We start from the raw sequence: 131,084 nt of genomic DNA, 5'->3' as shown, positions 1-131,084 counted from the left end.
TAAAATATAACCTAAATCACCTAACATATAACCTAATTCAATTAATATTTTAAATAACTTAAATTACTAAATCTAATTTAATAAAAAATTTAAAAACATAAAATAATTAATAGCCAATTAATTAACCAAACCATAAACTAATTAAATTAAACCAATTCAAATATAATGTATATTAACCTAACCCTAAATTAAAAAGTTTAATATAATTTTTAAAAAATTAATCCTAATTTATAAAACAAATCTTAAACTAATAAAATTAAACTAATACAATTATAATTTAACTAATCTAACCCTAAATAAATTTAATATAACTTACAAAAACAGAAAATTAACCTTAATTTAATTTTACTAACCTAATTTAACCTAATCAATATAAATAAAACAATATAATTAATCATTTAATTGAAAACAATTAATATAAATTAACAATAAATTAAATTAAATTCAGAAAAATACTAACCTTTCAAGGGGCTGCGGAAATAGGTGACGGAGGATGAAAGGAGGCGGCAGCTGCAACGGCGCCGGCGAGGGGGAGATGAAAGGAGGCGGCAGTTTCCTTTTTTTTTTTAACAAATTATTAAAATCACTTATATAAATATAATAAATAACAAAAGTGAAATAAAACACCACTAACCTTTCTCCGGCGATCGGCGGCAGCAAGAACGGACGCGGCGGGAGGAAGACCGAGATGAAAAGGATGAAGAAATGGAGCGGCGGGCGGAAGAGTGGAGAAATGGAGCGGTGGAAAAGACCGAAGAACGGAGCGGTGGGAGGAAGACTGAAGAATGGAGCGGCGGGAGGAAACCGGAAAATGGGGCGGCGGCGGAAATGAAGAAAAATATTTTCTAAACTGCAAAGTGAAACGGTTCTGTTTCTGAAGTAGGGTAAAAAGTTAGCGACGGATTGCAATATCCGTCGCTAACTCTTTACCAAAATAAACGCACCGTTTCACTAGTCAACTTGGCGACGGATTGTTACCTCCGTCGCTAAATTTAGCGACGGAAGTAACAATCCGTCGCCAAGTTGACTAGTGAAACGGAGCGTTTCCTTATCAAGGGCATTTAGCGACGGATACTTTTCATCCGTCGCTAATTTCACTGAAAATGTGGCGCACTATTTTTCCCTCCAAAGCCCGCCATTTTTAGCGACGGATTAGTGACGGAATATCCGACGCTAATTTGGCGGGCTTGCTCCCGCCTGAATTTTTGACGAATTAGCGACAGATATGGTGTCTGTCGCTAATTCCGTCGCCAATATGTGACATTAGCGACGGATTTACCATCCGTCGCTAATGTTCGTCGCAATTTCCATGTTTTCTAGTAGTGATATGAAGCTTTTCTTGGAACCTTGGCAGTCATGAAATCCCCCTCTCTGAAATACTTTTGCTTGTAGAGTCTTGCCACTAGACTTTCTGGTTGTGATAATATTCGCCACCCTTGCTTTGCTAAGAGGCTTTTATTAAAACATTCCATGTCTCGGAACCCTAGACCCCCTTGGCATTTGGGCTTGCAGAGAGGGTCCCACTTGGACCAATGGATCTTTCTATTTCCATTAGCACTCCCCCACCAAAAACGGTTACACAACTTTTCAATTTCCACAATCAGAGCTTTTGGGAACTTGAAACAGTTCATATAGTAATTCGGGATTGCTTGAACAACGGCTTTGATCAACACCTCCCTCCCACCACTAGAGAACAATCTTCCCTTCCAACTTTGTAGTTTATTCCATATGCTATCCTTTATAGCCCTGAAGCTCTCGCCTTTCCTTCTTCCCACTGTGGATGGAAGCCCAAGGTATCTCTCGTGGCATTGGACGACAGGAACCTGCAAGATATCCTGCAATTCTGATTTAACAAGAATAGGAGTGCCTTTACCAAAAGAGAGAGCAGATTTCTGGAGGTTTATGACTTGTCCAGAGGCTTTAGCATAAACATGAAGAAGGTCCCTGATCTTAGAGACTTCTCTAACGTTGGCCTGAGCGAAAAGGAGGCTGTCGTCGGCAAAGAATAAGTGAGATATTTGAATACCTCCCCCAAAATTAACTCCATGAATATCCCCATTCTCCACTGCATGATTAATGACTCGCATCTTCTTTTTTAAACTTACTTTTTAGCCTCAAAGGTTGTGTAAAAAATGAGAAATTCTTATGGTAACCTAGTCCACCACGTAAAATTATGAACCATCCACAAATGATATGCCATATGGCATAATTATGATAAATAATTTATTCATTTATTAACACATCATTTATTGTATTTAAAATTAAATTTAAAAATTCATTAATTACAATGACATGGAAGAGGAGCTGCTCCTCCTCCTTTATGTTCCTCCATGGAAGGAGGAATAGATCGTTGTTCCTCCTTTCATCTGTTCCTCCTTCCATGGAGGAACGGATCTCTGTTCCTCCATGGAAGGAGGACGGGCGGGTCCTCCGGAGAAAGCAGTGGGTCGATTTTTTCAAAAAGATATTATTTTATTTTGTTTAAAGAGTGTTCGTTTTCTTCATGGGATGGTCATTCTTCTATATATTTATATATTGTTGACAAAAAAAAAATTGTACGACGAAAATATTTTATTTGTTTTATGTAAATTGAAATTTTTTTACGGGTTTTTATTTATAAAAAATTATTGATAAGTAATATAAATTAAATAATTATTATAATTGATATTTTTAAAGAAGAATGTGTTTTTTATATAATTAATAACATTAACGTCTAATTAAAATATATGTTAAAAATGAAGAACTATTTTAAACTTTTTTGCATTCAATTTAATACCTCGAGGGTAGAGGCCAAACAAAAAGACAACGTTAAGGGTATATGTGACCTTTTTTTAGGTTAGGGTATAAACGCAAAAAGAGTTAAAGATGGGAGATTTTAAGTAATTAAGCCTTTCTTTAAATTAGGGTTTGTTGGTAAAAGTTTAGGTTTTTAATTTGAAAGGAATCGATCCGCGATGGCTTCTGAAAAGGGCGATATTGCAGCTGAAGGATCACCTTTCAAGAAACAAAAGGGGCTTGAGGAGGGCCTTGAGGTGGGTGGTGATGCTGCTGGTGCTGCCGCTGCCGTTGATGATGATTCTGACGACGGATCATGGGATGAATTTGAATATAAAAAGGATTCTGATGAAGGCAGTAGCGACGGCTATGAGTTTAAGGACGACGAAGATAGGAAAAATTACAAAGCATACACACGCCAATTCGATGAATCCGATGTATTTTCTCCTCCTTTGTTGTTTGAATTTACTAATTATACTACATTTTAACCCTTTATTTTTCTAACATTACAGGGTTTTGACGTCACCACCTTCCCCTCGTTTGGATTTTACGGCAAGGTATTACCTCTAGATCTTGATCATCCCAGAGATTACCGTCTCCCTGGCTGCATCAAGGCCCTCGAGCTGGCCATTAACCAACACAATCAGCAAGAGGTATTTTTACTTTTTCTATCTTTACGGAACGGAGGGAGTAATAGCTATTTAGCATAAGGGTTTATGCGGAATAAGTGACCGTATTTACGTGTGTGTTTTGTTGTTTCTTTACCATGCAGAATGCGGATTTGGAACTTGTGAAAATTCTGAAGTCGAATACTTGTTGCTGTACTATTTATCGCACGACCTTTCTGGCGAGAAGTAAGTCTAACATAGAAGATGTGAGAACTTATCAGTCTGAGATGTTTTACAATCATGTCTCCGGCGATAATAATTCTTTTATTTTTCGAGAGAAAAAAGGTAACTAGTTTGTCTCTTCCAACTCAATTTTAGCTTCAATTACTCCTACTTCTGTTCAGCTGCTTGTCCATTTTATAAAATACAATTCTTGATAACAATGTCTACATATTTTCTTTTAGAGTGGCCTGTGTGTATTTTATATTTTAGTTTTCTCTGAGTAGTTAATCCTGCTCCCTGAATTTTTCAAGACGATGCAAGATACGATACATTGGTAGTTTTGTACATGAAAATTAGTAGTGCTTCTAGCACAGTAATCACATTACTAAAATTAAGTCCTACTTAGTTAGATGCTTCAACTTTTAAATAGACGATGTTTATGGCTGCTCAAATTCCATTTGCATTAAGATTTTAAGTTCCAAGACTTTATTTAAAAAACTTTTGAGGTATGAGATGTGCACTTTAAAGCAGGCCATATCCTATAGTAATTAAGCCGGTTTGCAATTTACATTAGTTTGAGGTGATGTGATGCGTTTTCGGCTAATAGCCGCGAGTTTCTGCTATTTCTTTGCCAATTTGAGGAGATTCTTGGCACTAATCATCTTGTTAATTAGTTAATAATCTGAACCGAAAAGGTTCGAATAGATGGAAGAATTTGAGATGTGAATGTGATGGTAGAATTAAGGCAATCTTAACGATTTGATTATATACTGCATTGAGATCAAATGGCACAGCTGGAAATTAAACCAAAGCCATGTGATGGCATGTTTATTTACAATAGACAATGAAACAAGCAAAATGGGACTTGTGGAGCATAGGAATGCAAAGTTATGCCATATATAATACAAGCTATTTAAACCACAAATTATAAAGAACGAAATATAATTTTGTCGTCCGAATTTAATGTGCACTAATCTTATCCAAAGTTTTAGTTATGTTTTAGGGCTAAAAGATAAAATTTCTTGCGGGAGATAAAACTCTAGCTAGTATTCAGTTTTAAACGTCTGCATACATACATGAATACGGTTCGAACCCATTATCTCACTCAAAGCATGAAAACGTCTCATTAATTCACCTGCGACTTGAAATTAGGATTGCTAAACTTAAGCTTAATTTTAAGACGGGGATAATGAAGCAGCCTAAGTGGAACTTGTGGAGCATATGAATGCCGTATCCATATCCTTTGGAGCAAAGTAGGTGTTTGAAATTAATGACGACTAATCTTATCCAAAGTCTTAATCCTGTATTATATTTTATGTCATGACTCATGAGTCAAAACCTAACTCAACAAGTCGCAGTAAAAACCTACTAAATCTTTTATAACAATTTAGTTCTATTTTGAGGAATAAATGTAAGAATTACAATTTTTTGTAATTTGTATCAATTATATATATATATATATATATATATATATATATATATATATATATATATATATACTTAAAAAACCCCGACCTTTTAGCCCCTTCTCAATCATACCCTGACGTTGAAAATTTGTCAATTTTACCCTATTTTGCATTTTTGTGTTTCAATTGTACCCTGAAAAATTAAATTAACGTCTTTTGCGTTTGTAAATTTGTTTAAAACATTCTCCATGTCTCGCATATATTGATTGTATATTTTTGAAATTTATTTAAATTTAGTTAAATTAATTAAAAATTTAAATTAGTGTTAATTTGATTATGGTTTTTAGTTAGTTTTTAAAAATAAAGGACCTATTTGTACTTTTTTGAATAAAAAAGAATTTAATTTCATGTTTAGACTTAATTAATTGAATGATTTCATCATTTAAGTAAAGAAATTAACAAAAATTAAAATATTGGGGTACAATTAAAAACGGAAAATTCAAAAGTGGGTAAAATTGACAAATTTTTAACGTCGGGGTGGAATTGAAAAAAAGTTTAAAGGTGAGGGGTTTTTGAGTGATTAGGCCTATATATATATATATATGAATAATCTTATTAATAAACAAGATGAACAAGGTTGGTATAGATAAAAGTTTGTAAGATTGATCCTAGTTCTGTTCAACAATGTCTACGTTTTTTTTTATTTTCCCTGTGCGGTAGTTAATCCGCTCCCTTGAAACTTTCAAGACGATGCAAGATTCATTGGTAATTGTGTACATGAAAATTAGTTATGCTTTCTAGCACTGTTATCACATTACTAAAATTAAGTCCTACTCAGATGCTTTAACTTTGGGAAAAGGGTCAAATACACCCTTAACGTTTGGGGTATAGGTCAAGTAAGCCCCTAACGTTCGGAAAGGTGCAACAAGAACCTTAACGTTTTCAAAACGTATCACTTAAGCCCTCGATTTTAACACCGTCAAAAAAAGTAGAGAATGCTGTCTGTTTTTAACAACGTGGATTCATTTACCGTTGACTTTGTCATTATCTGAGGAACAAATTAAAACCTAACCTATCCTTTTCATTTAATTGGGTTAATGACGTTTTTAATTTTAAAATTAATCAAAATTCTTAAATTAACCCCAGATTAATTATTTTTCCCCATTTATACCTCACAGACCGCGGAACACTTAAGCGGTTTGGGGTAAACCGCGGAAGTGTTCCGCGGTCTGCACATGTGGCTCCACCTGGGTGCAGGTGGAGCCACGTCACTGTAAACCGCGGAAGAGTTACGCGGTTTACAGTGACACGTCACTGTAAACCGCGGAACTCTTCCGCGGTTTACAGAGGGAATTTATTCCCTGTCAGAGGGAATAAATTCCCTCTGACCGAGTGGTTGTAGACCGCGGAAAATTTCCGCGGTCTACACCACTATATAAGGGGGAAATCATTCCCCCTTATTCACACAAAGTAGAAGAAAAAAGAGTGAGGTAGAGAGATGCTAGAGAGAGGTTAGAGAGTTGGAGAGATAAATTTTGAAGCTTTTTTCGGAATATTAATTTATTGTGAAGAAAATTTGACGGAGTCTATTCTCGGAAAGGGATATTATTTTTTCGTGGCGGACATTATTTTTGGCGCGGAATATTATTTTTTTGGCGCGGAATATTATTTTTTGGCGCGGAATTATCGGGTGAGTCTTTAAAATTTTAGATATATTAATTTTTAATTATTGAATATAGTTAGATTTAAATGATGTTTACTTAGATTAAAATAATATTTCAAATGTAGTTAGTTAATATTATAGTTAGATTTAGTTAAAAATTCTTAAAAATATGTATTATAAAATAAAATAGATTAATGTGTAAATGTAGTTAGTTAATATTATAGTTAGATTTAGTTCAAAAATGTATTATAAAATAAATTAGAATAATGTGTAAATGAAATTAGAATAATGTGTATTAAATATTTAGAAATGAATAGAGCATATTAAAATTAGAAAATCGAATATATGAAATTTTTAAAATATTTTTAAATTAGGTTGAAATTAGTGAAAATATTGAAATTTTTATGATTTATATTATATAAATAGATTCGGAATTTACATTTAATGTAAAAAAATTGAATTTACATTTAATGTAGGAATTAGTGAAAATATTAAAATGTAGTTAAAATTATATTTTTTTAATGTAGTAATGACGACAAATGAGCTGCCAGCCCTAAAAATTTATTGGGATGGTACAATATTATCGACTCCGGGTGGAGTTGATTATGTTTCTGGTAAATCAGAACTGGTTGAGCTGACGAGTGTAGTGAATTTTGCACAACTACAAGTCGTAATTAGAAGGGTAATTGGGCTGAAGGATGGTGACGAGATAGTGAAGATTTATCTACGAGTGCCTCGGTTCGATGAACATGGAAGATTTCAAAAATATGATGGTTTTCCTATGGAGACAGATGTTCATATGCAAGCAATGTGGCGTAATGTTTCGCGGACGCCACAAATGAGGGTACTTGAGTTTTATATTGTGTACAATCCGTTATCTCAAGTACGTGCGGATGTAGACGACTCTGTGGATGTAGACGATTGTGCGGATGTAGACGACTGTGCGGATGTAGACGATGGTGATGATTTTAGTGATGAGGATGAGGAAGAAGAACACTTCTACGGGGCCGTTGCTGATGACAACGAGGATGATGATGACATCGGTGGTGATAATGGAGATGGCACCCATGGTGAGAATGTCGGTGGTGGGTCGGAACAAAATACAGATCATTTTGAGTCGCGCCTTCCTCATGAGTACACGCATCAGAATGTTGACGACATGTGTGTCAATATGAATCTGTGGCCTAAAGAAAATGCAATATGGGAAGCAGGCAAAGAGTTTGAATTGGGGATGGTTTTTAGTTCGAGGTATGCTGTCCAGACATGCGCGGCGAGTTATCACATTGCAGCTAATAAAGAATACAAGAACAGTGTAACAAATGGTAAAACAATAGTTCTTGTGTGTGTGAACAATGACACTTGCAATTGGAGGTTGCGTGCGTCGCTTTTGAAAGGCGAGTCAGACTGGATAATAACAAGATATAACGGCCCCCACCAATGCAGCGGCCAATCAATGAACCAAGACCATCGCAATTTAAGAGCGCGACAGATAGCTGAACACATCGACACGCAATTGCATCTGCAACGTGACATTAGGATTAAAACGCTTCAAGAGGGCATTTTTCAAAAATTGCGAGTTAGGCCCGGATACAAAAAAACATGGTATGCCAAGGAAAAGGCCATTGCAAACAGGTTCGGACAATGGGACGACTCTTTCAAGGAGATTTGCAATTTTATGACGAATGTCACCGTTGCTAATCCCAGGACAGTCTGGCATGCTACCGGTAATTTTTTTAAAATTTCGAGTATTAAAAATATGTTCGATTTAATAATTACTAATAACGGTGTATGCACAGGTACACCAATTGAAAACAATCCACAATTCAGAACTTTCAAGCATATGTTTTGGACTTACGAGCCAGTGGTGAAGGGTTTTCAGTATTGCAAGCCTGTGGTGTACATCGACGGCACCCACACATATGGAAAATACGAAATGACTTTGTTGATTGCTTCTGCAATTGAAGGGAACAATCACATCATGCCGATAGCTTTTGCCATTGTGAAGTCGGAAACTGCCGCATCCTGGAGGTATTTCATGAGGATGTTGAAGAGGTATGTTTTGGGTGAGCGAAAGGTGTGTATCATATCTGATCGCGACTCCGGTATTATGAGTGCCATGGAGGGGCCTGAGTGGGCGGGTGATACCCACAAGTGGTGTATTAGACACCTAGTGAGCCACTTCCACAACGCCTTCAAGAAAAAATATCTCAAAAAGCTTGCTGAAAAAGCTGGTAATTTTCTTGTCATTTCATATAATACATAAATTTTTGGTTGATGGGAAAATATTGACGGTTTAATCGACGTGTAGGACGCGCATACCAAGAGCATAAAAGAGATCGGTACATGTCATTGATAGAGGCGGATTCACCTGAGGGTTATGCGTATCTTGACCGCCTTGATGTTAGAAAATGGAGCATGAGTGGCGACACGTCTGGAATGCGGCATGGTGTGATGACAACAAACTACGCTGAGTCGGTCAACGCGATGTTAAAGAACATTCGGGGGCTCCCTATCACAGCCATGTTGGAAGCAATATTTAACAAGGTCAATTCCGTATTCATTAAGCATGTGAACGACTATAAAATGTGGTTGGCATCCGGTTTCATGTGGACTCCAGTCTGTGCACACAGAATTGAGACTTGGGAAAATAAGTCAAAGACTCATACGGCTTCACAGTTCAACGTGGCACAGAAGGTATTCAATGTCTTGACCCAGTGCGACAATGTAAGACAAAAGGGTGGCAATACACAGCAAGTTCGTCTACTGGACGGGACATGCACCTGTGGAAAATTTCAACAATGGAAAATTCCGTGCTCCCATGCGATAGCTGCCTGCAACCAATATGGAGAGAACTACCGTGACTACATTTCATGGTATTACAAATGCGAGTATGGAATCTTAGCGTGGAGCTCTGTTTCATTTGAACCCTTATGGAATCGAAATCGTTGGATCAATTCCGCTGAAATTCCATTTGTTCCTAACAGACAGTGGATGAGGAAGAAGGGTAGGCCGGTTGAGAGTAGGCGTAGGAATGAAATGGACCAGACATTTAGGGACAGGCGGAATAGCAACTACTGTAGAAGATGTCTTACATATGGTAATAACCTTAGTTCATGTCCTTTTAGAGTTCAGTGATGTGAGAATTTCTGTTTCCATTTATCATGTACTAAGGATGTTGTAATTCCATTTGTGTTCTATTAAAATTGAAAATCTGACAGCTCATTCTATTTTGTGTTTGTTTAGTTATTTAGTTTAAATAACAAACTCTTGTAACACTTTTACTTGACCGTATAATTGATGAAGTTATTTTTATTTAATTGTTTCATATTATTTGTGAACAAGTGTTTGATATTATTATGATTTAATTGTTTATTTTTTGTCAACAGTTACGTTTGCAACTTAATTAAATTTTTGAACTAACTTAATGTTTATTTTTTTCAGGGATCTGACGAGGGATTTCTGTCTAGCGCTAGCTGTACGACTAGAAGGAGCGCTGTTCTGCCGTTCGCTAGGTTGGACCACCGTATTCGGTCGATGATCGAGCCTACTGGATTTGCAGGCTGTTTTGCTATGCGTCACTACAGCGTCGACATGCAGCTGATCACAGCCCTTGTGGAGAGGTGGAGGCCGGAGACCCACACTTTTCACTTACCCGGCGGAGAGTGCACGGTTACACTACAGGACGTGGCCATTCAGACCGGATTACCAGTAGACGGTCATGCTGTTACAGGAGGTATTGTACATGATTGGGCTGCAGTGGCAGAGAGGGTTTTGGGGATTCCTGCGGGTAGATATCCTAAAAAGCCTGCAAATTCCACAGTCCAGACTTCTTGGATCCTAGAGAGTTTCCCCGACTTCGGTGCATTACCAGACCAGGCGACTGACGAGCTTGTCCATCGGTACACACGGGCGTATCTCTTGCTCGCTGTCACAGGATTGTGCTTCACTGACCTCGGTAGTGGAAAGACTTCGTTACGGATTCTTCCACTTTTAGAGGACTTGGCGGCAGTCCGGACCTACAGCTGGGGATCGGCGACACTGGCTTACTTATATCACGAGCTTTGCTCATGTTCGTTGCGGTCTGCGAATCGCCGCAACATGGGCGGGCCGTTGTGGATACTGCAGTTGTGGGCATTGGACCGACTTAGAGTTATTGCTCCCGCTCTTGCCGATCCCACTATTTCACCACATCTACCACTGGGCGACAGGTGTGTTTTACTGTTATTTAATATTTTTTAATTTTATTCTATTTCTTAAATATTGACGGATTAATGTGTTGTTGTTCTTGAATAACAGATGGGGAGGCCGGAGAAACGCCAGCCGTGCGGCTCGACACTCGCTGCCTGACATCCGTGTTCGGCTTGACACATCTCGCTACGAAGATGTAAGAAATTATGTTTCGGTTTTATTATCTCGTATGTTAAATAGCTCATTGTGGGAATGTTTTAATACTAAATGTCTTGTATTTTATACATGCAGTTTATCTGGCAGCCGTACACTGATGATATGCTGGACACTATCCCAGCGTATTGTTTAGATGGGCGCGCTTTTTGGCGGGCCACGGTTCCACTTATTTATTTTCATATTGTGGAGTGGCACCAGGCAGACAGAGTTCTGCAGCAGTTTGGATTGCAGCAGGGTATTCCAGACGCCCCACTTCAGGACCACTCACTACACTCCCTTACCCTGAAGAGCAGCTCATCTTGGATCCAGACACACTCTCACTACATTCGTGTGTGGGACGACCGGCTCCGGTTTGTAATTTCAGGACAGCCCCTCCAGGACCCACCTCATTATCATTCCGAGTATATGGATTGGTTTCGGTATGTCACGCGTCGCTGGATCACACGACAGGGCGCTGAGCTCGGAGCACAGGTATTTTTTAAAATTATATGTTTTTCAATTAATTAATCAATAAATTGTGGGTTAATTTTCTACTTTTTTTAACGTATTATATCTTTATTTGCAGGCCGATTTTGTGGAGCGTGTACGTAGGGATGCTCCTGTTGACACTGAGCTTCGGCGGTTCGCAGCCAGCACACAGAGAGGCACTAGAGAGGACCGCCGTGATGTTACATCGCCCCCTATCGAGCCTTCTATACCGCCGCATCGACTACCAGTCATACCTGACGCGCCGATAGATCCGACTACACTGCGACATCGACGGCGACAGCGGCGTCACCCCCCTGCACCACCTCAGCGTCCGACTGATCCTATGCCTCCCCCAGTGGTTTTTCATCCTTTCAGAGGGCATTACTATTACGCGGGGTCCAGCTCTGCACCGCCACCCTTTTCATCGGGTCCTCCTTCTTCTTCTGGCCAGTTTTACGGGGATTCGGCACATCACTATTTTGAGGGGTCGTGTTCATATCCAGTGCCACCAGGACCTTCTTCGCCTTTTGTTCCACCGCCGCCTGCTTATGTACCACCTACGGTGCCTCCTTTTCAGGTGCAGTGGGATCAGCCTACACAGGGTACACAGGACTTTCCAGCTTCACAGGGACTTCCACAGACACCTGGGACTACAGACTTTCTGTCATATGGTAGCAGTTGGTTAGGTCTAGACAGCATGGAGGCGATGATGTTCCGCCAACAAGGAGAATTTGTTACCCCGCCACCAGCAACGACGAGTACGGCCATTCCCCAGGACCAGCAGGGTGACGACGGAGCCGACGACGAGGACGCCGATGCAGGAGAGGGAGATGGTGATGGTCGCCCAGGTCGACGTTACCTCACCATCAGTACAGGCCGTCGGGCGAACCGTAACAGAAACAACTTGCGCTCGAACCTCCCGGTAACTAGCAGATATGACGATAGGACTCCTAGGTGATTTTTTTTTTGTACTTTGTACATTATTATCTGATGTAGTAATCTTTTTTAATTTGTAATTTTTAGTTTATTAAATATGTTATTGTTATGAAGTATAAATTATATTTGAATATTTGTTAATATAATTATTTTGTAGTATTTTATAAATTTATTTTTGTAGAATGTTAAAAAATTAACTAATTCAAATGTTTTAAATTTAAAACGTAAATTTTTTTTAATAAAAGATTTTCTCATTTTTAAATTTTTATTTAAATGATTGGGAGAAAACCTCCCAATCATTTAAAATAAAATCAAAATGATTGGGAGAATTTTCTCCCAATCAGTGCAGCCAGGGAATTAATTCCCTGGCTGCACAAGCAAACCGCGTAACACTTACGCGGTTTGCCACGTTGGCAATGCAAACCGCGTAAGTGTTACGCGGTTTGCTTTTGCCTATGTGGCTCCTCCAGCGAGGAGCCACGTAGGACAGACCGCGGAACTGTTCCGCGGTTTACACAAACCGCGGAACTGTTCCGCGGTCTGAAAGGTATAAAATGGGATTTATGAGTTTTTGGGTGATAATTTCGGAAATAATTAACAAAAACCAAATTTAATGGTCATTAACCCTTCCTTACCCTAAACTGAAAAACAATTCTCAACATAGCAGTGGTCGCTGCTCCAACTGCAGCCACCGCCGTCCTAATTTGATCCTTTAACCCCACCAATGGCCGCCCTTCAAATCTAGACCCCCATGTTGTTGTTGTTGCCTCAACAGCCGTCTTCACCGCTGAGATTTCCTCGCCTCCAAACTGTCATCTTCGCCGCCACGGATCTCCAATCGTCGCTGTCGCAGCAACTCTTGAAATTGGATCTGAGCCACACAACTTTAGTTGAGGTGATGAGTTACACATACAACTTTAGGTGAGGTGTTGGACTCATTTATTGATGACCTGTAAATTGAATTACCCATTTGCAATTGAGAGTAAAATGACAAACCAATTAATAACTAACCTTCTAACCACTCATAATTACGATCAATGTCATTGGCCTGGACAAATGAGGAAAAACTTCGACAAATAGTGCTGGTGTTGCAGTCACCCAATCACCATGGGTGGAGTTCATATTCAAAAACCAAAACTTGAAGCAACGCCAGTTACTATAAATTTACCCATCTTCTTCACCCATTTTTGAAGATCAAACCCAATCAATAAATAAAAAATTGATTCTTCAATACCTAATTTTTGCTTCACCGGATTTTTAGTAAATAAAATTGTCATGTTGCGTGTTGTAATTTTGATTTGAAAGATGAATAATTGGAAAAGGAAAGAGAAAGAGACGGTGGAGGCTGTTACGACAAGTAGCAATAATGTACGCTGTGGCGGAGGCGGCAGCGATTTTTGAGAGGAATGGACAGTGAGATTTTCAGAGGAATGGAAGGTGGAGATTTGATGAGTTATCTTTATTGGTGAGGAAGAAGAACCATGGTCACTTAGATGGAGATAAGAAATGTGGGGGAAGAAGGGTAAACATGTAATAATCCATGTAATAATCCATGTCAGCACAAATACATACACGTAGGCAAAAACAGACGGCAATTGAAACGGTGTTAATGTGAAGGGCTTATGTGATACGTTTTGAAAACGTTAAGGTTTTTGTTGCACCTTTCCGAACATTAAGGGCCTACTTGACCTATACCCCAAACATTGGGGGTGTATTTGACCCTTTTCCCTTTAACTTTTAAACAGACGATAACTATGTATATGACTGCTCGGATTCCATTAGTAATTTTTAAAGTTCAAAACTTGGTTAAAAATAAACTAAGAATTTTGACTTGTTTTGATTATGATCCAAATTTTTAAATCGTCGAATTATAATAAAAAAAGGTTTGAACATACATTCCATATTGTTCTAATTTTTCTTTTGGTCATCAAGAATTCCAAACATGAAGGATATATCTGATTTTTTTTATTCATTTTAATTTAAATAAATGGTTCTATTGAAATAAAAATTTGCATCATAAACAAAAAAAATGTAAAATATATTAATGATTAAGCTTTATTTAATGACAAACTGTTAGTTTTTTCACAACGATGGTTTGTGGTAGATTAAATTGATTCGAAAATATTTAAAACTGAAAAATATATAACTCGATTCTTCGATTTTAATTTTAATTATTTGAATTGGCATGGTTTTTGATATGGAAATTTATCTAAAATCTAGAAGCATACCAATTAAATTTTCACTCTAGTTCGGGATAAGTCAATGCTCAATAGATATTTTTCAGTTCTAAATATTTTCGAACCAATTTTGAGGATATGCAAGACCACTGTGCACCCCTAAAAATTGAGAAATTATTAATTAAAACTTCATCAATTTTAAGTGATTATAAATTTTTAAGTAAAGTTTTGAATTTACATAACAGAAACTAAAACTTTCAAATTTTTATAATAATACCTCAATTTAAAAACCTATTGCAACAATCTTTATAAAAATATCTTTACATATGTTTTATCAAATGCAAGCAAATTTCAAAATGATTTCCAACTAATAAAAATAGCTACTATAAAAATTTGGTCCTAAGTAATAAAGAACAACATCATTCACCATTATAACCCAGACCAACAAAACATCTATTGATAATTCTTATACTAATTATTTATCAATGGATGTCTAAAATTCAACAGTTGGACAATGAAGCAGCAAATTATGAAATCAGCTTGATTAGACCTGCTTTAAACAGTGCTTTTTTTCAACTCAAACAAACTAGCTAAACACTCATAAGGCGTTAGCAATGTGTAAATGTTTAATGATAAAAAAATAAACAATAAATAAATATTCCCTATCGCAAATGTTTATTGGCTTGTTATATAAATGACGTGGCATATCCGTTGTGTGGGATAAAAACTCATTCAATCGGAAGAGACAAACTAGCTACCTTTCTCTCAGAAAATGTAAGCGATAAAGCGGCCGTTGAGCTTATTGTAAAACATGCTAGCCTGATAGGTTTTGGCATCTTCGTTTTTAGACTTACTTTTAGCCTCAAAGGTTGTAAAAAACTGCTAAATGGATGCATATTTGACTTCACAATTTTCACAAGTTCCAAGTCTGTATTCTGCAAGTTTAAAAGAGAGAAAAAAGTTAACAAAAACTCACCAGCAAATATTCAAAAACATTGAGCGCTTTTCACATAATCTTGAGAGCTACAATAGAGAAAGAAGAGCGACATGTCGTTAAAACTTTTTTTTCTCAACAGGCTAAATCTCATATAATGAAATGTTAAAATTACAGGATCGAATGACATCTCATATAATGATATGTTAAAATTAGAGTTATGCTAAATAAGGTAATTCATGTCATACATTTGATAAAGAAAATCTACAAAATGGAGGAATTAAAAATCAAATTAGGCTTGGCAATACCAGTAGAATTAAATCTATATAGTACCATCATGGTATTTAATTAAAAGATGCAATATTACCTTCTTTTTGTTATGATGTTCAATGGCCAACTCAAGGGCCTTGGTGCAGATACCCGTCGAATACGAATCATTAAGATCCACAGGAATTAGTTTACCGATAAATCCGAAAGTCGGGAAGTCGGTGACGTCAAAACCCTGTAAAATTATTAGAATAGTTCTAATAATTAAAATAATAACAACAAAAACAGCAAAAATATTCAAGAGCTTTACACCGGATTCATGGTATTGGCGAGTGTATAATCGCATTTGTCTATCTTTTTTTGGGTCGTCACATTGCATAACACAATTCTCCCAATTGTTGCAAATGTGTGGGCGTTGCTCTTCCGCCTCATCATCGGCGGCAACTGCTTCAGCCCCGCCTTGGCCCTCCGCTTCCAGCTTTGTCTTCTTCAAAGGTGATTGGCTACCGTCAGATAACTGTTCATCGCCGCTTCTGGAACCCATTGTCAAAACAAACCCTAAAGTTTAAGCCGTCATTACAAAAAATAGCCATGCATTTCTGGACGCAATTGGACGTAATTGCTAAAACACCCCAACGATTGCTTGAACACTTGAATTTTCTATCAAATAAACTTTAATCTCCTAACTTATTTTAATAACAAACTAGTCCATAATTAAAAAAATACTTATAAGAGTTGATCAGGTAATTTTTGTATGTAGTCCCTGATTTATCTTCTCTCTCCCACTAAAATCTTTGTACTTTAATTCATTATTTAAAATTTCTGATGTTTTATTAAATTTTCCAAAAATACTTCCATTTTTCATTCGTATCAATTGTTAACAGATGCTTTAAGGGTCTCCATTGCAGTTTTTAAATCAGAGCGACAATGATAAAATTTAGGTCTAATACTTTAAAAGTTCCGAGTTTATAATCTCTTTTAGATCCTATCCTAATGTTGAAAATGTGTAAATTTTACTCAATTTTGTATTTTTCGTTTCAATTGTACCCCGAGATATTACATTGCGTCCTTTTTAATTGGAAACAAATTCAAAAATGTTCTCCATGTATAACACATATTGATTGTACATATTTAAAATTTATTTAGATTAGTCAAATTAATTAAGAATTTACATTAGTTTTAATTTGATCACGGTTTTAGTTTGTTTTTAAAAATAAAGACTTTTTTGAAATTATTTGTACTGTTTTAAATGGAAATGAATTTAATTTTATCTTTAAACATGGTTAATTAAATGATTTCATCATTTAAGTAAAAAAATTGACAAAAGTTAAAAAATTGGGGTACAATTGAAACGATAAAATGCATATAGGATAAAATTGACAAATTTTTAACGTTATGGCAAGATCAAAAAGAGACAGTAAAGTCGGAGTTTTAAAGCATTAGGCCTAAAATTTAACAGTTAGAACAAAATGCACAGTTTCATTTCATTGCTAAGCATATGCATAATTTAGTGTCAAATTTTGTCAAGTCTTCACATTTTTCTATAATTTATAGAATCGTATTAATAGCAGTTTTATTTGGCGTAACAAATTCTATTTTATTTTTAAAAACATAATAATGATAATTTTTCTCTCAAAAAAATGATAATTTTATTCTATAAAATTTGTAAAATTGTTAAATGTAAATCAAACAATAAGAAAATAAAAAAAATTATATAGAATTTCTCAAAAATCTAAATATTTATATTAGTGATCCATATTTTAATTTTTGGCCTAATGTCATACCCTGACGTTGAAAATTTATCAATTTTACCCTATTTTGTATTTTTGTGTTTCAATTGTACCCTGAAAAATTAAATTAACGTCTTTTGCGTTTGGAAATTTGTTTAAAACATTCTCCATGTCTCGCATATATTAATTGTATATTTTTAAAATTTATTTAAATTTAGTTAAATTAATTAAGAATTTAAATTAGTGTTAATTTGATTATGGTTTTTAGTTAGTTTTTAAAAATAAAGGACTTATTTGTACTCTTTTAAATAAAAAATAATTTAATTTCATGTTTAGACTTAATTAATTGAATGATTTCATCATTTAAGTAAAAAAATTAACAAAAATTAAAATATTGGGGTACAATTGAAAACGGAAAATTCAAAAGTGGGTAAAATTGACAAATTTTCAACGTCGGGGTGGAATTGAAAAAAAATTTAAAGGTAAGGGTTTTTGAGTGATTAGACCTTAATTTTTTGCAGAAATCACCCAGATTTTGAAAATAGTTTTTATGCCCAATGTAGTCAAAATCGCGTTTCAACTCGTACGATTTTACGAGTTAAAATCATGCAAACAATTCAACTCGGCTTAAAATAAAATCTTGATATAATAGTTATAAAATTGCGAGTTAGATCAATAAAATCGATAGAAAAGCGATTTTACAACCGGATTTAATGATTTCACTTTTATGTGAAATAAGATGCAAAGAAGGGATAATTGTGCTTTCAAATTAGAGAAAATTAGAGAAAATACCCTAATTTATAAAATAATTATAATTTTTACCTCAATAAGGAAAAGTTAGAGAAAATACATCACTCATTTATTTTTTACTTCAAAACATATCTTTATTTAATATAATACCTACTTTTTATTATTTTTTACTCCAAACATCTTTTTTTACTCCCAACCACTACTTATCACTTTCACATGTCACTTTAACATGTTTTCTTTCTCTCTCTCTCTCTCTTTTTCTCTCTCTCTCTTTTCTTTTCCATTTTTTTAACCTGGATATTTTTTCTTTCATTTTTTATTTTTTCTTCTTCATCTTCTTCTTCTTCTTTATTTCTCTGCCGCCTCTTTTCCATTGCTCCGCCGTCGCTCCGTCATCTCTCCGCCATTACTCCTTCGTCGTTCCGCCATCGTTTCACCGCTTTTTTATATTTAATTTAAGCGATTTTTTATTAATTTGTGGTAATAAATACGATTTATTTTAATTTCAGATGTAAATAAATTTTTCTTGAATTTTTTCAACTTTGGATCTAAAATCCGCATAAAAGCGATTTTATGATGAAAAAAACGATTTTCTGCATAAAAACAATTTTCTGCAAAAAAACAGCATCTGATTATCATAAGAGTATCACTGCATTATCATATCATTATCATAATATTTGCAGAGAAAAATATTTTTCTATAAAAAAACAGTTTCTGATTATCATATGAGTATCACTGTATTATCATGTAGTTATCATAATATTGCAGAAAAAAAAAGATTGTTTACAAAAAATAATCTTTTATTATCATATTGTTATCATAACATTATCATGTCGTTATCATAACATTATCATATGATACCGGGATGATAATGTTTATGGTACCTATATGATAAAACAGTGTCTGGTTATCATATCAGTATCACTACATTATCACGTCGTTATCATAACGCTGCAGTGATAACGATATGATAATGTAACTGTTGCTTTTATAAAAATAAGTTATGATAATAGTATGACAGAGTTAATGATAATAATATGATAACGTACGAAAAATAATTTTAACAAAAAAAATATGATACCGAGATGATAATGTAACTGCTGCTTTTATGATAATGGAGTAAAAATATAATTATTTTAATTTCGAGAGTAAAAATATAAATATGGAAAAAAGGTGAGGTATTTTTTGTAACTTTTCTTTGTTAAGGTAAAAAGTGCAAATATTTTTGTTTTTTAGGTAAATACCTAAATTTCCCTTCAAATTACACTACAAAAAGGCCCATGTGATTTAATTGTAAATAACATTGTAAATAGAAAATATATATATATATATATATATATATATATATATATATATATATATATATTGAAATGATAAATAATTTAATAGAACTAAAATTTTAATAACATTTTTTAATATTTGTGTCTTAATCTTCTCAAGAACATATTTTATACCGTCCGCAGAATCTTACGATTTTACAATACAATTTTACGTTACGAGTTTATAATACTCATTCTGATTCTACAGTGAAAAAGCGAGTTTGACAACATTGTTTATGCCTACATTTTTGTATTTGACATTCTCATTTTAACCCTATGGTATATCTAGCCTATTGTGTATCAATTACACTGAATTATTTCACCCTATTTTTTCTTCTCCATTTCTCACAACAGTTATCTTATTAATTACACTTCAAATACCAATTGCTTTTACCTTCTCCATTATTCCCTACATATTCTCCATTATCTCTCTCGTTTTCTTCTTTATTACTTAGTTATTCGCGCTTCTGAAATTCAACCTAAAACCAAAACCAAAGCTATGAGAAAGAAGACGGTTGCCACAAAAACTCCAATAACCCTAAAAGTGAAGTCAACTGGAGAAGTTTCAGTTCGTCGATTTCCTATCTCTTTGAATAGGAAACATGTAGATAATGTATCTAGATTATCAAAGAAGCAAAAAGGAATTTGCATCAACGAATTGAAACAATTGGCTCCTAAGGTCTGTTTTTAATGCTTTACTAATTTTATTAGGTTTTACACCTTGTGTATTTGAGGATTTTGTTAGATTTTAATTGTTATGGTTTGTTTGTTTTGGCGGCTTTATTATGTTATATCATTTTAGTTTTTATTTAGATTTTTTTTTACAATATATTTAATTTTGAATTTAATTGTTCTTTTTTTAAACAAATTGTTATGTATTTTGTTTAATTACTGTTTTGTGTTATCTTTTAGGTTTTAGATTCTTTTTCATGTTATAATAAACTGTTTTAATTTTTAATTTATATAACTAGATATTTTTGTATATTTATAAAAAAAAATCAATTTTTATATTTATATTTTCAGTTTCATTTTTCTATATAATTTTTGGTTCATAAATTGTTGACATTGAGTTTTTTTGAAAAAATTTCATGGTTTAATCAACTGTGTTGTACATATTTACATATTTATTGCTTTTTTGTTTATTTGTTCTTTCAATATTAATTTATGTTTACATTTTCAGTTTTTTGTGTTTTTGGTTCATATATTGTTCACATTGAGTTATTTTCTGACAGTTTTCTCTTTTATCTTTGTACAACTATGGCAGTTCAAAGTTAAACGAGAAAATCGTGTTCACTTTAAAATTGATTCATGCATGTCCTATGATGTTATTGTTGAGATCAAATCGACTCGTACTTCTAATAAATTAGAAATGTTTAGGAAGTGTTGCTTTAGATACTTTATTGATATTCCTAAGATTAAATTGCAAAATCATATTGTACATTGTTTATTATTGAGGGAGGTTGAACAATTAAACAAGTCAGAGATGTGGTGTGAGGTTAGCGGTGTTAGATTGAAATTTGGCATCGAAAAGTTTGCTTTATTATCGCGTTTAAACTGCCACGGCGATTGTAGCAAGTAGACTAAATTAAATATACAAAACTCAACGTCTTGATTAAATATTACTTGTAAACTCAGCCGAGTTGAACATCAATATTCTCAAAACTTAAACCGAATTATAAAAATTAGTTTATAAAGCAAGTCAAAACCTTATAACTATATACAAGCAGTTTTCAGGTAAATCAATTAGTCGTTTAAATAAATACTTCAACGTACTCAGTGGCAGAGGTACACTGGGGCGACCGACGGCGGCCGCCCCAATGTGTTTGTCCTTTTTCATGGACAATGTTAGTGTTTTCTCGTTAACTTTTTGGATTTTTTTTTAAGTGATTTGATTGTCAATTTTAAGCTCAATGATAATAATAAAGATGTGGTTAGTTGGAAAGCATTCTGACTAAATTAATTAGAGATAATTTTGTATAGTAAATATGAGTGCAATTAAAGAAAGCATCACATTACTAACTATCCAACAGACAAACATGAGACCAAATGTAAATTTTTTAATTTTTTTAAGCTAATTAACTATTAACTATTATCACTAATTTATTTTTATATTATCTAATAGAATTTGAAGTATTCACATCAACATTGACACGCAACAAAAAGGAACTGGTTACAGTATGTAGAGTCTCCTTTAAGAAAACAGGAAAAATGTAAACTTCACTAACTTAGTGCATAATGTACTAAACATCATTTATCATAATCAATTAAATTGCTAATATATAGTTTGTGTTGATTAATTAATTAAGTTTGATTTATTTTTTTAATGATCCGATAATTCTTTGACTAATTTATCATTTTTTGTTTTGTGAATAATGTTGTTGCTATTCAAATAAGCGATGTTATCGAAATTAACCGCAACATAATGCACCTCGAGAAGAAGATTAGTTTATCACCTCAATGGCTAGTGAATCAAATTATTGAATCGGGCAACAAGACACTAAACATTTCAAATTGCAGAAAAATAATTGAGGTATTATAAACTGTAAGAATATGTTTGGACGAATACTGTAAATTTTTTGGCTTCCGACCTAAGCACTTAAGAGGAAAAGTAAATTGTAAAATTAATGTTCTATTTTGCATATTAAGAAGCTTATACATGCTGTCTAAACATTTGAACTTCTAATATTAAATTTTAATATAAATTTCCAGGTTGGAAGACTTTTTTATAAGATCCAACGTGCACTTGAGAAGACATAAGATAACGTTGGTGAGTTTAAGTTGCTGCATTGGTTGGACAAAGAACCAGCTGTGGGAATTATTGTTAACTCTGTTAAGTTTATGAACATTTAAGCAGGGGTAAAAGAATTTATTATTAAAATATTTTACAATTCAAAAAACAAATATATATTAATAAAATTGTTTAAGAGGCATATAGAGACCTGTACTGACTGATAAACAGTTGGACAAGCAACATGCACCACTAATTTATGACTAAGACAATGGGAGGAATCAATGTATTTAAAGTCGGAAACTCATGGGGTAGATGGTGGAGTAACAACTACATTGGACTTATTATCAAGAACTATCTTTCTACTCCCACTTTATTTGTAAAAGTGTGGAAACCATTAGTAAAAGTCTATTTTATTTTAATTTAATATTTTCGTACTTATTGTTGTCTATTTCACAAGGTGTTGTTCCTATGATTAGGGCTAATTAAGTTTCTTGGTTTTAGTTAAGTTTTAATTAGATTTAATTAAACTTAATTAGAATAAATTAGAGTTAAAGTAAACATTAATTAGGACTACATAATTATAAGCCACTAAACACTGATGCGAAAAAAGGTGGGGCAAGCTGTGACAGCCGCCCCATCCATCTGACTGAAATTTTTAAGAGGAATGTTTTTTTATGGTAGCTGCCTCATTTTTAAAGGTAAATCTACTTATAGGGTGAATAGGCTCTAATCTTGGCAAGAACTTGGAGGTGAAATTATAATCTTCTTATTAATTGTCAAATAATACCACAAATCCACATATGAATAAAATTTATTCATTCAAAATATTATATAAAAACCGGATTATAAATTAACTACAAGAAAAATTGATGTAAATAATTAATGAGCAATTTAAACATAAATAATCATAAGTTTAAATTTAAATCAAAGACCAACACAAAATCAAATAATTACGTAATCATAATTATATGTAGAAAAGTTTCATTGCAAATTTGATAGAGTTAAATTACATTTTGAAATATTAAATCTTAAAAATTATAAGCTGATGATGATGAGCAGAAGAAAGAGAGGTGGATTGAAATTTTTTTTTATGTTAAAAGTTGGAATTAGAATTTCAATTAAGAGATAATAAAAAATTAATTGTAACAAATGAGCCAAAAAAAAACAAAATCCAACCAATTTCATCAAACTAATTTAACCAAATTCAAATACAGACTACAATTTGATAACCAATATTTACTTAATTTAATTTAGAAATTAAACATATTTAACTGTATTTTTTTTATAATTTTAATTATACATATGTAAAAACACTGATTAAAATAATTTCAAAAAAATTACATGATAAATAAAAATATTGTTTATATAATATTTTATGTGGATTTTAAAATTATCAATTAATATTAAGTCTTTAACTTATTGTTCATTTGATTTAATTATTATTTAAACAATATAATTGTTAACATTAGATTAGCTAAATCATTAGGACTACAGTATATACATCATCCCTAGTATATGACACTGACTTTTAAGTTCATGTGTTTAGTGACATGGAACAGAGCTAATGACTGGTTGGTGAAGTAAAATAAAATAAAGGACGGTAAAGAAAAATAAGAATAACGTTTACTTCTTCCGTGTTTGAAAAAGAAATAAAAAAAATTAAGAATTTATAAAAAATTTCAGTTAAAAATAATCCAACACCCCAATTTGGGGGTTGGCATTTGAGGGTTGAGAGGAATTGGAACAAAATCATAAATCTATCCAATAAAATGTTAAAAAATTTACTATATATTTCTCTCTTTTTTCATAATTTTATCTTTTTTCTTATTTTTATAACATTCGATTGTATATAACCATAAATTTTATATGAACCATGCCTAAATGAAAAATTTCATTATTCTACAACTCACACTTTATTTTCATTTGTTGAATTTTATTTCTATTAAGATCTTAAGTTTTAAATTTTTATGGTTTAAAGTTAAACATCTAACATATAGCTCATCTTTTCAACTACTACATTTATGGCATAAATTTACAAAAAAAAATATTTTCAATTTATAATTTTAATTAGTTATTTATTTAAATTATAACTTTTAAATTTTTTCACATTGTGACAATTCACTTTTACTATCAAGAACCTAAATAAATAGAATAAAACTACATGCACAACATATTTAAATTCTTTTATTCCAATTTGATTACATGTTTATAATCTAAACTGAAATTTGAAAAATAGACAAGTTATACTGTAAAACATTTAATTTGCGTTAAACTAAATGTGAAAAAATATAAATAAATACACCTAAACCTAAATATTGCTAGTAATACATGTCGACCAAAAAATCATTTCATTTCATGGTTCATCTTGCTGTTCAGGTCTATATTTATAGGGCCGAATTTATAGTAAGCCCGTTATTTTATGAAGAAGTTCAGATCTTTTTATAATTTTTTTTGAAATTGAAAAAAACCCGTATAGTGTAAGTCCCGGTTGTACTGAAATTAGGCCGGTGGACTTATATAAAAATTAGAGAAAATTAGGAAAAATACTCTCTTTTTGAAAATAATATGACTTCCTATCTCAATAAGGAAAAGATAAAGAAAATACCTCACTATTTTAATGTTTTTATTTTTTTACTCTAACACCTATTTATATTATAATTATACCTACTTTTTATTGTTATTTTACTCTAGCCATATTTGACAACTGTCATTTATTTTCTTTTTCTCTCTCTCCTTTTCTCTTTCTTCTTCATTCCTTTTGTTCTCATTCTCTGTACTTTTTTTTCCACCATTCTTTTTCTTCATTTTCTTCTTCTTCTTCATTCATTTTTTATTTTTGTTTCTTCTTCATCGTTAATTCATCATTCCGCCGTCGCTCCGCCATCATTCCGCCGCTACTCATCCGTTTTTCATATTCAATTTTAGCGTTTTTTCCTTGACTCGTGGTGATTAATACGATTTGTTTAACTTTCAGATCTAAATAAATTACTCTTGGATTTTCTCAATTTTAGATCTAAAAATCTGCATTAAAAATATTTTTATACACAAAAAATGATTTTTTGAAAAAAAACTGCTTCTGATTATCATATGAGTATCATCACTGCATTATCATGCAAGTATCATAACACTGCATAAAAAATCAATTTTTTTATTAGAAAACAGCGTCTGATTATCATGTTATTATCATGTTGCATAACATTAATTATATGATTTATGATAAGGTTATGATAATACAAATGTACGATAATGATAATAGTATAATAATGTTTTTATGATAATATAATGATAAACTTATAACAGTATGATAATATGATACTTACATGGAAAAAAATTTACAAAATAGTGTCATATGATAATATTTTATCATATGATAACGAGATGATAATATTTATGGTACATATATGATAATATCTACGATAATGTATGATAAAATAGTGTCTGATTATCATGTCGTTATCATAACACTGGAGTATGATAATTAGATGATAATGAATTATGATAAGGTTATGATAATTGGATGATAACGTACGTGAAAATAGAATTACAAAAAGATTCATGACACCAGTATGATAATCAGATGATAATAAAATAATAAAATTATGATAATAGTATGATAATATGATACATGTATGTAAAAATATTACAGAAAAATTATGATAATGAGATGATAATGTAAACATAATATGATACATGTATGAAAAAAATAATTACAAAAAGATTATGATAACGAGATGATAATGTGAAGATAATAGTATGATTATATGATACATGTATGAAAAAAACAATTACAAAAAAATTATGATAGTAAGATGATAAAGTGAAGATAATAGTATGATAATATGATTTTATTATACTTCATTATCATACTATTTTCTTCACATTATCATCTCGTTATCATATTTTTTATGTAATTATTTTCATATAGGTATCATATTATCAATACTGTTATCATAATTTTATTATTATGTCGTTGTCATAACATTATTATTTAGGTACAATAATACATTATCATCTCGGTATCATATGATTATATTAAGATAACGAGATGATAATACAGTGATAACAATATGATAATCAATTTATTTGTAGAAAATCTTTCTTTATACAGTGTTATGATAACAACATGATAATACAGTGATACTTATATGATAATCAGAGACTGTTTTTTTTTTTATAAAAAATTATTTTTTTCTGCAGTGTTATGATAATCATATGATAATCAGATACTGTTTTTTGCAGAAAATCGTTTTTTGTGCAGAAAATCGTTTTTTCATAATAACATCGTTTTTCATGCAGATTTTTAGATCTAAAATTGAAAAACAAATCAAAAGTAATTTATTTAGATCTGAATGTTATAAAAATCACAATAATCACCATAAATTAAAGAAAAGTTTGCTAAAATAAAATATGAAAGAACAATGCAGCGACGATGGAGCAATGAAGAAACGGCGGTGGAGCGATGATGGAACGAAGAAGAAAAAAAGAAAATGGAGAAGAAAAGAAGAAATAAAGAAGAAGAAGAAAATTGACGAAGAAAAAAAGAAACAGAGAAGAAGAAGAAGAAGAAGAAGAAGAAGAGAGGAGAGAGGAGAGAGAAAGAGAAAGAGAGAGACATATAAAAATATGACAGCTGTAACATGATAAGAGAAATTATAATTAGAGTAAAAGATTAAAGAAAAGTAAGTATTATTATAATATAAACATGCTTTAGAATAAAAACATTAAAATGATGAGGTATTTTCTCTATCTTTTTTTTATTGAGGTAGGAAATCAAATTATTTTAAAAAATAGAGTATTATCCTAATCTTCTCTAAAAATTAAGATTTAAGTAGCAATTTATTCTATCGATTTATTAACAACGGACTAAATTGTCTCTTTGTTATTTATGAACCTGCTTGTTACGGGTAAGGTTCATTTTAGCAAATATAAGTCCGGGCCGAGTTTAGACTGAATTTACATAATAATTTGCAAAGCCCACCAAGCCCGGCCCGAAGTTCTAGCATTTTATTAATAATCCACCCAGAAGCGCAGTTTAGCAACGTACGCTGTCTCCAGGACTTTTCAACTTCATTTCTTCCGTTTGATTTCCGATCAGACAAACACACACAAAAAAAGATTGATTTAAAGAAGAAATTATTATCATGGGAAGTAATTTCCTTTCTCCGCCAGCAAAACGACCAATTCAATACCCAACAACGACGGCCGGAACCGGAATGTTCGACCCGAACCCGGCAGCAAACGGATTATCCAACAAACGGCCGAAACAACCTCCTAATACTGTCACAACATTACCAATACCAGTAGGACACGTGTCTTTCCGAGTACTCTGCCACGCGTCAAGAATCGGAGGAATAATTGGAAAATCAGGCAACATAATTAAGCAATTACAGCAGCAAACCGGAGCGAAGATCCGAGTAGAAGAGGCGCCGGCTGAGTCACCGGATAGGGTTATAACGATAATTGGACAGAGCTTGATAGGTGGAGAAGCTGACGTGTCGAAAGCTCAGGAAGGTTTGATTAGGGTTTTTGAGAGGATTTTGGAAGTGGCGGCGGAGAGTGATGGGATTAATGTTAGCGGCAGCGTTGTTTCGTGTCGGTTGTTGGCGGAGGCGAAACAGATGGGGTCTGTTATTGGAAAAGGAGGGAAAATTATTGAGACGATTAGGAAGGATTGTGGTGTTAAAATTAGGGTTTTGACTGATAAAATGCCTGTTTGTGCTTTGCCATCTGAGGAGATGGTTGAGGTAATTTGCTTAACTTAATTTGTAGTTTTTTAATTGTATTTTACGGAATCAATCACCTGCAAGGATTTGAGTTTAATTGCGTTGTTATATAATTGTGTTGATTTTTGAATGTAATTGAGTTGGAAGAGTTCAATTTTAGTAACTAAGGAGACTATACTTCAGTTGAATTGAGTCAGTTCTAGCTTGATTTGAAACTAGTTGAAAGAATTTGAAGTTTGGTGGCTACTATCTCTTTTTTGAACATGATAATTGCTTGGAAGGTTTGAGTTGGCTATCCGAATTACTGGCAAACTTTTGAGCTTTAGCAGAATTCTGTCTGTGTTGAAATTTCCGGCTTTGTGATGTTGAGTTAGTTTTTGGTTAGCTTATATGACTATGAATGATTCTACTTGGTCAATTCATTCTGTTGAATTGTGTATAAGGAAGTTACGTCTGTCCTTATTTATTTAAATGTCAAGAGTGGATGTACCACTGTAGATTCTGGCTAAATTTTACTGTCTTGTTTCTCTTCTTGTATTACGTTCATATACTTAAATGATTTCATTTTTCAGATTGAGGGTAATGTTTTATCAGTAAAGAAAGCTCTGATCGTAGTTTCTCGCTGCCTTCAAGATAGTCAACCAGTTGATAAGCCAAGGATGACTGGTAGCAAAAGTTTGCAGGCAGTTCCCCAAGAATCTTTGCATGTGATGCCTGTGGAGATTCTCCCACAGCGTAGTACCATTTTACCCACCATGCCAAGTAGCACTATAAGCTATGCTCCAGTGGCTCATCATTTGTCATTAGAGTCTAATAGAGTGTCCTCTCTTGACACCAAGTTACTTAAGCAGGAAGTGGTTTTCAAAATTCTATGTTCCAATGATATGGTGGGGGGTGTTATTGGAAAGGGGGGCGCCATAATCCAGGCTCTCAAGAATGAAACAGGTGCATCTATTACCATTGGATCCGCTATAGCTGATTGTGAGGAACGGCTGATCACTGTTTCTGCATCAGAGGTACACTTTTTGTCTTGTTTCATATAAAACTGCAATTACTCTATTGTGTATGACTGTGAAGTATAAACTATAATGTGTTGGCATCTTCTCCTGTAGAATCCAGAGTCTCAATTTTCAGCTGCACAAAAGGCTGCTGTCCTTGTGTTCTCTAGGTTTGTGGAGGCTGGCAATGAGAAGGGACTAAATACGAGCTCAGGTAGGGGATTTCCTTTTGTTGCAAGATTTGCAGTACCATCGAGCCAAGTTGGTTGTTTGTTGGGAAAAGGGGGCATTATAATCTCAGAAATGCGCAAGACAACTAGTACTGGCATAACAATCTTAGGAGGTGACCAGATCCCAAAGTGCGTGCCAGAGAATGAGCAAGTAGTACAGGTATGATTGTACCTCACTGATTTATTTTAGCATACCACTGAGGTTTAATTTATTGTTATCGTGTAGTGCTTCTTTTGTGTGTGTACCTGTGTCTTACTTAACTTTTGGCTTGTGCGTTTAACAGATTTCAGGAGATTTTAGGAATGTGAAGGATGCTGTGTATCATGTGACCGGCAGACTCCGAGATTATTTGTTCTCCTGTACTCTGAATACTCCTGTTACAAGGAGCACTAGTGTAGTAACTGAGGCTAGTCCTTATGGAGGATTGAGGGAGCCCTTAAGGGATGCGATAAGGGAGCCCGTAAGGGATGCGATAAGGGAGCCTTGGAGGGATACAATAACGGAGCCGGTCAGGGATATATTAAGGGAGCCGTGGAGGGATACATTGAGGGAGCCCTGGAGGGATACAATAAGGGAGCCGGTCAGGGATACATTAAGGGAGCCGTGGAGGGATACAATAAGGGAGCCAATCAGGGATACATTAAGTGAGCCATGGAGGGATACAATAAGGGAGCCGATCAGGGATACATTAAGGGAGCCGTGGAGGGATACATTAAGGGAGCCGTGGAGGGATACAATAAGGGAGCCGTGGAGGGATACGGTAAGGGAGCCGTGGAGGGATACGGTAAGGGAGCCGTGGAGGGGTACAGTAAGGGAGCCGATCAGGGATACAATAAGGGAGCCGATCGGGGATACATTAAGGGAGCCTTCAGGAGATGCATTGAGGGAGACTTTGGGGGATGCAACCACAGATCCTTTTAGGGTGTCAAGAATGGAGACATTGACGAGAGATTCCTTGGGAGAGGCATTGAGGGATCCTTTGAAGGATACATTGAGGAATCCCTTAAGGGATACATTGAACGAGCCTTTGAGGGGAGCTGGCCCTTATAATTTGCACTCTCCAGCTGGTGTTTCTCATAGTCAAAATCAACATTCTACAATTACAAACAATATGGATCATCTCGGACTTTCCCATAGTATAGGTCATCCTATCTCACCAAGGTCGTGGGCATCACAGGTAAATCCTATCTCTCTGTGCCTCTCTTTGTCTGTGTTAGTTTGTACATCAATTCTTACTGAGCTTCTAATGTAATCTACCACTTATTGGTGGGGTTGAGTACAGACAATGTCTGGAAGGAATTCAAGGATAATTCCAGATACCAACAGAGGATTGGGTCCATATAAAGGCTCCGTAGAACTTGGCACTAACAGGTTAGTGCCGTATTAAACAAATCATTTAAATGCTGGCCCTGGTATGAATGTGAATGGTGTCAAATTTACTTAGTTAAGCTGTGAAACTCACGACCACTAGGTGTCAAAACCAGCAGAATTATGTGTATCATAATCTGTTTCTAGCATTGCTCATTGTATAATTAGTGAGGCACTATGATGCACTGAAACCTTGAGGAAGGTGCGTTTCCCTGTTGAAACGTTTCCGAACTCTCAGAAACTCTTCGGAAATGTTTCGGGACCGTTTCTTTAAATAATAAAAGAAGTTATATACCCGTTTCCTAAAAATATCTTGAAGAATTTTAAATAATTTTTTTTAACGAGTTACTTAAAAAGTTATTATATATATAATAATTCGCCGACAAAATTTATTATTCACATTAATCACAATAAACAAACAAAATCTCTTCTTCTTTTCAAACACAATAAAATATAATTGCACTTACATATAAATGACTTATTTTATATAATGTGATAGTAATTAATTTATATAAAAATATTTTATTTATAAGTCAATTTTAATATACATTAGAATTTTCAATTTTTTAATATTTATAAATATATCCATATTTTTTGTTATTTACACGTTTCCTCCACATTTCCGTTTCTTGTATTTTGGGCAAGGCCGTTTCCCGGTGTCCGTTTCTGTTTCCGTGCAACATAGGTGAGGCATGTCAAATGGAATTATGGATGTACTGTAGGATGTTGGGATAATGATTTTTTCTTTTTCTAGTCCAACTATAGATATAAGTTATTTAACATATATTAATACTAGTATTTTTTTTTGTGAAATTAATTTATTGCTGAAACAAATATGTGTTCATAAATTTGCTTGTACAAATATAAATTTTACATTTTGTACATGATTTTTTCTTTAAAAAAGGATCAAAACCTGGAATAAGTTGGAAACTAAAATATCAAGCGCATGAACATTTTGATATGTTAAGTGCCACAGTGTTCATGTAGTATTTAGACAAGAAAATATGTTTTCTTTTTAAGTTTTTTTGGCCTGCTGTATTGCATGTAGACACTCGTTTGTAATCAGAGGATCAGCAAAATTTGTTTCTTCCTGTAGTCAGTTTGACAAACTCTAATAAATTCCTTTCCAAGTCCAATTTTCACATTTTATTTGCCAATCTGGCTATAATTTTAGCAATTCTTTCACTAGATATTGGTTTCGAACTCTATTTAGAGTTTAGAAAATCAAAACTTTTTCCAAATCTGTTACTGCTGCTATTTATGTAGTTGCTGCTTCTGCTGCTGCATAGTTCTAATCTTCACAGTTCTCTTGAAATATCTACTTACATAAAATGACGATGGAACTTGTATACATATCAACATTCATGGATATTACAATGTTAAATGCCATCAGCATGCAACTGGTAGTTACAACTTAAGCTTTAAGCTAACTATATTAGAATTAAGGAACGTGTGCCAATTTATAATGGCTATAGATTAAAGTTATGTGATAGATGAGAAGTAATGAAGAAGATGACATGAATGAACTAGAATCTTAATTTTTAAGGCATAGAACAGCTACCAAAGTATTATAATATATAGTAATAAAAATTTGCAAACTGATTTCTTGCATTTGAGCAGATCTGATTTTATCTCCTGATGATTCGAATATGACATAGAATTAATAGACCTTTCTGAAGATATCCATATAGCCAGTCCCAATTAACTTTGAGCCATTTGGAACAGTTGGCCATTTGAATCTTATGAAGTGACTGATTTTATTGTCCGGTCGTGTAGTGGAAGCAAAGCTGCTATTGTGACTAATACAACTGTGGAGATAAGAGTTCCTGAGAATGTCATTGGCTCAGTATACGGGCAGAACGGTAGCAATCTTACTCGTATGAGACAGGTACTTACTTTCAGTCGTACATATAGCTTGTGTTTTTATTCTAGAACTTTGCTATACTAGGTAATTTTGATTTTTTTACCCGTCTTACATGAATATAGTTCAAAAAAATAGATCTGATTATATTTTAATAACTTAATTTTAAACGTAACACTTAAATAATTGTATCGAAACACAATTGATTGACACGTGCAAATTTTTGTATTCAAACTTCAAGCTAAATGTCCATTGAAAACATTAAACTAATTTTTCTACTTTTTCTAAAACCAATTTGTGAGTAAAAACAAAATTATAATCAATTTGATACCATTAGTACAATGAAACTTTAGAAACAATAACTTGGTAGCCAATCACAAATCATACAAATGCAATTTTCTACAAACCATCATACTGAACAAACTTGTGACACTTTTAATTACAATAAGTGTGTAAATATACACACTTCGAATATGTATTAAGAAAACAAAAAAAAAAGTCAAAGAAAAAAATATGCTATAAATGCAACCAAATCTTAGGACCTTTTTGTTTTTGTATGATAATGATTGCAATCAAAAATTATAATAATAACTTCTACAATTGATTAGCCATTGATTATATGGATTTGCATATTCTTTATACTTAATTCAGTCATGATATTTCTCTAAAATACTATTTAAGAAAAAACAATTTGTCCAAAAACTATTCCACTTATTAAGCTATTTCACATAATACATCATATATTTAAACTCAACATTCATCTTATCATACGGTGTTCGTAATCAGATCTCAGGCGCCAAGGTCATAGTGCATGAACCTCGTATAGGATCAAGTGACAGGATTATCGTTATATCTGGGACCCCTGATGAAACCCAGGCAGCTCAAAGCCTCCTTCAAGCATTTATCCTCACCGGACAATCATGATTAAAAACATGTTCGGTTATGATTCCACAAAGACAACTTAAATTTAGTAGCCTGTTCTAGTCACTTTATTCCTTTCACCAAATAGTGTACCCTAATTAGCAACTACTCTTTATGTCATGTCGGTTCCTTTGGACTTGGGCAATTTAGCCAATTCGTCAAAAGTTCGAAGTGATTGAACATTTCTGTTTTCTGGTACTTGATTACATTTTCTGGTACTAGTTTCCTAAGCATTTGGTGCAATATCTAAGAACACATCTTGCTATATAACCTTTTGTCATATTTGATTGAACAAACATTCAATTCATTTGGATTTTGACTTGAAGTTGAATATTAAGTAAGTATTCAAACTGAATAAGAAAGAGCGAGAACTTTTCTTTCATTAAAAATTGATTGAATTTTTTTATTTAACCAATAATTGATTCAATATTAGTATATTACAACTCCATTTCTAAATCTTGAGTTAAATAAGACTTGATAACAAGAAAGATCACAGAATTAAAAGCAATTGAAAGAAAAAAAAACATTTTTATATGTGACACTATTCTGGTAATTTATACCGATTGTTCTTCAACTTTTCTATTTGCAACTGTAAAAATATTCAAATTTTTTTCATTGCACCAATATTTTTTGTTATCAGTTGGTTTTTCTTTTTGTCAATTTTCGATAATGTGGTGATGAGATGGTCATCTAGTTGGATAATTTATTTTTTGAATCCATGTAACTCCAAGTCACATGATAAGACCAATATTAGTGCTTTGTAGTGCCACATCAGCGCCACATTGGCTATATAGCACCATGTGACAGTCATTTGATATTTATGTGATATATTATGTAAAATATCGCAATTTAACAGAAACATTAGAAATATGATGCCATATATTTTTAATGCAATAAAATCAAAGCGAAGGAAGTTATTTCTAATAAAACAAAGAAACGTTACTATAATAGTAGTAAGAAAAATGTTAAGGAACCGTTAAGGAAATTATTCATATTATTCATGTGGAGCTCTCAACTTTGGTTGCTCAAATCTTGAATTGTCCTGTAATGAATGCAGACTTGAGGGATTAATGGAGTAGTTAGCATGTTTTCAAAATTAAAACCTTACTGAGATTTTAGCAATTACGATATACCAATTCAAAATGACACAAGAGTATAATCGCACAGCAGAACTACAACGATAAATTAAATTGTTTGGCGCAATTTCCAGATCATAAAAATTATTTTATGGAATTGTAAATAATTTGAATTTCTTTGTTTTGGATATAATGAAATCGATCATTGCTGGATTGAAATTCTATGAATATGAAAAATATTAGTCTAAATATCAATTTGTCCCTTGAATTTGCATGCATTGATCAATTAAATACACGAATCTAAGTTACTAATAAAATCGTCAGAAATTTGACTACTATTATCAATTTGGTCTGGGGTTAGGATTCACCATCACACTACTATTATCAATTTGGTCTGGGGTTAGGATTCACCATCACAGGATGGAGGCAAATTGATAACAGTATATAAATATTTGACCAATTTGATAATTAAGTTAATTTATATGTTAATTAGTCAACGCATGCAACTTTAGGGAGCAAATTGTTGTTAATTAATTTAAATGAATTGTGAATCTAATTCTTTAAATTAAGAAGAATGAAAATTTTCCAAGGTGAGTTAATTTCTGTTATGAAATGATCTTTCCAATCTCGTCCTCGCATATTTTACTGTCTCCTTACTCTCGAATTACTATTTCTTCAGGAACTTCTAATTATTAATTTGAACACAATATTTATTTTATTTCAAATAAATTCTACATATCTCTAATTTATGTCCAAACTGGAAAAGAAAAATCAAGTGGAAAGGAGAAAATGAAAATGAAATTAATATACAGACAGCTTTTTTTTTTATGGTCGCCAGAGACAGCTTTCTTTTGAAGTGTAATATTGAATAGAATTTCAGCCTCACTTTAAATACAAAAGGCATTTTATTCAAAATGAATTGCTTATCATACGAATCAAGAATGTAAAGGCATTCAAAAGAAAAAATCACAAATGAACTGAACTTTATGATCTGAGAGTAAATCAACCTGCAAACTAAATTGGTGCAAGCAACAGAAAGAACAATTAGACTGATTTCAAGCCGGGACTCTGAAATTTATTATGATTATTATTTTATTGTCATCTTAATCTGCAGTTCAATTCTGCTTCAGGAATTGAAAGCAGAACCATACTAATTTTAAATTGGTAATGGAAATTTATAATTGGCAGAACTTTTGAAGAAAATAAATCTCGTCCAAGGTTAGGTTAAAATTTAGTATTGCATTTGAGGTGTCTAAGCCGAATTCAATATTATAATTAATAATTTTAACCACTGGAAAACATTTTTTTCTTTTCAAAATAAATAAATTACTTCTAACCAAACATATTCAACATTGAAGTTTTTTTTTTAATCATTTAAATATGTAAAATTGCGATCATAAACTAATAATTATAATATTTCATGTCAAAATATTATATTTATATTTAATACATACATAGGTAAAATTATCAATAACAGTAGTAAGAGATAAAACTAAAAAAAAATATAGTTTATAAACTATTATCGATACTTAACTAATAACTTAATATTATAAAGTCATTTTATTAAATTCTAAGTTAATATTTTTTGACTTATAATTTATGTGGTTTTTGACTTGATGGAAAAAATAATCAAAAGCCACCTAAGTAACACGGATACTCTATTTAATCAATGTTTTCTATTTCAAAAATGTACTGGAAACTTGGTGTTTCGGACACATAACTTACCGTGTTTATGTCCTAATGATCTGTTTCTCCGTATACGTGCTACATAGAACACCACTTAAGATGGGGATTTTGCATGATTCTAAAGTAGTTCAAGTTTGTCAATTTATGTGTCATTACTTTTTTGAATTTTGAGGATGAACATGGCAGCATCTTTACTCGTATGAAACATGGATGCTAGAGGCAGCTGATGTGCTTGGCATGTTAATGTCATATTGCTTCTTTGTTAGATTCTTTTGGAGAAATTTATAAGTGGTGCTTTAACTTTTTAAATCTACTATTTTACTTTCTTTAATTATCATTTTTAAAAAAATATTAATATTTTAACTTTTTCAAAGTTATTACATAAGTGTTTTTAGCTATTTTTGATCAACAGACAAATAATAAGGCCAAAGATTAATTTTAGGTTTTATTGTTATTGTTTACTATTCCAAAAAAAATATGAGATTTTTTTCGTATATTGTTATTTATTTATTCTTTTCAAAATAAATAAATTACTTCTAACTAAAAGTAATATAAAAAAATTTAGTATAGTACATCTGACAATGAAACACCCAAGATCAACGGCTTCTCTAGTCACTATTGCCTAGCAACGCCAGGACTACAGAATTAGGTATGTTCTGAAAGAAAAGATTTAGAAAAGTTCAAATACCCTTAATATAATTTTTCTAGTTCTTTTTGGCTTTTAGAAATGTCCCTAGCCTTGGTTCTGGTGAAAATGCTGAAGTTTGAATTCACTGGTCCGATGATAGAAAAACACGAAAGCGAGAACAAAGAATGAAGAGGAAAAAAAAACATAGAGTTATCATTAGCTTTCTTGTCTTAAAACTTTTTAGAATTTAAACAAGGCCAACCAAATACAAAAGCAAGTTTCTTATGACATAAAGTATTCATTATTTATTACATTCTGAAAATGTCAAGTCTTGATAACTGACTCGGCTGTTGTTGCTGTTGCGGGCTGAGCAGCTGGCTTGAGAATGATTTCCACATTGTCATGCACTCCTTGCAGCAATAGCTCACCGTCATAAGTAAGAAGCTTGCGCTTCTTGGCTGCCCTTAGTGTTCCGACTAGTGCTTCAAATATGTTTGCACATCTATCATCGTTAAATAGCACACCAAAAGTGACCTGCAAAACATAAGACAAAAAGTAGTAAAGGAATAAGAAATCTGAATATCATTGTCGATTATTTTGGTACATAAGTAATGACTGAATGGTTGCTGTCACAGAAACAAGGCATGTTAGATGCTTCTTTTATATTTTACTTTTAAATGATGTGTTCTAATTGAGCTATGATGCAGCTTCTGGGATTTGCTAATTCCGGTCAGCTAAAAGTTGAAACTTTCTGAGATCCTCTTGAATCAAGGTCGAAGGTATAGATATACACAACACACACAATCATAGTTCAAATCAACACTTTTGAAGTGTGTGCACACAAGCACATATATACACACAACAGTTATTATATCCAGTTGTAACAAAATCATGTCTGATGGAACTGCTTGGAGCATCGTGGAACTTGTTTTCTTTTTTTAGTCAGATGAGCTTTTCAATTAGGATCAGACTCAATTCAGAAAGAGACAGGGATTTGGGTTCAAAGAGATGGCAGGATCTATACTTTTCTCCTCCTTTGAGAAGATGCTAAGTCTTTCTGTACCGCAACATATCTGGTTTTTGATTCGACAGAATGATTGTTGTCTGTTAATATTGTTGATAATGTAAATTTTGTTGATTTCTTCTGTACATAACTTACTTTTGTATATGGATTGCACCCCCCCTTTGGTGCCGTTAATGATTCTATTTCAAAAATACGAGTCTCTTGGTGCCCTTAATGATTCTATATCAAAAACATGAGTAGACTAGCCAGCCACACTTAATATGGCAATATCTTGTACAACAAAATTAGTAGTGTTTATATACCCAAGGATGCAATGAGTAAAAACGAAGCATAATAGCTCCATTACTGGCACAAAACAATGTTAGTCAGAAACTTGTTGAATTCTATATTCTGAGTTTTTGTTTTTTAAAACTTCAAAACTTTATAATAGCATAACCTATTTTGATATAACATACTATCATTTTTCGTTTCTGACTTCAGCATTTTCCCTTCCAATGTTTTGGTTTCTGTGCAACATAGGCAGAGAGGGTAAGGGATGCAAGAATATGCAATGTTCATCAAGTAGTCTCTTTCAAATCGTACGATAATCAAGATGGTGACTGGTGAAATACCCAAATAACATCAAGTAATCAACTTGTGTTTCCACCGGGGAAGGATTGCCTAACGGTTTCAACATACAGTCTCACCGAGTAAATGTATATAACACCAGCATGATCCCAAAGTGCAAATCACCTCTATTGTATGCACAAAACTTCAAACGACTGCTTTCGACTTGAGAAATACACTACAGAATCCGTGTGGATTCTAAGAGATCTGAGAAGGCAGTATCAAGGAAATCGTGGGTGTTGTCGAGGATAAAATGATAAATGAACCCTAAAGAAGCTAAAGAAAGAACATTTCTGTCTTGGTTTTCCATTATCAGCTGCTTCATACTCAAAACAGAACTATAGCAACTCCTATCAGTAATACTCCAAAAGTTACCGAATACCAAACTACAGATTCAGCAAAAGCTGGGGCTCATTATATAATTTAGTGAACAAGCAATAAATAATCATATATCACAGACAAAATCTAGTAATAAGTCCGTTTTGTTCAAATCCAAGCGTTTAGATTCCATCTTCTTCCTTCCTATTTTACTAAAAAAAATTCAATTCTCCTGATATTGTAAAGGTTTAATATAACTGCTTTCAACCTCGCTTTATTTGCACAATCAAATTCCGTATCCAGTCACCAGTTGAATCAAAATCTAGCTTAGATTCGACACAGAAAAAACATAAATGGTACATTCGTAGCCTATGTTGCTCAGCTGCACGAAGACTTATCGAGTCTCATACTTCAGCATTTCATTTCCATTTCCAAATCCGAAACATTAAACTTTTTATTTATAAAATATTCATTGAATTTCAACTTTGCATATAAGTATTAACCATTTTTGAAAAACATCAAAAGAAAAATGATATTAAAGATTCATGGTTTCAAAACTGAATTCACAGGAAGTAATTTAATCCCCATCACTAAAAAAAACTTGAAATTCTGCAACTTTTTTAAGCATAGACATGGTCAAGGATAACAAAAAGCAATGAAATTTAGATCCTATTTCAAAGACATTCAAGAAATCAAGAATGAATTGCAGATCCACTGCTCATCTATAGATTCACAATTAAAAATATGCAGTACTCAGATGATATGAACATGTAAATCACATTAAAATATGGTAATTTACAGCAAATAATGAAAAATTTATACCTTGTAAGAGCCATCAGCTTGGACATTTCCAAGTCTTTGAATCTCTACTTTGAGTTTCTCAACCTCTTCTTCAACATTCATGGTTTCAACTTCTGAAAAATATAAAGCTTTTTGTCTTCTGCTTTATTTTGTTAAGGCTGAATGTTCATCTCTAATTTTTTATATCAATTATCTAGAATTTATTAATTGAATTAAATATATAAATAAATGTTTTTATTAATTTCATTGACTATTATTTCCTTCAAAACTAATGTGTGCAAGTATATACGTATTTTAAGTAAAAAAAAATTCCATGATTATTTGTACTATTGTTTAAAATAAATAAAATATTTTATAGTTAAATCTTGATTTGATATTTAATGGAGCAAAAGATAATTAAATAATTAATTTTTTATATTTTTATAGAAAAAAATATTTTTAACAACAAATTTGTTTATATTAACTTTATTTTATAAAATACTCTTTCATTCCATTTTAGATGTATTTTTGTAAAATAGTATATATTCATTTTATATTTATTAGTAAATTATATAAAATAATGACAGGAAAAATAATAATAAAATATAAAATATGATTGAAAGTAGAAATGTGCGATTAAAATTGACACAAATAAAAAATAAAAAGTTTTTAAAAGGAATGCTATGGACTAATGAATTTTGAAAACATTATATTTAAAATTGATTATCTAATTGACTAATAAAAAAATACCATGAAGGTACTAAAATTGTATAAAAATGATTTGATTGATCTAACTTATAAGTTGAGATATAAATTTAATTGTTTTCTTAATTTAATAAATAGAAGGGTAATATATATTTAGAACAATCATATTTCAAAAATTAAAATTTTATGTTTTTTATTAATTATAATTTAATTTTTAAATTTCTATAATTATGTATAATGTTGCAATTGTGTCTTTAACTTTGAATTTTTATTTTTCAAATCATAATTTTGTAATTTTAATAATTATGACCAAATTTTTAAAAACATTGATGTGAGCGGAGAAGAAGTTGGGCTCGTCCAACCTTATTATGTACAGTAAAATTCAAAGTTTTGATAAAAAAATTGTCATAATTTATAAAAAGAATTTAAATATTTGAATTTAAAAATAATTTATGTTATTTAACCTTTCATGGACCATGCCATCTATTATTCTATTTTTTTTATTTGAGAATTACTCCCATGTCGACAAATTTTATGTTTATTTGATTTCTACGTATTCATAAATTTAGTTCATTTAATTAATAATTTAAAATCACCCTAAAATATGCATAAAATTATTTTTATTATTTAAACTATAAAAAATAGTATTAATTATTTTTATTATCAAACCAATTTTCAATGTGATTTAGTTGACTAAAGGGGCGTTTGATTCAGTTTTTTTATGGAAATTTTAATCTTTATTTTTTGAACAGCTTCACCTAAGAATTTGGCAAATTATTTCTAAAAGATAGTGGTTACTTTTTGAATTTCTAACAAGTTAACTTTTTTCTAAAAAAAAAATAGGTGAACTTTTTTTTAAAAAAAAAACATCTTTTAAAAATCTGTAATGATAGTTGTGTTGATTTTATTAACCTTTTGGACTAAATTATCTATATTAAAATACACTATTTTTTAATTATTTAAATTATGTTTAAATAATCGAATTGTTATAAATTGTATAAAATAATCTTATTTCATTTTAGTAATTATAGTTAAATATTTTTAAATGAATCATAAATTTATCATAAATATTATATAAAATAACTTAAAATTAAATGCTATTTTTATATAATTTTGTAATTATTTTATTAAATATAAGGTAGAAAACAAAATAAATTATTATATCTTTTAAGATTATTTTACATATTAACAGTAATAACTAATAAAATCACATCAGACGCGTATTGTATATCGGCTAGCGGATATCAGTAACAAATATAACTACCAATTACAAGCAACAGTTGAATTATACAGATTCTAAAATCAATTTCAATTAATAGTATTTTAGATAGTTATTTAATTAATTATTTTTTAAAAATAGAAACAAACTTATGATTTATGATATTTAAACAAACTAAATAATCTTTTACGAACAAAGTAAGTATTAGTCTTTTATTTATGTATTATATTTAAGATGGTAAATTGCATACAGAAACTCTTGCATTTTATTATTTTTTTTCGAAAATTCTATTCTAAAGTTGTTCACGTTAAAGTCTTTATACTTGGAAAAATCCAAACTTCATGTCTTTTTTGTGTTTTTCCCGTCTCTCACAGACTCGATAAATAAAAAAATAATATAGTGGCTTTTTAAACAAAATTAGTAAAATACAGGGACCTTCTTATGTATTTTGACATATAAACCCGTAAAATATTTTCCTCTTAGGTAATTTTATCATCTCCATTCATCCCCCCACCGTCTTCCAACACTGTCCCCTAAAACAACGGCACAGTTTCGTCGCATCCCCAAGTCCCCAAACTTAACCAGTGGCAATCACCGTAAATACCCCCTCTTCCAGGGTCATCTTCTCAATCCCCATCGTCCTCCTTTTTCAGCGCCGCTTCTTCTTCAATTTTGACCCTCTGAAGAAACCCTTTTTTTTAATTCAATTTTAATTTCAATTAATCTCCCTGAGTTAAACAATTTGAAGCTTTAATTATATTATTAATATGAGTATTAGTTAATCTATTCTTTTTTGTTTTTGATTTGAATTTCTAATTTGAAAACTCGTTCGTTAATTTCTTTCAATTGGGTATTTGTTTTCAGTTTTGTTAGGTTAAAAAGCTGTAAACTTGGATTCTGGGTAGTTTATTGTATATATTCTGTTATAAAGATCTTTAATCTATTAATCTCTGGTTAATTAATTTGTTTAAATTATGATAGAAGAAAAGCCAAATTCAAATAATTTACAAGGTTTAATGTATAGTTCAGAGGCAATGGATAATAATAATATGCATAATTCTCATTTGGTAGTTGAAGAGGAGGAGGAGGAGGAAGATGATGATGTGGGTGTGGGTGGTGAGGAGTCTATAGATGACCCTAATATTCACTATGAAAATGGTGGTAATGGGAATGTTGGTGTGAATGGTATAGAGGAGGGTGATGCAATTCAGATTGGTGGTGGTGGTGGTGATCCTGATTTTGCTGGAAATGGTGTTGTTGCTAATGCTGATCAGCTTACTCTTTCTTTCCAGGGTGAGGTTTTTGTTTTTGAAGCTGTTTCTCCTGACAAGGTAAAGTTTTTTTTCTTTTGTTTTAATGGTGGGTTTGATGAAAAGTGTTGAACTTTGCATCTGGGTTCTATTTAGTTATGTGAATTCTGATGTACCTTTGCAGTTTGGTTAAATTGTTCTTTTTTTTTTTTTAGCTGGAATGTTCTGAATTTTGCTCTGGGTTTTTATTCTACTTCTAGGTAGCACAGATACTTCATTCGATTAACATGTACACGTTTTAGACACTTTGACGTTTCGAACACGGAACTTCATTTTTTTTACATAGGAAACCTTAAAATAACGCTATTTTGCCGTGTTCATGCCCTAGTGTCCCGTGTCTGTGTCGGTGCTACCTAGGTCTACTTTGGCAATTCTGTTTGCTTTTTTCTTTTCTCTTATGGTTTGCTTTCGTGCTGTTTCATTTAATGGATGCCTGGATTTTGCCTGTAATGGTGGTATCTATGGTACATGGTAATAGTACCAAGGTGTTTTAGTTCAGAAAATTGGTCTCTCATGGTTTTGTTTATCTTATGTGTTATTTTTTGTTTGGTATTGATTGGTGCCTCCAGTGTTCTTGTTATTTGCTTTGTGAACATAGTCCGCCTTTGATATGTTGATATGTGTCATTAATTTCATTTTACTTCTGGTTTTTGTATGATTTCTTGTTTTTTAACTGCTGAATTTTGCATGTCTTGTCATGTAAATTCTGTTGTAGCTTTGTGGTTCGGTGGCATGCTGTTTCATTCATTGATCCTTAGCTTTTGCTTTTGAGTTTGGCTATCTGAGTGAATTCTTATGGTGGTTTGTAGAGTATGGTGATTTTATTGGATTTTAGTTTATAAAGTCCAGTCTTGCATATTTTGGTTGATCTTGCAATATTTGTGGTATATAATAACTGGTCAGAAAGATACCCTGATTTTATTGACACTTGATGGTTTCGTACTGTTTGAAGACGTGTCTCATAGTTAGCATATTTGGACTGTGCCTGCACTTCGTCATTAAGAAGAAACTGAATAGGGACTTGAATTTTCCTTCTTCTTTGTGATGAATTCTTTTTACATGCTGTAATTTATATGTTAATGATTTTGAAAAGCTCAAGTTTTCCCACCTTAACATTTGGTTCAAGATTTCCATAATTTCTGCAACAAATATACAAGATTTTGATGGTGCATAACTAAATTGCTTCTGGCTGTAGTCAATTCTTTTACATGCTGTATTTTGTATTTCAGTTATACTTCTGAAAACTTCAATTTTTGCCACCCAGATTTGGTTCCAGATTTCAGTAATGTTTATGACAAAAATTTAAGTAGATGATGCTTAGATACAAGGCTTCTGGTTGGTTATTTAAACACTAAGTACGTCCTGGGTTTAATATGTACCTAACTAGTACGGTTTCTCTAGTTTGTTTCATTTTTACTGAATAGTGGTTTTCTATCTTGATAATATTTTAATTGGATATATATATTTTTAAGGTATTATTTCTTTTATTTTTGTATCGCAGCATAATGTCATGTTAGTGGTCTTCAAAAAATTTCTAGGTTGGAAAAGCCAATGCTTTCTGTACATCAGACTGGCAGATGTACTAATAGAGTTGTGTGTATTTTACAACCTAATTCTGTGGCATTTCATTTTGTGGTTGCAGAACTAGAGCAATGTTTGTTTGCTTTATGCCTTTCCTGAATCTTATTTGCTTTGAAGTAGATTTCTCATTCCGAATGAACTATTTAGATAATCTTGTTTATCTTACTGTTTTCACAGGTGCAGGCCGTGCTGTTACTTTTAGGCGGATATGAAATCCCTTCTGGTATTCCTACCTCAGGGACAGTCCCATTTAACCAGAGGGTATGTGATAATCAGTTTATGCAATCACTTCTTTTTATCAAGCCGTTTAAATATTTTATTGGATTTTTTTTTTGCTGCAATAACATCTCATAGGCATCAACTGATTTGTCTGGAAGATCGACCCAACCTCATAGAGCGGCTTCTTTACGTCGGTTCAGGGAGAAGAGAAAAGAGCGTTGTTTTGATAAGAAAATCCGTTACACAGTTCGGAAAGAAGTTGCACTTAGGTATCCTGAAAATTAATTATTGTTTGCATGTTTTTCTGTACGAATGTTAGAGGTGTTTTGTTTTATTGGATTTATGCTGATTGACCTTTACTCCATTCGTATGCTCATGAAATGATTTATTTATTTATTTTCTGTATCGAACTCATGGTTTGTAGAAATTTAATTGCATGATTTGAAAGAAAATCAGGATTCAATTTTCATCTTACTGTTCCCTACAGAAAATATGGGGACAATAAGCTTTTCCTTTTGCTCTCTACATTTCCTTAGTAACAAAATTTAGACTAGAAATTCGCAAAATGGTTGCTTTTCTTCCATGATCTCTTTTAATATATGATATGAAATTTACTGCTCGCCTTTAAGACTCTTGCTTTGTCTTGTGTGGTTTGCCAGGATGCAGCGTAAGAAGGGACAATTTACTTCAAACAAGGCTATTTCTGATGAATTAGGCTCAGCTTCTTCTGTTTGGAATGGATCACAGGGTTCTGGGCAAGATGATAGCATGATCGAAACTATGTGAGTGTTAGTTTGTTTCTCCGGTCAACATAGAGTAGCTTCTCTCCCGCTTCCAAATTTTTCATTACTATTACCTAAAAGTCACATGATATTTGCTTATGTTTCCCTTTGAACTGGTATTGTATCTTTATCGCAGGCTTAAATTTGAAAATTTCTCATTTGATCATTCCAAGTTTCCAACAGAAATGATGGCTTTTCAGTTCTGTTTGTTTAAGACTTCTTATTTGGCTTTATGCAGATGCATGCACTGCGGAATCAGTTCGAAGTCAACTCCAATGATGCGTCGGGGACCAGCTGGTCCAAGAACCCTTTGTAATGCATGTGGTCTCAAGTGGGCTAACAAGGTCCGGTTACGAGTTTAGTGTCTTTTGGTTAATACCAGAAGGTCCAGAACTATCGGAGTCCATTTTATTCATTTTTCATTTCCTTATTAAGGATTAATTTATTGCAGGGAGTCTTAAGAGACCTTTCGAAGATGCCATGTCCAGCTATTCAAGGTCCTCCACTAAAGCCAGTTGAACAGGTATAAACCTTGTGTGGAATGCAAGTTTTATTCTTGCATTACAATGAATTGTTTCATACTTTCATTATATTTTCTCATTATGTCTCTGATTTAACAAATAAAGCTTCAGTTTTGTAGTTTATTTCTATTTATATTGCCTAGACTTTGTTATTTTGGTTTAGGAATAAGATGGGAGATTGAAGGGTGTACAAAAATCAATTCGAACTGACAAATTCGGTTTTGTTTGACACTAAAAGTTTCTGATTTTTTGGTTGTGTTTGGTTTTGGACATAAAAGAATCAGCTAAATTTTAGTGCCAACCGATTCAAAAACCAAACTAATGAGTTGGGTTTGGTTTCGTTTGAAACTTTTTACATCATTGTAAATTTTGTTCAGTTCGATTTTGATAATGAACAAAATAGCACCACTTATATTGTTCCAATTGCTTATTTATTTTAATTGTAAATGATAATTAAATCAGGCAAATTCCTTGATAAAAAAAAAACTATTTTAAAATTGTTCCATTAGACCAATTTTAATCACTTTCAATCCTAAACGTCATCATTTGGTTCAAACCTAATCAAACCATTTTTTCTTTTTGCAAATTTGAACTAAACTGAATTATGAGGATTTATTTTTTTATAAATCAAACCAAACTGAACTAGTTGGTTCGGTTGGTACGGCTCTGTTCAATTTATACCAAAACTTAAATTTATGACTAAAGCTGAACTGAACCAAAAAATGAAATTTTTTAGTTTCAAAACAAAACAAACCGAGCCGAATTTCTTGCTACCACACCACTGCACATTTATTTCAGTTCCAGTCTTAGTGTCCTTCCTTACCTCCCCTGTTCTGGTATTAGAATATTAAATAGTTAAATACTATTTCGTCAGAGCTGTAAGAACTTAATCGTATTCTTACACCGCAACAGAAACGCAACTTGCAGGATTAATTGTAAAAACTATTCCGTCGGAATTATAAGAACTTAGCTAGTCTCCATAGGAAGACAGAATACAACATTTAGTTCGAGTCCATATTTGTTTATTCGTTCGCATTTCTATTATATGTCATGCAACTTGGGGATGACAAATTCCTTTGCATCGCAGGGTGAAGGGGAAGCTAATGATTCAGATGGTGCGACAGTAGCTGGAGATAATAAAATATCTTCTTCCAATGGCGATAATTCAGCTTTAACTGCTGAAACATGAAGCGGCAACCCTGATTCAATGTCGGGAAGTATTGATTGCGCAGATTAACTTGTTTAATCTGGAATCGTTGCTTGCCATTCAGCATAAATCTCCAGAATCTTGTATAATAGCTTTTCGAGCTTTGTTTCAAACAACTGTACATATTTATGTTTCAGCTGTTTCTGTCATATATAAGAATAGTGTTTGAAACACCAGAACGCATATGCTTCAGGGTTTAGGATCAATCGTGAAAATTTAATGCGAGTTTGTTTCTCTTCTGATTCCAGCTGAAGATAATTTGTAATGTTTTAGTACTTGCAAAATTGATTTAGCTACGCTAGTTAGTAAGTGTGAATTTACTATTTTTTTTTTATTTTGGGTACAAAAATGACCCTAATGTTTGCCTAAAATTTTATTTAACCTCTTTATGTTTTTTTGGATCTCAATTAGGATTTTTATGTTCTAATCGAAGTTCAAAAATGGCTCTAATATATTGAAAACTAAAATTTAGATCTCTTTGTTAGATTGGGTTATATTTCACTATTTAATTGAGGGTCATTTTTGCATCTTTTAATTTATTAAGGTCATTTTTGCGATTTGTTTGGTAGTTCATGTATCTTTTTGTTGATTTATATCCAAATATAAAAATAATGATGTAAATATTTTTTCAATCAAATTTCTTTAAATTCTCCATCTTTATTGTTTACTCCATTTAACATTTGCGGAATTATAGGTGATTTGGTTTAGGAATAATGAAAATTCAAATTGTCGGTTTTGATTTGGTTTTAAGGCTCGCTCCACCAAACCGAACTTAAATTTCATTATTTATTGTCACAACAATATTAAGTTCACCTATCTCTGTAATTTAGTACACCCTCTATCCCGTAAAAATAGAAAAAATAGCCATTTTTTGTCTCACAAAGATATAAAAAGTAGTGTTAGTTGAATATAAAATTATTAAAATACTCTTAGAATTGATTATATCAATATTAGTTGATTTTTAGTTTCAATATATGGCTTTCGATATATAAAATTCCATTGGACGATATTTAAATAGTGGCTTTAACTGTAAACTATTAAAAATATACGTAAAACCATTTTAAGTTCTTCATTGATATCTTCTTTTTATAAAGCAAAATGACTTGAATTCTTGATATAGATGCACAGAATTGTTCGCAGTCTCTGTAATGACATTTGAGGAAGGATAACATCACTATTATTGATGAAGAGCTCTAAAATCAAAATAATTTTTTTTAAAACAAATTAATTATAATTAATTTAATTTTTAATTCTTGTGAAAATGTAATTTCTTTTATTTTTATGGGACATAAAGAGTATAAAACATACTCCCTCCGTCCCACTTTAAAAGTCCCATTTGACTTTACACACAGATTAAGAAATCATTAATTATTTTTGTCTTTTTATGTTTTTTATGTTTTGCCCCTATTAATGATAGTGAAATTTTCTATAGAACTCTTTTAAAATAATTAAAATAAGGGTAAAATAGGGTATTTAATGGAAAAATATTCTAAAAATAGTAACATAATTTTTTAAATGGGACGTCACAAAATAGAATATGAGACTTTTTAAACGGGACGGAGGGAGTAGCATTTATTGTGATAAGAAAAAAACATACTAGTCCCCTTCGGTTGTTTGCAGGCTGCTAATTTATCACCCATTCCTAGAAAAACACAAAATTTAATAACAGTGCTAGTAAATTCCAGAGATAGGTAGGCTTAAATTAATCACTCCAACAAAATTTTCACTCAGTCAATTGAATTTTTTAATCAACAACTTGCAAAAACTAATGACCAATAAAATTTCACTCACATTTTTGACAAATCACTTCTTTATTCACTTATATATTCTAGAGAGAGAAGCAAAGTGTTAGTTAGAGAGAGAGAGGCGTTTCTTTTGATGCTGTGGTGAGTGAAAATGGAGAGGAGGAGTAGCATTAACAGCGATACGACGTCGTATTTGCAGGATGACGACGACGATGATCAGATCGATTGTTGTACATTTGATGAAGAAGAAATGAGTAACAGTATGGATTTTAAAATTAGTAGTAATGAAATTTATAGTAATGATGGTGACAGTTATAATAATAATAATAATAATAGTAATAGTAGAAGAAGTGAGCTTACTGTTGCTTTTGAAGGAGAGGTTTATGTTTTTCCTGCTGTTACTCCTCATCAGGTTCAACTTATTTCAATTTGCATGTATTTAGTTCTTTGATTTTTTGTTGTTTTTAATTTGTTATTGAAGTTTGATTGCTTTATTGGTGTTGATTTCTTTTTTTTTGCTCGATTTAAGTTAAGTTTTGTTTGGTTAGTTGGTTAGTTTTTGTGAGAGCCTTGTGAATTTTTCAAATTAAACTTGAATTTGTTTTTAGGCTTAATTGCTTAAAATCACGGACTCCGGAGTGTTTGACGAACTTGCAATTTTGGCAATGTGGGACAGCAACTTTGATATTTTTGGAGTTTAAACACCGAGCGATTTTCTGTTAAATAAATGCTGAAGTGGATGCCGGAACAGTGTTTATTCTGGTGTCCATATCAGCATTTTTTTGATGGAAAATTGCTCGGTGTTTGAAATTGTAAAAAGTCAAAAGTTGGCGTCCGACATTGCCAAAATTGTAAGTTCGTGATTTTTAAAGCAATTAAGTATAAGTTTTATTGGATAGTGCATTATAGAAATTCATCCCATTCAACTGTTTATATCAAATTGGCAATGGGAAAATAGAAAAACTATAAGCAGACACATTTTGGATTTGATTTTTTTTTTTAACAAATGGAATGTAAAGAGTTCTGTGTTTAATTGTTTTTTCTGTAATCTCTTTCTTTGTTCATTTATTGATGGGAGCATTTGTGGCAGGTGCAAGCTGTGTTGTTGTTACTAGGAAAGGCTGATACTCCTGCTTGTATCAGTGTGCCGAATTCCGAACTTTTGCTTCAAAAGAATGCTGGATTTTATCATGTCTTACTTACTAATACCCTGCTTACTGTTTTTTTTTTTTTTGTTTATTTTGGATTTGCCTGTAACTCTTTTATTGTTTGTTTATTTCTGGATTCTTCAGAATGTAGGCTGTAGTGATACTTCCCGAGGATCAAAACATTCAAGACGAATTGCCTCCCTGGTAAGGTTCCGTGAAAAGCGGAAAGAGAGATGTTTTGAAAAGAAAATTCTCTATACTTGCCGGAAAGAAGTTGCCAATAGGTAAGATGTAAATTCTCTCTTTTTTAAAAATACAAGTTACTAAATGTGTCTTTTTAGTTGAATTAATTTCACATAGGTTAGTATGTAAGGATATGTGATATTGGAATGAAAAGGGTAAGGGCCAGATTCTTTATGTAGATAATGGATATAATATGAGTAGAAAAGAAATTTAAGGGTGCATTTTGATATTCAGTTCTTCATTTAAGAAGAGATAGGGTGGACATGATTGTTGTACTGGTGGAGAGGTAGAGGGGAGATAGGGAAAAGCTATCAATTGAAGTGAACATTTCGAATATTACTTTATTAAAGTCACATAAACTAATTTAATAGGAATGTGCACACATATGGTATTTAAACTTTGTCATCTTGTTGGCTGTTATGAACATGTTTCGATAAGTGCACACTTAAGCTCAACATTCTTGAAGTGCTCCCTTCTATTCCTTTCTTTTGGTATTTATAGTCAACATATTAGCCTTTGGAACAATTATGGATTATGATTGCTAATCTTTCTTGTAGAATGCACCGTAAGAATGGACAATTTGCATCATCGAAGGATTGTTACAACACAGATACTGGCAGCAACTGGGAACCAAGCAGTACAACTCCTCAAGCTGAGTCAGTGTGAGTTGAACTGACTTCACATTTGCATCAGCTGCTAAAACATTCTGAAAGATTGGGCTGCAGTATACATAAAATTGACTGCTGCTTGGTCTCATCATGCCATTTGTTGACACTGATATGCCTCTCATTCTTATGTACTAATCCTTTTGGGCATACTTTCGTTCAGTTTACGTCGATGTCAACACTGTGGGATCAGTGAGAATGCCACTCCGGCAATGCGTCGTGGACCAGCTGGTTCAAGAACTCTCTGTAATGCTTGCGGTCTTATGTGGGCAAACAAGGTGTTTTTCTTGCTGCTATTAAATTTCCTGTTTGTTAAAGGGCATCAAATGCTAAAATTATCCTTTTATTGATTGGATGACTAGGTTTCTTACTGGACGTCCTGGATTTCATTCCTTTAGGCCTCTTTTTAGTCTCTTTGTGTTGATCTCTGGGCCTACCTCTTCTTATACTATAACAAAATATGAACTCTAGCTCACAAAGTAAACAGCGATGCATAATTTTAAGTTCAGTAAATGTTATTTAGTGCACCAAATCATATAATTTACCATTATGATCTTCCATATGAATGTATTCTGATTTTACTTGAGAAATTTGTTCTTTATATTACTTGTGCATCTAATTTTGGAGATGGTATTTTGAACTCATCATTTTTAAGGCTGGAGAGATCAGACCACGGCCTAATTTGGGACTGTGTTATACTTTCTGTTACATTTTGGCGCCAATTTATATCATTTGACTACAACTAAATCTAACCATATCATTTGACTACAACTAAATCCAACCAGCATATTTGTCAAGCACTCTTCTGCAGTAGTTGGGTCCACATTGATTTTTTAAGGTGGTTCTTTTTGTTTTCATTTGTCAAGTTGCCAATCAATTTTTTCTGTACATTTTAATTATGTCGGTTCAAATGCATGCAAAGACGATGTTCTTGTCAATCAAAATTTTATTTTGTAATCAGAAGGTATTTGTGAAAATGTGCACTCAACATCTATTCTTGTAGCCATTTACGATTTTTAACTAAAATTACAATATTGTCTCTGCTTCTCAAGGTAAAAGATTTTAGGAACTCTATAACTAACTGCCTTCACTAATTTATTAAACACTATTGGTTGTTTCAGTGTATCTTATAATTTTCATGATATTGAATTTCAAAGGGCACTCTAAGGGATCTTACCAAAGGAGGGAGGCATATTTCTTTAGATCAAAATGAACTGGTATGTCTCTTGTCCATTGGACTGTTGCTATGTTTATAGGTGCATTAAAGTGTTCAAATTGGTCTTTCTTTAAAGTTGCAAATATTTAACATATTCTATAAAATATGTGACGAACGTACTACTATTTCAGAGGACTCTCGATGTTAAGCCTTCAACCATGAAACAAGAGAACACTTATGTTAACCGCAATGAAGAGGTATGGCTTTTTATATCAATCATATGCATTGCCATGAATAGCAGAATAATTCAGTTACCGCTAAATATAGTTACATTGCTCGCACTGCTTTTCTCATTGGTGTTAGTTTATGGGAATAAGTCCACATCAATTAATTTTTGTGATCTATAACAGCAGTCTGAACTTGACGACTGCTTTTTTTAAAATTAAAAGTGAAATCTCATTAGCGAAATCAGAAGCAATCGCACGAGTAAGACTGCTTTTTGAGTAAGGTGTGACTTATTGGACTCTGCATTCTTAAATCTTCAGGGAAGCCCAGAAGATAGCAAGCCAGTTCCATTAGGTTCTGAGAATTCTGTGATGCCAAATGATCAGGTATCTACTATCTTGACTTGCAATAGAATCAACATTTGTATATGAGGCTTTACTTGCGGTTGCAACTCATGGAGTCAAGGTTGCCATTGATGTTTAGGGAGTTGCAGTCATAATTATGATTTATGACTCGGGGCTTGTGCTGGTATTAATTTTTTTGGATCTTAGCTTGTAAAAACTGGGTTTATGTACAATGTAACAGCTATAGTGCAAATTCCATGTTTGGTTCTTCATTTTACCACTTGTAGTATTTCCATAACATAATTTCTGGTGAAAAAAAATTATGGCCATTAAGTAAGATATGATATTGGTATCCAGTCTACTTTACGTCAGGATTTGCTTTTGGTTATGAACTTATGATCAATAACTTCACATGCTTTTTGAGCAGGATTTGCTGGAAACTGATGAAACTGTTACCGATCCATTGGCTATGCATGTGGAGAATTCATCAGTCAACCTAGATGATGAGGTAAGCCTTATGTTGATTAACTAACTCAGATCTCACCGCTCCAACAGTAACCAATGTGATTTTCCTATGGAGTTATAAGAATGCCAACTCTTTAACCTGTGTAATATACAGCTTCCGCTTGATTTTTAAGTTCATTAAGTTCATGATCAAGTCTTTTTATAAGCAAGAAAACTAGAGTTGAATGAATTTATTTTTCGCTATTTCGGAAAAATATGGATAACATTGTGCCGTGAACAAAACACATCCATCTTTTTTTCTCTTTTGATTTATCTTTACAATTATCAGGTCTTCCAAGACACGTTGAATGGGCTCGGAAATGTTACGGGTTCGGAATTTGAGATGATGGGGAATTTTGATGATCAGGTACTGGTGTTTTAGTGACTTGACATCCAGCATAACGGAGACTAACAATATTGTCAAGGTAGGTTAAATGCTGTAAATGTAGTTACTTCTTCAAGTTCATGATACCAACTTACAGGTGTCATTGATGATTCTTATATGAGAATTGAGTCACCTTTAATATTTAATTCATATAAACGTATTCAGCTTTCTTGCGATCGACGGGGAGGTAGTTTATACTACCCACTATGTTGCACATAAATTTCTCTAATCTTATGTTCCGATGTTTTGCAAATACCAACTTTTACCCGAGGATGCTAAATTATGAGCCACTGTATTGAACTGACGTTTTAAACGAGCAATGTGGAAGAGATTGTTGTAGACTCCATATAGCTTAACAAATTCCGTAAGATTTGTAATTCGAAACACCACCTGAATTAATGGGGAGGCAAATTATTTGATTTTCAAATAAGAGGGATCAAAGTATGAACCATGACATATGTGGTGATATTACACTAATATGCTCTTAAATTATTTACATTTATATATTTTTTATTTATACTCCAATGGAAGAGTAATAATAACTGAAATTATTATGAGAGTAAATTTGTAGCTAACAATTTCGTCTATTGTTTTATCAACTCGTCAATATTCTAATAATTAATTATGTTCAGTTTAAGCAATCAATACATAATGAAATAAAATGTCTATTTCCGGACTAGAAAGTGTTTTCTTAATTTAAATGATCAATGTTTTTTGTCAAATAATTTAAATCAATCAATTAATAAAATAGAGATGTTTATTCAATTAACATGTCTAATTTTATTTTATTTTAATTTAATTTTTCTTACATTTTTAATTATAAGATTAATTACATATAAAATTATAATCTTTATATTAATTTTTTTAAAAAAAAAACATGACTTTGAAAATGTGTCAATCATAGACAAAACTTTTCATTTATTTTTGGGTTAATGTTATAAAAATTCATTAACTTTACACGTTTTCTCATTTTAATCACGCAGTTTAAATTTTCTCATTTTCATGCACGAACCACTTTTTCTCAAAGTTCTGCACGATGCTGAGGTGTCATGGCTCCATTGGTGTAATTCGCTGAGGTAGAGGTCATTTTACACCAATAAATGAATGCCACCTCAGCACCGTGCATGAATTTGAGAAAAAAATGATAGTTCGTGCATGAAAATGAGAAAATTTAAACTGCGTGATTAAAATGAGAAAGCGTGATTAAAATGAAAAAATGTGTAAAGTTTGTGATTTTTTTTGTATTAGCCCTTTCTTTTTAAATTCATCACAGATAATTTTTCTGCTGAACTACACCGGAATTCTATGTGGCATGACATGTGGGACTCCAAAAAATTCACAATTTAAAAAAAATCCAAAAATTTGATATCACCCTCCTAAACTTTTATAATATCACAATTTTACCCAAAAAATTTACTATTTCACACTCCACCCTCTGAAATCGACCCGATGGCCCATAAGAGAAGAAGAAAATTAGGGAATGAGGGAGTGAGGGAGTGAGGCAATGAGCCGCCAGCAGAGAGAAGAAAATTAGGGTTCTCTTGTATAAAAAGAGTATTTATAGTAGTTTATATAAATCATCAAAACGACGTAGTTTTATAAGGTCGGTTTTTCGGTTCGGTTCGGTGACCGAACCTCAATACCAAATCAAAACCGAAAACCGTGATTTTCATACATTTTAAACCAAATCATTTCGTTTTAACCACTTTTATAATCGGTTCGGTTTTTACGGTCCAATTTGGTTCGGTTTTTCGATTTGGGTCGGTTTTTGCTCACCCCTACCGATGGGTCTGCTCTTCATCGGAGAAGAGCACCAAATTTTTTTCTCGACAACATCGGTTCAGTTCAGATAGGTTGAAAGAAAAAATATGATAACATCCTCAAATTCTATTTTTTTTTAAAAATCAAGTACTAATTTAAAGAATTAAAAAAATGAGGATTATTTTAGAATGGAAAAAAGGTCAAGTAAACCCCTAATATTTAGCCTATGGGTCACGTAGGTCCTCAACGTTTGGAAACGTTCAACGAGGACTGTCATTTTTTTAAATCGTATCATCTAATTAAGCCCTCCTTATGGGGTCCTCGTTGATACGATTTAACAAACGTTAGGGTCCTCGATGTCAGTAAGAAGGGCTTAGATGATATCATTTAAAAGCGTTAGTAGCTTATTTGACCCTTTCCGAATGTTGATGGCCTATTAGACCCATATGCTAAACGTTAGGGGCTTATTTGATCCTTTTTCCTCTTAATTTTTTTTTTCAATTTTTACCATAATGTAGCTGTAATACCCCATATTTTTATAGGTGTCTATTTTGCCACGTGTCAGGTTTTAATTAACCGGGACTAAGAAAAATAGCTTTTAAATTCCGAGGTGAATTTAAATAAGTGTTTAAGTGATTTAGGGTGTGTATGGCTCTAATATTTATTTTTGAAATTTTAAAAAAAAACCGCTAAAATAATTAATTTTAATTATTTTAAAGCCAAAAATATTTATTTCAAGCCCAATATTTATAAACAAATATTTTGAAGTATTTGTGAAGAATTATTTTCAGAAATCCGAAAATGACATTTTTACCCCTAAAGTTTGCATTTTTGCAAAATTGTCCCAAAGGCATAATTGGAATTAATAAAAAATGAAGCTAATCATATAGCCTTCATATTCTTCATTTTCTTAAGAGAACATTTCATCCTCCATTAAAACAAAAGAGCCGAAACTCTCAACTCAAACCACAACACCCATTTTCTTTCATTTTTTTACAAAACTTCCTAAACGAAAAACGTTGCAAATTTTACGTAGATAACTAATCTTCAATTGCATGTACGAGCAAGGTAATTATCAAGACTCAAATTTCCATTTTCATTTTCTGGAATTATTTGTCTTAGAGATTGTGCTTTTGGTTGTGGAAATTGGTAGATTATATGTTTGTTTGTCGGTTTTAGCGTTTGTTTTCAGTTTTGAAATTTTAAATGGTATTAAATAAATTCTTTTAAAATTTCTGGGCTGATGTCATATGACAATTAAATATGTGTTTTAGATGTTAAATTTTATGGATTAAAATTGTGTTAAAATTCGGGTGTTAAATAATTAAAACAGGTTTTGATTTTTGGTTAATAATTGGGTTTTTAATGTTGATAAATAGGGAAAATAAATTATTTTAAATTTCTGGGTATGCAATCCGGTGACCGGTGGTGAGCAAAGGGGACGGAGTTCATCAAACTCAGTCCCATGCTCATGGCAGTATTCTGCATTGCCAAGGGCAGGGGGCCAAAGCCTAGGGGCCGAGCCCCGGGTGAAAATTTTGCGGAAAATATTTTAATTTTTTAAAAATGTTCTATTTATTATTAAATGTGTTTTAGGTAGGTTGGTTATGAAAAACATATTTTTAGGACATGTTTGATTTGTATATGTGTGTGTAGGATATGTATTAAGTTTATCGTAATAATTTACGATACCTAGGAAGAGATAGTTGGAATTAAATTTGGAGATTTAATTCTATTAAATTGAGTCGGTTTAGAGAGTATTCTAGAAGTTAGAAAATTTTACATGTATTAATGTTTAATTTCTAAACTAGATCCGGTGAACATTGCCACGAATACCGACGGGCGAAGGATCTAATTTGCGGCGGAAATATTTTAAATTTGGAATAAGCGCGTACTGTGAGTGTGTTTACAATTTATATTATTGAATATTAGAATTAAAAATGTTTATGAACTGCTTTACATGATTTGTAAATGGTTTATTTTATTTTAAATTTAAATCGCATGAACTTAAATACATAGTTTTGAAACCGATTTAGATTCATTGAAACATGCTTACTATTGGGCGGCAATAAAGCTGTGTGATCACCGGTATTGCATATTAGAATGGGTTGCATGTGATGTTACTGTGTGAATCCTGACGACGGCTGGAAGTCAGGCGACGGCCTAAACATACTGTGTGAACAGATCTTAAGAGGCAACGAAAAATAGACCAACCAAGGCTTGTCAAGAGTACAGCCGAGATCTGAGAGGTTGAACCTAAAAATATGTTGGCGACGGTATTCACGTACTGCCGAAATCTGTTGTATTGTAAGAAGAGTTTAGGATTTTCATATACGTAAAATCAGAATGATCGGATTTGACTGGCCAAAGTATAAAAAGAGAAGTATATACGACCAATGACGACAGTAAAATACTGTGCGGCCTACGTGGTAAACCAAATGGTGTGGAGAAATGTGAAATGAATTTATGTTCTTATTTTAAAAGCACGTAGGAACATGAACCATGGTATAGGGTTTCATATGAATCGGTAATCTGGATGCATTGCTTTCATACTAATGTTTATTAATATATTTTGTATACATTCACCAGATTTTTATCTGACCCACGTTGTGGGATTCTTTTTCAGAAACTAATTTCACTAAGGAATTATCTGTAGCGTGAGTACTTCCTATTCTTGCTCTGAAAGTGTTGGTTTGAATAAAGCATGATGACCTATTATTATCTAGAGTTGCAGTTAGACTTAGACATGAACCGTAGTACATAAATAATCATGTCAGACTTTTATGTTTTAATATTTTTATTCCGCTTAAACACTGATATTTTATGGTGTAAGTTGTGCGAAGGTCAGGATGACCGTACAAGGATATTTATGGCATTATAAGTGTGATGTATGCCATTTAAATAAAGTTGTTTAGTTTGCCATGATTATATGGTTATGAAACTGGAATGCAATACAAAAAGGTGGTATTTATTAGCAAAGTTTCATGATGGTTTTAAAACCAGAACGTTTTAAACGGAGATTTTAAAATGTTCGAAAATGTTTTGTTTTCCGCAAAAAATTTATTGTAAAATTAAGGCTTGATACGGGTTTCGGAGCAACCACTCCCATTTTCTAGCGTCGGTCTCGATGCCGAGCATCGAGTCGTGACAATAGCTCAATTCGAACAAAAACCAGACAATCAACAATAAAAATAATTATCACTGTACTCACAAATCAACAAGAAAAAGTAAACCAAACGATGATTCTAATTACAATATAATGATAGCTTACTTAAGTAAGACAATGGCAAGGAGATGGTGGTAGTGGAGCAGTGTCCGGCGGTAGCTGTTCCGGCAATGGTGGAGTAAAGAGGAAAGTATTGCGGCAGATCTCTAAAATTAGTGGAGCACCATCGATGGTAATTATGGAGATGCGGTGGTTCGAAGTAATATTCTCAATGTCATTTTTACCAGAATAGTGGGGTGGCCGCTGCACCTTACCCCACGCTCCACCCTTGTTTGCACTCATATTTACTACACGTAGGTGACAAATAAATCATTTCTAATTAGTTCAATAATAGGATTCCTCAAATATTAATTACAATCTAATATTTTGTGCTAAATAGTATATTCATCAAATTTATAAGGAAATTTCAATGCAGCTTGACTAGTTTGAGTCAACTGTAATGTAAAGCTTTTATTTCATTTTAAGCGAATATTTTGTATTAAATAATATATTTATCAAATATATAAGGAAATCTTAATGTAGCTTAAATAGTTTGTTTCACCTGTACTAAAATTTTTTTGTTATTCATACTCTCAGTCGCTCCCATAATGACAAAAGGATTTAAGATCACTTTCTAGAATCCCTTTAGGGTGAAAAAACAATTAGTAAGATAATTTTGGTATGAAATAAGACAAAAGCAATAATACAAATTATTACCACAGGTTTTTGGAAAAAGGAGGATAATAAAGCGTGTTGTGTCTTTTATTCCTAAATTATTATTGTTATTAATTAGATTTTGTACGGTGATTTTGCAAACTCAAATCCTGGATAGTATATTTGATAAGAGAACATAAATATTGGGTAATAATGTGAAAAAAGTCTATTATATATCCATACCCTTTGTTGTTCCATGTAATGCCTCAAGAGTTTCTAACATTCATGCATTCACTCCTTTGATTGTGGCATATCCGTAGATAATTAGTACATGTTTATTAGTCTTTTGTTTATCAATAATTGGTAATGGGTAGAATCAGGATTTCGATTCAGGTAGTGCCCACACGTATCATAAATATTGCTTTTAAAAGTATCTTTCTTTTAAAAAAAACTAAACACTTCCACCACATTGACATGTGAGATGAAGGAAACAGTGTGAGCTAAAATGCAGCAGTTTGATATAAAACATTAGTCGTCTTCTTTCTCTCTGTTGCGGTAGATTTTTAAAATTAAGGCATTGACATCGTTGACGACTATGGTGGTTTGAAGCATTGATTTCAAGGGAGTAAACATAGGTGCAAAGTGGGGCGGTCGCCGCACCTTGCCCACTCTCCCTCTGCCCTTGTTTGCACTCTTGTTTACTACCTTGAAATCAATGCACTCATTTTTAATTAGTTCAATAACAGAATTTTCTAAATATTAATTACACAATATTTTATATTTATATTTTTTGTAATTTTTTTTCTAATTACATTTGTAGTCTTTAAATTTTGATTACATAAACAGAAACTATTTGTTTAAATTGTACTAGAAAAAAGTTTATATATGGTCTTCATATTTGAAATTTTTTATGATAAAAAACAAGTTAAAATAATATAAAACAATATGAAAAATTAAAAAAAATACATTTTATTTGAGAAAATAACTACAATTGAAATTAAAAGGTAAAATATGAACTAAATTGCTGATTTCTAAAAGTTTGAATTATAAATAGAATAAGTTAAAACATCATAAAATTAGGCCTACTTACCAACAAAAATTCTAAAAAAAATATGTGTATTGTAAGTAAACCTTTTGGTTTTTGACAAAAAATAAATTAAACTAAAAATAACATAATTTTAGGAAAATTCCTAATAAAACATCCATACTCAAGTAATATGAGTTTTGAGCCGAGTAGTAGCTATTTAAACTGAAAAATATGACCGTAATGATAAATTTTTGAATAACACGTCATTATCCTAAATAGGAATTAACTTTTTATATGTAGATTGATATTATTTCAATATAATATTATTTATTTAAAAATTTATTATTGAATATAGATATATTAGAAAAGTTATAGTTATTTTGTCGTTAATTTATTTTGTTCATTTTACAATTAGATGAACATGATAACAATTCATCGAGTAATAATGAGTGAGTAAAAAAATATTTTATAAAAAATAGAGTAGATTTAGAGCACTTGAGTACCGAATCTAGTTAGTGATGTGTGTAAGGTTGGGGGTTTCACTCCAACTCTTGGCAGCTTATTTGAAAAAGGCTAATTCTTTGAAAACCCCCCCACCTTTCAACCCCCCTTCATTTGCACCTTCACCTTTCAAAATCTCCAATTTTATCCAAATTTCCACCTTTCATTTTCAATTGCACCCTAAAAATATTAAATTAGCTCTTTTTCACTATAAAAAGTTTAAATCGATAATTTATATTTTAATTCATATTCTAAATAGTCCTCAATGTTTACATTTAAACAATAAAATCATATTTCCTAAAATTTTAAAAGTTAATTTTTTTTATATAAAATATAAATCAATTAAAAATATCATTAAATATGGTTTTGTTGTTGAAATTTAAACATTAAAAACTATTTAGAACATGAATTAAAATATAAAGTATCAATTTCAACTTTTTTTTTAGTGACAAAAGCCCAATTTAATACTTCTAGGGTGCAATTGAAAATGAAAGGTGATAATTTGGGTAAAATTGCAGATTTTGAAAGGTGAGGGTGCAAACGAAGGGGGGTTGAAAGGTGGGGGGTTTTTCAGGGGTTAAGCCTTTGAAAAATGTATATTAACACTAATTAATATCTATTAACAATTAATAGCATAAAAAATCACGAACTTTAGCGTGTTTTGCAAATTTAACATAAATTTTCAATTTTGGCAAATAAATACATCAATTTTTAATTTTTTGCAATTTTAACACCGATCAACTTTTCTTCAGAAAAATAAAGAAAATGATGATGTGTACACCTGAATAACCACTGTTCCGACGTCCACATCATCATTTTTCTGACAGAAAATTGATCGGTGCTAAAATTGCAAAAAATCAAAAATTAATGTATTAATTTGTCAAAATTGAAATTTTATATTAAATTTGCAAAACACGCTAAAATTTGTGATTTTTCACGCCATTAAACCTAAATATATCATGTATTTGTCTATATTAGCATATCTATAACAAATATAAAAGTGTATTCGCGGGGGAACACTTCCATTTACGGAAAAAAATACCCTTTACATATTTTATCCAAGTTGATATTCCTAATTGTGACATATAAAAAGATTTGTGCTTAACAAATAGAAAGATGACATTCCTAATTCATAAAAGAAACATATTAAAAATAATTATTGCAGTAGCTAGCATTATATATTAAATTTCTAATCCTAAAAGGAATTGTGCAATAACTATCATTATGTGTTAAATTCCTAATCCTAAAAAAATTGCACAGATATAACACTATATATAAAAGAATATGACGAGTTTTATTTATATTAAATAATCATATTATTATAATTTATGTTAAAATTTTGATATTTTTTATATTTATTAGTTATTTACTATGAAAAATAATATAAATTTGCTTCAATCATATTATCATTTTTAATAACAACAATATCAAAAATTAAATCTATTGCTTAGTTCTAACTTTTTAAAATTCCCAATAAAAGAAATTAAAATTTTATAAAATAATTAAACAAAAACAAATAAAAAAAAGTCTAATAAAACTTAAATAATTAATATATTACTAAAAATATAGAATTATAATATTAAATAACATGTCATATAGATATCGTTAACGTGCGTAGCATGTGGCCAAAAAAACTAGTGAGTATAAATTAGTAAACAAACAGGGGTAATTTGGTCTAATAAAAAAATAGAGTAACGAACATAAGTAACCGCCAAGAGTACCCCGCACACATTCCCTGGGGCTCTGCATCAGCTACACTACACCCCCTCAATCTTTCTCCAATAAACCAAATTTTCCATCACTTTCTCGAGAAAACAAATAAGGAAAAGAAAATGGTGAATCCTCCGACAAGAAACCGAAACCAGTGGACCTTGAATAAAACTACAAAATACTTAGTGAGAACTGCGATTCTACTCATGATCGTCAACGGACTCGGACGACTCTTGTTCCTGACGGCCTACAATCATAAGGTCTTCTTCTCCGATCAATTAGTTCTTATAATGTGTTTATTTTTAATGATAAGTTATTTTTTGATTGATTTTTTATTTTGTTAGAATTTTTTTTTGTGAAATTAACTGTTTAGTAGAAAACTGAGCAGAATTTTGAATTTATGTTGTATTTTTGCTTCTAATTGGTGATGAAATTAAAATATCTATGCAGAGATCTCGACATTTCGAAATTTCGGATGAGATATTTCGGAATCCTGAGAAATTTAAAACGGAGTATTCTGAAATGGAAAGTAAAATGAAGGTGTTTGTGTATGATCCTGATGGAGCTTGTAGCAGTTCAAGTGGACAGTTGCGTATTGACTCTGTTCATGCTAGTGAAGAATTTTTCTTCAATAATATTTCAAAGAGTAGATTCTCTACTGAAAATCCTGATGAGGCTCAGTTTTTCTTTACAACTCTGAATTGTCTTCAATTGGTAAGATTGTTTTGATTTTTGCATATATTTTTGAATAATTTATAGGATATTTATTTATTGATCTGTGTTAATTCTATTAAACTGGTTCAATCATTTAAGTAAAAAAACATAAATATATTTATTTAATATTAATAAATATATATTTAGATTTTAAATATATAAAGAATATTATTAAAATTGGTTAACTCGGTAAACCGAATTATTATAACTTTTAACCATAACCTAACCAAAAGAATATTAACCAAACCACCCTAATTAAATTTGATAATTTTAGTAAAAGTTTTCGGTTAATTCTATTGGTTTGGTTGATATTAACTTTTTTTCCAGTAATGGTTAAGAGTTTCAATAATTCAGTTAGCTGAATTAACCGTATCATTTGTATTTTATTTATTTTAGTAATCACTCTTCTTATCCAAAAATATGCGACTAGTCCGGCTGGTTCGGTTTTAATAGATCTATGTGAGTTGGTTCATTCGATTAGTTTTAAATTAAAGCGACCAAATGCTTACTCCTAAAGTAATGTCTATGCTCTTCCAAAAGCATTTCAAAGTTTATAATTATCTAACTAATATTGTTGTTGGAATTTACATATAAATATGTATATTTTCTTGTAATCTGCAGGACAAATTGCCAAATATTGTTGAGGAATTCTTCTATAGTTTGATTGTCAAATATAGCTACTGGAATACTGATAGGAGTAGAAATACTCCTATTTTCTAGATACTTTCAGGTCTTTTTAATGCGTATTTAATGTCAAATTCATGTTATTTGTGGTTCTTATTGTTATGTCCAAGTTTTTCAGGTATATGCATGAAAACGGATGATTTCGGAGCTTATTAGAGTGATTTTGGACTTGCGGAGGACTCGGGAAGCAGTTGAAGCAAGAATCGGAGGTTTGGAGCCAAAATCTGTAAGTGCACGTCGTGCACGTTGGGAGCACGTTGGGAGCACGTCAGGGTCCAGTGTCCAGAACTTTGGAGATGGGAGAGCACGTCGTTGAGCACGACGTGCTTGAAGAAAACTGGGACCGCACGACGTGCGGTCTTGCTGTGCACGTCGTGCGGTGTGGAATGAAGAAGGGCACGACGTGCCCTTGACTCCTGCACGTCGTGCCCCCTTCGATAGCAGCCGGCGAAATTGACGTTTTAGCCCGTATTTGACTATTAAAGACCTGGGTATTTTGGGAATTTCACATAGCTCGAAGATTACAAGAAAACATAGTATAAATACCATTCTTAATCATTGTATTAGGGTTCGCGACTTTGTTTTTGAGATTATACCTTAGTTTATTACAATTTTAGTTTCGTTCTTCATTATTATCGCTGGATTTTCATTGTTCATTATTAGTTTACTTCAACCAAGGTACGATTGATATTAATTTCATACTTCAGTATTTATTTAATCGCAGAATGAATCCGTTAATTATTACTTTAAGTCTTTTTATTATTATGTCTAGCTAAACCCTTCATTGGGGATTATTAATCTAAATTATGTCTGTTTAATTGAATTGAATTTATGGGTTTTTGTTCTTGATGGGTTTTAATTATTGTGCTTAATGCTTAGCCTAAACTGATCACTTAGTCTATGCCGTTTGTTTTAGTTTTAGCTCGAGAGAGTAAAATTGGAATAGAACAATATAATTAAGAACGCAGGAGTTAATTGTGCGAGAGTGAATTAACGAGTGCGGGTTCATTGAATTTGCTTAACAACCATTAAATTGATTTATACATAGGTTAATCATTGTGCGAGAGTGAATAATTAATCTAGTATTAGTGAGTTTAATGCTTTCGCCTGTAATTGCTCGAGAGAGAATTTTAGGTGCTCTAGATTAGTTCGAACATCATCAGAACAATACAATCCATAACCCAAATCAAGTAAACAGCATAACGAAGATTAATAATCCCTGCCTTTCCCATTATTGTTAAAACACCGTTTGAATTACAGCTTTAGTTACTTTAAATTACAATTGTTAATTTCTGTCTTTTAATTACAAAACAAACAAAAACTATCTTTTCGGCTATTCGAATCGAGTTCCTTAACTGGTTGTCTTTAGAAGCTTTCTCTGTGGGTACGATATCCGGACTTCGCAGTCTGTATTACAAGTTGGCATACGTACGCTTGCGTATTTTTACCAACAAGTTTTTGGCGCCGTTGCCGGGGAAAGTTTTTCTTTAACAACTAAGTTGGGATTGCTTGACTTGTTTTAGTCTTTATTTTTCTTGTTTTACGCGTGGGGTTTGTTGATTTTGTTGTTTCAGGTACCCTTCTCTTAGTGTATGCATAATACACGACGCAAAGGACTACCGTTAGAACCGTTTCAACAAGACCTCACTACCTTTGAGCGAAGTGTCAGAAAAGCAACACACTCAACTCAAAGGAATCTCAACATGGAGAACGAAAACGATGCTCCTCCTGGATTCAACAATGCGGGTGATAATCGAGTGATCCCGCAGAATCAAAATCAGCAGAATCCGCAGAATGCTCAAGGACAGAACAATGAAGGGCCTCGAGTGAAAACACTGATGGAAATATTTCAGCCAAATGTGGGAAACAACACCCATGGCTATTTTGCACATCCTGTGCCGACTACCCATTATGAGATCAAGACGAGTGTCATTCAACTGTTGAAGGATAACTGCCAGTTCTATGGGCTGCCTAGGGAAGATCCTAACGCACATCTTGCAAACTTCTTGGAAGTATGTAGCACATTCAAGATGAACAACATGACTGACGACGAGGTATGGCTTCGCCTGTTCCCATTTTCTCTGAGGGATAAGGCAAAACAATGGCTTCACGCTCTACCTAGCGCAGGCATTAATACTTGGTCCGATCTGGCGAAAGCGTTCTTGCACAAGTATTTCTCCATGGCAAAGACTGCAAAGCTGACCAGGGATATTATGCTCTATCAGCAACTTGATGGGGAATCAGTTCATGAAGCGTGGGAGCGCTATAAGGAGATGCAGAGGCAAGTTCCGCATCATAACATCACTCGGGAGAATCTGATCCAAACCTTTTACAATGGAGCAACTGAATTGGGGAGAAGCACGATTGACGCAGGCGCAGGAGGGTCTCTGATGAGAAAAACGGCGGATGAAGCATTCGATCTGTTAGATGAGATGGCAGTAAATGGCTGTTTTTGGCCATCTGAAAGGGCGAAGGCACCTGCGCAGAGAGGAGTTATGTCAGTTACTGCTGAGTCTGCAATGGAGGCTTTAAAATCGAAGACTGCAGCATTGCAAAATCAAGTGGATTTTCTTACACGGCAGGCTGCAGGAGTTAATATTAACAGTGTAGCTGCCATTCAGAGTAACTGCGAGGTATGTGGGGAGCATGGTCATATGTCGAATGAATGTTCTGTATGGGGTCAGCCTAACAATGAACAAGTTAATTTTGTGGGAGGGCAAAGACAGGGCAATGATCCATACGCTTCCACTTACAACCCAGGATGGAGGAATCACCCAAATTTCTCATGGAAGGACAATGGGGGTAATGCCAATAATCAGGCAGGTCCGAGCTTTCAGGGCGGACAGAGGCCACAACACAATCAGGGCAACTACCAGAATCAAGGGAACTTTCAGAATCAAGGGAATTTCCAACATCAGAACAACCGACCGCAGCATCCTCCTGGCTTCCAACAAAGAGAGCAAGGCGAGTCTCTCCACAGCAAGTTTGATAAATTGATGGAGATGATGATGAAGAAGGATGCCGAGACGCAGCAAACATTCAAAAATCATGCTGCTACAATTCATAACCTTGAGGTGCAGAATCAGCAGATGGCTAAAGCACTGCAAAGCAGAAGTCAGGGGGGTTTACCATCCACTACTGAGGAAAACCCCAGAGAGCATCTCAAGGCTATTGAGTTGAGAAGTGGGAAAGCACTGGATGATCCATATGCAGGACGTGCTACAGTTGAGGCGGAAAAGGAACAGTGTGAGGGTGGCGAGCCTGAAAAGGTAGTTGCTAAACCACCTCCACCACCTCCTTTTGTGCCAAAGGTGCCATTCCCACACAGAGTGAAGAAGCCGCAGGACACTTGGAAGTTTCACAAATTTCTTGAAACTTTCAAGAAGCTACAGATTAACATCAGTCTGGCAGACGCATTGAGAGAGATGCCGCACTATGCAAAGTTTCTCAAGGAGATCATCACCAACAAGCGGAGTTGGGATGCAGAGGGACCAGTACCGATGACAGAAAACTGCAGCTCAATCATATTGAGCAGTCTACCGACCAAGCTTAAGGATCCAGGAAGTTTCACTATCCCTTGTACTATCGGTAACATGCAGTCTGTTAATTGCCTTTGCGATTTAGGTGCTAGTATTAATTTGATGCCCTTATCCCTTTTTCGTAGTATGTTTGGTGATCAACAGGTACAGGCTACGCCGATGATGTTGCAGCTAGCGGATCACTCTCTGAAAAAGCCACATGGGATTGTGGAGGATGTCCTAGTGAAGGTCAACAAATTCATATTCCCTGTGGATTTTGTTGTCCTTGACTACGCAGCGGACAAGGAGTGCCCGATGATATTGGGGCGACCATTCATGAACACTGGCAGAGCTCTTATCGATGTTCATGATGGAAAGCTGACTCTGAGAATTGGGGATGAGAGAGTTGAGTTCGACATGAGAAAGATCACACGCCATCCCAATTCTGGAGGTGAATGCATGCGGGTAGACATGGTGGATGAGTTAGTGGAAGAACAACTGGCAGAAACCAATGCCATCCTGCAGTCTATGCCGAATGAAAGGGAGGAGTACTTAGAGGAACCAGTCCTCGAACCACTGTTGAAAAGCAAGCACATCACTCCTCCCTCCTCTGAGAAGCCACCAAAAGTGGAGCTCAAGACTTTGCCTGCACACTTACGATATGCCTTCTTGGGAGCGGATGGCACTTTGCCCATTATCGTCAGCAACAAGCTCACCAAGAAGCAAGAGCAGAGAGTCATTGAGGTAGTCAAGGGACGTATCTTGGCTATTGGGTGGCAGATTTCAGATATCAGGGGGATCAGCCCTTCAGTAGTGATGCATCGGATTCATTTGGAGGATGAGTCTAAGGCATCTGCGCAGAGACAGAGACGGCTGAACCCTAACATGAAAGAGGTGGTTCACAAGGAGATTGTGAAGCTACTTGATGCGGGCATCATCTATCCCATTTCTGATAGTTCATGGGTGAGCCCAATTCAGTGTGTGCCGAAGAAAGGCGGGATGACAGTTGTAGAGAATGAGAAAGGGGAACAGATTTCTACTCGCACGGTTACTGGGTGGCGAGTGTGCATTGACTACAGGAAGCTGAATGCCGAAACTAGGAAGGATCACTTCCCGCTTCCTTTTATTGATCAGATGCTAGAGCGAGTGGCAGGACATGCATTTTACTGTTTTTTGGATGGTTACTCTGGGTACAATCAGATCATTATCTTCCCAGAGGACCAAGAGAAGACTACCTTTACTTGTCCATATGGCACTTTCGCCTACCGCCGCATGCCGTTCGGTCTTTGCAATGCGCCTGCTACGTTTCAGAGGTGCATGACTTCGATCTTTAATGATATGATCGAAGACATCATGGAAGTATTCATGGACGATTTTTCAGTCTTTGGAGACTCCTTCGAGTGTTGTCTTCGTAATTTAGACCGGGTCCTGCAGAGATGCGAGGAGACAAATCTAGTGCTGAACTGGGAAAAATGCCACTTCATGGTTGAGGAGGGCATTGTTTTGGGGCACAAGATATCCAGAGAGGGTATCGAGGTTGACAGGGCAAAGACAGAGGTGATTGAGAAGCTTCCACCTCCAATCACAGTGAAGGGAGTCCGTGCCTTCCTCGGGCACGCAGGTTTTTATCGCAGGTTCATCAAGGATTTTTCTTCCATAGCGCGTCCTTTGACTACCTTACTTGTCAAGGACGCGCCCTTTTTGTTTACTGATGCCTGTTTAGCTTCTTTTCTCAGGTTAAAGGAAGCACTGGTCACTGCCCCAGTCATCTCTAGTCCGGATTGGGATCTGCCCTTTGAGATCATGTGCGATGCGAGCGATCAGGCGCTGGGAAGCATTCTGGGGCAGAGGAAGGACAAGAAGCTGCATGTCATCTATTATGCGAGTCGCACTTTAACAGGAGCTCAGCTGAACTACACTACCACGGAGAAGGAAATGCTAGCGGTAGTGTTTTCACTGGATAAATTTAGGCAGTATCTACTTGGCTCAAAGGTTATCATTTATACTGATCATGCTGCGCTGCGATACCTTTTTGCCAAGCAAGATGCAAAGCCTAGGTTGATTCGGTGGGTCTTGCTCCTGCAAGAGTTTGATCTGGAGATCAGAGACAAGAAGGGCACGGAGAATGTGGTAGCAGACCACTTGTCGCGGTTAGAGGTTCCCGAGCCAGTGATAGAAGGCGAAGTCATCAACGAAAGGTTTCCTGATGAGGCTCTCATGCTCATTAAGGAGACGATGAATCCATGGTATGCAGACTTCGCCAACTATCTATCAGCTGACATTATGCCTCCTGACATGAGCAGTCACCAGCGTAAGAAGTTCCTCTCTGATGTTAAGCGCTATCTGTGGGATGAGCCATATCTATTTCGAGTGTGTGCAGATGAGATGATCCGGAGATGTGTTGCAGAGGAAGAAATGTTGGCCATTATGACTCAGTGCCATTCTTCAGATTATGGGGGTCACTATGCTTCGGGTAGGACAGCAGCACGAGTCCTAGAGAGTGGGTTCTACTGGCCTACACTGCACAGGGATGTGAGAGATTTTGTGCAGCACTGCGACAGATGCCAGCGCACTGGCAATATCTCAAGGCGTGATGAGATGCCTCTTTCCTCTATTCAGGAGGTTGAGATTTTTGATGTCTGGGGTATAGACTTCATGGGACCATTCCCTGTGTCGTGTGGGAATTTATACATCTTGGTGTGCGTCGACTATGTGTCGAAATGGGTGGAAGCAGCTGCTCTGCCCACTAATGATGGAAAAGTAGTCCTGAAGTTCCTGAAGAAGTTGATCAATAGATTTGGTGTGCCACGGGCGATCATCAGTGATGGAGGGTCACACTTTTGTAATCAGCAATTTTCCGCCCTGATGAGGAAATACCATGTTTATCACAGAGTGGCGACTCCATACCACCCTCAGACTAGTGGACAGGTTGAAGTGTCCAATAGAGAGTTGAAGCGCATTCTTGAAAAGACAGTGAATAGCTCGCGCAAAGACTGGTCTCAGAAATTGGATGATGCGTTGTGGGCATATCGGACGGCATTCAAAACACCAACTGGTATGTCACCTTACAGACTGGTCTATGGGAAAGCTTGTCACTTACCCTTGGAGTTAGAGCATCGCGCATATTGGGCCATCAAAGAGTTAAATTTTGACCCTCGACTCTCAAAGCAGAAGCGCCTCCTGCAACTGAATGAACTTGATGAGTTTCGCTTGTCGGCATATGAGAATGCCAAGTTGTACAAGGAAAAGACCAAGAAATGGCACGATGCTCATATCGTGCCTAAGCAGTTTACAGAAGGCAGTCATGTGCTACTGTACAACTCTCGCTTGCGTCTATTCCCTGGCAAGCTTAAGTCGAGATGGAGCGGACCTTTCAAGGTGCGCCATGTAGCTGAGCATGGGGCAATTGAGCTCGAAAATGCAAGTGGAGAGACTTTCAAAGTAAATGGACAGCGGTGCAAGCCGTACTTAGGTCCGTTGACGGATTAAGGACGAGAGTGCTACACTCTCGACGCTCCAAACTGAGTCAGGTACTACACGGTCAACGCTAGCGACCTAAAACAAGCGTTATTTGGATGACAAGTCCGAATAATTTATGTTCTATTGCATTTTAGATTTATTTTGTGCATTAGTTAGATTTAATTTTTTAATTTTAATTATGTTTATTGTGAATTGTCTATTTTGATGTTTTCGTGTTTAATTTTTTTAGTTCAGATTGATCCGGGTGTTTGTGTGTTGATTTGCAGGTGCAGGAGCAAAAAGGAAACGTGCAGGGGAAAATTTTTACGCCGCACGACGTGCGGAATGACTTCGCACGACGTGCGGCCGCACGACGTGCAGAAAGCCAGCGCACGTCGTGCGCCGATCGGTGGCAGGTGCTTAAAATCACGTTTTTGCGCCCATTTGTTACAAAATCTCAAAAAAATCAAAAACAAACCCTTTTCTCCCAACCCAATTCCGAAAATTCCCCACCATAAACCCTACCCTAATTCTCTCTTTTCTACATCAAATTCATCCTAAATTCCACATTCCCTATACCTAAACCATCTCCAAAACAGCATTCTCCTCCAAATTTTTGGCGATTTCAGTCCCAATTTCACCAGTCATGACATTTAGGTCGAAGAATCCTAATTTTGGGGAAGAAGACACTGATCCGGAGGATTCAAGCATAGTGAGGACTCATAGTTCTCCTGAACCACCAGTGGCACAACTTCGCAGGGGACGATCACGGACAGCAGCTGCGGAACGGATTCCTCCGCCAGTCACAGCACCGTCGAGCAGCAGACAGCGGCCAAGTATGGCTGCGAGGTATGATTGTCCCTTTCCTATTTATTCTGTCGAGGAAGGTGAGCGATATGCTGTGATTAGTAAGAGGAGGTTGATAGGTTGTAAGATTGTAGATGCAGAAACTCTTGCCAAACTGAATATGCAGGAAGCTTTTGACAGTCACTTGCGGAGATGGGGTTTATTTGGGTTGAGCGAGGCATCCCACCACACTTACACAGAGCTGACTAGAGAGTTTTTCACCACGTTGAAGCGAAAGGGTGGGGTGGAATCCGAGTATAGTTTTCGTCTGCGAGGGGTACGGCACACTTTTGATATGAGGTGGTTGAGAACCACGTTTGGGATGCGTAGTGGCGGTATGCGTCTTACTCCTCCAGAGTATCAGAGAGATCAGATGTGGAGAGAATTGTCTGGCGAGCCTGCGTTTCAGAAGGATTCCAAGGCAAATTTGATCAAGGATGTGTCCATACTGCTAGCATTCAAGTGGTACAAGTACAATATTTGTGGAATCGAGGAGGCCAACAAAATTGGCCATAATGATTTGATTGTGATCTATGCTCTGTTATATCCCGACGATGATACTTTACGGATCAACATGGCATATCGCATTTTGGAGATGCTCCTGAAGATGCAGCAGCAGAAAGCTGCGAGTCCACTGGGTATGGGGTTGCTTGTGAGTGTTATGGCTGAGTGTTTCCAGGCTTATTCTACAGAGGAGGAATGGGAAGCTCTACATCAGCCAAAGCTGAAACATATTGATATGGACTACCTGAAGAAGTGCAATGTGGTGGATAACAACAATGTGATTATCCCTTTTTATCAGAGGGCAGGATGGGTGAAGAAATATGGTGCAGTGCAGCAGCCAGAAGCTGCAGATGATCAGGATGAGGATGCAGAGGGGCATCAGACAGAGCATGTTCAGGAGAGTGCACAGGGTACTGAGGCTACTGAGGGTCCTCCAGGTTTTGAGGATCCGTTACAGCCATCTTCTGAGACTGATTGGAGACAGCAGATGGAGACCAGGCAGAGGCGCATGGAGAACAGACAGAGGCGGATGCTTCGAGAGCAGCGGGACCATCATCGCATGCAGCGGGCCCACATGCGGGCCACTCACCCGAGTGGTGACTACCCTTCTCCTGTCTACTCACCATCACCAGAGCCGGAGGATTACTAGAGCGTTTTGTCTTCTTTTCCCTTTTATGTTATTTTTTATGTCTTGTTCTTTCTTATCGTACTTCTATGTTTCTGTGTGCTTTGTTTAGTGTGATTGCATTAGGGACAATGCATCGTTTAGTGTGAGGGTAGGGAGAAAACTGTACTTTTCCTTTCTTATTTATGTACTTTTCCTTTCTTATTTATGTTTTTTTATTTTTATCCTTGTGTGTGTCTGTAGGATGTGTTAGGAGTGGTTGATCTTATGTGGTGAACCCGTGGGGTGTATTTATGCTATGTCATGTTGGATATTTTGCTACTTGTACTTACCGCTTGGTTGTGTCATTTTGTCGCCCATATGTCATGATTTTTTGTGATGTCAGAATTTCTGAGATTTTAGTGTTTTCGTTCCCCCTATTTAATGAGTTGGTTAATTTTTGCTTTTATGTTCGAACAACTGTGTAAGAATGATAGTTAAATAACATTTACCTAGTTAGCCAGCATGAATTAATAGGACGGAGGTGAAAATTTGCACTTCATGGAACATGTTCTTTCTTCTGAATATTGTGAATTTTGGCATGACGATCTTGACAGGAGTACTTGTGTAAATTTTGAAATTTTGAGCAATTAAACATGTTTGTATTTAAATCACCTTGTGTTTACCCAGTTTTGTGAGATTTTTGAGCCTTATCGAGCATACTTTTTATGTCTCATTTTATTGTGGTGTGAGTCGATACATGTTAATTTTCTAGAACTTGCCTTGCGTCCATAGTAAAATTGCATTGTAGGTTGAATAATTTGAAAGTGATAAATGGCAATTAGGATAACCCATTCTTTAGACCACTTTAAATAGCCTACCCAGTGTCCCTTAGTTTAACCAAGTTGAGCCTTAGCCATATTTTTGTTGTTTTACACACATTTTACACACTTTACCTTTTCTTATCTCCCTCTTTTCTACCTTATTGTGACTTGACAGATTGATGGATATGCAGGAAACTAGTGTGAGGATGTATAACATCCTCAGCTCATGATATTAGATTGATTATCTCTTGTTTGATATGATTAATGCTGCCTTTTGAAGTTCAGGAAAAAGAGCGGAAAATAAAAGAGAGCTTGAAAAAAGAAAGCGAAGAAAAAAAAAAAAAAAAAAAAAAATCGAAAAGTTGAGCTTAAAAGATAAAATGCTAAAAAGTTGAACTCAAGGCAATAAAAAGAAAAAAAAAAAAAAAAGAGATTAAATTAGTTGAAGAGCTGAATGTGATTAGTTGTGTAGTTCCAGTGATGTTTGTCGGTTTGTCAAGTCATTTTTCACCATATTATTTACTTTTTTTCCGTACCCTGACCCAGACCCCATTACAACCCTTTAAAGTCCATTTTGATTCTTTTTGTTTGACTTTACTCAGTAGTGGAATTGCGGACTATAGGCAAGCTTATGGCAAGATTACATGTATTGATGTGAGAGCTTAATTGTTTGTACCTATTACACGTGTGTGTGCGAGAGACTACCTTGTGAGGAGTACTTGGTGATTTCATTATGCAGACTTGTATTTTTGTTCATTTGCTCGAATGTCGTTTGTATTTTTGACTTGATTGGATTGCCATTTGTGATCAATGTAATTTTGAAGTCATGTTTTCATAAGTGTATCTGTGTAGTCTCGGTGTTATTAATTTATGATTTGGCACTAGGCATTGTTATTTGATGTTATTTTTGCAGCGCTGTTTGGCTTAAAGGTTTAGTGTTGATCGGTTCATTATTTAGGGGGTTGTGAAAGTGCTTTAATTTTGGGATTTCTGACAAAGTTTGATGAGTGGTAATGTGGCTTTGTTCTTTATTTGATTGAGGACAATCAAAAGATAAGTGTGAGGATGTTTGATAGGAGTAGAAATACTCCTATTTTCTAGATACTTTCAGGTCTTTTTAATGCGTATTTAATGTCAAATTCATGTTATTTGTGGTTCTTATTGTTATGTCCAAGTTTTTCAGGTATATGCATGAAAACGGATGATTTCGGAGCTTATTAGAGTGATTTTGGACTTGCGGAGGACTCGGGAAGCAGTTGAAGCAAGAATCGGAGGTTTGGAGCCAAAATCTGTAAGTGCACGTCGTGCACGTTGGGAGCACGTTGGGAGCACGTCAGGGTCCAGTGTCCAGAACTTTGGAGATGGGAGAGCACGTCGTTGAGCACGACGTGCTTGAAGAAAACTGGGACCGCACGACGTGCGGTCTTGCTGTGCACGTCGTGCGGTGTGGAATGAAGAAGGGCACGACGTGCCCTTGACTCCTGCACGTCGTGCCCCCTTCGATAGCAGCCGGCGAAATTGACGTTTTAGCCCGTATTTGACTATTAAAGACCTGGGTATTTTGGGAATTTCACATAGCTCGAAGATTACAAGAAAACATAGTATAAATACCATTCTTAATCATTGTATTAGGGTTCGCGACTTTGTTTTTGAGATTATACCTTAGTTTATTACAATTTTAGTTTCGTTCTTCATTATTATCGCTGGATTTTCATTGTTCATTATTAGTTTACTTCAACCAAGGTACGATTGATATTAATTTCATACTTCAGTATTTATTTAATCGCAGAATGAATCCGTTAATTATTACTTTAAGTCTTTTTATTATTATGTCTAGCTAAACCCTTCATTGGGGATTATTAATCTAAATTATGTCTGTTTAATTGAATTGAATTTATGGGTTTTTGTTCTTGATGGGTTTTAATTATTGTGCTTAATGCTTAGCCTAAACTGATCACTTAGTCTATGCCGTTTGTTTTAGTTTTAGCTCGAGAGAGTAAAATTGGAATAGAACAATATAATTAAGAACGCAGGAGTTAATTGTGCGAGAGTGAATTAACGAGTGCGGGTTCATTGAATTTGCTTAACAACCATTAAATTGATTTATACATAGGTTAATCATTGTGCGAGAGTGAATAATTAATCTAGTATTAGTGAGTTTAATGCTTTCGCCTGTAATTGCTCGAGAGAGAATTTTAGGTGCTCTAGATTAGTTCGAACATCATCAGAACAATACAATCCATAACCCAAATCAAGTAAACAGCATAACGAAGATTAATAATCCCTGCCTTTCCCATTATTGTTAAAACACCGTTTGAATTACAGCTTTAGTTACTTTAAATTACAATTGTTAATTTCTGTCTTTTAATTACAAAACAAACAAAAACTATCTTTTCGGCTATTCGAATCGAGTTCCTTAACTGGTTGTCTTTAGAAGCTTTCTCTGTGGGTACGATATCCGGACTTCGCAGTCTGTATTACAAGTTGGCATACGTACGCTTGCGTATTTTTACCAACAAATACAGACTCTAGTCATCATTTTGTTGTGGCATGTCGAGGCAGTTTTGTGAATGCCATTGAACAAGTCCCTCTTCTCGTAAATCATGCAACCCGAATTGTCTGTTCTCCGAGCCATGGTGCCACGACTCTTTGCGGCAGAGCAAGAACTCTCCCACAAGTTTAGCAGCCTTTTCTTCATCAAGCTGGTCTAATTGACATCAAGAATAGGTAGGGGTGTGCATTATGTTCAAATCTAACTGAGCCAAACCGAAATTTGACTTTTCCAAATAAACCGTACTGAGATTTTATGGAATTAAAAGTTCTCAAACTTTCAGTTCGGTCAGTTTTGTTATTTCGGTTTGTACTAAAACTTAACGAAAAAAATTTATGTCTAAAACCGAAACTGAAAACAGGAGTTTTTTTATAATATCAAACTGAATCAAAATAGGTAACTGAACTAATCGATGATAGTACCAACTCTTATAAGTTATACGTACCTACAGTTTAAACATCATTTACTCCTTTTCTTATTTCTACAAATCAAATTGATGTCAAAAGATTATATACTTCTGCTCTTATCTTAAGAAATTATTTGCCTTCCTTGTCACTTACTTGCGTAGCACGGAAAGTGAAATGTTAAAATAGGAAATGTCGATAGGGAAAAGGGGCAAATGCATTTTTCTATAAGAATACGTTATAAAATATATAGAGTATCAAAATTTGTAAAGTATTTCTATAAATAAAAATGAAACACTGAAACGTATTACTCAGATCAAGAAGTTTTCCTTGCAACATAGCATGTTAATGATGCATTGATGCCTATGCTAACTTAATTAAATTTATGATCATATTGTGCAGGAATGTGCTTGGTTTTTGGGCTGGTCAAACCAATTCTGATATAAGGAGAAAATTGGTTAAACTTTGGCAGAATGATATGGAATTGGATATTCAGAATAGTAATGTCAATGCAAATCACAGAGGACATTTCTTTTACTATGAAAAGTTCTACAAATCCAAGTTCTGTATTTGTCCTGGTGGATCGCAAACTGAAGGCGGTAGGCTAGCATCATCAGTTCATTATGGATGTGTTCCAGGTATTAATGTTCTTCATTTGGATCTTCTTAATATGCCAAGTTTTTGTCTTCTACATGCATTTTGATAAATGTATCTTCCTGACAAATTTCACTACCAACTTAATTTGCCAAGTTATGGTTTGATCGATAACAAAATTTGTTGTTTTCGTGTTGAATTTCTTCAAGTAGTGATTGCATAGCGAATGTTTTTGCAGTTATTTTGTCGGATCGTTTCGATCTCTCCTTTAACAACTTTCTGGACTGGAAAAAGTTTGCAGTACAACTGAATGAGAGTGATGTGTATGATCTTAAAAGGGTCCTTAAGGCAATACCGAAGGACAAATACAAAGATCTACAGAGAAACACTGTTAAGGTAAACAAAAGTATTGTCCTCAAGTCTTATAAAATGGACAAGCAGCTGAACAGAAGTAGGAGCAATTCAAGCTAAAATTGAGTTTGAAGAGACAAACTAGTTACCTTTTTCTCGAAAAATATAAGATTTATAATTGCCGGAGAGATCACTGTAAAACATCTCAGATTGATACGTTCGGACTTCTTCGTCAGACTTACTTTTAGCCAGAAAGGTTGTGCGATAAACGGTAAAGCAACAAGCATTTGACTTCAAAATTCTCACAAGTTCCAAGTCCGCATTCTGCACAGTTGAAAAATGAATATACGGTGAACAGAAAATCATAGCAACACATTGAGCAGGGATGTGCAAAAACCGAATCAAACCAAAACCAAAATAGTCGGTTTTATGATTTTTTATACCTTTTGGTTAAGGTTTGATTTTAAAATTTAGACCAAAAACTAATTTTTAAAAAAAATTACTATCATTTTTTTTAAAATTACATTATTTTCTTTTGTATTTAAGTGCTATCGTGTATAATGATCATTAAAAATAATTGCTTATTATTTTCCTATTTCGGTAAAACCGGACCAATTTTCAAATTCTTAAAACACCAATCGGTTTCGATATTTTCACTCCCAAACAGAATCGAAAAACCGAATGCACACCTCTTAGCATGTTAATGAAATTGTTAGCTTGTTTATACCTTTTGGCGATTATGTTCGTTAATGACCAACTCAAGGGCCTTTTTGCAGCCGGCGAAATTGTAACTGGTGGGATCATCAACATTTACCAGATGAACCCGTCCGATAAATGAAACTTTGGGGAAGGTGGTGACGTCAAAACCCTGCAATGTTATCAAGAAGAAGGGTTAAAAATGTAATATATATACATAAAAAATTAGAATAATAACAACAAATCAAGGAGGAAAATACATCGGATTCATTGAATTGGCGTCTGTATTCTTTGTATTTTTTTCTGTCGTCGTCGTTCTCAAACTCCATACCCTCGCTGCTGTTTCCATCGGAAAAGTGTCTCTCTTCGATTTCATCCCATGATCCCGATCCATCATCGGAATCGTCATCATCGACGGCAGCACCTTCGTCGAGTTTTGAATCGACCACCGGCACCGAGTTTTCAAGGCCCTTTAGTTTCTTCAAAGGTGAGGGTGATTCTTCTTCTGCAATATCGCCCATGGAAGCCATCGCCGATCGATTCCTTTCAAAAACTAACCCTGAATTTTATGCAACAAAACCTAATTTAAAGAAAGCCCTTAATTACTACAAATCTGCCCCAACGTCGTGCTTTTCTATAACGTTTGTTTCAAATTTATCATTATTAAAAAAAAGAGTATCTTTCAAAAGTATTCAAAAAACCGGTAATATTTACACGCGTGCCTTTTATTCTTCAGTATTTACATTCATACCTTTTTTCCTTAAAAGTTTACAGATAACACATAAATTTATGTTGACTTTTTTTTTAAAAGATAACTGACGCGCGTCAGGCCTGACGCGCGTCAGTGCAGGGCTGACGCATGGATCAGCCCTGCCAGCACATGCATCAGTTCTTGAACTGATGCATATGCTTCTTCTATTATCTTTTTTTATTTAAGAACTAAATTTCTTTTTTTAAAATATACATAATTTATTAATTTAAATTATATAAATAACTTATTTATGTTATATAAATTTTAAAAAATACTAAATAATGTTAATATTAATTTTAATTTTAAAAATAATATATTATTTTTTGATCAAATTTTAAAAATATAAAAATAAATAAATAATACAATTCTAAAAAATATAATTTATGAGTTATTTATGTTATATAAATTTTTAAAAATATTAAAATTAATTTTAATTTAATAGTAATTTTAATTTAAAAATAATATATTACTTTTTGATTAAATTTTTTTAAAAATATAAAAATACACAAAAATACAAATGATATAATTCTAAAATTTATAAGTTATTTATAAAATACACATTTATACATACCGAACACGAGTCTGATGTATAAATAATGTATTTATTATACGTAAATTTTGTATTAGAAATATATTTATTGTTAAAATTATATAAATTATATATAAATGATATATACATATCATGTATAAATTATATGTGTCAACGATGCATCTACTTAATGTATTTATCATGTATCAAATATGTATAATATATATATAAAAATTTCCACACGTCTCAGAAATGTATCATATATACGTATCAGAAATGTATTATATATGTATCTGAGATGTATTAAATATGTATCGGAGATGTAAATAAAAAAAAGTTTTGAAAAATCGAGTACGAATGAAATATATATTGACAATGTATTAAATATGTATCAAAGATGTATCATATATGTATCGGAAATGTATCGTATATGTATTGGAGATGTATTACATATTTATCGGATATGTATCAAATATGATCGTAGATGTATCAGAGATATATATTTAAATAAATGTAATCAAAAAAAAAGTTTAAAAAACAAAAAAAAAGTTCAAACGATCGAAAATCCACATTTAAAAAATATATTTTTTATAAAATAAAATTAAGGAACGTTTTAATGGACAAAAAGAATCAAAGAATATAAAAATTTAAGCATAATTACTATATTATTTATTTGTAAGTAAAAACAGTTAAGAGACTTTATGCTAATTTTTTTGAGAGGGGCCAAGGGTCCTCTTGGGGACTACATGGCTCCGTCTCTGTCGGAGATGTATCGGCATCAATAAATAAAACTCTATCGCCGCTATTGTTGATAATTTTTATTTTAAAATTAAAATTCATATTTTTAAAATTCATATATAAGAAATATATTTTTTATATAATTTAAATAAATATGTATATAAATTATTTATGTTTTAAAAAAATAAAAAATTCAATATATTTATATTTTAAAATTAAAATTAGAATTAAAATGTTAATATTGTTGATAATTTATATATTAAAACTAATATTCATATTTTTAAAATTTATATATAATAAATAAATGTTCTATATAATTTAAATAAATATGTCTATATATTATTTATGTTTTTTTAAAAAAAATTAAAAAATTAAAAATTTAATATATTTATATTTTAAAATTAAAATTTTAATATTTTAATAAATAAATCTTCTACAGAATATAAGTAATTAAATATATAAATAAAATATTTATATTTTCTTTAAAAAAATTAATAAGAACAGTGAAAGAATAATGAAAAATAAAGACAATGAAAAAATGACTTGCATCACGCGCGGCGGGTCTTTAAATAAGATGCACCAGCAAAAGCTGGTCACAAGTTGATAAATATATGCTGATGTCATGATGATGTAAGCAAAAGGGTAGAAATTGAAAACTTATAGTATCAGATTTATGTACCGCATGAAAAGAGAGGGAAAAAAAATGTATCGCATGAAAACCCTTACATGTTTTAGTACTTTCTTGTAATTATTCCAAAAAAAAAAGGCAAAACCCATGGAAAAGTCCCTACACTTTCCCTATTTTGTTCAAGTGAAGTAAAGTTTTATCACGTATGCATCCCTATATTTGTCATAATTTTTATTTTTAAAAATAGTTACTAATAGATTTATTTGACATTTTTGTATAAAAGAAGGGTATTGCTATTCGCCGCCCCCTTTTGCTTACCACCGCACAGGCAAAAGACATTTTCTGCCCTTTTAGAAAAATTTGCAAAAAAAAAAAACCAAGATTCTCTCAACTTATTCGAACACATTCGGAAAAATATGTAAAAAGCCGAGTAAAATGACGGATAACGAGTATAATTCGTCGGGAAACGAGTATCGGCATTCGGAAACAAGTTTTTCCGGCTTTTCTGGGGTAATAATTAAATTTTTTAAATATTTTTTTAAATTTTTTCAAGGGGGACGATTGGATTTCACGTTCCCTCCAGAGGAGGGGACGATTGGATTTCACGTTCCCTCCAGAGGAGAGGACGTGAAATTCCACGTCCTCTCCTCTAGAGGGGACGCCAATTTTGGGCGTCCCCTCTTCTAGAGAGGACGCGAGCGTCCTCTCTAGAAGAGGGGACGCCGGCGTTTGGCGTCCCCTCTAGAGGAGGGGACGCCCAACTCTACGTCCCCTCTTCTAGAGGGGACGTGGAGCTGGGCGTCCCCTCCTCTAGAGGGGACGCCCAACGCCGGCGTCCTCTCCTCTGGAGAGGACGCCGGCGTCCCCTTTTCCGGCCGCGACCGAAACGTCGCGGCCGGAAATTAATTAATGCTAAAAAAAACGTTGAAATTAACTTTTAATAATTACAGTAATTTTTTATTCCATATTATTACGACTTTTTATTACATATTATTTCGATTTGTTAAACGTAAGTATTTATGTTTTGCAGGTTGATTTAGAAGATTATGGCGGTGATGGAATTGATTACAGCGATTGGTTTAAGCTAGATCATGGGTTTGATAGTGATGTTGAAGCAATTACTTGGGCTAAGAGTACTGCTATAAAGATTGGATTTGAATTAGTCATTTCGTCACATAAGAACGAGGGGAAAAAGAAGCTTCTACGATGTGCTCGGGGTGAGCGTTACAGAGGTTCATTCACAGATTCTGATTCCTTCGTACGGAAAAATACGAAGACAAAAGCGTGTAAGTGCAAATTTAAAATTATTGTCAAATTAGGAAAGACTGCATGGTTTATACTTACAGATCCTGGTATTTCGAGTACACACAACCATGCTCTAGCTGTGTATCCTGAAGGATACCGTCAGATGAGTGGGCTGAGTGGCGAGGCCAAAGAAATTGTGCGAGATATGACTGCGGCACAAGCGAAGCCGTGTTCTATCATGGCAGCTTTAAAAGAAAAAGTACCATCTGACAACCCTAGAATAAAGCAAGTGTACAACTATAGAGAGACTTTGAGAAAGTCTAGCTTTGAGGGTAGAGATGTGGTTGGGCAATTTTATCACATGGCTCAGCAAAATGATTATGTACACTGGACTCTTGCTGAGGAGGATACAGGTGTGTTGACCCATATTTTCATGGCTCATCCTGATTCAGTGAGACTACTTCGTACGTACTACTGGATCATCGGCATGGACTCCACGTACAAGACGAACAAGTACAAGCTGCCTTTTTTGGAGATTATTGGAATGACTCCTTGCAACAAGAACTTCATAATTGCATATGCAATTATGAAGGATGAGACTGAAGGGAGCTACAGATGGGTATTGGAGAGACTGAGGTATTTAATTATAATTATGTTATTTGATATTTTAATGATATTCAAATTCAAATTACTTATTAAATCATCGGGCAATAATGCAGGTGCTTGATTGGGGAACATATTCATCCGAGCGCTATTCTTACTGATCGAGAATTGGGGCTTATGAGACCAGTGTCAGAGGTTTTCCCACGTTCTTCTCATCTACTATGTACGTGGCACATAAATAAGGACGTAGAAGATAGAGTGTACAGAATTAGTGGGAAAAACCAAGAGTTTGCTGAAATTTTCAAGAATAGTACATGGAAGAAAATTATCAGAAAATTATGCTGATTGTGTGTTTTATTATTATACGTGTAATATTTTTGAACTCCACAGTACGTAATATTTAAAAATGTTCATGAAATTGCATAAAAACATACACGTACATAATATAAAAAAATTCTCTAGAAACTAACATCTAAACTAACATCTAAACATGATAAACGGGAGATGTGATATCTCAGTCCCGTCTATCAGCACCTTAACCTCCTCTGAGGCCGTCTCATACCACTGTCTCAGCTTCTTCAGAGCTCCATGTCTAGTCTGACACTTCAGCACGCCTCTGTCCGCCCCATCCCATAGCCGAGAAGCGACATGCCCGAGAAAACTAGGAATAACAGTGTCATCCTCAGGTCCACCAGGTACTGGACCAGTAACGGTCCACACGTCAACCTCTTCAGGTCGTCTGTTCGACCCTGAAAGTAACAGTAAACATAATTAAATTACATTTAATTTTTTAACAATATTATTAAATTAATTATAATCATTTAATTATATTTACCTGATGACGAGTCGCCAACGAACCGACCACCTGCACCCTTTTTCCGTTTAGAAATGTAAATTTTTTCACTTGGCTCGTCCTCTGGCTCGTCCTCTGGCTCGTCCTCTGAGCTCACAAAATCATCAGACTCTCTAAGATCCTCAACAGAAATGCGGACCTCATCGGGAGAAGTATGCGCTTGTTTCTTCCGTCGAGCCGAGGCAGAAACTTTACGCGTCGTAACGTGACGGGCTCCCGATCCCCCTAATTCTGGGGCCAAAAACGTCTTCCCCATACGCTTTCTGCCCTGCAATTATAATAATTTAAATTATAGAAATAATATATATTAAATTAAATAAATTTGTAAAATTATTTAATTTATTTCAAATAATTATTTATTTTAAATTTATTTTTTTTTTTAAAAAAAATAAATTATATTAAATTACGGAACGGGCGTCCGGCGTCCCCTCCGGAAGAGGGGACGCCGGACGCCCACGTCTCCTCCGGAAGGGGGGACGCCGTTTCCGGCGTCCCCTCTTCCGGAGGGGACGCCGTTCGTCCCCTCCGGAAGGGGGGACGCCGAAAACGGCGTCCTCCCTTCCGGAGGGGACGCCACCGTCCCCTGTCCCCTCCGGAAGGGGGGACGCCGTTTCCGGCGTCCCCCCTTCCGGAGGGGACGAACGGCGTCCCCTCTGGAAGGGGGGACGCCGTTTTCGGCGTCCCCCCTTCCGGAGGGGACGCCGCACGTTCCCTCCGGAAGAGGGAACGTGGGAAATCCACGTTCCCTCTTCCGGAGGGAACGTGGGATTTCACGTCCCCTCCGGAAGAGGGGACGCCGGTTTCCGGCGTCCCCTCCTCCGGAGGGGACGTGAAATCCCGTTTTCTATTTTTTAAATTGTTTTTTTAAAAAAAAAAACCGAAATTAATAAAAAAAAATACTTACCGGAGGTTGTCGATTTCTATCTCGTTCCAAATCCGACATTTTCGTAAAATATGAATTTGTGAAAAGTTGAATGAGTTGAGAGGATTTAGTTTTTTTTTTATGAATTGGTTATCTATTGAAAATGTGAAAAGGGTAAAATTGTCCTTCGCCTGTGCGGTGGTAAGCAAAAGGGGGCGGCGAATAGCAATCCAGTAAAAGAATAACTTGTGCTGTTTGTTAATCGTGTGATTCTTCTGAATCAGGTTATTTTAGTTAATTTTTGTTGTATGAAACTATGTTATTATTCAAAGTTTAAACCGTAATTATTACAATTAATTAGGTGAAATCAAAGAGAAGATGGGTTGGAATCAAAACCAAATGGGTGCTACTTATTTAACATGTCAAAGAATAAGGGAGATTATTTTAATGACGTGGATTATCTAACTTAACTCTGTTAATCAACGGGAAAAAAAGAGTGCAACGTATTTGCCAAATTTAGTCCATTAAAAGGTCTTAAAATAAGGATAATGACAAATATAGGGGGATCCAGACGTGACACATTTTGAGTGTCTTTCGAACAAAACATGTCAAATACAGAGACCTCTGCATAAATTTTACTAGAAAAATTGTCAAAAACTCCATCAAATAACATCTTATTAACTAAGTCTTTGAGTATTTTTAAATCAAGAAAGGGTCAACATGACACTTCGGCACTCAAACTGTTTTCTCGGGATTATGTCTAATTTAAATTTTTTCGGTTAATTAGACATAAAACTTATATTTTTAGAGTCAAATAAGTTATTTGAATCGATTAGGCTCTAAAATTTATGTCTAGTGGCCAAATAAGTCCATATTTAAGGTGTGCATTTTCGAAATTATTTGACTAAAATTAAAAGAGTTTTGAGACTAATTTATTCAAAACGTTAAAATAAATTTATAATTTTGAAAACATAAATTTTGGGCCTAATTAATTTAAAAATAAAATAAATATATTTAATTCTGATAAATTAATTAATAAACATATTTTTTTTATTAAACTTAAAAATTATAAAGATTAAATAAATTTTATAAATATTTAAAATTATAAGTTATTTTATTTTAAATTAATATTTTCTAATAATTTTTATTTTAAAAAATTAAAAAAATTATTAAAATAAAAATTAACTTATAAAATGAGTATTAATCTTTTTATAAAAATATGAAAAGGATAGGAACATTTTACTTTCTATATACTACTAAGTAAGAAATAATTTTTGACCTGCCAAAATAAGTGTCTTTGGGAAAATTCTTTAGGACTTCTCATGAAGAAATTTTTAGGTAGACTCGTTTCATCACGTCATCCGTGAATCATATAATAACACCTCATTAAAATGAGGGTATTCTTGTAATATCATTATTCAAAAGTGTATGCAAATAACAAACGAAATTATAAAAATACCCTCATATTAATGAAGTGTTATGATATGATTGGTTTAGTCCACGGATGACGTGTTAGACCGAGTCTACATAAGAATTTTTCCTGTCTCATGTGGGCGAGTCCGTTTATGATTCGATAATACTTTGATTGGGCAAGTCCCCTAATCCTCCTTTATGGTAGGCTCCAGTGTGACTTGACTCCTTATTAGATATTCTATAAGTTGGTTTTCATCATTTATGATTCGAACTTTAAAAATTCCAATAGTTATTTTTTTAGTTTTTAATTTCAGTGATAACTATTTATTTAAACTGTAATGAAAAGAAGTTTTATATGATTTCATATTCTAAATTGTTAATGATAAAAGACAAACTAAAACTGTATGAAACACTAAAAAAAACCATTCTAATTTGAGTAAATAGATACAACTAAAATTAAATGGTAAAATGTAGATTAAAATTGACGATTTTAAAAGGTTAAAAATATGAAAAGAATATGTCTACTTATTAAATATATCAAACATTTATATCTCGTGTCTGTTTTAGTAAAACTTTTTCAACTCACCAAAAGCTAGTTTTGATAAAATAATAAAATAAATTAAACCCATCAAAATTCTTAAAAAAAGCACTGATGGGACATTCATACTCAAATTATATGAGTTTTGATCCTAGCAATAGCTATTTAAACTGAATTTGTTTTTGTTGGGAGAGGAGCCCGATAGGTTTCCCCACTGACCTGGCCCCGGCCTGATGACCCGATTTTTTTTATTAATTTATATTTTTATTTAAATTAAAATTAAATTTTTTTATTTGTAAATGTATTTTACTTTATTATATTATTATTTATTTTAAAAAAGTTTATTGAATATAGATAGTACCTTTATACATCCTAAGTTGGAGTTTCCATTGACAAAGTCTCTCAATTACACTTGAGGTTGGACTTTCGATCTTAGCTCTCACAAGTAGTATTTAACTCACTGAATAATTATTAATAATAAAGTTTAATAACTTAAAAAGACCAAACGTTTAGCAAAAATTTTGATAAGGCCAAACGTTTAAATCATCTCGATAATGTTAAAAAAATATAATATAACATTTGAAAAATATTCAACCTCCAAATAAAATGTGTTTGTGATGATGTGTCGCTTAGGTGACGTGTCGGTGCGTGCCACGTCGATAAAAACTAAACATTTAAAAAAAATCTCCACAATATCTAAACATTTTGTAAAAGTACTCAAAATATCCAAACGTTTAAATAGTCTCGATAATGTCCAAAATATATTATGACATGGTATGCACTGACACGCCATCTAGATGACAAATTATCAATTTTGGAGTTGGACATTTCTGAGACATTATAATATATTTTTGAATATTATCGAGACGAGGTAAACGTTTGGACATAATGGAAACTTTCAATAAACGTTTGGCCTTTTTAGGTTATAGGCCTAATATAATAACTAATTTCCGCTAATATCCCGTCAACGATTAATATAAAAAAATATCTATAGTCACATACAGATATATTTTATAATATTTGTCTCGATTAGCAAATGAGTATAAATTAAAATTAGTAAACAAATAGGGGTAATTTGGTCTAACAAAAAAATATAGTAACGAACATAAGTAACCGCCAAGAGTACCCGCACACATTCCTTGTGGCTCTGCATCAGCTACACTACACTACACCCCCTCAATCTCTCTCCAATACAGCAAATTTTCCATCACTTTCCCGAGAAAACAAATAAGGAAACGAAAATGGTGAATCCTCCGACAAGAAACCGAAACCAGTGGACCTTGAATAACACTACAAATTACTTAGAGAGGATTGCGATTCTACTCATGATCGTCAACGGACTCGGACAGCTCTGGTTCCCGTCGGCCTACAATCATAAGGTCTTCTTTTCCGATTAATTAACTTTTATAATGCGTTTATTTTTAATGATAAGTTTTTTTTATTGATTGATTTTTTATATTGTTAGTTGATTTTTGTTTGTGAAATTAATTGTTTAGTGAAAATTGAGCAGAATTTTGAAGTTGTGTTGTATTTTTGCTTCTAATTAACGATGGAATTAAAATATGTATGCAGAGATCTCGACATTTCAAGATTTGTGATGAGATATTTCAGAATCCTGAGAAATTTAAAACGGATTATTCTGAAATGGAAAGTAAAATGAAGGTGTTTGTGTATCCTGATGGAGCTTGTGGCAGTTCAAATGGACAGTTGCGTATTGACTCTGTTCATGCTAGTGAAGAATTTTTCTTCAATAATATTTCAAAGAGTAAATTCTCTACTCAGAATCCAGATGAGGCTCAGTTTTTCTTTATACCTCTGAATTGTCTTCAATTGGTAAGATTGTTTTGATTTTTGTATATGTTTTTAAATAGTTTTTAGGATAATTATTGTTTGATCTGTGTTAATTCTATTAAACTGGTTAAATCATTTAAGTAAATCATAAATATATTCATTTAATATTAATAAATATATGTTTAGATTTTAAATATATAAAGAATATTATTAAAAAAAATTGGTTAACTCGGTAAACCAAATTATTATAACTTTTAACCATAACCTAACCAAATGAATATTAACCAAACCACCCTAATTAAATTTGATAATTTTAGTAAAAGTTTTCGGATAATTCTATCGGTTTGGTTGATATTAACTTTTTTTCCAGTAATGGTTAAGAGTTTTAATAATTCAGTTAGCTGAATTAACCGTATCATTTGTATTTATTTATTTTAGTAATCACTCTTCTTATCCAAAAATATGCGACTAGTCCTGCTGGTTCGGTTTTAATAGATCTATGTGAGTTGGTTCATTCGATTAGTTTTAAATTAAAGCGACCAAATGCTTACTCCTAAAGTAATGTCTATGCTCTTCCAAAAGCATTTCAAAGTTTATAATTATCTAACTAATATTGTTGTTGGAATTTACATATAAATATGTATATTTTCTTGTAATCTGCAGGACAAATTGCCAAATATTGTTGAGGAATTCTTCTATAGTTTGATTGTCAAGTATAGCTACTGGAATACAGACTCTAGTCATCATTTTGTTGTGGCATGTCGAGGCAGTTTTGTGAATGCCATTGAACAAGTCCCTCTTCTCGTAAACCATGCAACCCGAATTGTCTGTTCTCCAAGCCATGGTGCCACTGCCACAACTCTTTGCGGCAGAGCAAGAACTCTCCCACAAGTACAGCAGCCTTTTCTTCATCAAGCTGGTCTAATTAACTTCAAGAATAGGTAGGGGTGTGCATTCGGATCAAATATAACTGAGCCAAACCGAAATTTGACTTTTTCAAATGAACCGAACTGAGATTTTAAGGAATTAAGAGTTCTCAAACCTTCAGTTCGATCTATTTTGTTAGTTTGGTTTGTACTAAAACTTAACGGAAAAAATTTGTCTAAAACCGAACCAAACTTGAAAACAGGATTTTTATAATATCAAACTGAATCGACATAGGTAACTGAACTAATCGATGATAGTACCAACTTTTATAAGTTATACCTACAGTTTAAACATCATTTTACTCTTTTTCTTATTTCTATAAATTAAACTGATGTCAAAAAATTATATACTTTTGCTCTTGTCTTAAAAAATGGTAATTATCAATCTTTAAGCGGTTGCTGAACAAAGGTCGTTTTTACTATCCGGTTATAATACTCCAAGTTACTGTAAATCTTTCAGCACTATGTTTTCATGTATTCATGCTATTTAAATGTCATTCTATGTAGTCTAGTAAGAAGTTATCAGAAGTTCTGTATTTACAGGCTTCCTCGTTTGTTACTTGCATAGCACGGAAAGATATATGTTAAACTGGGAAACGTCGATAGGGAAAATGGGCAAATGCATTTTCCTATATGAATAGAGTTTCAAAAGTTTAAAAGTATTTCTGTAAATAAAAACAAAACACGGAAATGTAATACTCGATCAAGAAGTTTTCCGTGCAACATAGTGAAGCATTGATGCCTATATGCTAATTTGCTTAAATTTATGATCATATTGTGCAGAAATATGCTTGGTTTTTGGGCTGGTCAGACCAATTCTGATATAAGAAGAAAATTGGTTGAACTTTGGCAGAATGATACAGACTTGGATATTCAGAATAGTAATATCAATGCAAATCACAGAGGACATTTCTTATACTATGAAAAGTTCTACAAATCCAAGTTCTGTATTTGTCCTGGTGGATCGCGAACTGAAGGCGGTAGGCTAGCATCAGCAATTCATTATGGATGTGTCCCAGGTATTGATGTTCTTCATTTGGATCTTCCTTCAGCTGCTACATGCATTTTGATAAATACATCTTCCTGACAAATTTAACTACCGACTTAATTTGCCAAGTTTTTGTTTGTTCAATGACAAAATTTGTAGTTTTCGTGTAGAATTTCTTAAAGTAGTGATTGCGTAGCGAATGTTTTTGCAGTTATTTTGTCGGATCACTTCGATCTGCCTTTTACAAACTTTCTGGATTGGAAAAAGTTTTCAGTACAGCTGAATGAGAGTGATGTGTATGATCTTAAAAGGATCCTTAAGGCAATACCAAAGGACAAATACAAAGATCTACAGAGAAACACTGTTAAGGTAAACCAAAATGATAATTTATTTTAGTGCATATCATTTTGTCTTGATTTTTGTTGCTATTTTACCCTTGCTATGATAATTTATTTTAAGGGATAATTGTTGTCACCCTCGAATTTATGTAAAAATTACTATATTCCTCTATTTTTTTTAAAAAAGATATTGTTTCTCCCATGCTATATTCGTAGATTAATTGCAAATTATATAAAATTTAGCATATCTTACAATTACAACACAAACTTTAGATTTTAGTAATTTCAAGCACGGGCCATCAATTCTTACAATTATCAATATTGAGTAATTTTTTATTAAAAAAGTACCGATATGAACGCTAAACTATATTATGCTCCGCGTCCGCTTTTTTATTTAAAAATTGATTGATGCTTCAAATTGCAATAGAAAATCTAACGTTTGTGTTGTAATTGATAATTGAGCAAAAATTCAGTTTTGCAAAATACGTTAAACTTTATTTTTGCTCTTTTAAATAAAATTGGTATTTTAGTCCAATTTAACTAAAACTTGAAAGCTAAAAGTTGAGGGAAACAGTGAATTTTTTAAACTTTAGAGAAAAAAATAGTAAGTGTAACCTAAATCCACGGGTAATAGTAATTATCACAACGTACAATTTGTATTTCTTTTTTGTTTGTTTTTTTTATGAATTCTTTTTTGTTTGTTATTTATCATGTTGTTGGAAAATCAGGCTCAGATGCATTTCAAATGGAATTCTGCTCCGAAGAAATATGATGCATTTCATATGGTGATGTTTGAACTGTGGTCATCAACGCCTCCTAACCAGATATTTAGTCAGCAACCCTTACTGTTTGACGACTAAAGTACCAGCTGACAGACCAAGAAAAGTTCTTCTCTTAAGTTCCTTTTTAATATGCAAACTTGCAATTTGAGAGGTATTAATCATTTTTTGAAACTTGAAAGTCAAGTTTTTAGAGGTTGTAAAGGTACCAGTACCACCAATCCATAGAAATGTATGAAATGGCAATCAAATTGAATTTCGTACGTTGAAGTTTTAGTTCTCAGAATATGGAAGTTTCCTGCTAAATATGGAAGTTCTCTGCTAAATTTGATACTGCAAAATATCACTCTTAAAGTTACGCTGTCAAACGAAGCTTAGTCCTTCTTTTGAAATAACTCACGAACTACATGACCATTCACAAAATCAATTCAAGAACTACTCGGAATTGACTAGAAATTAACCGAATTAACCTTGAGACTGAGCTACTCAAGTCGACTATTGAGCCACGGCCTGAATATTAAAATACTCAATTCAATGGACTAGCTAGTCTTATTGATCCAGCTAGTTTTTCTATTTTATCCTTTACACTAATACATATAAAAAATAGTACATACACATTGCTATAAAGCCAAGGCCTGAGTATAAGAATACTCAATGCAATGGACTAGCTAGTCTTATTCATCCAGATGGTTTTACTTTTTTTATCCTTTATAATAATTCATATTAAAAATAGTATTTACATATTTAAAATAATTTTTCTGTTCGTTTCTTTCTTTTCCGCAGAAACAGATAGATCTCTCTAAAATCTCATATAAACCCCCCACCTATCCAGTTACTCTTGCCTATCATACATTATTGCTGCTATTTTTCAGTAATGAAGTCTTATGTTAGAGTTAATATTTTATTAAATCTCATTATGATCTTATAGCTGTAAGAAAATCTGTAATGTAAAATTCAAAGATAAATTTTCAGTTGAAATTTCATTATTTTAATCAATTTTTTTAAATTGCTTCTAATTTGCATGTACTGCTAATTTTATATTCTATTTTAATCAATTTTTTTAAATTGCTTCTAATTTGCATGTACTGCTAATTTTATATTCTATTTTTGCAAAGTAAAGCTAAAAATATTTTTTCGCCTCAATAATCAGGATCATTCCATGGTGTATCAGCAATTCAGAACTACCTGATCGCTTTCCAAACCTAAAGAAAGATCTTTCGTCAACTTTAGATCCAAAGATTATGAAATCTAACAGCTAAGTGAAACAAATTATGGAAACCGAGACCAATGATGAGCTAATATGTCAATGATGACATGGCATGCTTAATTGTTAATTAAAATACATTAAACAAGTACAAAAGGAAATTAAAAATAGTAATAAATATTAACATAAGCTCAACAATGCAAACACTTGTAAAGCATAATGTCGTTTCTACAATCTGAATAAAAAACCAGCAAACAGATTTTAGCTTGACTAAAATATATGCTTTTAATGGGGCAAAAAGAAGTAAATTATTGGCTCCCTATTATTCTCGATGAAGCCTCTGTAAAACAATGAAATTATAATTCTATACTATATTAGAGAAACTACGGACATATACTCCTAGTTTGCACATGTCTGGAGCGATGAAATTTTTGAGGACCTTCTAAAGACGGTGACTTGGCAATCAAATGAATACAATACATTCGGGCAATTTGAGCAAAAATAAAAACTCGATAAGTGAGCATGTTTATAAATCAACAGTTGGATAGAAACCTGGCATGTGAGGTCGTCCGCCTCCATTAGAATCAGCATTAGCATATAAATGAGATTGTAGCTCACCCGAATGAGATGATTTGCGGGTCCTCTTAGGAGAAGCCGTGTAGTCACCGGAGCCGCTACTAGAAGAATAATACATTGATGATGTTGGAAGCCCATGGATCTTAGGCAATCCTGTTGGATCTGAACCTAATCCGTATCCCCTTTCAACTGTTTCCGTTTCCAATGGCAAGTTATCCAATGTCTATGGAGATAAAGATAATGATGAATATGTCAGCAATCTTTAAACACATTATCAATGCAATTATATAGGCAATAGCTACAGAACCTAATTCGAGAGCATATGCAATGAATAAAAATTGTAGAGAGATGTGCAGCTTGGTTTGATTTTAAGTTTGCAAAGACTACTCAGATTAAGGATGAGCAAATGGTCAGTTTGATCAAAAATATAAAACCAAACCGACCGAATTAGTCGGTTAATTTGGTTGAACCAATAAAATTATAAAGAATAACTATCAAAAATAAATACGAAATATTTTGGTTAATTTGGTTAGATGAATTTTTGAAACTCTTAACCGAAACCGAATAAAAATATTTATTAAACTGAATTAACCAAAAACAAAACTTTAACCGAATTAACCAAAAAGATCAATTAATAAAGTTTAACTGAATTTTCGCTCGCGCAACTCAAGATTAGGAAGAGAAAGAATCTCTATCATGCGCATGATAACATGATTTTTCTTTTTTTTGGTTTCCCAGATATCAGCAGCAAATGATGTGGTAACATGCATAATGATCATGGTAAAGAAAAAACAAGCCTTAAACATCCACAGTTAAATAAACAAAACTGTAGTTTAACAATCCAAATTTGAAAAGTCTAAGCTAATTAACGAATAAGGAAACCGACCTTTACAGCCTGTTGAAGAACTCTAAGTGTTTCTCGAGTCCGCTTTCTTCTCATGGCTATCTCCTCAGGTTCCTGCAGCATCTCTTCAAACAGGTTTTCTCTGTTAAGGATAAAGGATGAGAAAAAACACAATTGTCAAGTCAACATTGAGAACAAAATTATAAAATGTAAGATGCACAATTCATTATACGAAATCAAAGTGACTAACATTAAAGCACCACATATCACCTGTAAAGTTTTTTAATGAACACATTGTGCAGTTCACGCTTTGTGTGGTTTACCTACATGATAATAGATAAAACTATGAATATCGAAATCCCTTTATATATAAGCTTACTAACAAAAACTGCTAATAACCAATAACAAGCACAAACAAGCATGACCGTATGAATAGGAAAAGAAATGTTACATTGATAGCTGCTGCAAATGACGCAGAAAAATTTAGATATACTACAAGCACGGACACTTCATGTATTAAGGTTATCCTTCTAATGAACATGATAGGTCAAGTTCACTTGAATTATACCTTTTATGAAAAATGAATGGTGTAGACTAAAAGTGTATAGATTAAATTGATCTACACAATTCATTTTTTATGAAGGGTGTAAATTAAGTGAACTTGACCTCTCATGTTCACTAAGATTTCGGAGAATCCTAATTCCCCATGTACATCTGAAGTCTAAAGCCCCAAAAAATTACATACCACATTATTTTGGCTGAGATATCAACCTGTAATGGGATCCCAGGAATCAATTAAGCTAGCCAGTAGCCATACAGAATCTATTATCACGGGGCCAACAATTAAGAAATTAAAGAATCAAATATATTCATCTGGGAATTGGTAGCGGGATGATCGTTGAGTATATTATTGAGAAGTGTTCTCATGTGGTAAATGGTAAGAGTAGGTGCTAAGTATGAATTTGCTTTACGCCTTCACTATAACTGTTGAAAATTGTACATCAATGAACTCCTCAAATAAAATTGAATACTAATGAACTACTCAAATAAAATTAAATATTAACTACTCAAATTGCTCTGACTCAAAAAGGACAGTACTGTAAATTCAAAGCAATTTCACAGAACACTGTATACACATACATGAAATGTGCTGAACTATTAAATCTGACATTTCGAAGAGAACTTTTAGACACTATAAAATCAAGATATGCATGCTTAAGAAACTCAACAAGACGGAACTAAAAGAGTAATAGGTATGTCTACAAAGCTCAATAATTACCAGAAAGTGCATAATTGCTTTGGGTACGGAGTCCTCAATATTCTTCCGAACAATGTCATAGTAAGATCTCAATAGCAATTTAGTGATTGCAATTTCAACAGCCTCGTGCTCTGAGTGATTATCTGAGGGCCTCAACATAATTGGAGGCTTAGAAACACAAACCACGAGCATTTAGAAATAATTGAAACTGAATCAAACAGAATAAAAATTCAAACGGATGCAGATTGGGAAGTAATTGATGAATTTCATACAAAAACAACTAATGTCTATACCTCTCTCAACTGGATGATAGAAAAGCTTTGCTCCAAAGCGTCCATGTGGTTAACTGGCTCCATATACGACTTGTTAGTTGTATTCTCTTTAGCGGATACACGAGAGCTATCACTCCCACCAAAAATAGATGAAATACCCCAACTTGAAACGCTTGTGGCATTCCCTGAATAATTGTCAATTCAAAAATTCAGAATTTGAAGCTGTTCAAAACTAATGATAAATTAATTCGTAAAAGCATTGCTACATGACTCCATTGAGGTAGAAAAAGAGAGGGGTAGCCAGAAGAGGAGATGAGAAATTTGCAAATTTATTTATATTAGAACTCTTCTAAATAAAAGTAAAGAACCTGGAGGAGCAACTTTTTCCATATCGGCTCCAGGACGAACTCCCTGCATATCAAACCAATGAAAACATACAATAGAAAGTAAATGAACCAGAATAAAAGCAGTTATAGACTTGTTAGTAAACATGTATTTCCAGAACTAAGCAAGAAATTGAATGGATATTCATGCCTGCTCAGCCAACATTCCATTTACTTGTCTAGCAAGAATAGCCCGAGATTTAAGGCTCCTCTCTGACGCTGGTGCCTTATCAGGTTCTATACCATCCTATTCAACATAAGAATTGAAAAGCAGAAACAAAAACAAAAGAAAAGATGGCAGCAAATTCATTAAGAACATAACATAAGAAATAAAACAATGTCAAATTGTGTAGTAACAAATACCTTTTGTCTAATAGGTAGAGAAACAGCCCTAGAAGACTTTATCTGTTGCATGGCATTCTCAACAGCCTTACTACCACCAACAAAATTTGGATGCGAGGTGTTTATGTAATCCATCTGAAAAATAATTCAAAAGGTTTGCCCATTAAACATAAGTTCAAACAAGCACTCCAGATCTCTTAAACAATATAGAAGTATCAGTATTGGTAATAGCAGTGTTTTAAAAACCGAAACGGTGACAGAACCGGTGGAGCTACCGATTCACGGTTCAACCGGCGATTCAACCGTTAAAACTATATGTCTGTGTAATTTATATGAAAAAATATAACATTATTAAATTGAACTTTAAATTAAAATAACTTGCTATTCTTAAAGGAGCATCCACAAGTCCACAATTATTTTAACATGAGCCTGGCCCAATACTTAAACTCATCATAACTTCACTAACCCTAACTACCCACCATCATCTTTTTCCTAAGAAAACAAAACAATTCTTCATAAAATGACGGCAGTGTTGAAGCATAGGTCCTTCAACAAAAATGAATAACTCTTCACAAAATTCATATCTTAATAAACTTATTTCTTATTCTTCACTTCTTTCATATCTTTGTTGTCCAATATTTGCAAATACCTGATTATAGAAAACATAAACAGTTAGAATTTAAATCTAAAACCGGCGCCGCCGCTTCAAGAGATCGTTACAGCATCATCATTTGCCACGACATACACTTTCGACTAAAAACGTCACTGTTATTGTTTCAGTTCTGATTGCCGTTGTAATTTCCTCTTTTCTCCAAAATCATCAGTTTTGGATCACCGCCTAAACCCTCAACAATTTACTTTAGATTTTTGAAACCGGCCGGTTTGAAAGTGTAACCGGTTCTCCGGTTCTATGCGGTTTTTTCCGGTTTATCACGGTTAAACCGCAAATCCGGGTCTTTATGCACAATTAAACCGGACTGACCTTCGGTTCCCGGTTGAACCGGCCGGTCCGGTCCGATTTCTAAAACATTGGGTAATAGAACCTAACAGAATAGAAAGTTTCAAATTGTCAAGCTGAAATAGAAGGTATGACTACAAAGTTATCTAAAGAAATTAAATGATTGGTCGATGTATCTAAGAGACTAAGACCAGACATTCATAGATACAACTGCCAAAGGCCCAGATCAACATATAAGCATTAGGGAATCCTTAGTCCCATGGCTGACCACCACAGCAAATTTCTAGCCCAAGCACTGCTTCGATGGTTCAGTTACAGAACATAAGAGGTGTAAAAGCTACATGCCTGTATTAATTTTATTTGCACCAGATGCTAGATAAACCTTTCATTATCACTATAAATAATGTTATTCAAAAAAAATAGCACAAAAACCGGTGAGTGCTATTGAGGGAAACAAAAGAGTCAGAGTAACAAATGCATCATAAAAGGATAAGACGGTTGCAGCACAATCAGATATTACACACAACTTGTTTTCATTATTACCTCCATTTCAATAATGTGGCCAATCATTGTCTCAGATGGTTCCAGACCATCTCGCAAAAAGTTCCCAATAACTTCATCCATACGCTTTCTTAGAACAGGAAATCTTTGTAGTTCATTTACTAGACAGCGATGGCTCATCTGGAGAAAATGAGACAGTTTATGATGAGATGAAAGTGCGTGATTGACAGTGTTGGACCATAAATACAAAAGTTACCTTCATTAGTTCATCATATATAAACCTAGCACACTGGAGGCTTGGATCTAATAAACGAGCTATTTGCCTTCGAATGAGAACTTCAAATGGCACCTGCACAAATTTATTTAGAAAATGATATAATTAAAGGAGGAAAAAAACAAACAAACTACAATTATAGAAAAATCTGAGCTATTTAAATTCAAAAGATTTTCGTGAAAAGGGGAGAAAGGAAATAAAACTTACTTCCGGCACAAATAGTGCAGATCTAGGACCAGTTGCATTTTGAATGGCAGTTCGAATGTCATCATCGGTCAAGTCCTCACATGGATCAACCTCCTGCAAGAAAAATGTTAGCACATCAGATTGTACAGTATCCCATACATCCTGTATACCATCAACTTCCATGTCATATTACTCAAACAGTGCTACATAATTTGCTCATGAGACTCTCTGTCGTCAAATAGAAGGATAAAAGTATAACACAGCTAGGCATACCATATGGCCATAACTAAGTATTTTTTGAACTAAGAGAAAATAAATCAAAAAAGTAATAGTGATCCCATTGTGTTAGATGAGGTTAAAAAGGCCTGACATAACTTTAATCTCTCCACCATCTTCGCTTTAATATTACTACACTTCTTCTCTTGGCATAACTAGTACTCCAAACAACTCCTAATCTACTGTAACATCCATTCATGACATTTTTATGTATAGTAATACTATAGATGTTTATCTAACAGTACACAAAGATAAACACCCAAGAAAATTGTACAATAACTTATCACCGACTTATGCCTCATTTTCAGAGTCAACAATTCAGCTAGTTAGACCTCCTAAACTTCATTATTCTTGAATTGGAAGCTTTCTAATGGCATTTACCTACACTTTGTTTGCTCTGTTTCTTCTATCAAAGATGACGGACAATGTAAACCCAGAACTTGGACTGCTTTGCAAATATAGACTTTAAAAAAAATCATTAACCTCTGCAACCTCACCATAAAATAAAAAGAAGAGGAACAAAGAGAATATCATTGACTGCAAAATAAAAAATAAAGCAAGTGAACCCCAATAATGCTGTCACTCGACCCTATTAACCTCCAGTAATAAATCTAGGTAACTTCAAGAGAACGAAACAATTTTAATAGTGAATAAGAGCCAAAACAATTAAATCTAGCCTCACCTCATCTCTGAGATTTATTCCAGCTTGACCAAAAAAAATTATTGAATGTTACCTCAAATGTAGTCTTCAATTTATTGTAAATAATTGGCCTATATAATTTTAAACAAAGCAGAGAAGAGGAATCTAACCTAGCAAATAAAACTGAACTACACATAATATGCACTTCAATGACAAATCTGATAAAACAAATAGTATTGATGAACTGTCACCAAATATTGACATGCACACCTCTAAACTCTTCACAAAGATATTTTGAAATATATAGTGGATGCGTGCTCCACCAGACAGCTCTAAAGTTGACATTTCTTCATTTTTACCCTCTACCATTGAAGAAAATGCTGCATTCAACAAGAAATTCAATACAATTAATAATCTTTAACTATGCGTCGAATGCTTTACCGAAAATCTTAACCAAGCATAATAAAGTAGGAATGACAAGAGTTACCCTCTGCGTATTTTGAAAGAATGTTTAGGAGAAGTGCTCCCTGACCAGCCTGTTGCAAAATGTTTTGGAAAAAGTCATTAGAAAGAAAAAAATAAAGATTGTATCAGCAAGAAGAATCAAACCATACACTTCTATAGATAGCTGGGAAAAGCACATTAAAAATATCCAAGCAATTGCATATTAAAGACATCCAGAACAGACAGCTGTCACTTTGGAATTTAAGTTGCACTTTAAGAGCTATTCATCCAGATGGCATTATCAGATCATTGATATAGTGAGAGTAATCATGACTGGAACAGAAATATGGACTAGCCAGTTGATTGTTAGGCACAAGAAAAACATACCCTTGAGCCTAAATTTTAGAACAGTATCAATTAACTACTCTCAGGCACATGTACTAAGTGCAGAAATTGTCCAGGGTCAGACTTTTCCACTTTCTCATCAATTCTGAGAGCCAAATTGTTATAGTTGCAAGTCGTAACTCGCAACTAAAAGATCATACTCCGCATAAGACCTTGATAGTGTAGAGTTGATGTTGGAAATAGTTTCAAGTTCAACCATAAAAAAAGGTACATTTTAAATCAAGTATGCATGCCTTTGATTCTGTGATTTCTCCATAACTTGCATGTTCCTTTGCCAGGGAAACCAATGCAGAAGTTATGCGTGACTTCAGCCCTGGTAGTATGGCTCTGATATGTTGAACAAGAACCTGAGGAGAAAAATAACAATGCTAAAATCAGTAAATTAGTGATAAGATTAAATCTAGAAACAACATTACCAAGAACTTTCACATAATCCTATCAATTTGAAATAGAAACAACAGCAATCAAAAAAATTATAGCAAAATTAATAAGGCGACAAAGAGAGTAAGCGGAAGCAATAACCATTGCAGTATATGCAACATGCAGAACAAGAAGCAAATACTAACATATGAATGGTCATGCCTGTTTAACAATCTAAGTATTCAATTGTCCAATGATCTACCTGGTTCAACTTCTTAGCTAACTGAGGAACACCACAGCGATCAGCTAGCCCATTGTATACCTAGACAAAAAATTACAGCAAATAAGATAAAGGAGAAAAGAAAGAATATTACAATTGATTTTACACCCAACAATGAAATAGAATTTTTTTAAATAATTCAATGAAATAGAAATTATAAGATTGGACAGTCATACTGGACGACTGCGGAAAAACTTCTCCTCTGCTGCAAGTGCATCCTTGATACTTCGATCGAGTATAATATCCTGCACGGTGGGCAAAACTCAATAAGCCAAGATCATTTTTTCACAATTACCAAAATTTTCCAGTCCTGAATGTGGATTGGAAGCAGTTTGGACAGACAATTAGCTTTCCAACAAGCAAATAACCATGTGCATATGGTCAAATTGTCTCAGAGACAGACATGGTAGATAGTTATGCCAAGTTATGTTACCAATATCAGGATTTTCGATTCTTTTTTAAGTACTGAAGCAATTTAATAAAAAATTAAATCACCAATTAATTTATCGCATTAAAAGGTTACTAGAGAACTTCGGTGTTCATATTTATTCCATCTTATATCTTCATAATCCAATGTGGAAAACAAGACTACAACATGCATCAACCTCCTGGTACACTCACTGAACAAAATGTTAAATAGTAATTAACAGCGAATGGTCCAAAACCAAAATTAACTAATACAAATACTCGTACAAAGCAACGAACAGAGTGATAAATAGACTCTAAGTCCTAAGAACATCAACATTATATCTGTCATTTTCCTAGACAAAGTATCCATGTAAGAAGAACAATAAGACATGAGAAATGTTATGTAGACTTGAAATCACCAGATCAAAGCGTGCACCACAGTTCTTTTATATTATTACCTCTTGACTCCGGTTAACCACACCAACATAGCCAAGTCGAAGAGGGATCACTTTTCCAAGCAGTAGATTACGAGCATCAGTACCTCTGTCCATAATATCCAACTGAAGTCAAGAACGAAATGTGTCAGAAAGCACAAGAAAGTGCTAATTTGCAACCACTATCCGATTTTGGAAAGAGATAGTCACCTTTGTAATTACTCCAATAGTTCTGTAACCTATCAAGTATCAACAGAAGACCAGAATGTGAGTTTCTATGAGGGGGAAAAAACAAAAAAAAATATCCACATAAAATGGCACAAGTAAAATCCACCATCAGGATCAGCATTTCCTGCAATCTGGAGAGCATCTGAGTTGGCTAAATCTGAATTGGCTGGTGTAACGGCTAGAATTAGACAGCTTGGTTTCTTAATATACGACATGATCATGGTTCTAATCCGTGCTTCAATATCAGAGGGTTGATCGCCTACAGGAACCTTAGTTATCCCGGGCAAGTCAACAAGTGTGATATCGAGAACATTTGGTGAAAAAATCTTCAAACGAATCTGCTTGTCTGAGACACCTTTGTTTTCCCCAGCTTCCTTAGCCGTCTCAGCCTATAGAAGATTCAAACTATTATTGATTTGAAAAACAGCTGTTGTTCATACTTAACTATTAGCCTAATAAAACCAGAACCCCACATGAGATTTAAGATAAGCTACCCTTGAAGTGCAGACAACTATGTGTATTACTGACATCAAAGCTACATTCAGACAATTTAATTATATTGTTTAGTTCAGTCATACTAAGCTTCTGTTTAAGATCCTTGATTAGAGTCTCTAAACTATCATTTGTGCTTCAGCTTTTGTACAGGCAGAGCTCTTGTTCAAAAGAATTGACTCGGTGCAAGATTCACATTCAAATTAACATACAATTACAATTAAAGGACAGAGAAGAAAGATTGAAGATTTCCTGCTAATATATCAAAATTCGGTATTGCCAGCTACTTTCCACCCTTTTATTTTCCTATATATTTGGTGCAAAAGTACTCATCTACAAGCAATTCTCAACAGCTAGAATTTAAGACAAAAGGAAAATCCAGTAAGGAAAATAATTGATACATGCTAAACAATTAATCCCATCAACAAGAAGACAAATAAAGCAACCAAAACCTAATTAAGCTAAAACTTTAGAGTTAGCACAACTTCCTCTAGTACAATAGCAGCTTATGAAATCATTAATTCCTTTTACATCAATAAGCCATCAAAGTTCTTTCCTCTGTGACAGCACCAAATTCCGTATTAATTTACCTCGCCACAGCTCCGCTTAACTACAACATTTTCGAACTCTCTTCAATCAAAAGAATCACACATTCATATAAACAGAAGCATTAATCTGTATAGCACTAATTCACCTTATTTTAAATCAAAACTTCAACTGTCTAATATTTCAATAATCAAACCTAACACTAAAATTTACTCAATAACCGTTTTACATAAAACATTACAACAATTACGCCTATAATTTAAATTACACAAAAACTGGAGCTTCTAAAACAAATAACATAAAAAAATAAACAAAATCAAATATGTACAGAAACGTTTAGAAAAATTAAAATAAATGAACATACCTGAATTTCTCTACGGATCTCAGAAAAATCATAAAACCGCTTGCCAGGAAGATGTAAAAACTCTCCCCACTCTTCTTCACTGTCGTCAGCTTTCCTCTTAGTTTGCAACAGCTGTAAAACAAGCGGTCGTCGAGTACAAATTTCGTTTCCACGTGGCAAGAAATCCCTCCCGACGAGCGACTCAAGCACGCTAGATTTCCCGCTGCTTTGACTTCCGACAACTGCCACTTGCGGCAGCTCGATCGTCGACTGGCTTCCGAGTTGCGCGAATATGTCTTGTAACTTGTTCACTATAGGAATCACTGATGAACCTAGCGGCGCTGCTTGAGATTGCTGCGATTGTGCCGCTGCCGACGACGCCGCCGTGTGTGACGGCGATGTAGGCTCTTCTGCCATTGTTGGATCCAGCTGTTGAAAACCCTAGTGATTTTGGATAGTTTTTAGTTAGAGAGAGAAAATTTGAATTTGATTTTAATTTTAATCTTTTTAGAGAGAGAAAGCGTGTAGAGAAATCAGTCAGATTTATGTGTGTGATTAGCAGATGATGGACTGAGGTCTGAGTTGGCTATAATGAACACCAGGTGTTAAGGGGCTTAAACTGCGCACACTTTTGTTTAGAGATTATTTTTAGGGTAAAATTGAAAAAATTGAAAAATATAAAATAGGGTAAAATTGAAAAAATTGCAACGTTGGGGTAGAATTGAAAATCAAAACAAAAGTCAGGGTTTTTCCAGCCAGCCTTATTTTTAAAAATCTGTTATGTTTTTATAAATTACACTAATAAATAATATAATATTGAAATACTAGATACCGCTAATATATTCTTAAAATTTGAAAAATTATGATAATTATTTTTAAAATCATGGATTAAGGTTTAAAGAGATAAGTATTTATCATGGATTAACCTTATCATAACAATAAAAATGAAGGTTTCGGCTTGTGGGACAAGGTTATTTATAAGCCCATTAGACTCTTTCTTTGTTTCCTGATGGATACCGAATCCTACACTAGTTACGATGAAGCCGATGAAGCCGAGTCACACAGGATATTCACTCTCAGGTGATATCGGACTCCCAATATAAGACTAGAATATATAAAGAAGACGGCCGAATCTTAGGATCCGCCGATATCTCATTCAATAAGACGAAGACCGAATCCCTTAGCATCCGCCCAAAGCGCGTTAATCCAGGATTCGGATAGATTGCCAAATCTACTATAATATCTCGAAGTATCTTCCCATTTGGACACAATCTTCAACATGGAAGATAAGCTATATCTTAGGAGGACGAGACTATTTAGGAAGACGTTCCTAAATAGGACTGATGTCTGGATAAGGTAGATCACGCCGAATCAGGGTGAATCCCTACAAAGTAGGATTCACTTACCAACTATAACTCTACAAGGTATCAGTCATCTACTATAAAAGGAGCATGAGGTATGCCTAGAAACACAATTACATTCATATACTCAAAACGCTGCTCAAAGCTCTAAACTGACTTTAGCATCGGAGAGTTAATCGGACAACCACCGTCCGGTTAGCTTCTACCATGTTTTGCAGGTCTCATTTACCGGTTCAGAAGGCATACTCCATCAATTGGCGCCGTCTGTAGGAAAAGTTTAACTAAAACTTCAATTCGAATGAACCTGAAAGACAGACAAACAATGGATCAAAAAAGACGTCGGAAGTAATCAACGTCACTGAAGATGGGCTCCACAACTTCGGGGGAAGAAGTAATGCCGGGGGACCCTCTTTTTCGACACCCCAATACCAAACTAACCCGATGAGAGGAATCAACCCAATTGCTTTCAACCTAAGCACCGATGAACAACCAACGCCAGGCATGGCAGCACAAGATTTATACAATGAGATGCTGAAAAAAGTACTGGAACCTGTCCAGGCAAACCTTGATAAATTGGCCAGTGAAGCAAAAAGAACAAACGGCAGGCATGAAGAAACTATGAAAATCCTGAGGGATAATTTCAGCCTAACAGCAACGAGAAGAAAAGGAAGAATCGAAAACGCAAATCCAGGCCGTCAAGAGCCAACAAGGGGAGAAAACAACAGAAGGAGGGAACACCGAAACGGAGAAAACGAAGAAAGAAAGGAGGGAAGGAACGACAGAAACCGACAAGAAAATGAAAACAGGAGTGCGAAGAATGCCCATAAAATCAAGAGAATGGAAAAGATCCAAAGAACAAACCCCTGAAACGGCCAGAAATGAGTAAAATCAAGATGACGCCCGAAGCGGGTTAAACTCAACAAGAGAAGAACGAAGGGAGAAAGAAAAAGAAGATACCCTACCTAGAAGCAAACGACAAGACAAAGACGCGGGGAATGAACAGCCGAAGAAAAAACACCAAGAAGGGGAGGGCGAGTCCTCAGAATTGCCCCAAAAGAGCAAAGCCACATATGTAGTGGAAGAAGAATTGGAAGAAAAGATAGCCAAGGTACTTAAGAAATTGAAGTCGGAAGAGCTGGATATAGACGATCTCAGGCTGAAGGGATCACCCCTTTCGCCCGAAATCATGGAGGAAACAATTCCATATAACATGAAGCTACCAGTTTGACCAACGTTTAATGAAGAAGGAGATCCGCGAGATCATACTTCCAGATTCACAGCCTCCATGGGGCTACTCAGCGTATCAGACGCAATTCTATGCAGGGTATTCCCAACCATACTCACAGGGACCGCCCAAAGGTGGTACAATAAGCTGAAACCAGGATCCATCAAAAGCTTCGCCTCACTGTCGACAGAGTTTCTCAACAGATATCTCACGAACATACCAGCAAAAACAGCCACAAGCATCCTAAGGTCATGCATTCAGGAAGAAAGAGAAATGCTAAGAAGCTATATCGAACGATTCAACAAGCAAGCTATGAAGATCGATAACTTGAACGTCGACATGGCGACCGAAGCATTGCGAGAAGGAACGCGATTCGGCAAACTAGTAGACAAGCTGCTGGTTAATAAACTGTAATACCCCAAAATATTTAAGTATTTAATTGGACCACGTGTCCAGTGTTAAGTCGCTAGAGTGGCGATATCTGAAAGATTTCCGAGAAATTAAGATAAATATTAAATTTTAATAGGACGGATTCGAGAAGGTTATTGTGAAATTTAAAGTCATATTCCAATTCTAAAGTTGGAATTTAAATTAAAAGGGAAAATGTCAAGAAAAGTCCTGAACTAGAGTTCAGGGACTAAAGTGGTAATTTAACCATATAAATCTCGAAATGAAAATTATTTCGCCAAGGTCCGCGAAATGTTTTATAATACATGTGGTGAAAGTTTTGGGTCAATCGGAGACCTTTTAAAATTTGGACGCGAATACGTTTTGGGCTAAATTGCAACTTTTGAAAAGTTCAAGGGCCAAAACGTAAATTAGCCAATTAAACTTCGAGAATGGAAATTGAAAGATTATTGACGGAAAATAATAATTTTGGGTTAGTATTATTTATTTGGATATAAATAATGCGTAATTAATTGAATTAAAAGAATAATTTAACTGTTTGGTTAAATTAGAAAGTTTAAAAGAGAAATGGTTTAAGTTAAAGAGTTAAAGGATCAAACTGGCTAATTAGCCAAATATATATGAATCATTTTAAGGAAATGAAGAATCCAGAAAGAAGAAGAATGAAGTAGCGAAGGAAAGAAAGGTTTCGACGATCGACTACGATCCGCCGCGGTTTCGCCGTTTCTCGCCCAAATCACGAGTTCATTATATCGATTCGTTCAGAATTCGATTCTCCATCATCGTTAAGCTTCAAATCGAGGTAAGCTTGACATTTTATTGTGAGAATTGGTAATTTAGGTTTATTTCGTTTAAACGAATCGAACGAATTATAATCGCGTTTTAATCGACGTTTTTGAAATGGATATTGTCAAGAATAGCATGTAGATCGCGTTAGGGGCATCGGAGCACGTCGGCATAGCCCGGAAATAAATTTCCGGGGCTGTGTGAAAGCACAGCCGTGCTGTGCGTATGCACAGCATGGTGTGCGATCGCACAGCATGGTGTGCGATCGCACACCAGGCTGTGCGAATGCACAGCCGAGGCAGCTGTGCGATCGCACAGTGCCCTCTGTGCGATCGCACAGCCAACAAGCTTGCCTGTTTGGGCATTTTCTTGCCCCATTATGACCCGGTTGTTCGACTTCGAGTATGTCGGATGTTGAAAATGGATTACAAACCTCGAAAACGGGAAATTTGGATATCGAACATAACGTGTTCGACTAGAATTTCGAGATATATGGAACCTAAGTTTAAGAATCAATGAATAAGAGATATAACGAATATCTCGACTAAGCATTAAAATAATATTAAAGTTAAGAGTCGTATTTAAAATACGATTATATTAATCTAAGTTTATAACTTAGGGTTTTGAGATTAAGTCTACGTTTATGAATTAAACGTATATATGATTTGAATAGGAACTGGAAATATCGTTAAGCTACCATGCCGTCCAGCTAGAGTAGCTACGAGATCAAACGATGCACGGAGCTTACGTATTCGGGTGGCGATAATGCAGTTTTGGATAGCGGTCACAATGTGTAGCAACTTACTTTCGCGTATTATTATTATTATAACAGTTATTTTCATATATTGTGAGTGTTGATATTTATACATCGCATTTATATGATTTGTTTGTATGGGCTTTTGTTATGTTTGATTGCTTTGATACATCAACCTTGCGGTGATGTTTATGGTCTGTATGATATATTAGATTGGTTGTGTGAGTTAAATCGGATACATCGGTTGGCTTTGCTATCGATGTCAGACATATCCGATACATCGGTTGGCTTTGCTATCGATGTCAGACGTATGAGATACATCGGTTGGCCTTGCTATCGATGCCAGACTTATAGGATACATCGGTTGGCTTCGTTATCGATGTCAGGCGTGTAAGATACATCGGTTGGCTTCGCTATCGATGTCAGGAGGATGAGGTTAAGTACGATAGTTATGAAATGAAAAGTCATGAATTATATTTTGAGTATGCAATATTATAAATTTAATAATACCGTTAGTAACTTGCAAACTCACTCAGTATTTCCCGAAATACTGATCCCTCACTCTGATGTTTGCAGGTAGTAGAAGTCGGATCAGACAAACCATATTCATTGTGTCAGAAGTCGTTGGACTTGCACAAGTATGAGGTCCTAGAGTTGTAGTAGTCAATAGGAGTCGGTAGCAGATTTGTGAATTGAATTCAAATGATTGATTTTAATGTAACTCTGATATAATATTTTAATATCTATAATTATATTATTTAAAAGAGTTTTCTAAAAATGTGTTATATATAATATTATGTTTTAAATGCGAAAAATTATTAGTGGTTTTAGGCTTGCTACGGGTTTCGGAGCTACCACTCCCATTCCCTAGCGCCGGTCTCGGCTCAATAAATTGGGTCGTGACATAAACCCACAACTTTCTTGAATCTGATGGGCATAGCCTAAAAATACTTAGAGCTAGACGAGGGCCGGAGGGCGATTCGTGGGAAAGAAGCAAAGGGAAAAGAGTCGAAAGAAAAATCCAAAGAGAAACCGAAGTCGAAATCTGAGGATAGAAGAGGAAGGCCATAAGAAAGTAGGCGATTCGCCCACCAAATACGAACCTAGGTACGACCCCCGAGACGATGAAAATAACTTCACACCATTGAACACTAGCCGAACTAACGTCCTCATGTTGATTAAAAAAACGTCAAAAACGTAATATGGCCACCGATGATGAAAGCCGAAATAAGAGACATAAGAAAATACTGCAAATTCCACGAAGACTACGGACATGAAACAGACAGTTGCAGAGATTTGAAGGCTGAAATCGAAAGAATGATAGATATAGGATAACTGAGGAAATTCGTGGCCCACAAAGCGAAATTATGAGTTTAATTTTTCTACTATATGATCGGCCGGACGAATCACAAAAGAAACAAAAATCAAGATCTATCATGAATGATTAAATCAAAGATGAAAAATAATAAAAAAATTGAGTTTAGATTAACTCAAAAAAGGCGAATCGACACAAGAGAGTTTAGATTAACTCGAAAAAGGCAAACCGCCACAAAAGAGTTTAGATTAACTCGAACAAAACAAAATTATGAGTTTAGATTAACTTAAACACAAGAGTTTAGATTAACTCGACCAAAACAAAAACCGCCAAGACAAAGAGTTTAGATTAACTCTCGAGGCGAAAACAAGAACTAATTCTAAATTAAGCATCGACTCGGAAAATATCAAATATACCAAATAAAACAAAAGCAAACATTCGATCTGATATTGAAACAAAAGGAGATGTATTCATAAATCAATATTACAAAAATTACAAACCAAGACATACAAAAAAGCAAAAACAAAAATATATTTGGCGCGATCCTTCACATTTTCTCAAGAAGTTCACGAGCAATGGTTTGAGGATCCAACCCGTTGACTCCAAGCATATCAATGTTTGGGTTCTGCTCCAAAAGCGTCCTTCCGATAGCGAGAGAATACTCTCTGATCAAAGTATAATACAAGGCCTTCGTATCAAGAAGACGAATATGAAGCCCCTCTACCTCAGATCTCATCTTATCTCGCTCTTCGCCTACAAGAGTATTGCTCCGGATAACCTCTTCAATCTCCTGGGTCAGGTCATTGGTTTTCTTCTCAATCACCTTGACCTGGCGATCATTAATCGCATCCTGCGCCTTACGCTGTGACAGAAACGAATCGTGCTCTTCTAAAGAAGCTTTCAGCTTCGCCCTCTCAGACTCAGACGTCGCCAGGAGAGAAGAAAGACGCTCGACATCCTCCTCGGCACATTGACGGCGATCGTTCAGCACCAAAATGGCCTGAAGGGCCTGCCGTCCAACATAGAAAAACAAATCATAAAAATATATAATGGAACAAGCGAATCTATGAAGCAATTTACTAATGTATAATGGAACAAGCGAATCAACTTACATAAAAGCCGTAAAAACAAGCAATATCCGAAAGCTCGTGCCCGGGCTTGGAGGCAAACCAAGTAATGTCTTCAGGAATCGCCAAGGTCCTTATGTATTCCGCCAGAACTCGAGGATTCAGCAAACTTGCTGGATCATGACCTTCAACCCACTGCACCAAACTGGGAGCAGAAGAAGAACCTCCAGGAAGACTCTCCCTTGAAGGAGATTCGTTGCTAACTCGACGCCGCTTCCTGGACGGCGAATCCACGATATCTTGACTCGGTGAAATCTCCTCCGAATCGATAACAATCAACTCGCCCGAATTCACTTCTCAAGCTTCTTCCGGAATATTCACTGGAGCTGGAGGGGGGAGCGGAGCTACAACAGCCTCATCACCTAATGGTTCTTCAGCCGCATCGCCATCGGCTATGACGATTACTCCGTCACCAGCAGCAAGCAACACTGCCCCGACAGGAACTACAGCAACTTCAGCCTCATTTTATGGAATAGGCTCGGTGATGCGGGCTTCAGGACCGCCCATTGGAATATCCAAATCTACTTTAAACCCGGAAAGCAAATCGTCAGAAGAAGAAGACATCCTACAAAAGGAAAAGAAACAAAAATAAACTTAAGACAATAAATATACCTTGAAGAAAGGAATAATGAAGATCCGCCAGGCCTCGAGAAGGATCCTCCAAAGAAAACCATCGATATCGAAAATGACTACTAATCAAAACGTCTAAAATAGGACGTTGAAAGACACTATGGAATGACAAGTCAAAAGTAAGGATGGACTCGGATAAACTTAAAGGAGACAGATAGTTTTGAACTTGATGAGTAAAAAAACCATCCGAAAAATGAAGAAAAGCAAAGTTATGATACACTATAAAGAAACGCCTCCGCCAACTTTTATTTAAACAAGGAAGATAAATACGGGATCGACCTCTCCTACCTAGCGTAAACACGAAACAACCGTCACACTTTCTAAAATCTACGAAGTAATAAAGGACATTGAGAGAAGGGGTATGACCCCGAAGCCTACACGCTTCCACGAAGGCGAGTATTACCTTAATTGTACCAGGATAGAGCTGCCCTAAGACACCTCATAAATCCCTACATACTTCTACTAAAAAGGATCCAAAGGGAACCTAAGACCAGCAGCGAACTGCTCTTCAAAGACAATCGCCCTACAAGACGACAGGGGACTCGGAAGCAGCCAAATCGACAATAGGCAAAATTACTCTATAGTCAAAAGGAAATTATACTTAAAATAAATATCTAAGACTTCGCTCCTACGAAGCCCAAATCTGGTGATGGCCATGACGGTGCATGCATTTTCCGCTCGATTAAGAGGTATCCTAGAACAGGAAATCACAAACACAAATAAAATGTCACGACCCAATTTATTGAGCCGAGACCGGCGCTAGGGAATGGGAGTGGTAGCTCCGAAACCCGTAGCAAGCCTAAAACCACTAATAATTTTTCGCAATTGAAAACATATTATTATATATAAAACGTTTTCAGAAAACTCTTTAAATAATATAATATAGATATTAAAATATCATATTAGAGTTTACATTCAAAACTAACTATTTGAAATCAATTTACCAATCTTAGATTGACAACTACTGACTACTGCAGCTCATGGAACTCATACTTGTGCAAGTCCAATGACTTTTGGCACAATGGAGATGGCTTGTCTGATCCGACTTCTAATACCTGCAAACATCAGAGTGAGGGGTCAGTATTTGGGAAAATACTGAGTGAGTATGCAACTTATTATTGGTATTATCAAAATACACATCGCATACTCAATCATATATATATCTATCTCGATATAATATAAAAATAACATAATATTCATAAATAGCAGATCCGACCGAAACCCTAATCTTAAACTCTGAACTTATCTCATTCCGAATACTCGAATTAAACTGATCCAAGTGGTCCGACCCGGGAGTGTTCACACTCAACCACGTCAGCCGCGACCAATCTCTTAATCCCAAAGTGTGAGTACAACTCACTGGTGGGTCCAACCCACTAGATACGGGGCTCAGGTTACACCGTAACCGAGTTCTCACTCGTATCGCATTCATATCGTATACGCATTTCATAATCTCATAGACAATCTAGACACGCTAGACTGACTCAAATACTGGTGATCACACAGCCTATTGACACCCAATAGGTAGTTGGTTTCTTCGGATCGCATGCTAGATACTCATATTCAAACAATGAATGTAATGGCATTCATATAATCACATTCATCAAACATACCATCTTATATAAGCAAATCATATAAATGCGACGTATTGATAATCATATTCATAATATATGAAAATAACTTTAATAATGATAATACGCGAAAGTAAATTGCCACTCACAGTGACCGCTATCCAAAACTGCATTATTATAATCCCGCAAGCGTAAGCTCCATGCATCGTTTAATCTCGTAGCTACTCTAGCTCGACGGCCTGGAAGCTTAACGATATGTCCAGTTCCTATTCAAATCATATATACGTTTAATTCATAAACGTAGACTTAAATCTCAAAATCCTAAGTTATAAACTTAGCTTAATATAATCGTATTTTAAATACGATTCTTAACTTCAATATTACTTTAATGCTTAGTCGAGATATTCACTATATCTCTTATTCATCGATTCTTAAACTTAGGTTCCTTATATCTCGAAACTCTAGTCGAACACGTTATGTTCGATATCTAAATTTCCCGTTTTCGAGGTTTGTAATCCAATTTCAATATTCGACATACTTGAAGTCGAACAACCGGGTCATAATGGGGCAAGAAAATGCCCAAACGAACAAGCATGTTGACTGTGCGATCGCACAGAGGGCACTGTGCGTTCGCACAGTTACTGTGCGATCGCACAGCTGCCTCAGCTGTGCGTTCGCACAGCCTGGTGTGCGATCGCACACCATGCTGTGCGATCGCACAGCCCCGGAAATTCATTTCCGGGCAATTCCGACATGTTCCAATGCTCCTAACGCGATCTATACGCTATTCTTAACAATATCCATATCAAAAACGTTGATTAAAACGCGATTACAATTCGTTCGATTCGTTTAAACGAAATAATACTTAATTACAAATTCTTACAATAAAAACGTCAAGGTTACCTCGATTTGAAGCTTAACGATGATAGAGAATCGAATTCTGAACGGATCGATATAAAGAACTCGTGATTTGGGCGAGAAACGGCGAAACCGCGGCGGATCGCAATCGATCGTCGAAAACCCTTCGTCTGTTCTTTCTTTCCCTTCTCTGATCATTCCTTCTTCTTAAGGAATCATTTATATATCTTGGTTAATTGTCCCTTTTAATCCCTTATTTCTTTAACTCAAACCATTTCTCTTTTAAACTTCCTAATTTAACCAAATGGTTAAATTATCCTTTTAACTCAATTACTTACGTATTATTTATATCCAAATAAATAATACTAATCCATAATTATTATTTCCCGTCAATAATCTTAGAATTTCTATTCTCGAGACTAACTTGGATAATTTACGTTTTGGTCCTTGAACTTTTCAAAAGTTACAATTTAGCCCAAAACGTATCCGTGTCCAAATTTTAAAAGGTCTCCGATTGACCCGAAACTTTTACCACATATACTATTAAACATTTCGCGGACCTTGGCGAAATAATTTCCATTTTAAGTCATAGTGGCTAAATTACCACTTTAGTCCCTATACCTCATTTCGAGCTTTTCTTGACATTTTTCTTTTCTAATTTCAATTCCAACTCTAGAACTGAAATATAATGTTAGGTCTTTGCTATAATCTCTTTCAAAACCGATCTACTAAAACTTATTTATCTTATTTTTATCGGAAGACTTTCCGTTATCGTCACTCTGGCGACTCAAAACTGGGCACGTGGTCCAATTAAATACTTAAATATTTTGGGGTATTACATAAAAATTAAAAATCAAACAAGGAAAATATCGAAGAACACCAAGAACAACAAAACAATTCCCATAATGTCATTTGCAGAAAACGAAGAAAAACAGAGAAATATCTTCAAATCTTCGAAAGCACAAAACAAACAAAAGAAACATACCTGGAATCTGGAAAAGCAGGTGATGGAAAGCAAATAAGCAAACGAAGAACAGAATGATCCTAAAAGGCCAGAAGGAGATAATCGAAAAACGAGAATACTTTCGAAAATAAGTAGAAGTGAAAAGAGAATAGAAACATGAAGAGTTTAAATACGAGGAACACTTATGACAAATCATTAAATAGTGACACGTGGCAAGAAAAAGAATCTTACTAGAGAATAAAAGCGACTCGCCAACATATGAAGCAACTCGCCCGGAATACAAAAAGACTCAGCTCCAAAAGAGCTAAATTATACTAAGGCATGAATACCAATTACTTCAGCTCACTTGCGGCGGGGGGGGGGGGGGGGGGCTGCTAATGATGGATACCGAATCCTACACTAGTTACAATGAAGCCGAGTCACTGGATATCCACTCTCAAGTGATACCGGACAATAGAAGACTAGAATATATAAGGAAGACGACCGAATCCATAGGATCCGCTGATATCTCATTCAATAAGACGAAGACCGAATCCCTTAGGTTCCGCCCAAAGCGCGTTAATCCAGGATTCAGATAGATCGCCAAATCTACTATAATATCTTTCCATTTGGACACAATCTCCAGCATGGAAAGATAAGCTCTATCTTACGAGGACGAGACTATTTAGGAAGACGTTCCTAAATAGGACTCATGTCTGAATAAGGTAGATCACGCCGAATCAGGGTGAATCCCTACAAAATAGGCTCAATCCCTACAAAGTAGGATTCACTTACCAACTATAACTCTACAAGGTATGCAGTCATCTACTATAAAAGGAGCATGAGGTATGCCTAAAAACACAATTACATTCATATACTCAAAAACGATGCTCAAAGCTCTAAACTGACTATAGCATCGGAGAGTTAATCGGACAACCACCGTCCGGTTAGCTTCTACCCTGTTTTGTAGGTCTCATTCACCGGTTCAGAAGGCAGACTCCATCATTTCCCTAAATTTTATGAAAAGGCAAAAAATTACTGAAATTTATTGTGAAGATTTAAAACTGACATATTTCATTAATCAAACCTAACGTATTATTTATTTTGATTAATTTGATTTTGGGCCAAATCAAATCGATGGCGTAAAGTGAGTTTCGAGGGAGTTGCCATTTGATAGGAGTAGAATTACTCCTATTTCGGAGGGTCGTTAATATTGGTTTATACGCTTTTAGTGCGAAATTTGATCTTGTTTTGGTACTTAATGGTATGTTTGAGTATTTCAGGTACTTGTGCATAAAACGGTGTATTTCAGGATTGAATAAACCATTTTGGACATAGGAAGCCCTTGGGTAATCTCAGAGCATGTTTGAAAGCAGTTTGGAGGTGAAATGGAAGACTCACGACGTGCATATGGATTCTCACGACGTGCATCAAGAAGGATGAAAAGAAGAGATGACCAGAAGAAATGCACGAGCTGAGCACGATGAGGTGCACGTCGCGAAAATCCATGGCGCACGTCGCGAAAGAGGAGTTGCACGTCGTGCAACAGTGAAGAAGGAAAAGAAAAATTGACAGATTATTTGCACGATCAACGTACGATGAAACGCACGACGTGAGTCCTAGGAAAATTGTGCACGTCGTGCATTATGAAACGCACGTCGCGAAGCCCAGATTCCAGCAATCTGAATTTATTACAAGTTTGCCACTGCGAGCTGTGTTTTAAAGATTGAAGTCCAGGGGCATATTAGACACTTCAAAGAGCTACAAATTAGGATTAGACCCTAATCACACATGGGTATAAATAGTCAACAACACATCTTGTAGGGGGTTCGACGAATTTACCGTTTTCTAGACATAAACCCTAGTTTCATAGATTATAGTTTTTATCGCTTTGTTCTTGGAATAATTTCATTATTGGTTCGCCGATTATTATTAGTTTACATTCGAGCAAGGTACGATTGATCTTAATTCTATATTCATTATTGATTGTTATTACAGAATGACTTCTTTAATTATTTCTTTAAGTCTTTTTATTATTATGTCTAGCTAAACCCTTCATTGGGGATTATTAATCTAAATTATGTCTGTTTAATTGAATTGAGTTTATGGGTTTTTGTTCTTGATGGGTTTTAATTATTGTGCTTAATGCTTAGCCTAAACTGATCACTTAGTCTATGCCGTTTGTTTTAGTTTTAGCTCGAGAGAGTAAAATTGGAATAGAACAATATAATTAAGAACGCAGGAGTTAATTGTGCGAGAGTGAATTAACGAGTGCGGGTTCATTGAATTTGCTTAACAACCATTAAATTGATTTATACATAGGTTAATTACTGTGCGAGAGTGAATAATTAGTCTAGTATTAGTGAGTTTAATGCTTTTGCCTGTAATTGCTCGAGAGAGAATTTTAGGTGCTCTAGATTAGTTCGAACATCATCAGAACAATACAATCCATAACCCAAATCAAGTAAACAGCATAACGAAGATTAATAATCCCTGCCTTTCCCATTATTGTTAAAACACTGTTTGAATTACAGCTTTAGTTACTTTAAATTACAATTGTTAATTTCTGTCTTTTAATTACAAAACAAACAAAAACTATCTTTTCGGCTATTCGAATCGAGTTCCTTAACTGGTTGTCTTTAGAAGCTTTCTCTGTGGGTACGATATCCGGACTTCACAGTCTGTATTACAAGTTGGCATACGTACGCTTGCGTATTTTTACCAACAAGTTTTTGGCGCCGTTGCCGGGGAAAGTTTATCTTTAACAACTAAGTTGGGATTGCTTGACTTGTTTTAGTCTTTATTTTTCTTGTTTTACGCGTGGGGTTTGTTGATTTTGTTGTTTCAGGTACCCTTCTCTTAGTGTATGCATAATACACGACGCAAAGGACTACCGTTAGAACCGTTTCAACAAGACCTCACTACCTTTGAGCGAAGTGTCAGAAAAGCAACACACTCAACTCAAAGGAATCTCAACATGGAGAACGAAAACGATGCTCCTCCTGGATTCAACAATGCGGGTGATAATCGAGTGATCCCGCAGAATCAAAATCAGCAGAATCCGCAGAATGCTCAAGGACAGAACAATGAAGGGCCTCGAGTGAAAACACTGATGGAAATATTTCAGCCAAATGTGGGAAACAACACCCATGGCTATTTTGCACATCCTGTGCCGACTACCCATTATGAGATCAAGACGAGTGTCATTCAACTGTTGAAGGATAACTGCCAGTTCTATGGGCTGCCTAGGGAAGATCCTAACGCACATCTTGCAAACTTCTTGGAAGTATGTAGCACATTCAAGATGAACAACATGACTGACGACGAGGTATGGCTTCGCCTGTTCCCATTTTCTCTGAGGGATAAGGCAAAACAATGGCTTCACGCTCTACCTAGCGCAGGCATTAATACTTGGTCCGATCTGGCGAAAGCGTTCTTGCACAAGTATTTCTCCATGGCAAAGACTGCAAAGCTGACCAGGGATATTATGCTCTATCAGCAACTTGATGGGGAATCAGTTCATGAAGCGTGGGAGCGCTATAAGGAGATGCAGAGGCAAGTTCCGCATCATAACATCACTCGGGAGAATCTGATCCAAACCTTTTACAATGGAGCAACTGAATTGGGGAGAAGCACGATTGACGCAGGCGCAGGAGGGTCTCTGATGAGAAAAACGGCGGATGAAGCATTCGATCTGTTAGATGAGATGGCAGTAAATGGCTGTTTTTGGCCATCTGAAAGGGCGAAGGCACCTGCGCAGAGAGGAGTTATGTCAGTTACTGCTGAGTCTGCAATGGAGGCTTTAAAATCGAAGACTGCAGCATTGCAAAATCAAGTGGATTTTCTTACACGGCAGGCTGCAGGAGTTAATATTAACAGTGTAGCTGCCATTCAGAGTAACTGCGAGGTATGTGGGGAGCAGGGTCATATGTCGAATGAATGTTCTGTATGGGGTCAGCCTAACAATGAACAAGTTAATTTTGTGGGAGGGCAAAGACAGGGCAATGATCCATACGCTTCAACTTACAACCCAGGATGGAGGAATCACCCGAATTTCTCATGGAAGGACAATGGGGTTAATGCCAACAATCAGGCAGGTCCGAGCTTTCAGGGCGGACAGAGGCCACAACACAATCAGGGCAACTACCAGAATCAAGGGAACTTTCAGAATCAAGGGAATTTCCAACATCAGAATAACCGACCGCAGCATCCTCCTGGCTTCCAACAAAGAGAGCAAGGCGAGTCTCTCCACAGCAAGTTTGATAAATTGATGGAGATGATGATGAAGAAGGATGCCGAGACGCAGCAAACATTCAAAAATCATGCTGCTACAATTCATAACCTTGAGGTGCAGAATCAGCAGATGGCTAAAGCACTGCAAAGCAGAAGTCAGGGGGGTTTACCATCCACTACTGAGGAAAACCCCAGAGAGCATCTCAAGGCTATTGAGTTGAGAAGTGGGAAAGCACTGGATGATCCATATGCAGGACGTGCTACAGTTGAGGCGGAAAAGGAACAGTGTGAGGGTGGCGAGCCTGAAAAGGTAGTTGCTAAACCACCTCCACCACCTCCTTTTGTGCCAAAGGTGCCATTCCCACACAGAGTGAAGAAGCCGCAGGACACTTGGAAGTTTCACAAATTTCTTGAAACTTTCAAGAAGCTACAGATTAACATCAGTCTGGCAGACGCATTGAGAGAGATGCCGCACTATGCAAAGTTTCTCAAGGAGATCATCACCAACAAGCGGAGTTGGGATGCAGAGGGACCAGTACCGATGACAGAAAACTGCAGCTCAATCATATTGAGCAGTCTACCGACCAAGCTTAAGGATCCAGGAAGTTTCACTATCCCTTGTACTATCGGTAACATGCAGTCTGTTAATTGCCTTTGCGATTTAGGTGCTAGTATTAATTTGATGCCCTTATCCCTTTTTCGTAGTATGTTTGGTGATCAACAGGTACAGGCTACGCCGATGATGTTGCAGCTAGCGGATCACTCTCTGAAAAAGCCACATGGGATTGTGGAGGATGTCCTAGTGAAGGTCAACAAATTCATATTCCCTGTGGATTTTGTTGTCCTTGACTACGCAGCGGACAAGGAGTGCCCGATGATATTGGGGCGACCATTCATGAACACTGGCAGAGCTCTTATCGATGTTCATGATGGAAAGCTGACTCTGAGAATTGGGGATGAGAGAGTTGAGTTCGACATGAGAAAGATCACACGCCATCCCAATTCTGGAGGTGAATGCATGCGGGTAGACATGGTGGATGAGTTAGTGGAAGAACAGCTGGCAGAAACCAATGCCATCCTGCAGTCTATGCCGAATGAAAGGGAGGAGTACTTAGAGGAACCAGTCCTCGAACCACTGTTGAAAAACAAGCACATCACTCCTCCCTCCTCTGAGAAGCCACCAAAAGTGGAGCTCAAGACTTTGCCTGCACACTTACGATATGCCTTCTTGGGAGCGGATGGCACTTTGCCCATTATCGTCAGCAACAAGCTCACCAAGAAGCAAGAGCAGAGAGTCATTGAGGTAGTCAAGGGACGTATCTTGGCTATTGGGTGGCAGATTTCAGATATCAGGGGGATCAGCCCTTCAGTAGTGATGCATCGGATTCATTTGGAGGATGAGTCTAAGGCATCTGCGCAGAGACAGAGACGGCTGAACCCTAACATGAAAGAGGTGGTTCACAAGGAGATTGTGAAGCTACTTGATGCGGGCATCATCTATCCCATTTCTGATAGTTCATGGGTGAGCCCAATTCAGTGTGTGCCGAAGAAAGGCGGGATGACAGTTGTAGAGAATGAGAAAGGGGAACAGATTTCTACTCGCACGGTTACTGGGTGGCGAGTGTGCATTGACTACAGGAAGCTGAATGCCGAAACTAGGAAGGATCACTTCCCGCTTCCCTTTATTGATCAAATGCTAGAGCGAGTGGCAGGACATGCATTTTACTGTTTTTTGGATGGTTACTCTGGGTACAATCAGATCATTATCTTCCCAGAGGACCAAGAGAAGACTACCTTTACTTGTCCATATGGCACTTTCGCCTACCGCCGCATGCCGTTCGGTCTTTGCAATGCGCCTGCTACGTTTCAGAGGTGCATGACTTCGATCTTTAATGATATGATCGAAGACATCATGGAAGTATTCATGGACGATTTTTCAGTCTTTGGAGACTCCTTCGAGTGTTGTCTTCGTAATTTAGACCGGGTCCTGCAGAGATGCGAGGAGACAAATCTAGTGCTGAACTGGGAAAAATGCCACTTCATGGTTGAGGAGGGCATTGTTTTGGGGCACAAGATATCCAGAGAGGGTATCGAGGTTGACAGGGCAAAGACAGAGGTGATTGAGAAGCTTCCACCTCCAATCACAGTGAAGGGAGTCCGTGCCTTCCTCGGGCACGCAGGTTTTTATCGCAGGTTCATCAAGGATTTTTCTTCCATAGCGCGTCCTTTGACTACCTTACTTGTCAAGGACGCGCCCTTTTTGTTTACTGATGCCTGTTTAGCTTCTTTTCTCAGGTTAAAGGAAGCACTGGTCACTGCCCCAGTCATCTCTAGTCCGGATTGGGATCTGCCCTTTGAGATCATGTGCGATGCGAGCGATCAGGCGCTGGGAAGCATTCTGGGGCAGAGGAAGGACAAGAAGCTGCATGTCATCTATTATGCGAGTCGCACTTTAACAGGAGCTCAGCTGAACTACACTACCACGGAGAAGGAAATGCTAGCGGTAGTGTTTTCACTGGATAAATTTAGGCAGTATCTACTTGGCTCAAAGGTTATCATTTATACTGATCATGCTGCGCTGCGATACCTTTTTGCCAAGCAAGATGCAAAGCCTAGGTTGATTCGGTGGGTCTTGCTCCTGCAAGAGTTTGATCTGGAGATCAGAGACAAGAAGGGCACGGAGAATGTGGTAGCAGACCACTTGTCGCGGTTAGAGGTTCCCGAGCCAGTGATAGAAGGCGAAGTCATCAACGAAAGGTTTCCTGATGAGGCTCTCATGCTCATTAAGGAGACGATGAATCCATGGTATGCAGACTTCGCCAACTATCTATCAGCTGACATTATGCCTCCTGACATGAGCAGTCACCAGCGTAAGAAGTTCCTCTCTGATGTTAAGCGCTATCTGTGGGATGAGCCATACCTATTTCGAGTGTGTGCAGATGAGATGATCCGGAGATGTGTTGCAGAGGAAGAAATGTTGGCCATTATGACTCAGTGCCATTCTTCAGATTATGGGGGTCACTATGCTTCGGGTAGGACAGCAGCACGAGTCCTAGAGAGTGGTTTCTACTGGCCTACACTGCACAGGGATGTGAGAGATTTTGTGCAGCACTGTGACAGATGCCAGCGCACTGGCAATATATCAAGGCGGGACGAAATGCCTCTTTCTTCTATTCAGGAGGTTGAGATTTTTGATGTCTGGGGTATAGACTTCATGGGACCATTCCCTGTGTCGTGTGGGAATTTATACATCTTGGTGTGCGTCGACTATGTGTCGAAATGGGTGGAAGCAGCTGCTTTGCCCACTAATGATGGAAAAGTAGTCCTGAAGTTCCTGAAGAAGTTGATCAATAGATTTGGTGTGCCACGGGCGATCATCAGCGATGGAGGGTCACACTTTTGTAATCAGCAATTTTCCGCCCTGATGAGGAAATACCATGTGTATCACAGAGTGGCGACTCCATATCACCCTCAGACTAGTGGACAGGTTGAAGTGTCCAATAGAGAGTTGAAGCGCATTCTTGAAAAGACAGTGAATAGCTCGCGCAAAGACTGGTCTCAGAAACTGGATGATGCGTTGTGGGCATATCGGACAGCATTCAAAACGCCAACTGGTATGTCACCTTACAGACTGGTCTATGGGAAAGCTTGTCACTTACCTTTGGAGTTAGAGCATCGCGCATATTGGGCCATCAAAGAGTTAAATTTTGACCATCGACTCTCGAAGCAGAAGCGCCTCCTGCAACTGAATGAACTTGATGAGTTTCGCTTGTCGGCATATGAGAATGCCAAGTTGTACAAGGAAAAGACCAAGAAATGGCACGATGCTCATATAGTGCCTAAGCAGTTTACAGAAGGCAGTCATGTGCTACTGTACAACTCTCGCTTGCGTCTATTCCCTGGCAAGCTTAAATCGAGATGGAGCGGACCTTTCAAGGTGCGACATGTAGCTGAGCATGGCGCAATTGAGCTCGAAAATGCGAGTGGGGAAACTTTCAAAGTCAATGGACAGCGGTGCAAGCCGTATTTAGGTCCTTTGACAGACGAAGGAAGAGAGTGCTATACTCTCGATGCTCCAAACTAAATCAGGTACTATACGGTCAACGCTAGCGACCTAAAACAAGCGATCTTTGGATTAAATTCCAAAGCATTTATGTTTTACTAAAGTTTTATTTTATCTTCTGCATCAGTTAAGTTTAAGCTATTAATTTGAATTTTTTTTATTATGATTTGTCTGTTTTATTTGAAATTTTTTTTTTTTTTTTTTTTTTTTTAGTTTTTATAGTGGTTTAGTTGTCACTTTTCGGTTGTTTAGTTCAGTATGACCCCGGTATTTGGTTGGTTTTCCTGTGCAGGTACAAAACGCAAGCCTAGAAATTACATTGCAGGTGCAGACAGGCGCACGACGTGCAGGACCTGATGCACGTCGTGCGATGAAGAACGCACGTCGTGAAAATCTGGTTTCGCGACGTGCAGACGGGAAATTCGAATTAAAATCTTCAGCTTCCCTCTTTTCACTCATTTGTTCAAAAATCAAATCCCTACCCAGTCACTCCTCCCTCAATCCGAAAATCACCCATAAATCACCCTACCCAAATTCACTCTCCATCTCACAAAAACTTAACATCAATCACTACTTCCTAATCCCAACTCACTTCCCCATCTCTTCTTTTCACCAGTTTCCGTTCCCAAATTCCACAAGATGACTTTTAGGTCGAAAAATCCAAGTTTTGGGGAGGCTGTCACTGATTTTCCTGAAGATGCGTCCGTAGAGGCAGCTCCCGAATCTCCACCGCTCCGGAGAGGACGTTCAAGCACTGCCGCTGCTCACACTAGTGCAGCCGCTGCTCACACCAATGCCGCCACCACCGCCGCTGCCGCTGCTAGGCGCCCTCCACGCGCTCAACCTCGGAGAGACATTTCAGATAGGTACGATGCTCCTTTTCCTATCTATACTACTGCGGAGGGGAAGCGATTTAAGGTGATTGTGAAGCGGAAAGTATTAGGTTGTCGACGTGTAGAGGAGCAAACTATGGAAACTTTGGGCATTATGGAGGAGTTTGATGATCATATGCTACGGTGGGGTTGTTCTGACTTGAGTAGTAGCAGCCATATTGTTTTTGTTGATTTGACTCGTGAGTTCTTCACGACGCTAGCTAGAGGGTCTTCTGTTGAGCCAGAGTATACGTTCAGACTGAGAGAAGTTGAATACAAGATAGATATGGCTTGGGTGCGAACTAGTTTTCAGATGCACAGTGGAGGAATCCGGATACTACCCCCGCATATTGACAAGCACAAAATGTGGCGGCAGTTGTCTGGCGAGCATAAATTTGTGAAAGATTCCAAGGCCAGTCTGATCAAGGATGTGTCAGTTCTGTTGGCGTTTAAATGGTACAAATATAACATCTGTGGAATTGAAGAGGCTAACAAAGTGGGGGTGAAAGATCTGATTTACCTCTGCTCCTTGCTACACCCTGAAGACAGAGATTTGAAAGTTAACATGTCCTACAGAATTTTGGATTTACTTCTGGGCATGCAAGAACAGAAGAAGGCGTCTAGTCCACTGGGGATGGGTCTGATTGTGTCTGCCATTGCAGAAATTCTACATGTCTACACAGACGATGAGCTGAAGGAATTAGAGCAAGTTCCGGTCAAGTATATGGATTTAGACTACCTCAGGAAGTGCAATGTTGTCGACAATGATGATGTTATCATTCCCTTTCAGAGGAGATCTGCATGGGTGAAGAAATATGGATCAGGTCACCAGGATGCACAGGTTGAGCACGGAGAGAACTCCGTGGATCAGCAGGGCGAAGCATCTGAGGCTCAGGAGGAACACCACGAGATTCCTAGTACAGAGCTGCCACCGGGGTTTGATCAGCCAGCTGCTGATTACGGTTGGACTCAGTTGGGTCAGCAGATGCGGGATATGGAGAGGCAGATGGCAGGGCAGAGGACAGACTCACTGGCCATGCAGCGACAGTTGGATCAGATGTGGGCTATGCAGCAGCAAATGTGGAGTTCTCAGCAGTATCACGAGCAGATGATGAGGGGCTATCTGAGAGGCACAGGCACGGGAGATTATCCTTCTCCGCCACCACCACCACCGGCCGATCAATAGAGTTCTTTTTCCTTTTCACCCTCATTTATGTTTTATTTTTAGTTTTATTTGTTTTTCAGTTTTCTTTTATTTTGATTGTGATACTTCATTGCATTGGGGACAATGCATGAACTAGTGTGAGGGTGGAGGACAGAAAACTTCCTTAGGATTAGATTTATGTTATGTCTTGATCGCTTTTGTGTGTTTTTGATTTGTAGGATTTGATGTAGCGAACTTCTTTGCAGATGTTTTTAGTTGTTATGTGTTTGACATGTTCGCACTTCATTTAAATTGGGTTGTCCTCATTTTTTATGTCCATGACTTATTTCTTGCCAATGTCAGAAGTGTGAAATTTTAGTGTTTACATTCCCCCTATTTAATGAGTTGGTTAATTATTGTCTTTGTGTGTGAACAACATTGTGAGAATGACAGTTAAATAACATTTGCTTAGTTAGCCAGCATGAATTAATAAGACTGAGGTGAAAAGTTGCACTCTGAAAAACATGTTCTTTCTTCTGAATATTGTGAATTCTGGCATGGAAATCTTGACAGGAACATTAATGTAAATTCTGAAATTTTGAGCAATTAAACATGTTTGTATGATAAATCACCTTGTGTTTACCCAACTTTGTGAGATTTTTGAGCCTTATCGAGCATACTTTTTATGTCTCATTTTATTGTGGTGTGAGTCGATACATGCTAATTTTCTAGAACTTGCCTGGCGTCCACAGTAAAATTGCATTGTAGGTTGAATAATTTGAAAGTGATAAATGGCGATTAGGATAACCCATTCTTTAGACCACTTTAAATAGCCTACCCATTCCCTTAGTTTAACCCATTTGAGCCTTAGCCGTATTTTTGTTATTTTACACACATGTGACACACTTTACCCTTTCTTATCTTCCTCTTTTCCACCTTATTTTGACTTGACAAATTGATGGATGTACAGGAGACTAGTGTGAGGATGTCTAACATCCTCAGCTCACGATATTAGATTGATTATCTCTTGTTTGTTATGATTAATGTTGCCTTTTGAAATTCAGGAAAAGAGAGAAAAATAAAAGAAAGCTTGAAAAGAAAAAGAAAAAGAAATAAAAATAGAGAAGCTGAGCGTAAAAAAGATGTAAATCTGAAAACAAGAGCTCAAGGCATGAAAAGTAAAGTAAAAGAGATTGAAATAGAGAAAGAGCTGAAAGTGTTTATTTGTTTAGTTTCTAGTTCATGTTTGTTGGTTTGTCGAGTCAATTTTCACCATGTTATTTACCTTTTTCACACCCTAACCTAGACCCCATTACAACCCGAAAAAGTCCATTTGGATTCAGATTGCTTGACTTAACTTAGTAGTGGAATTGTGGACTATAGGCAAGCTTATGGCTAGATTGCATGTATGGATGTGAGAGCTTAATTGTTATACCTTATACACTTGTGTGCGAGAGACGACCTTGTGAGGAGTTACTTGGTGATTTCATTATACAGACCTGTGATTTTGCTCATTTGCTCAAATTTCGTTGTTGGTTTTGAATTGATTGAATTGCCTTTAGGATCAATGTGATTTCGAAATCATGTTTTAATAAGTGTAACTGTGTAGTCTCGGTGTTATTGATTCATGATTTGGCATTAGGCATTGTTATTTAGTGTTATTCTTTCATTGTTGTTTAGCTCAAAGGTTTAGATTTGATCGATTCATTATTTAGGGGGGGGGTGAAAGTGCTTTAATTTTCATTATCTAACTTGGTAGTGTGAGATTGGCATGGGACATTAGTCTTTATTTGCTTGAGGACAATCAAAATGTTAGTGTGAGGATGTTTGATAGGAGTAGAATTACTCCTATTTCGGAGGGTCGTTAATATTGGTTTATACGCTTTTAGTGCGAAATTTGATCTTGTTTTGGTACTTAATGGTATGTTTGAGTATTTCAGGTACTTGTGCATAAAACGGTGTATTTCAGGATTGAATAAACCATTTTGGACATAGGAAGCCCTTGGGTAATCTCAGAGCATGTTTGAAAGCAGTTTGGAGGTGAAATGGAAGACTCACGACGTGCATATGGATTCTCACGACGTGCATCAAGAAGGATGAAAAGAAGAGATGACCAGAAGAAATGCACGAGCTGAGCACGATGAGGTGCACGTCGCGAAAATCCATGGCGCACGTCGCGAAAGAGGAGTTGCACGTCGTGCAACAGTGAAGAAGGAAAAGAAAAATTGACAGATTATTTGCACGATCAACGTACGATGAAACGCACGACGTGAGTCCTAGGAAAATTGTGCACGTCGTGCATTATGAAACGCACGTCGCGAAGCCCAGATTCCAGCAATCTGAATTTATTACAAGTTTGCCACTGCGAGCTGTGTTTTAAAGATTGAAGTCCAGGGGCATATTAGACACTTCAAAGAGCTACAAATTAGGATTAGACCCTAATCACACATGGGTATAAATAGTCAACAACACATCTTGTAGGGGGTTCGACGAATTTACCGTTTTCTAGACATAAACCCTAGTTTCATAGATTATAGTTTTTATCGCTTTGTTCTTGGAATAATTTCATTATTGGTTCGCCGATTATTATTAGTTTACATTCGAGCAAGGTACGATTGATCTTAATTCTATATTCATTATTGATTGTTATTACAGAATGACTTCTTTAATTATTTCTTTAAGTCTTTTTATTATTATGTCTAGCTAAACCCTTCATTGGGGATTATTAATCTAAATTATGTCTGTTTAATTGAATTGAGTTTATGGGTTTTTGTTCTTGATGGGTTTTAATTATTGTGCTTAATGCTTAGCCTAAACTGATCACTTAGTCTATGCCGTTTGTTTTAGTTTTAGCTCGAGAGAGTAAAATTGGAATAGAACAATATAATTAAGAACGCAGGAGTTAATTGTGCGAGAGTGAATTAACGAGTGCGGGTTCATTGAATTTGCTTAACAACCATTAAATTGATTTATACATAGGTTAATTACTGTGCGAGAGTGAATAATTAGTCTAGTATTAGTGAGTTTAATGCTTTTGCCTGTAATTGCTCGAGAGAGAATTTTAGGTGCTCTAGATTAGTTCGAACATCATCAGAACAATACAATCCATAACCCAAATCAAGTAAACAGCATAACGAAGATTAATAATCCCTGCCTTTCCCATTATTGTTAAAACACTGTTTGAATTACAGCTTTAGTTACTTTAAATTACAATTGTTAATTTCTGTCTTTTAATTACAAAACAAACAAAAACTATCTTTTCGGCTATTCGAATCGAGTTCCTTAACTGGTTGTCTTTAGAAGCTTTCTCTGTGGGTACGATATCCGGACTTCACAGTCTGTATTACAAGTTGGCATACGTACGCTTGCGTATTTTTACCAACACCATTCAGGTTTCTAACTTCATAAACTCTAGTGAATGCCAGTTGGCGGCAGGTTAAGAACTCTGTCAATACATATGGATAAACCCTTTCGATCACAAAGTGATCAACTGGATAAAAAAGGATCGAAATAAAGTGCATGGCTCATCGACTAGTTCAATTGGAGAAAGTGAAATTTCACCAATACAATAGTCTAATCTCTAGGGTTACATAAAGTTGGTGTTATGTAATCTACTATTGCAGAAAAATAATGGAGTTTATATAGTCATTGCTACAAGCCATTTTAGGTCCTTAAAGTTTTGGGGCCCTTTTTGTATTTTAAACCAAATTTTAAAGTATTTGAATGCACCCAATTATAAAATTATATTATTTTTTCGATGATTTTTTACAATGAATTTAAATATTATATTGCGAATAATAATAATAATCTCAAAATTATTATTCGGGACCTTTTTATTTTATATTATTTTTTCTTAAATTTTTCCAGTCCCGATAAAATTCACATTTTTTCCAAAAATTGTCAAATTTATTTATTGCACTCTAATATTTTTAGTGAACTATCCGGGTATTTAGATTCTCAATTTTCATAACTTCGGTTATCCATATCATGACACGTGGCTAAATTTAGTAGTTAAAAGTTACAGGGTATTACAGTATTCGAAAAATACACAAAAGAAAAAAAAATGAGCACAAACAATTAAATGATCTTGTGTACATCCACTGTAATTTGCGTATAAAGAAAGATATTATTTGATTTTTCCATATACTAATTGAATATAATAGTTTAATAATGGCTTAATCACCAAAAAATGTCAAACTTATACGTTTTGTGTCAATTATAACCAAACCTTTAAAAATCACCAGATTTAGCCAAACCTTATATGTTCTGTTTCTTTTTTAGCCATTTTTAAATCAGACCGGTTTTTCTGACACTGTGTCGTCCACGTCACCGCCAACTAAGCAATTGGCTGGCATGTCAGCTGAAATATATAAATAAGGTTTGGCTATAACTGACACGAAAAAAATAGGTTTGATATTTTTTGGGTGAATAAACCTAATTTTAAATCCAAGCCAATTTTTAAATTTAATAATTAGTAAATTAATTATATCATTTATGAAATTTATATATATTTAAAAATAATTAATATTTCCTATTTAATACTAATTAAAATTAATTTTAATTTTTTTATTAAACCTAATTAAATCTAATAAATTTATATTATAATATATTTTAATTAATATGTAATTGAAAAAATGAATTAATGTATTACTTAGGAATTAATGTTGAATTAAATTTGGTGAAAGGGTTTAATGTTCATGATGATTTTGAACTTGATTTATTATTTTTAATGTTGTTGAGATCTTGTTATGACTGGGTTTAGGTAATAAATAAAATAGTTATGTATAAATTAAGGTAAGTTGTTGGCTATGCCGAGTAATGACATATGCGTTTATGCTTATAAATATCATGATATATATTGATTACACCACAATGAGCTTCACTTTTTAAAGAAAAAAAAAGAGATAATAATTACGCTCGTCTTTTAAATAAGCAGTCTGTCCAGTGATTATTTTTATGTTTATATGTGTATATGTAGTTGAATTATGAACACTGTCATATGTTTGTTGTGTATATTGCTCTCGGATTGTTCGTCGGAAGACGAACAATTGGGTCTCAAACGGCGGCAGTGTCAAAAAACCGACGACTGAAATTCAAAAAAATAAATTTTAAGATGAATATGACATTTTTTGTTTTTAATAGAATTTAAATTAATTATATATCCATCAAATATGTAAAAAATATTTATTAGAATTATTTAAATTTAGTAAAAAAATAAATTAATTTTAATTAGAGTTAAATAAAAATATTATTTTTTAAATATATATGAATTTTATTATAATATAATTAATTATTTAATTATTTAATTTTAACATTAGTTTTATTCATCCAAAAATACCAAACTTATGCATATTTTTGTGTCAGTTATAGCCAAACCTTATTTAAATATGTCAAATGACACGCCAGCCAATTGCTTAGTTGGCGGTGACGTGAACGACACGGTGTCAGAAAAACCGGTTCGATTAAAAAATGGCTAAAAATGAAACAGAACATATAAGGTTTGGCTAAATCTGGTGATTTTTAAAGGTTTGGCTATAATTGACACAAGACGTATAGGTTTGGCATTTTTTGGTGATTAAGCCTTTAATAATTTGTCTCTTTTTTCATATAGTTATTTTTTTTTATGTTTACATTTCAATTTAAAAGCAATTGTTGTGATCCTATTGATTATGAAAGTATTGAAAATTGGACTTTTGAATTTTGCAAGAAGAATATAATCATATTTTGTTAAATCTTGATGAAATTAATGTCATTATTTAAGGTAAAGATAAACTTCCAAAAATTATCGTAGAAGATTCGCCAAATGCAGAATTTTGCATAAAAATGTGCATTTCTACCTACATTATAAATTGCGTTCACGTTGCAGAAAAACAACAATCTGCATTTCTACTTATAGAAACCACATTTTCTATAGGCAAAAATGTATAGCATAAATAACGTTTATGTTGAGAAATGCAAAATTATAAAAATACGCAGATAATATATTTTATTTGTTTTTAAATTTAAGTATTTAAAAAAATTTGCCAAATGCAGAATTTCGCGTATAAATGCAAAAATTTGCATTTCTCCTACATCAAAAATTGTGTTCACGTTGTAGAAACGCGACAATCACATTGTAAAAAATTATTAATGAAATATAATTTTAGCTATGTGTTGTTTTATGAAACTAGTTTCGCATTACGTGCTATGCACGTAGCTCGTAACGTAACTCGTCAATGAATATATTAGTAAATTTATTATAATTATATTAATTTTTTATTTATAATTAATATTAAATTAGTTAAGAATTTTTATAAAAGTAAATATAATATATTCGGTTATTAATTTTTTTTGTCATACTGAATTTATTCTTCTTTTGGTTTTATAATAACCATAATTTAATAATTAACTTAATTTTATTAATAATATCTTTAAAAATAATAAGATCAAAATTCAAATAATAATATATTGACCAAATACATTTTAATTTTGTAGTTTAATCAAACTAAAAGATAATTCCTACTAATTTGGAGACACTTTAATTATTTTTTACATACTAAAAACTAAATTGAAGATAATTTAGCTACATATTCTAATTAGGATTTTAATTACAATATTGATTAATTAAATAACTAATTAGTTAATGACTGATGGAGTTTGCCTTCTGAACCGGTGAGTAAGACCTGCAAAACAGGGTAGAAGCTAACCGGACGGAGGTTGTCCGATTAACTCTCCGATGCTAAAGTCAGTTTAGAGCTTTGAGCAACGTTTTGAGTATAAGAATGTACTTGTGATTCTAGGCATACCTCGTGCTCCTTTTATAGTAGTCGAATATACCTAGTAGAGTTGTATTAGGCAGGTGAATCCTACTTTATAGGGATTCGGTGATATCGTAGAGATTCTCCTGATTTGTCGAGATCCCCCTGAAGATCTGATAAGAGTCCTATTTAGGAACGTCTTCCTAAATAGTCTTATCTTCCTAAGGTAGAGCTTATCCTTCCAT

General features: G+C 34.7%; 15 protein-coding genes and 1 long non-coding RNA gene across 17 annotated transcripts; 10 read left to right on the top strand and 6 right to left on the bottom strand.

Moving 5' to 3' along the window:
• Window positions 1–2,889: 2,889 nt before the first annotated feature.
• On the top strand, window positions 2,890–3,846 carry LOC126660920 (uncharacterized). The gene is made up of 3 exons (XM_050354639.2): window positions 2,890–3,212; window positions 3,288–3,428; window positions 3,548–3,846. The coding sequence occupies exons 1-3, from the start codon at window positions 2,955–2,957 to the stop codon at window positions 3,734–3,736; spliced, it is 588 nt and encodes a 195-aa protein (XP_050210596.1). The 5' UTR covers window positions 2,890–2,954; the 3' UTR covers window positions 3,737–3,846.
• A 3,357-nt stretch (window positions 3,847–7,203) lies between these two features.
• LOC126661477 (uncharacterized) lies at window positions 7,204–9,809 on the top strand. Its single transcript, XM_050355332.2, has 3 exons — window positions 7,204–8,398; window positions 8,471–8,905; window positions 8,983–9,809. The coding sequence occupies exons 1-3, from the start codon at window positions 7,204–7,206 to the stop codon at window positions 9,807–9,809; spliced, it is 2,457 nt and encodes an 818-aa protein (XP_050211289.2).
• A 338-nt stretch (window positions 9,810–10,147) lies between these two features.
• LOC126662264 (serine/threonine-protein phosphatase 7 long form homolog) lies at window positions 10,148–12,628 on the top strand. The gene is made up of 4 exons (XM_050356188.2): window positions 10,148–10,882; window positions 10,971–11,058; window positions 11,154–11,549; window positions 11,644–12,628. The coding sequence occupies exons 1-4, from the start codon at window positions 10,209–10,211 to the stop codon at window positions 12,502–12,504; spliced, it is 2,019 nt and encodes a 672-aa protein (XP_050212145.2). The 5' UTR covers window positions 10,148–10,208; the 3' UTR covers window positions 12,505–12,628.
• Window positions 12,629–13,064: 436 nt separating this feature from the next.
• LOC126660861 (uncharacterized) lies at window positions 13,065–14,144 on the bottom strand. The gene is made up of 2 exons (XR_007635458.2): window positions 13,494–14,144; window positions 13,065–13,366 (listed from the first exon to the last, which is right to left on the bottom strand). It is a non-coding gene; the product is annotated as an uncharacterized LOC126660861 (long non-coding RNA).
• A 1,164-nt stretch (window positions 14,145–15,308) lies between these two features.
• On the bottom strand, window positions 15,309–16,549 carry LOC126661844 (uncharacterized). Its single transcript, XM_050355723.2, has 3 exons — window positions 16,171–16,549; window positions 15,961–16,095; window positions 15,309–15,594 (listed from the first exon to the last, which is right to left on the bottom strand). Exons 1-3 carry the CDS (start codon window positions 16,402–16,404, stop codon window positions 15,388–15,390), a joined length of 576 nt encoding a protein of 191 aa, XP_050211680.1. The 5' UTR covers window positions 16,405–16,549; the 3' UTR covers window positions 15,309–15,387.
• Window positions 16,550–27,422: 10,873 nt separating this feature from the next.
• LOC126661357 (KH domain-containing protein HEN4-like) lies at window positions 27,423–38,102 on the top strand. 2 transcript variants are annotated; one of them, XM_050355189.2, is made up of 7 exons: window positions 27,423–28,134; window positions 28,686–29,129; window positions 29,226–29,501; window positions 29,626–30,519; window positions 30,625–30,713; window positions 32,487–32,598; window positions 37,590–38,102. In XM_050355189.2, the coding sequence occupies exons 1-7, from the start codon at window positions 27,532–27,534 to the stop codon at window positions 37,635–37,637; spliced, it is 2,466 nt and encodes an 821-aa protein (XP_050211146.1). In that variant the 5' UTR covers window positions 27,423–27,531; the 3' UTR covers window positions 37,638–38,102. The 2 variants fall into 2 exon arrangements, with proteins under 2 accessions (XP_050211146.1, XP_050211145.1); XM_050355188.2 differs by lacking the exon at window positions 37,590–38,102 and adding an exon at window positions 33,358–33,690 and having other exon boundaries at window positions 27,424–28,134.
• LOC126661358 (costars family protein) lies at window positions 37,069–39,804 on the bottom strand. Its single transcript, XM_050355190.2, has 2 exons — window positions 39,653–39,804; window positions 37,069–37,416 (listed from the first exon to the last, which is right to left on the bottom strand). The coding sequence occupies exons 1-2, from the start codon at window positions 39,731–39,733 to the stop codon at window positions 37,207–37,209; spliced, it is 291 nt and encodes a 96-aa protein (XP_050211147.1). The 5' UTR covers window positions 39,734–39,804; the 3' UTR covers window positions 37,069–37,206.
• Window positions 39,805–42,023: 2,219 nt separating this feature from the next.
• Window positions 42,024–47,463, top strand: LOC126660227 (GATA transcription factor 24-like). The gene is made up of 7 exons (XM_050353599.2): window positions 42,024–42,865; window positions 44,603–44,686; window positions 44,780–44,913; window positions 45,304–45,426; window positions 45,665–45,770; window positions 45,878–45,949; window positions 47,035–47,463. The coding sequence occupies exons 1-7, from the start codon at window positions 42,509–42,511 to the stop codon at window positions 47,134–47,136; spliced, it is 978 nt and encodes a 325-aa protein (XP_050209556.1). The 5' UTR covers window positions 42,024–42,508; the 3' UTR covers window positions 47,137–47,463.
• Window positions 47,464–48,757: 1,294 nt separating this feature from the next.
• LOC126660226 (GATA transcription factor 24-like) lies at window positions 48,758–53,715 on the top strand. Its single transcript, XM_050353597.2, has 10 exons — window positions 48,758–49,311; window positions 49,990–50,091; window positions 50,192–50,331; window positions 50,848–50,952; window positions 51,119–51,233; window positions 52,113–52,172; window positions 52,303–52,368; window positions 52,657–52,722; window positions 53,108–53,188; window positions 53,474–53,715. The coding sequence occupies exons 1-10, from the start codon at window positions 49,051–49,053 to the stop codon at window positions 53,564–53,566; spliced, it is 1,089 nt and encodes a 362-aa protein (XP_050209554.1). The 5' UTR covers window positions 48,758–49,050; the 3' UTR covers window positions 53,567–53,715.
• An 8,749-nt stretch (window positions 53,716–62,464) lies between these two features.
• Window positions 62,465–63,981, top strand: LOC126661476 (probable glycosyltransferase At5g11130). The gene is made up of 4 exons (XM_050355331.2): window positions 62,465–62,687; window positions 62,878–63,141; window positions 63,763–63,838; window positions 63,944–63,981. Exons 1-4 carry the CDS (start codon window positions 62,550–62,552, stop codon window positions 63,979–63,981), a joined length of 516 nt encoding a protein of 171 aa, XP_050211288.1. The 5' UTR covers window positions 62,465–62,549.
• Window positions 63,982–65,417: 1,436 nt separating this feature from the next.
• On the top strand, window positions 65,418–70,832 carry LOC126661475 (uncharacterized). The gene has a single exon (XM_050355330.1). The coding sequence runs from the start codon at window positions 65,418–65,420 to the stop codon at window positions 70,830–70,832; it is 5,415 nt and encodes a 1,804-aa protein (XP_050211287.1).
• Window positions 70,833–77,423: 6,591 nt separating this feature from the next.
• Window positions 77,424–78,825, bottom strand: LOC126660032 (uncharacterized). Its single transcript, XM_050353360.2, has 3 exons — window positions 78,437–78,825; window positions 78,208–78,348; window positions 77,424–77,804 (listed from the first exon to the last, which is right to left on the bottom strand). The coding sequence occupies exons 1-3, from the start codon at window positions 78,704–78,706 to the stop codon at window positions 77,622–77,624; spliced, it is 594 nt and encodes a 197-aa protein (XP_050209317.1). The 5' UTR covers window positions 78,707–78,825; the 3' UTR covers window positions 77,424–77,621.
• A 2,977-nt stretch (window positions 78,826–81,802) lies between these two features.
• LOC126661474 (protein FAR1-RELATED SEQUENCE 5-like) lies at window positions 81,803–83,015 on the top strand. Its single transcript, XM_050355328.2, has 2 exons — window positions 81,803–82,703; window positions 82,787–83,015. Exons 1-2 carry the CDS (start codon window positions 82,231–82,233, stop codon window positions 83,013–83,015), a joined length of 702 nt encoding a protein of 233 aa, XP_050211285.2. The 5' UTR covers window positions 81,803–82,230.
• A 132-nt stretch (window positions 83,016–83,147) lies between these two features.
• LOC126661473 (uncharacterized) lies at window positions 83,148–84,589 on the bottom strand. The gene is made up of 3 exons (XM_050355327.2): window positions 84,428–84,589; window positions 83,506–83,791; window positions 83,148–83,419 (listed from the first exon to the last, which is right to left on the bottom strand). Exons 1-3 carry the CDS (start codon window positions 84,464–84,466, stop codon window positions 83,148–83,150), a joined length of 597 nt encoding a protein of 198 aa, XP_050211284.1. The 5' UTR covers window positions 84,467–84,589.
• Window positions 84,590–87,441: 2,852 nt separating this feature from the next.
• LOC126660029 (probable glycosyltransferase At5g11130) lies at window positions 87,442–91,444 on the top strand. Its single transcript, XM_050353356.2, has 6 exons — window positions 87,442–87,715; window positions 87,909–88,169; window positions 88,791–89,068; window positions 89,837–90,072; window positions 90,253–90,410; window positions 91,108–91,444. Exons 1-6 carry the CDS (start codon window positions 87,578–87,580, stop codon window positions 91,237–91,239), a joined length of 1,203 nt encoding a protein of 400 aa, XP_050209313.1. The 5' UTR covers window positions 87,442–87,577; the 3' UTR covers window positions 91,240–91,444.
• A 1,079-nt stretch (window positions 91,445–92,523) lies between these two features.
• On the bottom strand, window positions 92,524–103,370 carry LOC126660028 (dynamin-related protein 3A). The gene is made up of 20 exons (XM_050353355.2): window positions 102,834–103,370; window positions 101,538–101,820; window positions 101,414–101,442; window positions 101,228–101,329; window positions 100,538–100,606; window positions 100,344–100,403; window positions 99,955–100,068; window positions 99,360–99,408; window positions 99,143–99,252; window positions 97,978–98,070; window positions 97,753–97,845; window positions 97,539–97,676; window positions 96,059–96,172; window positions 95,847–95,942; window positions 95,681–95,723; window positions 95,334–95,497; window positions 95,062–95,208; window positions 94,053–94,105; window positions 93,825–93,924; window positions 92,524–93,161 (listed from the first exon to the last, which is right to left on the bottom strand). The coding sequence occupies exons 1-20, from the start codon at window positions 103,227–103,229 to the stop codon at window positions 92,889–92,891; spliced, it is 2,526 nt and encodes an 841-aa protein (XP_050209312.1). The 5' UTR covers window positions 103,230–103,370; the 3' UTR covers window positions 92,524–92,888.
• Window positions 103,371–131,084: the final 27,714 nt, after the last annotated feature.

The sequence above is a fragment of the Mercurialis annua genome, linkage group LG8 (assembly GCF_937616625.2).
Source record: "Mercurialis annua linkage group LG8, ddMerAnnu1.2, whole genome shotgun sequence".
NCBI lineage: Eukaryota > Viridiplantae > Streptophyta > Magnoliopsida > Malpighiales > Euphorbiaceae > Mercurialis > Mercurialis annua.
The sequence above is the reverse complement of the archived record's forward strand: the minus strand, read 5'-3'. Positions and strand labels throughout refer to the sequence as shown.

Coding starts and splice junctions, on each gene's coding strand:
- LOC126660028 (XM_050353355.2), bottom strand. CDS start 103,229: ATGGCAGAAGAGCCTACATCGCCGTCACACACGGCGGCGTCGTCGGCA. Junction 100,069..100,343: donor TAGCTAAGAAGTTGAACCAG/GTAGATCATTGG, acceptor TTTTCTCCTCAG/GTTCTTGTTCAACATATCAG. Junction 97,677..97,752: donor TATATGATGAACTAATGAAG/GTAACTTTTGTA, acceptor CATTTTCTCCAG/ATGAGCCATCGCTGTCTAGT.
- LOC126661477 (XM_050355332.2), top strand. CDS start 7,204: ATGACGACAAATGAGCTGCCAGCCCTAAAAATTTATTGGGATGGTACA. Junction 8,399..8,470: donor GACAGTCTGGCATGCTACCG/GTAATTTTTTTA, acceptor GTGTATGCACAG/GTACACCAATTGAAAACAAT. Junction 8,906..8,982: donor AAAGCTTGCTGAAAAAGCTG/GTAATTTTCTTG, acceptor ATCGACGTGTAG/GACGCGCATACCAAGAGCAT.
- LOC126660920 (XM_050354639.2), top strand. CDS start 2,955: ATGGCTTCTGAAAAGGGCGATATTGCAGCTGAAGGATCACCTTTCAAG. Junction 3,213..3,287: donor GCCAATTCGATGAATCCGAT/GTATTTTCTCCT, acceptor CTAACATTACAG/GGTTTTGACGTCACCACCTT. Junction 3,429..3,547: donor ACCAACACAATCAGCAAGAG/GTATTTTTACTT, acceptor TTTACCATGCAG/AATGCGGATTTGGAACTTGT.
- LOC126661357 (XM_050355188.2), top strand. CDS start 27,532: ATGGGAAGTAATTTCCTTTCTCCGCCAGCAAAACGACCAATTCAATAC. Junction 30,714..32,486: donor GTAGAACTTGGCACTAACAG/GTTAGTGCCGTA, acceptor CCGGTCGTGTAG/TGGAAGCAAAGCTGCTATTG. Junction 32,599..33,357: donor ATCTTACTCGTATGAGACAG/GTACTTACTTTC, acceptor GTTCGTAATCAG/ATCTCAGGCGCCAAGGTCAT.
- LOC126661474 (XM_050355328.2), top strand. CDS start 82,231: ATGAGTGGGCTGAGTGGCGAGGCCAAAGAAATTGTGCGAGATATGACT. Junction 82,704..82,786: donor TGGGTATTGGAGAGACTGAG/GTATTTAATTAT, acceptor GCAATAATGCAG/GTGCTTGATTGGGGAACATA.
- LOC126661358 (XM_050355190.2), bottom strand. CDS start 39,733: ATGAATGTTGAAGAAGAGGTTGAGAAACTCAAAGTAGAGATTCAAAGA. Junction 37,417..39,652: donor AAGCTGATGGCTCTTACAAG/GTATAAATTTTT, acceptor TATGTTTTGCAG/GTCACTTTTGGTGTGCTATT.
- LOC126661475 (XM_050355330.1), top strand. CDS start 65,418: ATGCATAATACACGACGCAAAGGACTACCGTTAGAACCGTTTCAACAA.
- LOC126662264 (XM_050356188.2), top strand. CDS start 10,209: ATGATCGAGCCTACTGGATTTGCAGGCTGTTTTGCTATGCGTCACTAC. Junction 10,883..10,970: donor CATCTACCACTGGGCGACAG/GTGTGTTTTACT, acceptor CTTGAATAACAG/ATGGGGAGGCCGGAGAAACG. Junction 11,059..11,153: donor ACACATCTCGCTACGAAGAT/GTAAGAAATTAT, acceptor TTATACATGCAG/TTTATCTGGCAGCCGTACAC.
- LOC126660029 (XM_050353356.2), top strand. CDS start 87,578: ATGGTGAATCCTCCGACAAGAAACCGAAACCAGTGGACCTTGAATAAC. Junction 87,716..87,908: donor CGTCGGCCTACAATCATAAG/GTCTTCTTTTCC, acceptor ATATGTATGCAG/AGATCTCGACATTTCAAGAT. Junction 90,073..90,252: donor TCATTATGGATGTGTCCCAG/GTATTGATGTTC, acceptor ATGTTTTTGCAG/TTATTTTGTCGGATCACTTC.
- LOC126661844 (XM_050355723.2), bottom strand. CDS start 16,404: ATGGGTTCCAGAAGCGGCGATGAACAGTTATCTGACGGTAGCCAATCA. Junction 16,096..16,170: donor GCCAATACCATGAATCCGGT/GTAAAGCTCTTG, acceptor ATAATTTTACAG/GGTTTTGACGTCACCGACTT. Junction 15,595..15,960: donor AACATCATAACAAAAAGAAG/GTAATATTGCAT, acceptor TTAAACTTGCAG/AATACAGACTTGGAACTTGT.
- LOC126661476 (XM_050355331.2), top strand. CDS start 62,550: ATGGTGAATCCTCCGACAAGAAACCGAAACCAGTGGACCTTGAATAAA. Junction 62,688..62,877: donor TGACGGCCTACAATCATAAG/GTCTTCTTCTCC, acceptor ATATCTATGCAG/AGATCTCGACATTTCGAAAT. Junction 63,142..63,762: donor CTCTGAATTGTCTTCAATTG/GTAAGATTGTTT, acceptor TGTAATCTGCAG/GACAAATTGCCAAATATTGT.
- LOC126660032 (XM_050353360.2), bottom strand. CDS start 78,706: ATGGCTTCCATGGGCGATATTGCAGAAGAAGAATCACCCTCACCTTTG. Junction 78,349..78,436: donor GCCAATTCAATGAATCCGAT/GTATTTTCCTCC, acceptor ATAACATTGCAG/GGTTTTGACGTCACCACCTT. Junction 77,805..78,207: donor ACGAACATAATCGCCAAAAG/GTATAAACAAGC, acceptor TCAACTGTGCAG/AATGCGGACTTGGAACTTGT.
- LOC126660226 (XM_050353597.2), top strand. CDS start 49,051: ATGGAGAGGAGGAGTAGCATTAACAGCGATACGACGTCGTATTTGCAG. Junction 50,332..50,847: donor CGGAAAGAAGTTGCCAATAG/GTAAGATGTAAA, acceptor TCTTTCTTGTAG/AATGCACCGTAAGAATGGAC. Junction 51,234..52,112: donor GTCTTATGTGGGCAAACAAG/GTGTTTTTCTTG, acceptor TGAATTTCAAAG/GGCACTCTAAGGGATCTTAC.
- LOC126661473 (XM_050355327.2), bottom strand. CDS start 84,466: ATGTCGGATTTGGAACGAGATAGAAATCGACAACCTCCG. Junction 83,792..84,427: donor ATAGAAATCGACAACCTCCG/GTAAGTATTTTT, acceptor TTATAATTGCAG/GGCAGAAAGCGTATGGGGAA. Junction 83,420..83,505: donor CGTTGGCGACTCGTCATCAG/GTAAATATAATT, acceptor TGTTACTTTCAG/GGTCGAACAGACGACCTGAA.
- LOC126660227 (XM_050353599.2), top strand. CDS start 42,509: ATGATAGAAGAAAAGCCAAATTCAAATAATTTACAAGGTTTAATGTAT. Junction 42,866..44,602: donor AAGCTGTTTCTCCTGACAAG/GTAAAGTTTTTT, acceptor CTGTTTTCACAG/GTGCAGGCCGTGCTGTTACT. Junction 45,950..47,034: donor CACTAAAGCCAGTTGAACAG/GTATAAACCTTG, acceptor TTTGCATCGCAG/GGTGAAGGGGAAGCTAATGA.